Source organism: Vipera berus (assembly GCF_964194415.1).
Source record: "Vipera berus genome assembly, chromosome: 3".
Lineage (NCBI taxonomy): Eukaryota > Metazoa > Chordata > Lepidosauria > Squamata > Viperidae > Vipera > Vipera berus.
Window position 1 is genome coordinate 161683828 of NC_138204.1, and position 144179 is coordinate 161828006.

At 38.1% G+C, this 144179-nt stretch overlaps 1 protein-coding gene across 1 annotated transcript; it reads left to right on the forward strand.

Moving 5' to 3' along the window:
• The first annotated feature begins 22870 nt into the window (after positions 1–22870).
• LOC308665629 (cadherin-19-like) lies at positions 22871–112652 on the forward strand. Its single transcript, XM_081323707.1, has 12 exons — positions 22871–23596; positions 52692–52919; positions 56723–56825; positions 72640–72741; positions 74855–75013; positions 86217–86401; positions 89681–89937; positions 90817–90953; positions 95636–95757; positions 106561–106678; positions 110794–111045; positions 111909–112652. Exons 2-12 carry the CDS (start codon positions 52722–52724, stop codon positions 112400–112402), a joined length of 2127 nt encoding a protein of 708 aa, XP_081179833.1. The 5' UTR covers positions 22871–23596; positions 52692–52721; the 3' UTR covers positions 112403–112652.
• Positions 112653–144179: the final 31527 nt, after the last annotated feature.

Sequence of the window (144179 nt, forward strand, 5' to 3'; positions counted from 1 at the left end):
TTGATGATGTCTGAGTTCATTATTTTAGGAAAGGATTTACTATACTAGTTCATTCTTCCTTTTTCTTAACTTCTCAACTTTCTTCTGTTTTGGACCTTCTTTTGTATGACAAGGACTGAAAAGACTAACCAGTAGTTAGCCTTTAGTTTACACCTTCCCACCAGCACAGGCTAGTTTCTTCCCTAGAAAAGTCATTAGCAGAGTATTAAGAGCATGTTTTCCTACCATTCTGACATGAGAAATACATCAAAGCTATATAATTTCCTCCTCTCCCTTATCTTATACCTCTCCCTCCCTTCTCACTTTACAAACAGACCTTCCACTTTTTCCTGAAAGCTTCCAGAAAACCTAATATTATACTGTATGTGACCCTAATACTAATCTCATTGTTTGTGCTCTTCCCAAAATACTAACTGTTGCTATTGACAGTCATAAAGTTGACTGCCCAATATAGCAACTATAAAATTCAATTTAGCAATAGAAAGTATTCTAGCTACATAGTGCTCCTGTAAAATCACATGTTGTTTGCCTTGAGCAACTAATTACTGTGTGGGTTTTAATTTGCACAGAACAAAAATCTATTTCAAGCTTTATACATAACACAATCCATTCTGTCTACTGTACTATTTTATATCCTAGTTAGTGCCACAAAATTAAATATTGCAATTCTTATACTTTAGTTTTAAGATAGAATTTAGGCATATTATTAGTTTTTATAACTACTAGCTGTTTTTCTATCTTGATTACTTTTTACGTGTTGAAATCATTATTATGGAAAAGTACATATTCAGCAGAAGGCTTTCTTCTCTTTTTCAATTTCCTGTTCAGTTGATACAGATACAGCACCAAACCCTTGACTGGTGCTACATGAAATGAGAAGTTGCTCCTTAATTCCAGTATCTCATAAAACCCAATTTGCTGGATTGTAACTCTGTACAACTATGATATCCTATTTCATTTCTAAGGAATATTAAAGTAGTTCCCATTTAAGCTAATATTCAAAAATTATCTTCCTTCATATATTTCTCTAGGATTCTGATACCTGCTCCATGAAGTGGAGGAATTGTTTCTTTAGAACACACTGATCTTTCTTACTGAACAGCCTTTTACCATAGATTTTTGCAGCAAAACTGTTGATAAGAAATTAACTTGAAATAGTTGCAATGGGACATATAAAGATACATAAAGCTTTCTTCTGAGTATGGAGAAATGAATGATCATCTTGGAAATTTATATGAATAGTTCCTCAAATCATTTTTTCCCTTGTGTGCATCTAAATGTTTTCAGTTTACAATTTCCAGAATTTCCAGCTACAGTACTCTGTCTGTGGCCATACAGAATGGAATTCTGGGACTTGTAGTACTCATGTTTGCAAAGGCGATCAAACCAGTCAGTCCTAGAGGAGATCAACCCTGACTGCTCTTTAGAAGTCCAGATCCTGAAGCTAAAACTCAAATACTTTGGCCACCTAATGAGAAGGAAGGACTCACTGGAGAAGAGCCTAATGCTGGGAAAGATTGAGGGCAAGAGAAGAAGGGGACAACAGAGAATGAGGTGGCTGGATGGAGTGACTGAAGCAGTGGGCATGAGCTTAAATGGACTCCAGAAGATGGTAGAGGACAGGAAGGCCTGGAGGAACATTGTCCATGGGGTCGCAATGGGTCAGACACGACTTCGCAGCTAACAACAACAACAAAGTTGGGAAAGCCTATCCTGAAGTCATTTTTCTTTCTCTCTATTTTGACATCTCTATCTCTATCAAACTAGAATTTAACACATGGCTTGATGGAAATCAGTTTAGATTACCATCATAAACTCTTATTTTTAATCTAAGTTTTTTCACCATTTTTTAAAAATCCCATTTATATCCCGCCCTTCTCCGAAGACTCAGGGCGGCTTACAATTTAAAGCACAAATCAATGTGCTTAGCAATAGCCTTCATTCTATGTATATGCCTGCTTTATTAGGGCTTTCGCCCCACCCACCCACCCACCCAAGCGGCATTATTACAAAGTCAGCTTATTGCCCCCAACAATCTGGGTCCTCATTGGCCAAACAGAACCCATTGAATGTATTGTAGGAAAGAAAATATCCCTAAATCCATCTCACAGGCACTATTGTTTAGTCAGGAACTGCTTATCCTGTTCCTGTGCATTTGGTTTTTCCTGCTTAAGTGCAGAACCTTATTTTTCTGACTACTGAACTGCACTGTGTTGGATGGGGCTCAATGTGCAGGCATGTCAAGATTCTTCTGAATCTTGAGTCTATCTTCCAAATTGTTAGAAATTCCCCCCAGCTTGATGCAATCTACTAATTTGATGAGTGCCCCTTCAGTCGTCTCATCTAGGTCATTTATGAAAATGTTGAAGAGCATTGGACCTAAGACAGAAACTTGAGGTACTCATGTTAGCTCACATGGTGTAACAAGATGGTGGGTTTGTTGTCACTGTGAGTTGTGGGGGGGCACGAAGGGAGGCTCAGCCAATCTCACTGTATAAATGTTGTACTTTGATAATAAAGGTTCATTCACAGCATGCTTCCCGCCATGTGGATGTAGTTCCATTGAGGACAATACACTAAATGTAGTTGTTCAGCCAACTGCAAATCCAGTTGGTGGTGATACTGTCACACACACACACACACACACAGACACAGACACACCATTGTTTTATCGTACTGTAGACTGTGGTCTACTTCATCAAATGCCTTACTGAATTTTAAGTATACTATATCAAAAGCATTTCCTTGGTTCACTAATTTAGTTACTTTGTCAAAGAAGGCAATAAGGTTTGTTTGCCATGATCTGTTTTTAACAAACTCATGCTGGCTTCTAGTAATCACCTTGTTTTGTAGGTGCTCACAAATCCACTTTTTGATTATCTTTTCAAGGATTTTCCCAGGTATTGATATTAAGCTGATTGGTGTACTGTATACTGTATTTTTCCATGTATAAGACACTATTTTTTCCTGCAAACACCCTGTTCAAAAATCAGGTGCATCTTATACAAGTTCAGCATCTTATACACAGAAAAATAATGGTAAGCTCTGCAGCCCAGGGTATGCCTGTGTGGGTTGCCATGCCACCTGGTGCAGGTGTCAAGCCCCTGTGGGCTTGCCACTAATGGGAGGGGGGAGAGGGCAAGATATCGCCCGGCCAAACTTCCAGATTTGCTGGCTCAGCTGTTCGATGCTCCACTGAACAGCTGACTGGTGTGGAGAAACTCACATGCCAGAGTGTCTTATACAAGGATGCATCTTATAGATGTAAAAATACGATAGTTCCTCCTTTGAAAAGATTGGAAGCACATCAGCTCTTTACCAGTCCTCTGGCAGTTCCCCCATGCTCCAGGAGTTCTGAAAGATTTCATTCAATGGTTCCCAGATCACATCTGCCATCTCCTTCAGTACCCTTGGATATAAACCATCTGGTCCCAGAATTTGAACTTGTCCAAAGTAGATAGGTGTTCTATAACAGAACATATTTCTTTATACATTATACATTATTATTACAATTATTGTGGTGATATCAGTAAACTTTGTAATGATTTCAGTAAGTTATATGTTTTAAAAACAGGAGTGAAAATGTTCAATGAGTATTGACTATTAGTGGGTAGTAGACCTGATGATAATTTTGTAACCTCTGACATCATGGATAACTTGCTCTGAATATGAACCACTAGGCACAAAGATCTGTGAAAGGTTCTCTCTCTGCTGCCTATATTTGTGAGTTTATGCAAAGTCATATAGATTCTGGTCTAGATGAGCCATTAATAGATCCAATTGTTATTTTTTTTTAATGAGGAAAGTACAAGATCACTGATATTTATTACAAGATCACTTTTTACTTATCTTTGAAATCCATTGGTCAAAAGTATTTATTAACCGGTTTATTGATTATGTACCATCAAGTTGGTATCAAGTTTTCATAACTACATAGATTCTCTCTCTTGAATGATCTGTCTCCAACCTGACTCTTCAAGCCTCCTAACAGTGCATCACATCATTGTTGTAATTGAGCCAATCTAGCTTGTTGCTGGTCATTCTCATCTTCTCTTTCCTTTTCCCTTCCCCAGCATTACAGACTTATTAAGGCAGCTGAATGTTTACAATATGACAGTTTGAGGCTAGTCATTGGTGTCTCCAGGCATAACTCTGGATTGATTTGTTCTGCCCCATTTATTTATTTTCTTGGCTATCTATAATATTTTGTCTCTGATGCAAGTTATTACATTTAGCCATTACTCTGATAAAAAGGTGCTTTGATTATTGAATCAAGCAGAGAAGAAGACCAATAGATAAGAATATCTGTATGAGATTGTGTGGGTACAAGCATTTTTACTCACCTCATTTATTTCATTCATAACAGTAGTTTTGAAGCTGCTGGAAAAAATCTAGACGGTTAATGGAGTCTAGCATTTGGCACTTGAGATGTTGCTTGGAAAATGTGTGGGAATATATTATGTGGAATATAATTGGCTTCAATAAAAATAGAATCTGTTAAAGAATGGTTGTTCTGTGTGAACTCAGAGGAGGAGGAGGGGAGGAAAGAAACTGGCTGGTAATGGGAAATGATGGGGTAAATGAGTCAAAGGTTCTGGAAGAATTCAAGGAGATGTTCAGCTCAGGAAATTATTCATTGCTGTTAGCTTGCTTAATATACTTCATTAACATTCAGTGTAGGGTTCTGTTTTGTTTTGGATCTTTTGAGCAGATGGCACCAGCCAAGGATTTTATATTCTGATTTATTTTAGGGAAATTGATATTAAATATTATTATATTATAGAAATGCAATAAGGATTTTAATGAAACACATTAATATTAATTCCTCTATCTAATCAACTTGCAAGTAAGATTGTGGAACTAAGAAGCGATATGAAAGTGGGGGGGGGAACCCTGTTTTTGTTTTTGTTAGGAGACGTATTTCAGCAGCCAGATTCTTTTTTCCCCCCAATTCCTGGTAATAAAGGTAATAATTCCTTTCATAAAGCTATTGTTTTCTCCCCTGTGTATATTCCATCCCTATCTATCTTGTTAATGATTGGTTGTAATGATGAAATTATAAAATGACAAGAAGTGTCAGAATTCCTGTAGTTCTTTGAATTAGGATTGTTGGAAACCTTTGTGTTATTGTACAAGAATTTTTCATCTTGGTTCACTTTCAAGACTCTCTTCTCTGCAGGTACTTCTTCCATAGAGTCTTTCACTGAAAATTCTGGATACAGATAGTCCTCAATTTGCAACAATTCATTCAATGACCATTTGAAGTTACAGCATCACTGAGAAAAGTAATTTATAACCATAGTCACATGTATGATCATTGCAGCTTCCCCATGGTCACATGATCAGAATTTGGGCACTTGGCAACCAACATATGGTTACAATGCATGCAGCATCCTGGGATCACATGATCACCATTTGCAACTTCCCCAGCTGACTTCCGACAAGCAAACTCAATGGGGGAAGCCAGATTCAGTTAGCAACTGTAAGATTTACTTAATAACCACAATGATTCAGTTAACAACCATAGCAAAAGAAGGTCATAAAAGGGGGCATGACTCACTTAAGAACCACCTTGCTTAACAGCAGAAATTCTAGCCCCAAATGTGTTCATAAGTGAGGACCATTATGAGAAAATATTGATCACCCAGGTAAGACAGATAAACACTTATGATACACATACTTTCTTGGGCACTGTACATTACTTTGAGTGCTATTTCCTACTTCCTTTAACAAAGAAATCTCTGAAAAGCTACAACCAGTGAAGGCAGACAATAAAGATAACATAGGCTTCTTCATTTTGAGTCCAACGTGATTATTTCATTTACTGTTCTAAAGAGATGATAAGTGATTTTGAAATGAAACCACACAGCTCAGAGGCAAAGATTACAAGGCCTATCACTTTCTAGAATGATGTTGGGATTTTGCAGAGGGTGATAATGAAAACAGAACAGGTCGTAAATTGGGTAGCAGCCAGAGTTCTGAAAAAAATGTTTTAATATTATAGGGAGATTACCATAATTTGAATGAGATGGCTAGAATTTTGCCCTGTGTGTTTTTATACTTACAAAACCTTGCTGTCATTTTTACCAATATGGGAAAGTTCTTTCCCTCCTTCATGTTACTTTTCCAACAAATGTCCATAAGAAAAACACTCTAAATGATATTTGGAGGCACAGGGGGCAGGGAAGGGGAGATATATAAGAAAAATAGTGAATGAATGTACTTGGGGAAGACAAAGGGAAGGAAGAAAGAATATCTTTGCTAAATTATATCAAGGCAGACATAAACTCCAACTGATTCCCATATTGTCTGGCTTTGTTAAAAGCAAAAAATAATTTTCTCTCTTTTTTCAGGATAAAGGTTCCTCTAAAAGACAAAGCTATTTTGACACCTTTATTAAGCTAACACTTTAAAATAAATTAGAGGTCACACAGGCAAACCATAATCAGGAATATTTTTTAAAGTATTCCTTTAAAGTATACTAAATACTAAACAATATTCCTTTTTAAAGTGTTTTCATACAGGGATATTTTTGTCTTCATTAAATTAATAGCAACTTTCAGAAAAGGAAGATTAGATCAAAGAACTGTGCTGAAGAGTTAAACATTTCGTCTACTATCACTGTATTTTCAATTAAATTAGCAACTGGCTGCAGTTGCTTTGAAATAAAAGGGAGAAAAAAGCTGGAATGCTAGAACTTCTGAAGATAAGGGAAATATATGCAAAAATATTCCTTGCATGTCCAAATAATTGGTGTTTATAATAGAATGTTCAAAGTATTATAAACTATAAATACCAGCAAGTACTGGTAAAGGCTCCAGAACATAAAAAATATCTGCCAGCCAAAAATGCAAGTGAGCTAATTGTGTTCCTTTTTTTTAAAAGATGATAATTTGATGTCAATGTAGGCAGTACATCAGTCATGTAATAGTCAGTGGCAATAGATTGGTTCTGCTTGATTCATTCCCTTGGGTAAAACGTACCTGATAGAATTTGTAACAAAGGACTCTTTTAAAAGTATTTGCTTCTCTTTCCACCCCTCTTCTCTTCCCTTCCCTTTTGAAAACTAAACTTTGTTACTAGAATAAAGAGTTACTAGTAGAGGTTATTCATGGGAATGAGCTGCCTGGGTTGAAAAGTGAAACTCCATCCAAGTTATGGCATAGGTAGGAAAAGTCTAAATATAAGCTTTATTGCTTCCCTTGTGGAAGGCAATCTTTCTGAACATGATATTGTCTTTTTGCTAAAGAAAATCTGACTTTAAAGTATAGATTATATACTCATTGCTGCCTTTAGCTGGTGGGCTAGGCAGGTTTGTTAACTGTGTACATGTGAGCTTTCAAATGAAAGACTTCTCAATTTAGTGAATTGATGCCAGCGAAGAAGGAGAATAAAGAAGGCCAAACATCGATAAAAGATGGAAACTCTGCAAAGCTGTTGAATGGCTGCACATTGGCATATTTTTTCCAGGAAGGGACTATATTTTTTCCCCCTGTAACTACAATGAACCTATGTGATGCCTTGGAACATGGTATATTGTTCATGCATTTTCATGAACAATATACACAAAACTGTTGGACTGCTGATTGATAAAGACAGTATGTTATACTTTGCTTAGATTGAGCTTGTGCTGTAATGGGTTGAAAATTCAGGCCATCAAGTTTTGTTATGGCTTCGTTTTTATGGAAGGGATGAGTGACAATGTGGCAATCTTCCCTGTTCCTACTGATTCGGTTTATTGCAGCATATACATATGAAACCAATGTTGTCAGTTTGTTGTTATGCCATGCAGGACTGATATTCACTCTCAGTCCTGGCATTTGTAACTGGTTGGGTTTAGAGAAGGAGAGAAATTCTCCTCCTTCACCCTTCACCCTGCTAACAATTTGAATTGCTCCAATTTGTCCTAGTAATGGGCGCCAGATGTCAGAGCACAAAAGGAAATGGGGCCTGGTGAAAAGATTGCCATTTTGACCTTCTATTGAATTCCAGAGCTTTTGCCATCCCCCTCCCCTGTTCTTTCCAACCAAATCAAGCATTCACAAGCACACTGAATGGGATGGAGGGGGGGGGGAGGAGAACAGCTTGACTCTGGAGAAAGAACCCACAAACAGAAATATATGGCCATTTGCCACTTTTCCTATCCAGGGTGACATCTGCCATTGTTTGCTGAGATGCCTTTGGTAGGGGAGGAGAAAAATAAAATAAAAAGATTTCCCGCAGCACAGCTGTTTTTTCTCTTTATAATTATTTCTTTCTACTCAGAAAGGCTTTCATTTTGGCCTCAGTTTATCCTCCAGGAAAGATGAAATCTATATCTGCAGAACTTTTCTTTTTCTCACAGCTTCCTTCTTTTGGGGTTAGAGCCTTAACCTAATTCCTCTTCAATACAATGAGCACTTAATTTATTATATTTACCACTCCATTTGTCTTGGCAAAGCATGTTTACATCTGTAAAAATGTTCAGCAGAGGAAATCAAACAGAATACAGGTAGATGCCTGCTAGCTTTGATAACAACTTTGTTTCACGATAATGTCAATCATCTTCTACACAATTTACATCTTTTAGACTTTACACCTATCTTTTGAATAACATATCTCTCATGAGTGCAGGAAAAAAAAGATCTATAGAGGATTTTTTTTTCCTGTTAGCAGAGTGAGATAAGGATAAGATAAGAGCTACATGAATTATTATGATTTGCTTTTTACTATTGTTTTATTACACTTGAGCAGAAACTAGTCTCTCTCTCTCCACCTCTCTCTCTCTCTCTCTCTCTCTCTCTCTCTCTCTCTCTCTCTCTCTCTCTCTCTCTCTCTCTCTCTCTGTATGTATGCATGTGTGTATGTATGTGTGATATGTGTGTGTGTGTGTGTGTGTGTGTATTGCTCTTTGGAAGGCCAGATCCTGAAGCTAAAACTCAAATACTTTGGCCACCTAATGAGAAGGAAGCACTCACTGGAGAAGAGCCTAATGCTGGGAAAAATTGAGGGCAATAGAAGAAGGGAACGACAGAGAATGAGGTGGCTGGATGGAGTCACTGAAGCGGTAGGCGTGAGCTTAAATGGACTCCAGAATATGGTAGAGGACAGGAAGGCCTGGAGGAACGTTGTCCATGGGGTCGCGATGGGTCAGACACGACTTCGCAGCTAACAACAAAAGACAGACAGACAGACAGACAGACAGACAGACAGAGACAGAGACAGAGAAGAGAGAGACAGAGAGACAGAGAGAGAAACAAAGACAGAGAAGAGAGAGACAGAGAGAGAAACAAAGACAGAGAGACAGAGACAGAGAAACTCTGCAACCTTATACCAGAGTAATTTTATCCCTAGGCAATAGCCTTCTTCAGCAGTTGTATGTACTCAAAATAGGCCAAGCTGATATTTGAATAAGGATCTCTAGTATCTCAGAGGCCTTTAGAAGGGAGTGGTGGATCAATATTGCTATTGTTTAGCCAAAGACTAGGATGATATGAGATATGCCATCATAAACATAGATGAAATATGATATCTTATCCAAAGAGAGAGTATAGTTTATAGACAGTCATTTTATGCACCTTTTAATGCTTATCTTCTAATAGTCTTGTACTTGCATGCTTTACAAACTAATTTATGCAATGCTATTATTAAAACTATGTTCTGCCTCATTCTTTAAAATTATATCTGTCTTTTTTTTAAAATTCCTGTGCACATATTGGCTATCTGTCAACTAATTGTTAATACTTCTCTACCCTTCTTGAATCTGCACTTAACCACCTAGTGGCTTTATTTAAGGCCTACATGCTTTTTAGACCCATGCCTAGAAGCTGACCTCAAAATATTCTTATGATTTGAATTCTCCAATAAATTGTTAGGAAACATGCTTATAAATTATGAGACTCAGTGCAGGTAGTCCCCCCTTAATGTCCATTTGTTCAACAACCGTTCAAACTTATGACAGTGCTGAATGAAGGCACTTATGACTGATCCTGAACAGTTTGGCCATTGCAGTGCCCCATGGGCACTTGAAGATAACCATGGCTCAGTCAGACCTACCTACATGTATATCACCTTGAGATTACCCACTTACGTGTGGCTGCAGCTGTTCCTGCCACCCAGCCCAGCCCAGCCCAGCCCCTTACACTTATGCATCACTATTGTTCCAGCTGGGACCTTCTTTTGTGCCACCTTCTTTTCCTCACTTGGGGCTTCTCTCCTGCACCAGGAAGACCCTCCATTTGTGCATCAGGCAGGGCCTCTCTTTGTACCTTGCTGGTATGCGAAAGGTGCCTTGGCTAGCACCAGTCTGAAACAACGATCTGTCTAGAAGTATCCTTCTTTCATGTTGGTGTACCTGGGGTTTTCTTTCATGTGCTGGGATGTTGGTTTTTTGGAGGTTTTTTTTTGGTTCTTTTTTTTTTTTATGAAGGAAAGCCCTGGGCAGGCCATGAATGGAAACCCTGACTGACATGTGACTGGAAGAACTGGCTAGTCTGTGGACAGAGGCCCTGGGAGGAGCATCAAAGCAGAAGGCATGAGAAAAAGGCACTAGTGGGTACAGTGGTGAGCAGTGGAGATAGGTGGACAGAGAGGCAGAAATAGCTGGTGGCAGTGGGTAGGCAGGTGGCCAAAAGGGCAAAGATAGAAGGGAGTGGAAATAAGTGGTAAAGAGAGTTCAAGAGAAAGCAGAGACAGCAGTCTGTTATCTTATCAAATATGTTTGACAACCTCACTTGCGCGGGTGTGCTGGCAGATATGCCTTCAAGTTAATATTGACTCCTGACAACCACCTGGATTACTCCCTGCGTTGGCAAGATTTCAGAAATGGTTTGTCATTGAGTACTGTACTCTCTCTCTCTCTCTCTCTCTCTCTCTCTCTCTCTCTCTCTCTCTCTCTCTGTGTGTGTGTGTGTGTGTGTGTGTGTAAGCAAATAAATTCTGCTCTCAAGGAGAGGAAGAGAAAGAAATTTATCAGCTTTACTTCACAACAATTAACATGGCAGAGAAATACAGCATGAAAAGGTAAAAAAAAAGCTTACTCGTTAAAAATAACCCATTAAATCTTTATGAAGATGTGTGGAGGAAGAGTCATATATCTTGAGATTTAACATAAAAAATAATCAGATGTGATGCACAAATTTGCTCTCGTGGTGATTTCCCCCCCCCTGGATGTAGTACTTTAGAATAGTCAATAAATGGCACTGAGATATTAATCTTCTAACTCAAATATGTAAAAGATGGGGGAGGTTGGCAAAGTTTCTCATTCAGATCCAATGGACCCACACTTTAAATTTCATTTAGGTCCCGAACATTCTTTTTTTAAAAAAAACAAACACAATTATTTTATGCAAATGTTCTCATGTTTACACCTTTAAGGGAATTCTTAATTATAAATAAATCTTTTCTTTTGCTGTTTTCCTCCCAGTCATCATGATCTATAGTAAAATCTATGCAGATGCAATGATATATCGTTGCAGTTTGACACATCATGTAGATATTCAACACATTCTGAATATATCTCCATTTGGGCAGAAAGAAATTGGAGTCTAATAAAGTTATTGTAGGTCAGTGTTTGGTTGCAGAGTAAACTAGAAGTGTAATAATATAAAAATTGGCATGCTGAATCAGATCAAAGGAACCCTGACACTCTTACCTCTAGCAGTAATCAGCTAGATGCCAAGCAATGATTGCCGTTAATAGCAAGAACGACACAATCATCCTGGTGTGTTTTTTTTCAGGTTATAGTAAATGGCAATAAGTGATGCCCCAAACTTGATCATGGCTTTGTTATTTTTATTTATAATTGCTAGTGGATGTCCATAAAAAGTTTTCTCAAATTTATTAAAGAAAACTAGGCCACTTGAACCAGGGCTTTTTTTTGTCATAGAACACTCAGAACAGAGTTCTGGCACCTTTTTGGATGGAACCTTGTAGGGTAGGCAAGGTGGGTTGTATTACATGTGAGTTCCAGCACCTTTTTCTTTTACAAAAAAAGCACTGACTTGAACTATATATAAAATACTTATTTTCTTTAAAAAAAGAAAAGAGCAATATAGATCTTTCTAAACATATATAAAGAAAGTTCCCTTTTCAGCACATTTATGCTGCCACTCTGTGAATATAAGGAAACATTTGAGTTATGAATCAGTTCTAACTTCATACGAAAGCCTTTGGAATAAATACTTTAATCTAACATGGATAATATCTGGCTTAAGAGTTGCAATTGTTCTTTAATCTTGTGCTTTATTTCTATCCTTGTTTTTATATTTTTAAATTTTATAATTTTTGAGATGATGTCATTACTCAATTGTCATTACTCATTGAGCCTTCCTTCCTTCCTTCCTTCCTTCTTTCCTTCCTTCCTTCCTTCCTTCCTTCCTTCCTTCCTTCCTTCCTTCCTTCCTTCCTTCCTTCCTTCCTTCCTGTTATGTACTGGGCTTTTGGAATATCACCACGTGCGTTGCTGGAGAACCGTTAGTTCTCCAGCAACCCAGACAGCACATCTCCAGTCCTGCAATTGGTCAACTTTGGGTGGCAAACATGGGTTCAATCTGATTGGTTGCTACTAGAGGGTCTGGCTCTTTATTGAGGCAAGGTGACTCCAAATCCTCAGTACAGTTTCAGCTTAAATAAAGAATGAGTTTCTCTGTACTCAACTGCATGTCTTCATTCCTGCTCATCAGAGCCCACGACATAATAGTGGCAACAAGGATGGGATCCTGCTTCACTGCCTAAGGGCTGAAGTCACGAGGGGACAACATTACTCTCTGGAGGGAAGAGGCATCTCCCCCCTCCTTCTCTAGCTGGCTAGTAAAGCTACAATTGCAGCCGCGTGCTCAGAGGATGCATTCCCTGAGCCTAAAAAGCAGGATCCAACAATGCAGGAATCGAGGAAAGATGCCGAAGGTCAGCAAACTCAGAGAGTTTGACATTAAACATCCAGAAGATTGGCTGTATTACCTCTCACAAGTGGAGAACTATCTACGAGCTAACCAGATTGCAGAGGAAGGCCTAAAAGCTGCAATGTTGCTGTGCGTGTGTGGGCCAGCAACTTTTGATCTAGTGGAAAATCTCTTCGTGCCAATGCCCATTGAAGCAGTATCATTTGCTGACCTTAAGAAGAAGCTGACTGGACATTTTCAGCCAAAAATGTTGGAGATGGCATGGCATTTTAAATTTGACCAACGAGTGCAGCTTCCTGGTGAGACAGCATTAGAGTTTATCACGAGCCTAAGGCAGGCTGCACACCTCTGCAAGTTTTCAAATTTAGAGGAGTGTCTGAGAGACCGACTCGTCTGTGGCCTGAGAGACAGAACCCTGTAGCAGAGATTGTTTGCCAGACCAAATCTCACATTTGCTAAAGCACAAGACGAGGTCATGGTTGATGAAGCAGCCGGAGGTGCAGGTGTACAAACAGTGCAGCCCACCAAATCTCCAAAGATAGAAGATTCCATTCACCACGAGGTCGCCAAATGCAGCAGAGAATCATCAGAAGATGAAGAACCCAAAATAAACAAGCTCCAGAGACAGCCAAACGCGCAAAACCACGGCAATCAGCAAAGAGAGAACGATTACAAGGCAGTTCTCTTACCTAGATGTAAGGGGTTCGGAGGCAACCACTCCCACGCCAATTGCAGATTCTGTTCGGCCACATGTAGAGCTTGTGTAAGGACAGGCCACATCGTGGTGGTGTGCAGAGCTTGCCAGAGAGACAGGCCACCCAAGCACCAGTCGGAGGAACCGACTAGGAAAGGTACTTATCATTATCCCCACATCATTGAGGGAAAGAGTCTTACATTCCTTACATGAAGGCCATCCAGGCATTGTATGGATGAAAGCCTTAGCTAGAAGCTACCTTTGGTGGCCTGGCCTGGATATGGCTGTGGAGGATCAAGTCCATGGTTGCTATACCTGCCAGAGGTCTAGGCCTGAAATGCCTCAGGCCCCAGTTCATAGGTGGGAGGAAACACATAGTCCCTCGTCCAGGGTTCATATAGACTACACTGGGCCTTTTCAAGGACAGCTTTTTATGGTAGTAGTGGATAGCCACTCAATATGGCTGGAAGTAGTTCCAGTCCCTAATATGACTACTGCTAGGACCATCCAGGTGCTGAGAAAACTCTTTGCAACACATGGGTTGCCTGATGTTTTGGTTTCTGATAATGGGGCTCAATTCACTGCTGCTGAGTTTCAGGCTTTTCTCAGAGCTAACCTCATCAGACATGCTACGTCTGCACCATTTCACCCCTCTATGAATGGACAAGCCGAACACATGGTGAGGAGAACAAAGGAGATGCTCAAGTTCATCATCACAGGTGACTGGCACCAAAGAATGGCAGATTTCTTGCTCTGTCAACACACTACACCCTGCACAGCTACAGGTAAAAGTCCTGCTGAGCTTCGTTGGGGAAGGCGCTTAATTACTAAACTGGACAGGTTGCATCCAGACAGAGTGGCATCCAAAGCCTCTAAACCAAAACCCCCAAGGGGGCTGCAAATAGGTTATTGGGTTTGGGCCAGGAACTATGGGCCTGGAAACTTGTGGGTTCCTGGTCAGGTGATCAAAGAATCCGGACCCCTATCTTATAAAGTGGGGTTGGAGGGAGGGCGACTGGTCAGAAGACATATTGACCAACTTAGGAAAAGGTTTCCAGAATGGTCACTAAGTGAGGGAATATGACACAAGTCCCTCCCGAGGTCCTCAAGCTGGCGCCCAAGCCAACTCACACCAGAACCACCAGGGTTTTCCTTTCTCAGTGGAACTTGAGTCAGAAGAGGAACATGGCAGCTTAGAAGTGCAACATTGGACCCCTTACCAGGCAAACCAGCCGAATCTCAGTGACTGCTGTGCCTGATCTGCTAAACAGTCGGACTCTGGGGTGGGCCAACCTGGAGAGGCCAGCCAGAGCAATTCAACTCCCCTGGACACAGATGCACAAGCGGACATGGGTCTATCCAGCCCACCGGGTAAGCTGGTAGACCACAAAGTGACTGGAACTCCAAGGCGTTCCTCCAGACCACACAAATCCCCAGCATATCTTACAGACTATGTTGTAAAATAAAGTGATGTGTAATGTTGTGACATTGTACCACTACCTACAGAAATTGGGGGTAAATTGTAACTACTGTCAAGCATGTTCACTGAGATGTTGTTTTATCTCTTTGTAGTTATACTGCATTGACAAGCTATTCTTTAATCTCTTTGTAATCCACTCTACAAGGCACATCTGTAAAGGTCGCGTAATATCATTCTAAATACCTTGGATTAACAAAGTATTACATTTATTCTTTTTTATTATTATTTTAGTATTTTGGTTGTTGGGAGTGATTAATAAGCCTTGACTATTGTCAAGGGTATTATAGCCTGATCTTAGGAGGGAGGGGTGTTATGTACTGGGCTTTTGGAATATCACCATGTGCATTGCTGGAGAACTAACGGTTTTCCAGCAACCCAGACAGGATGTCTCCGGTCCTGCAATTGGTCAACTTTGGGTGGCAAACATGGGTTCAATCCGATTGGTTGCTACTAGAGGGTCTGGCTATATATTGAGGCAGGGTGACTCCAAATCCTCAGTACAGTTTCAGCTTAAATAAAGAATGAGTTTCTCTGTACTCAACTGCGTGTCTTCATTCCTGCTCATCAGAGCCCATGACATAATGCTTCCTTCCTTCCTTCCTTCCTTCCTTCCTTCCTTCCTTCCTTCCTTCCTTCCTTCCTTCCTTCCTTCCTTCCCTTTTAAGTGACTTATATTGCAGATGGAAAAATTATTGTACGGCAATTATTCCAATTGTTCTTCCACTGGGAAAAACAGTATTTTCCTCCCAGTGGAAAGGGAATTATACTATTCAAATTCTTTATTGATCATTCCTTAGCAAATATATTACTTGTAGCCAGCCTCAGCTGTCATAGGGGTTGTTGTTAAAGGGAAAAATAGGAGGAGGGAGTGTTCCTAAATTTCTGTACCAAAGGCGTAAGAAATCTAACAAATAAGTATTGTGTGTGTAATCACTGAGGTACATGTTCTTGTTTCAAGCTGCCAATAAATACCCAATAAAAACTTCATTCTGAACATATATAGGGCAGGAACCAAAACAATTGTTTATTCTGAGAATAACACGGAGAGAAATACATGCATGGAATTTAAAAAAAAAAGATCACCATCATAGGAAATATGCAATTGGCAATGATAAGAAGTGACAAGGTAAATTTCACTATGGAAAAGTTAACGATTATAGCTTGTTATACTAATGTTTGAATTCAAACATAATCATGAGAGAATGTATCTCTTTTAAACGATAGGATGTTCAGCAACTGATGGGCACAGAGCTTACGATCATTAAAACAAAATCTAATTAAAGAGGTAATTATGGAATAGACTACCTTGTGAACTGTTCCTACTCATGGGAAGAAAGGGGAGAATAACATTTGTCAGATTGTCATTATTTAGCTTTGAAAGGAGCCAAGATTCTTTCTTCATCATTACTGCTTTCACCTTCCTGCAATTCAGCTGTATTTTTGGCAATTGTTGAATTCTGGCAGGATCCTTTCAGGAGCATTATGTTGATCAACTTTGCATCAGAAAGTGGCAGAAATTTGTGCTCTGAGCAGTATTGATTCTGCTGATTGACTACCTGTTATTTTTTGGGGGGTAAAAGGTGCTGAGTTATATCATAAATACAAGCTTCCAATAATTCAGTGCCATTTGTTTTAATCAACCAGGCAAATTTCTGGAAATTGAACCAGTTTATGAATATTATGAGTCAGATCAACAGCTTGATATCCCTGCTTCCACATCACCCACAGCATCCAAAATGGCATGTGGATCATTGTCAATTAAGAAGGACAAAGTAACAAGTAGGAAGTCATTTTTTGTGCATTTATCAAGTACTATTACAACAGTGTTAAGGTAGTAGCTACAAAGGTTCAGTCAAAGTTCTGTTCATTGTTTCTGAACTCACATGGGTACATTTGTGCCTGTATTTTTCCCGTTCCTGCTAATAAACACATATAGAGTCTCTAAAGCTAGTTTTGTATCTATGTCAGGTAAGGTACGTATCTGGCAATGGCTCTGTTTATGTAACAGCACATTCTTCTACAATCTGTTTTATAACAAAATTAGCTCCTACACAAATACAAAATGACTGGGGAAAAATATACCCTGTGTTTAAAACTCTGTCTCCGACTACTACCATCTCCCCCCTCCTCTCTCTCACCTTGGGATTTGCTGATTGTGTTCTTTTACAAGAAAATATATGACACCTTGTTTGTAAAGTATGGACACAATGCAAAAATTAGGGGCCTAGAGTGAGGGAGGGGTTTGAAGGAAACACAATACAGGTAGTCCCCAACTTACAACAGTTCATTTAGTGACTGTTCAAAGTTACAATAGCACTGGGGGGAAAAAGTGACTTATAACTGTTTTTCACACTTTTGAATGTTGTTGCATCTGCATGATCATGTGATTAAAATTTGGATGCTTGGCAACTGGTTCATATTTATGATGGTCGCAGTGTCCCGGGGTCATGTAATCACCTTTTGGGACCTTCTGACAAGCAAAGTCAATGAAGAAGCCAGATTCACTTAACAACCATGTTACTAACTTAACAGCTGCCGTAATTCAGTTAACAACTGTAGCAAGAAAAGTTGTAAAATGAGACAAAATTCTCTTAACAAATGTTTCCCTTAGCAACAGAAATTTTGGGCTCAACTGTGGTCATAACTTAAGGGCTATCTATACTATTGTTTTTAATAGACTAATAGTATGAAACGTTTGCTATCTGGTATCATAGTTTCGTACCACTATGGCTACTTTATTTCACTACCCTTTGCATCACAACCAACAGGTAATTTTTGGAATGTTTTGAAGCACAAATAGCTTCTCTATCTCTCTGTCTCTGTCTGTCTCTGTCTCTCTGTCTCTCTCTCTCCCTCCCTCCCTCCTTCTCTCTCTCTGTCTCTTTTCTTTTCCTGTTGCTATAAAGAAGTTTTTTTTGTAAGAGAAGTGCTAGCTAAGTTTTGTCTTACTTAAATTAGACTACATTGTACCTATCATTTATAAATATATTTCATTTCCTATAATGAAGCTTGTGAAATAGCTCATTAGCAGCAAAGACTTTTTAAAATGTTCACAGCTAATCAGTCTTGATTATCTGTATATCATAATAATATGTAAGTATTTTAAAAGGGTTCTTTCATTCTTCAGGAAAATAATGCCACTGTAGATACTGGATGACAAGATTATGTTCACCTGAATAATTGCACTGGGGGAAAAAGCAGCTTTATTGTTCACTTCAGTCATATTGATAAAATAATCCCAATAATTTATTCTGCCATTCTCATAATTTTTCATGCTGAACTCCATGTCCTTTCGGTATTTCATATTTTCCACTTAACTCTCATTAAAGGTGACATCATTACAGGGAGGGCTGTTATTCCTCCATGCATTTTTTAAACTAATAAAATTATAATGAAGCCAAAGTATTTCCTCTCTTATTTAATTCAGGTTGCAATATTTATTTATTTTTCTTTCATTGTGCAGAATGATAGAATCATAATAATTTCTTCTCATATAGGCTTCAGAATTGAACTAGAATACACCTTTTTGTTTTCCTTCATTCCTGTCTATGGTTCAACACTTTGATGCCATTTGGTGCAACTCCTAGCTATTATTCATTGTTAAATTTAACACTTTAATCATGGTACACAGCTTTAACTTAACTGAAATTCTGATGTACAGTTTCATGGAATTATGTTCCACTGATTTCACTGGGAGTATACAGTAAAATAAATTTAAGAATATTGACATTTTTAAATACGTACAGGTTTTCTTCAACTAATATATACTTCCTGTTGCCTAATATCAATAAATTAATATATCATTATTCATTATGCCTTTCTTTCATAATATCAGCCTTCATAAGAGAAGAAATCCTTTTGTCACAGAGAATACAGAATGCATTTTGTAAGCTGCTTTTGTAAGCTCTGAGAGAGAGGGTGGAACTGAATAACATTGAACTATCTATATAGAGTATTACTGCTCTTGTGTCTGTTTGTCACCTCAGTTGGGTGAAATGATACATGATCAGGCAATAATTTTTGAACCAAGGTCCCTCAGATATGTAATTTGCATAATGCCAGGACCCATTACCATTATGGAAATGAAATTTGGGAATGATGTGATCACTTCTGATGCTGCTGCTGGGTCTGCACTGTCATGCTGCTACAATCATGCGATCTTTGTTTCCAATGTTTCCTGCCAGCTTCCCACAAGCAAAGTGGCCCCACTTATGCAGCCTTCCTGACCAATGTTGCACCATTGTGTGCCCACACCAATCCTCATCACTTCTGTCATGCACCCCTATGGACTCTTATTGACCCATGCAATGGGTATAAAGTTTCATTGTATCCCAATGATTCCTTTGGGGAAGGAATAAATGGGAGACCAAGACAGCCTGGAATGTCTTAGCCTCAGAGAAGACAGAATTGAGCATACCAAAGTGAAACATTTTGTTCCTTTTCTGTTGAAGAATTCTTCCCAAATAATAGACAAGTTGGCATGTGCTTTGGAAACAGAACTGCTTCAAGGAATATGATTTATCTCTGTGCTGTGTATCTAATTACAACGATCATCTTCCAGACCTTAGGCTGATTAAATTATAAGGATAATCTTTCTTACTTTACCATTTTAAAGCTTTCCTTTGCTTTAAAAACAAGGTGCCCCCCCATCAGATTCTTTTGTTCAGTTGTCAAGCTGATCTAGAAACTGGCTAGCTAGGCTCACAAATGAATGCTATCCTCCATCTGGTAGTATAGAGCTGTCTCCAGAGAAACTGGACCTTACCATTTGTCCTTGAACTAACTGGGATGTTTTGCCCTTAGGATGATTCTTGTCTCCTTTATTTGCTTAATAAGTTAGTTTGCAAATTTGGCTGCCTGCTAATGTAACTCTTTGTAGCTAATCCATCTGGTTTGCTTTGACTTTGCTGCTGATAGTGCATTACAATTCTATCCCTCTCACCCCTGTTACTATATATCTTCCATCAACTGTGCATCTCCATACTCCTTTCTTAACTTCTGATATAGCTTTCTGGGTTTTGCAACAGTACCTTTCAGTGTTATTTTAATCTTTACTACTATTCCTTCCTGATTCATTCAATTTGTATTCCTTTATTTCCATTAAAGACATGCTTACAATACAGAAGAAGTGCATCTATATTATAAGGTGCTTAGGAAACCTTTCCAACCTGGCAGGCATTATTATTATTGCTGTTGCTACATCTACATTGACTGTACCAATATATTTCATATTGTGTATACTGATCTAAGTATTTTTAGTTTTTTTTTTCCTTTAAAAATACCTATAATCATAATCTTACACATCTAATGATCAAGAGTAATAGTGAAGAAAACTATTCAGTTAAAGTTTATCAATGAAACATAGCATTTATAATGTGCTATAATGCACACAATGAAACAAAATATTACACATTGAAAACTATTAAAATAAAGGTGGGGAAACAGAAAGGAGATAACAATGAGTTATCCTTAAGTTAAAAGCTCTGTCTAGCACAATTTGAACCATTTTTTCCTAGTAATCTTATCTGCTGAACTGAGAATTATTGCCACTGATTTCCAAAGCTTCACTGGGAAGTCTTTTCATTAGTTATTAAGTACAAATGAGAGGAATGTCTTTGGTTCAGAATTACAGAGCTTGAAAAGAGATGAATAAAGTAAAATTTGTACTGTGCACAGTTACACAGCAAGAACTGGATCTCAGAGCAGGATCAAGATGCTGGAATGGACCACCAAGTTAGTGGCAGAAAAAACTGGTTTAATTATTGGCTCAATAGTCCAAACTGGCTTGTTGAGATCTTCCAGGTCTGATACTACTTACCACAACACTTTTTTCTTTTTATTTTGTATGCAACCTGGGGCAGAGGTTTTCAACCTTTTTTCATGGCAAACATTCCATACAGTAGATGGCTCTTTCAGATGCTGAAACCAGAGGTCCTGTGACATCACCGGTTGCTGGGACCAGGGAGGAGAAATGGAGAAATGGAGAACCTGTTGAACTCAGGTGAAGTGATGGAAGTGAGGTTCTGGCTGATGCAATATATCTTCAAACCATTTGTGGAGGGAGATTTGTGCTGCTCCAGATAATATACACATCTGAATTAACATTATGTTAGCAGAGATATAGAGGAGATAACATTATTTTCTGACACATTGTTTTTTAGGGGGGAAAAAAACCTAGGAAATTTAAGGGTGAAAAAAAGTTTTCACCTTAGGTGAGACATGAATGAACCACAGTATTTAGATTCAATTCATTATAAGTGCTATAAGGTAATTTCACAAAACATTTACACATTGTCTTTTTTAAAAAAAACTCAGTTTGTAAGCAATTACATTACCCTGTGATACATTTCATAGTTCCTCTCTCTAAATGTATTGGAAAACTCTTCAACTCATCCCCAAAGAAATGAAGTGTTACAGCTTTACTAACTGATAGACAAACACTGATCAAAATCTATCAAGTATGATACACCTGCTGTGTCCAATTTTCTATATGTGGTAGAGCAGACTCTCAAATACAATCAAAATTATTACATTTCCAAGAAACCCCTTTTACTGTTCTTTGTTGCTTGTCCTACATTACCAGGGTGGAACTACAGGAAAAAGGCAAGTTTGTTTTATGAATTCTACTTCATGACTGCAATGGGAATCAATGTTTTATTTTACAGGAAGATAGTCATTTTGAGCCTTTGGGGATTTGGAGGCATAAAAATAGAATAAAATAATAAAACCCCCAAAGAAATCCATCTGTTTGAAATTTTACCATAGATATTTCTCAGTGTTTAGATCTTATATCAGCAATCCAGTTTTGCTCTGAACTTCACCCCATGCTGGTGAAAAATAAAACAGTCCTGGATATTTAAAAGAAAATCAGATTTTAAAGAAGTATACATCAACACTTCTCCAATTTTGTTTATTCTACATATAATATTTAAGCTTCCATGAGTTTGTTTATTCTACATATCATATGTAAAGTTTTCCAATCACTTTATAAAAAGAAGTTTAGTCTTTTAGTCCTCCACCTAAGGATGTTGGAGGGAGAAACATACGCATCATCACACTTTTTCTTTCCCTGACCATTCTACCTTTTCTGGTGCAGTGTTGCATTATTTTTCCAGTCACCAAACCAAGAAAGTTTTTACTTCTAGTTCCAGAATAACTCAATTTATTTGGGACCTAAGGATGAAATTAAATTTGGGGGCTGAAAAATCTACTGCAAAATAATGATAATATAAAAAAATAATGACTTACTGCACATATGGAATTATTTTAAAAAACACAAGGAAAAGTAGAATGCTCAAGAAATTTTTTGAAAAAAGTAATTAAAAATGTTTCTGTTGGGTTTTGAATTACCAACCATCTATTTAAGAGATCAGAATTAGAGCCACTATGTTTATTTATCCAGATTGCGTACAGTGACTCATTTCAAACAAGTGTCCATGGGCAATAAACAATCATAAAACCAGTTAAAACATGTTTTATATACAGTACACTAGGAAATGGGATCCTTTGTATTCTCAGATCTGGGCACATAAGTAAACCTTTAAGACCTTCTCAAAACAAAAGGGGACAACTTGCCATGGACAACTTGACAGAGCTTTCTCATCATGCTACAGCCAACCCACTGTGGCCATCTTGCCATGTCCAACTCGCCATGAAACAGCTGGCTGCAGCCAACTCACCATGGAACAACTTGCTGTGGGAGAAATCCATGCAGGATAATGTAGAATGATAAATACTATCCACCACTCTTTCTTCAACATTATTTCCATTGACAAGAATGGAAATAGTGGAAGATAACATTTATCACATTGACAGCTAAATGAATGAATTTCATATGTTCTTATGTTCAAGTAGATATATTTAACTTCAGAATATGCTGGTCTTGAGTGTAATAAAGGTTTGATTTGATTAATGTGAGATGAGTCATTCCCTTATTTCATCTCATTGATCTAAGTTGATTATTTGTTTTCATCACTAATCTATAAATGAAGTCTGTGTCCAACTCATATATAAACAATCATATGAAAAATGAATTACATTCTTACCACTCATGTACTTGAAATTAAATCCTTTTCCCCACTAAGTGAAAGAAAGAAAGAAAGAAAGAAAGAAAGAAAGAGAAAGAAAGAAAGAAAGAAAGAAAGAAAGAAAGAAAGAAAGAAAGAAAGAAAGAAAGAAAGAAAGAAAGAAAGAAAGAAAGAAAGAAAGAAAGAAAGATTCTTTTTTGTGTTTTCTTCACAAACACTATCTTGCTGTATTTTTTACTATGGGTTCAACTTGAACATCAGAGAAGCATTATGATGTTTTACACAAAGAAGTCAGTGTTTTATGAGGAACACCCAAAATAGAAAGCAGTAAGCAGTGACATACTGTGAGTTTTCAAGCCCAAAAACATAAATGCCTTTTACTGGCAGGAAATTGTCGCTTGTCAAAGCTCTCAAAAGCTCTGAACTCAGAAGGACTTTTCTTTCTCTTTTATCAGATATTTATTAGCAATTTTTGTATTCATTTCTTCTAAAGCTAGAGGGTTTGGTGCCACAGGTAAGATTTATTTATTTATTTTTCTACAGCAAATAATAATGTTCATGCCTTTAATTAAAAAAACAAAAAAAAACAAAATTCAGCCAGCTTTGAATGAGATTTCCAGAAAGGCCAACTCGTTTCTAAATCATGCTTGCTTACAAGTGATATGTAATTATTTAGAATGTGATTTTAAAATCCAAGAAATGTATTTTGGCTTAGAATATAAATGCGTTATTATTGTTGTGTTTTAATGCCACTTTCAAGGTACAAAACATTGTATTTTACCTTCCTTGTAAGAAACTCAGAAATAAGTTTGTTTTCCATAAGTACCATGTTTGGTAGAGATTATCGGTTATCTATTTATGTATATAACTCCATGGTGGATGATGGGATGATGAATACATAATTCTGCTAGATGTACCAATGTGATCCAATTTGGTTATGTAAATTCTAAAAGTCAATTTCACAGCTCTCATTGCAAACCCATACAACATAATTATTTGAGAACTTAATTGTGAAATTACAATACTAATTTACTAAAGATAAGGAATTCCACCTTTACTTGTGTCATTTTTTTTAAGTATAACAGAACAAATGTTAATTAAGAGTATCAGAATTAAAGGAGCAATCGTTTTGAATTTATTCATAAAATCATATTTTGGCTTGAAGGAGGTCAAACAACAATTCTCAATATGTATGCAGTATGACTGAAAATGCATAACAGATATAAATATAAACTAAACCAGTTGCCCTTGTTTTCACTGCGTATACTTTTTGAATAAAAATCTAGTTTGGGTTACATCCAAAACACAATTCTGTAAGTTACCCAGCCTGTAATATTATGCAGCAAACTATTTTGAGTGGAAATATCTTCAAAGTAGATGTCCATAGAATTTTGCTTCACAAACAAAGTGTAATATATTCTCAGTGCAATTGCCTCTAAAACTTGTAAGCCGTTCATTGACAACAAAGCTATAATTGGAAAAAAATTGGTTACACAGACTCATTGTTTTCGTGTCAGGTATGACAGTACCACACTGTACAATTCTGATCACTGTGTGCAGTAAACAAACAAACAGAAGTATGTTTCACTGTGTATGTGACAAATAGAACAAGTAATCTACAGAAGAGTCAATCTGTTTTCTTCAAATATATTTTTTCTAATCTAATACACCATACATTTCAAGCACATACATTTATCTTTAATGATAAAACAGTGTTGTAACACATGTGGAACAACCTTATTTTTCTTTTGTTGGTAATTGCAATGGCAAAACTTAACTTCAGGGTTTAATATTTTTGAAAATTCATCCAATGTCCAATCCTAAATAATTTAGCTGGAAAATATTTTATTGTTTTAAGAAAAGGTGTCTGGAGTCTATCATTTTTGTATTTATCCAGTTTATATGATTATAAAATTAAATCTGAGGGCACCAATGGTATGTTTTATGATTTCCTTCTTACAGGATATTTGTCTGATTTATTTTTTTTTGAGGGGGAGGGAATAAATGGAAAATAGAAATTTGTTTCTGAAGTAGTATAAAGCATTAGAATCAGACCTTGAGCAGTTAAAATAAACTGTTTTTCCTGTCGCGCGCACACACACACACACAGCACACAAAGAGACAGACTGTTATTATTTATTATCATTTGTTATGCCTTATTTATTGTAAAAAGTATTATATGTATTTAGTTGAAGTAGCATGTACAATACTTGATAAATGCTTTTATAAATTCTGAGACCAAGCAAGGAAAGATCTACCCTCATAATGAGTCTGTTGTGCTCATCGTTGAAAGATATTTCACACATGAGTGAACAGTTTGCTTTCTCCTCATTTGATGACACATATCTAACTTCCCAAATGCTTATTTACCACTTGGTTATTACACATTAAGTGATGATTTACCCAATTACCCATATGAGGAATAAAACGGTCACCAATTTAGACAGTAAATATATTCATGAAGGATGGGGTTGTTTGACTGTAAATCTTCCTGGTTTAAATAACACCAGAATCAATGACAGCATCCTATAACTGCTTGTTGCTATGATCTTTTGCTTTACTACACATTTCTAGGATGCATCTGCTTTGATATTTCATGAATCAAAACCCTGGATTAGTTAGACATTAATGTGATGCAGTAGGTGTCTTTTTTTCTTATGTAGATCCCAGAAAATTGAGGGCAGTGCTTTGGATTACCATAACGAAGAAGTGCCAGGGAAACTTGTAGTGTAGGTATGTGTCAACCTTCAAGGTAGTTGAGACCATAAAACCAAAACCATAAATGTAAAAAGTACTTTTGCTGTAAGGTTACAGTAGCAGAATTTTGGCTGATGATACAGTTCTGCTTGCCAGTAAGCATGAAGACCTTCAGCTCCTCATCAACAGAGTCACAGAAATATCTGAAAAATACGGCTTGAAGCTTAACACCTCAGAAACCAAGATCATGGTCATCAGCAAAGAAACTGTTAATTTACCACCAATAAATTTGGAAGAAATGCCATTAGGAAAATTTGAAAGGATCACACAACTTGTTTCTAATTTACATGAAAGTTGGGACATGACCACTGTAGTAAAGACAAGGATAGAGAAAGCTCAAACAACATTCTTCAAAATAAAAAAGATCTTCTACAGTCATGAGATAAGCCTAAGATTGAAAATCAGGCTTGTGAAATGTTATATTTTTTCTATCCTGCTTTATGGAGTAGACAGTTGGTCTCTGACAGAAGGCCACCTGAAGAGACTAGAAGCATTTGAAATGTGGATTTACAGGCGGCTGTTACATATAAGCTGGGTTGACAAGATCAGAAATGAGGAGGTGATAAGCTGCCTGGGAAAGCTAAGGGAAATCATCAAAACAATTTAAAAATGAAAGTTAGAATATTTTGAACATGTGATGCGACACTCAGAAAAATATGGAATATTCCATTTAATCCTCCAGGGAAAATTGAAGGCAAATGATGTCCAGGCAGAAGAAGAACATCATGGGTTCAAAATCTAAGGGACTCATTTGGACAAAACTCAGCAGCACTTTTTCGTGTGGCTGCTAATAAAAACAGGATCGCCAATGTCCGATAACGGATATGGCACAAAAAGAAGAAGAAAATATATATAGGGGAAAAAAGTGCTTTTTGAAAGGAGAAAAAAACAGGCAAAGTTGTTTTATTTCTTAATAACATGCTTGCTTACTTATACCAAATGTAGATGAAGAGATTCATCATAGTATTTTGGCCAGAGCCCCAAGGGCAACATGTCCTAGAAACAAACTGGTTCACTGACTTATTCAGAGTGTCAGAGTGAAAGACTTTATTTAATTCACCATAACCAAAAGAGCACACACTTTATTTACAAAGATTACAAAGGCTAACCTACATGAATTCTACACTCTGAGTAATGGTGATGTGGGCATCAACAGCAGATGAAAGGGTTCTCTTTAAAATAATACAAATAATACAAAGTTTCTCAACAATATGTAGAAAGAACATAAATATAAACTCTTCTGTAAATTTAGTGAGTAGACATCTAACATTATTCTTTCAGTTGAAGGTGCATTTTAATTAAAAAAATATATATCACTGCTCATCACTATTCTTCCTTCCCATAAATATGGAGTAATCACTGAAAAGTTACTTTTCCTATGCCTGCCAATTTAACAATTACCTTTAATAAATCTCTGATCAGAGCTTGATCATAATGCTTGAGGATGCTGAAATGAACTGAAGTGGTCCTTCATCCCAAATGATGAAAGGCTGTAAGTATTAAGACCAACAGCTTCAAACAAACAGGCAGCCACTCTAGCAGGTGTGAAATAGCTAGCTTATGATCCAGAAGTCTAGTCATAATCTGGCTTCATGCACTCTGCACCCACTACAACTTCGCCAATGGAGCTTACCACTCATTTGAAAAAAGTAAGTAAAAGTAGGTCAGTTCTACTACCATTTCCATGTACTTAGTTCTTTGAGGCTCTTTTATTTAGATCTATTAATGTTCATCGAAGAGGAACATCATTCTTCCTTTTAATCTCTTTGGCAATGACAATTCATTCTTTTTCTTTGTCTGCTTATTCTGAAGGGGAATAAACCTGCCTTTCTTAGTCAACAGCCTGCACTATACTTTAGAGATCTTTCCCTTTCTGCCTTCTCTTTCCAGACAATAATGCTTATTTCCATTTATTCTTCATCAAAGAGATTACTTGCTCTTCTAAATCTGTTTCCGCTTTTTGCATCCCCACAAGTTATGCCCAAGGATAGTCACTAGTGAATGAAGAGAAAATGCATCATTTCTGTTTGTTCTGATCCTTTTCTTTCAACCAGCATTATACAGACTACACTGCATCCTGTTCGTTTCAACATAAGAGCATAAAATACTTTTAAAAATGGCAGATTTCATGGTGCACTGATGTGGTTTTCAACAGATTTTCCACTCTGTCGTACACTTACTTGTTTATTTGGTCTCTTAAACTGATATTTGCAAACTGAAGCTGAGAGAAGTGCCACATCTCTTTAGCATTAAAAGTAAATGGAAGCTATCCCATTGTATCCTTGTCCTATCTTTGCTTTCCAGCAATTTCTCACAATTCTCAAAAGTGAGCATATCTTCTGGTTGGATATTCTTGGGGGAAAAAATGGTTAATTATTAAGCATAAAGCAATAACAAGTGAAAAAGCACACTAGCATTTTCCAACCTGTCAGAAGAAAATAATAATAGCCATAAACAATCTTATAATTGTCTGTTTTGACATATTTATTGATAGTTTGTCAAACATGAACAATATGTGAGCCAACCAAAACAAAAACAAAAACAAATCATAATGTTAACCCTTTTGAAGTCTGAAATCTCTTTAGGATATAATAATTCTATAATCTTACATACTATACATATGGATCTGTTGGGATCAAATCCTTTTAAAAATTACTGTATTGGGGAAGGGAATTTAACAATAATGTTGGAAACGACTTCCGGTGGCGGCGGAGCGCCGGAGACAGCCTTTTCGGGCTGCCCGCGGCTCAGCTGTGTAGATTTCACCCGAAACAGCGCCGATCAGCTGTTCGGGTGAATTTGAAGCCCCCTCTTCGGGAGAAGAGGAGGGGGTGAGGCCCCAGGTAGGGGTCGAGTTCTCCGGGGCCGCCTGAGTTTAAAGCTTGGGCGGCTGAAGGATCGAACTCCCCCGTAGCCTGGGTTGCTCCCAGCTGGTCAGCGTCTCTGCTCCGGATTTCTTGGAGCAGAGCCAGGCGTTTACGACCACCCCTGCCAAAAGGAAAGACCCTGGAATAAAAGGAGCAGGCAGAGCGGTACAAGAGGAAAAGGTGAACAGGATCTTTATTTTTACTCTCGAGCTTAATGGACTTTTTAAACTTAAAGTGAAAGTGCGTCACAAGTGAAAGTAAAAGATGGCGGCTAAACCTCCCTCAAAAACTCTTCGGAGTGCTGGAACTTCTCCGGTGCAACAGACATCGTTGCAAACCTTGCTTCCTCCTGCTGCATTGACATCGAAGGATTTACAAGATGCCCTTAAAAAACATGCCCAGGTAATTTTAGTAACATTGGGTGATAAATTGGCAAAAATTGAGGAGAGAATAGAAGAGAGGATGGAAGAGAAATTTAGTGCGATGAGGGTAGACATTTTGTCTACAGTGGAAAGTGTGGCTGAATGTGTGCAAGGTCTGGAAGAAAAAGTGGAAGATTTGACTCAAAAAAATGCTGTACTAGAAGTAAAGGTATTGGAGAATGAAGACTTAAGAGACAAAATGGACAGAGAGTTAAGCCTTGTTCAGTTTCATCAGATGCAGTATGCTGTTAGAATCAGAGGCTTAAAAGAAAATATTAAAGAAGATTAAAAGCAGCTGATTTCTGAAGCCCTGGAAGCAGTATTGGGTCAGCCAGCATCTGAAATAAAGGGATGTATGGATAAAGTTTTTCGTGTTAACTCATGGATTGCCAGACAGAGGAAGCTACCTAGAGATGTGGTGGTTTACTTTACAAAGAGAGAAATCAGAGATGAAGTTATTCAAGCTGCCTACGATACTAAAGTAGTGGTTGCTGACCAAGAAGTTTTGGTCCTAAAGGAAATCCCTCCAAAGATTTTAAGGAGAAGAAAGGACTTTGCATTTATTGTGCAGGAACTTAAGCAACGTGATATAAGGTTCAGATGGGAGATTCCAGTTGGGCTGGTGGCGATGTATGAAGGTAAAAGATACCGCCTGGTTACTGTGGCACAGGCGCGTGATTTCTACAACAATGTTTTAAAAGCAACCCCACTATCACTTTTGGAAGCGGCAAAGGGATCTGGTGAAGAAAAACCTCATGAGGCTGAAGATGGTCAGACAGAGGAGGATGGTGCTGGAAGGGATCAATTTACAACTTTGTTGGCTGATGCTGGAGAGCTAAGGGTGACGCGTGCTGCTTTAAAAAGAGCAAAACAAATAAAAGAACAAGACCAGCAGAAGTTTATGGAACTTTCAAAGCGTACTTACAGCGAGGCAGTGGGAGGAGCGCGGCCCAAAGAAGATAGGGCCATTGGAGAGGTGCTCCAGAAGCTTCGGGGTGACAAGAATGGCGACTAAATTCTTAACTTGGAATGTTAATGGACTAAATTCGCCTCAGAAGAGGAAGAAAGTTTTTCAATACTTAAAACAATTTAAGACTGATGTTATATGTTTGCAAGAAACGCATATTAGGGCTATGGACCAAAGGTTTTTACTGAATTCAAGATTGGGTACGCAATTTGCTGCCTCTGCAATGAATAAGAAAAATGGAGTGGTTGTTTATGTTAAAAGTGCTATAACAGCGGACTTAATTGAAGCAGATAAGTATGGAAGATACGTAATGATAGATTTGTTGTTAGAAGGTAAAAAAACGCTTTTAGTTGGACTGTATGCTCCTAATCAACAACAACAACAGGCTGACTTTTTTAGCTCACTTCATACAAAGCTTACTCAGTTGGATTACAAATCGTTTATTTTTATGGGGGATTGGAATGGCGTTTTGGACGTACAGATGGATAAGGCTGGTTTTTTTAAGCGTATTCCGTGCCATGCCAGATTGCCTAAGTCTTTTTTTGAAATGAAGGACGATTTGGAATTGCGAGACATTTGGCGTGACACACACCTGCATGAAAAGGATTATACTTTTTTTTCTGATAGACAATCTTTTTCTAGGATTGACTTCATTTTGCTGACTAATGACTTTTTTTCTAGGATTAAGAAGGTAAAGATCTGTGCAAGAGCTATTTCTGACCATAGTCCAGTATGGTTAGAGATCAATAAGGACAATAGAGATAGGCGCTCGTGGCGCGTAAATGAGAACTTGTTTAGAAATCAGAAAAATGTGGAAGAATGTAAACAACGGATGAAGGATTTTTTTGAAATTAATATGAATAAGGATACGTCTATGGACATGGTTTGGGATGCTAGCAAGGCATATATGAGAGGGGTGCTGATATACATGAATAATAAACACAGACGTACTTTGGAAGCTAGAAGGAAAGAATTGGAGAATGAAATTAAGGAAAAAGAGAAGGCCTTGATTTTGAATCCATTGGATGCGAAGACTAAGGAGGCTATCAAGCTATTAAGAGGACAAATTGATAAATTAATGGCTGATCAAGTGGCAACTAACTTGAGGTTTGCCAGGCATAATACTTTTTGCAATGCTAATAAGCCAGGTAGATGGCTGGCTTATAGACTAAGGAAAAAGCAGAGGGCTTCTAACATAGACAAAATTGAACATAAGGGGAAGGTAGTGTTTCAACAGGATTTTATTAAGGAAGCCTTTGTGGATTTTTATTCTAAATTATATGCTAAGGAGAAGATTAATGAAAAAGATATTGATGAGTATTTGGAGAATGCTAGCATCCCGGTTCTTACGCAAGTACAAAAAGAGGAGATTAATCAATTGATTACAGAAGAAGAAATATTTACAGCAATTAAGGAGTTGAAGGTCGACAAAGCGCCAGGTACAGATGGTTTGACTGCGGCTTACTACAAAAATTTACAATTAGAGATGGTTAAACCATTAAAGCAATTGTTTCAGACAATCCAGAGAGGGGGAAAGGTGCCTCCATCTTGGAGAATGGCTTTTATCTCTCTGATCCCGAAGGAAGACCAAGATGCTACTCAAGTAAAAAACTATAGACCGATATCACTATTAAATACAGACTACAAGATATTTGCTAAGGTGCTGGCTAATAGACTGATGAGGGTTCTGCAACGGGTGATTCATGGGGATCAAACTGGGTTTATTAGTGGTAGGCAAATGAAAAATAACGTGAGGCATATAGTTGATGTGTTGGAATTTTTGGAAAGGAACAACGAGATCCCTGCGGCGCTAATTTTCTTAGATGCTGAAAAAGCTTTTGATCAATTGAATTGGCAATTTTTGATGAAAGTTTTAGATAAAATGAACTTTGGGGATAAATTTTTGCAACCAATTAGGGCATTATATCAAAAACAAACAGCTCGAATAATAGTTAACAATAGTTTGTCAGAAGTATGTAGTATTGAGAAGGGTACAAGGCAAGGGTGCCCGCTATCGCCTTTATTATTTGTGTTAACGCTGGAGATATTATTGGTAAAAATACGAAATTCGGAAAGAATTAAGGGTATACGGATTAGAGATCAGGATTATAGATTGAGAGCGTTTGCAGATGATCTGGTTGTTACAGTGACCCAGCCGGAGAGCTCTGTTGTGGACCTGATGGAGATAATAATGCAATATGGGAAGGTTTCTGGATTTAAAGTTAATGTACAAAAAACTAAAATCTTGGCCAAAAACATGACAGCATCGCAAAAGGCCCTTCTAGAAGGGTTAACTGGATTTGAGATTGTCAAAAGGGTCAAATATTTGGGGGTGCTTTTGTCGCCCTCGAATACAAAATTATATAAAAATAATTATGAAAAATTATGGGGAAAAATTCAAAAAGAAATGGAGAGTTGGGAAAAATTGCAATTGTCTTTACTGGGAAGAATTGCAGCAGTGAAAATGAATGTCCTGCCTAAATTTTTGTTTTTATTTCAAATGATACCGATTCTTAAGAAAGATTCTAACTTGGAGGAATGGCAGAGAGGTATCAATAAATTTGTTTGGGCAGGGAAAAGACCACGAGTCAAACTTAAGATTATGCAGGATACTCGTGAAAGAGGTGGTCTTAAAATGCCTAATCTTAAATTATATTATGAAGCTGCTGCATTAGTAGGTATAAGTGATTGGATGAATTTGACACAAGACAGATTATTAAATCTTGAGGGCCACGACTTGTTGTTTGGTTGGCATGCATATTTGTTGTATGATAAGAAGGTAGATAATGTGTTTAGAGTGCATATTTTAAGACAGGCATTGCTGAGAGTTTGGAAGAAGTACAGACATAAGCTAGACTGCAAGATACCATTGTGGGCAATTCCAAAACACGCAATAGAAAATATACATGCTGGTTTCAAACATGATGTGACTACGTACAAGGAGATTCTAAACTTGGAAAGAAATGTCTGGTGTTTGAAACCATATAGTCTCTTGCGAGATGAGAAGATTGTTCAGAATTGGTTTCAATATACTCAGCTACGGGCCAGGTGGAAAGAAGATCAGAAAAATGGTTTTACAATGACTGATGAAAATCTGATAAAGCAAATCAGAAATCAGGGTCCAGCACATATTAAACGGATATATCTTGCATTGATAGAAATTGACTCAGAAACAGAACTTGTTAAAGACTGCATGATAAAATGGGCCCAAAATATCCAAGAAGTTATCACAATGGACACGTGGGAAAAGATCTGTGCTTTAACTAAGAAGCAGGCGAGACAGCAAGTTAACAGTTTAACTTTTTATTCTGAACCAGGCAAGGAACAAGGGAACATGACATCTATTTATACTGACAGCTGCCGGCGGATTGACCAATCAGGGGTGAGTCTGCTCCCGCGCCGTGGTCGCCGCCAATCGGGTTCGTCCGGTTTTGACAGCTCGGAGCTGTCATCTGTAGCGCGTGTTGAACTGTCAGTGGTTGGCGCTTGCGCGGTTTCGTCCGGCAGCTTTTGACAGCTGTCAAAAGCTGCCGCGGTTTTACCTCAGTTCTGTAACTTCTGTTTAACTAAAGTAAATAACAATTAGTAATACACAACACCCCTTCCCCCTCCCTCTGATTGAGTTGATTTTACCCCAACTGTTTCTTCTTTGGTTTTCCCCATTCATAGTCTTTCAGGTATGTGGGAGGTTTCTTTAATCTCTCGGAGCGCCGGGGGGTAGCCTCGGTAGTATGTTCTGGTTCTCTTGGCGCCTCTTGGGTCGGTTCCGGGGGTGGGGGGTTTGGCTCTGCAGGATCTGCGTAAATTGGAGTGGGGTGTTGAACTGGTATGCTCCGATCAGGGAAGTCCTGTCGTGCCAGTCTTTGCGCCGGTGCTTCTGTCGGTATTTCGTCGTCACCCCTTCCCCCTATAGTTTGAGGACTGCGTTGGCGTAGTTGGTCTATGTGTCTGCGGATGTGTATATTTTGTCCGATGTCAATGATGTAAGACAAAGGGCCTGTTTGTTCGATGACCACCCCTTGTGTCCATTTGTTTCCTCCCCCGTAGTTTCTCGCCCAGACAGCTTGCCCAGTGGTGAGAGTTCTATGATGGAGGGGTAGGTCTGGGTCTGGAGGGGATCTGTCTGGGTGGAGACGGTCCAGTCTGGTGGTCAATCTTTTGCCCCAGCGAAGCTCTGCTGGGGACTTTCCGGTAGTTGTGCAAGGCGTGGTGTGTTGGGAGAGAAGAAATTGTGCCAGTCGTTGGTGCCAGTTGCCGGAGATGATCTTGCGCAGGGCCTCCTTGGTTGATTTTACCATCACCTCTGCCAAGCCGTTCGAGGATGGGTGAAAGGGAGCCGAGGTGGTGTGCCTAATAGAGTTCGCCGTTGTGAAACTCTGGAATTCGTAGGAGGTAAATTGGGGCCCGTTATCGGAAACTATAACATCAGGGAGGCCGTGTGTGGCGAATAATCCCCTTAAAACTTGTATAGTGGCCGAGGAGGTTGTATTGGCTACCGGCGCCACTTCAAGCCATTTTGAAAAGCTGTCTACGACAATTAGGAACGATTGTCCCTGGAACGGACCTGCATAATCTATATGAATGCGGGACCAAGGTGACTTTGTCGTTTCCCATCTATGTACGGGCGCCTGTGGCTGAGCTGCTCTAGCTAGCTGGCAGGAATAGCAGCCAGCTACGTGTGCCTCAATGTGTTTGTCTATACCTGGCCACCACACATAGCTCCTGGCCAGAGCCTTCATTTTGACGGTGCCCGGGTGCCCTTCGTGGAGGCTATCTAGCACCTTAAGCCTGTGTTTGTCAGGGATGATTACTCTGCAGCCCCATAAAAGACATCCCTGATGGGTGGATAATTCCTTTTGTTTTAAGAAGTAAGGTTGGAATTGTGGTTCCTGGGGTGCATATTGCCAGCCCGTTGTGACATAGCCTAGGACTCTGCCTAGGATTTTGTCTCCCGCGGTAGCTGCGGAGATATCTTTGACAGTTAAGGGGCATTCTGGCAGTTCTGAGATAGCCAGTATCCTTCCAGCTGGTGCTGGGTCTGGGTCAACAATTGGCTGCGGCAGTCTGCTCAGGCCGTCTGCATGGCCCATGGTTTTCCCTGGCCTGTATTCTAGTTTGTATGAATAGGCTGATAGAAATGTAGACCATCTCAGGATGCGGGGAGATAATATTTGTGGTGTTAGCCTGTTTACTGTAAAGAGTCCTAATAGGGGCTTATGGTCAGTATAAATAGTAAATGGGCGACCATACAGGTAATCATGAAATTTTTTTACGCTGGCCACTATAGCTAGAGCCTCTTTATCGATTTGAGCGTAATTCCGCTCAGGTTTTGACAACGTTCTCGAATAGAACGCTATAGGGGTCTGTATTCCTTCTGTAGTTAAATGGCTTAGGACCGCTCCGATGCCGTACGGGGAGGCATCACAGGCGAGACATAAGGGCAGCTGTTCGTTAAAAAGGGCTACGGTTGTGCTGCTGGAGAGTAAGTTTTTTAGGGAGTTAAAACTCTTATCATGCTCAGGGGTCCACGTCCAGGGTTTGCCCTTGTCTAGTAATCTATGTAAGGGTTCTGCAATGGAGGCTTTATGCGGAAGGAAGGTGTGGTAAAAGTTGACTAACCCTAAGAAAGCCTGAAGTTCTTGTTTGTTTTTGGGGGTCGGTGCTGTTTTGATAGCTTTAATTTTTGTGTCAGTGGGGTGAATTCCCTTAGCGTCTATTTTAAACCCTAAGAACTCTGTTGAGGGCACCCCGATGGAGCATTTGTCTTTTTTTAATTTGAGACCAGCCTTCCTGAACCTTAGGAGTACCTTAGTTAGTTTGTCAGCCAGGTCATTTTCTGATTCCCCTGCAATTAGGACGTCATCAAAATATGGGCAGACCCCGGGGATTCCCTTAAGTGTTTTCTCCATGATTTCCTGGAAGATTCCCGGGGCTGCAGAGATGCCAAATTGAAGGCGGTTAATTTTGAATGCTCCCTTGTGGGTGACTATTGTTTGAGCCAAAGCAGTGTCAGGGGTGACAGGCAACTGTAAATACGCCTGCGCCAAGTCTAATTTGGCAAATATGGCGCCTGACTTAATGGCCGCGAGGATGTCTTTGACAGCCGGGACCGGGTAGGCATGTGCGTTTAAAGCGAGGTTGAGGGTCGCTTTATAATCGGCGCATAATCTTATTTGGCCGTTTGGTTTAACTGGGGTCACTATGGGTGTCTCCCACTCGGCCCCTTCTACCGGTTCGAGGACCCCTAAGTTTGTTAATCTGTCGAGCTCCGCTTCTATTTTTTCCCTCAAAGCGAAGGGAACCCTTCTGGCCTTGATTCTGACAGGCATCACATTTGGGTTCAGTTTAAGTGATACGGGCGGTCCCGTGTATTTCCCTAGTGAGCTGTCAAAAACGTCCGCGAATTGACGGCAGACGGATTCCAATTTTGACAGCTGAATGGCGTTGACACCTGTCAACGCTATTCCTAGTGCCTCAAACCAGTCTAATCCTAGCAGGCTTATTCTGTTTTCTTGGGTCACCCAAATAGGAAGGGATCCTTTAAATTTTTTGAACTCTACGGAGACGGAAGCTTTTCCCCGGAGTTTAATGGGCGTTTTCTGGAAGTCGGCTAGGCGGAGTTTAGTGGGTCTAAGGGCGGGTCCTTCCTTACTACGGTTACAAATGTCCCTGTACGTTTGCCAAGAGATTAGTGAGACGGAGGACCCAGAGTCCACCTCCATCTCACAGGGAATTCCCTGAATCCGTACGTCCACCTTGATTTTGGGCTTAAGAATGCTGTGGACTGTATGTTTCTCCGCCCTCCCCCTTACGTTGGACACTGGGGTCCCGGGGCTGTGCCTAGCTCTGCGTGTATATGGGGCCATACCTTCGGCTGTCACCTCCAGATCGTGCAGGTTTTCCCGGCTCCGGCTGCGGCACACTGCTTTGAGGTGGCCTGTCTTCCCGCACCCGTGGCATTTGGCACTGCGGAACCGGCACGTTGCCCTAGGGTGGCTTCCGCCGCAGCTGGCACACTTCGCCCTGTTTGTCGGGAAGTTGGCCCCCCTCTGATTGTTGGCAGGGCCCCCCCTGTAGTTGCGTTGCATCCTCAGTTTCTCAAACCGCCGTTGCACCGCGTCTATATCTGTGGGGCCGTCGTCGTCCTCAGAACCGCTGAACCTGCCGTCTTCCTGGTGCACGGACCCCCGTGGTCCGCTGTCCGGTACCCGTCGGTCGTCTCCGTGGCAGTCTTCGTATGCGATGACTTCTCTAGCCACATCGGTCATTGTCATTTCAGGCTTGGCGATCAGCTTCTTCCTCAGCCGTTCGTCCTTAAGCCCTATGACAATCTGGTCCCGGATTCGGTCTTCCAAATCCGGGAACCGGCACCGACGTGCGGCATGCCTGACCCTGGTTATGAAGTCATTTGCTGGCTCGTCAGGAAGCTGGAGTTTCCGAGCGAAGTTCACTCTCCAGTAGAGTTCTGACTTGAGGGGCATGAAGTATTTACTCAGCCCCTCAGTGAGGTCTGCATAGGAGATGGTGGCGACCGGCTCCGGGGTGAAGATCCCCACAGCGGCATCATAAACAGCGGGGCCGCTGAGCCAGAGGAGGGCGGCTGCCTTGGCCCGGTCATCTGTGATCTTCTTTACTACCAGGTACCCTTCTACCTGGCCCAGATGCGATTCCCAGCCTTCTGGGTGGCGGGTATCGAATTCTCGAATGTGGCCGTGGTTCGTCATGCTGTCTGTAATGGTGGGTGTCGCTGCTTGCGTTGAATGGAAGTTTGACTTCCAGTGACTTCAGCAAGTGACCAGCTCGGCTAAGGGGAAAAATCTCTTCTCCCCTTAGGTAGTGACTTCAGCTAAGCAAGCAGCATCCCACCTTCGTCGCCAGTGCTTTAACTAAGAAGCAGGCGAGACAGCAAGTTAACAGTTTAACTTTTTATTCTGAACCAGGCAAGGAACAAGGGAACATGACATCTATTTATACTGACAGCTGCCGGCGGATTGACCAATCAGGGGTGAGTCTGCTCCCGCGCCGTGGTCGCCGCCAATCGGGTTCGTCCGGTTTTGACAGCTCGGAGCTGTCATCTGTAGCGCGTGTTGAACTGTCAGTGGTTGGCGCTTGCGCGGTTTCGTCCGGCAGCTTTTGACAGCTGTCAAAAGCTGCCGCGGTTTTACCTCAGTTCTGTAACTTCTGTTTAACTAAAGTAAATAACAATTAGTAATACACAACACCCTGGGTGAGGAATGTAAAATTTACACAAGCTCAAAACCTAAGAGAGAACTTTTATAAAATGTTCTATAGATGGCATTTAGATCCTAAAAAGCTTGCAAGCATGTATCCGAATTATCAACCAAAATGTTGGAGGTGTGGTGATGAAGATGCAACATATTTTCATGTATGGTGGACTTGTAAAAAGGTTAAGGCCTTCTGGATAAAAATTTGGTGGCATATGCAGAAGATTTTCAAGCAAAGGATAAAGTTTTGTCCGCAACTCTTCTTGTTGGGAATAATTACAGAGGCTACGGTTGTGGACACTAAGCTGATGTTGAATTTAATCACGGCAGCAAGACTTTTAATAGGTCAATATTGGAAGAAAGAGGAATTGCCGACTATAGAAGAATGGACTTTAAAGGTTTCCGACCTGGCAGAGATGGCAAAGATTTCGGCTTACTTGAAAGATCACTCGCAAGAACGTTATATTATGGAATGGAGAAAATGGGTTGAGTACATCCAGAACAAATATAGGGTTAAGAAGTTTCATGTAGCATTTGAATAAGTCTTCCTTCGCTTTTTCTTTCTTTATTTCCTTTTTTTTTCTTTTTTCTTTTCTATATATATTTAATATCATTAAGGTTTGTATTATCCTGTATAAGCTAGAGAGTGATGGATTTTAGAGTTTATGGTTGTTAGCATATGGTTGTTTATGATTGCTTTTTTTTTCTATACCTTGTATTTAGCTCTGGGAAGTCGGGGGGGGAGGGGGGAGGGGTAGGGAGGGAGGGAGGGGGGAGGGGGAGGGGGGACTGTTAAAGATAAACTGTATGTTAAAACTTTTCAATAAAAAAAACAATAATGTTGGAAACAAAACTATACAATAAACTGTAATCCTTTTGGCTATTAAGTAACTGAGTAATGCTTGACTGGAAATTAATGAACGAGCTGACTAGAGTGAAATATGTTGAAGTTGTTGTTTTTTTTAAAGGTAGGCAAAAATATAGTTTATATCCATATTCATAATCCCATGGATATTTTAATTGTATTTTAATTGATGTTTAGACAAAATATCTCAAAACACTAATCCTATCTAAACATCCTTACATGGAAGTAAATCCTCTGAATTCAATTGAACTGATATGTAAATAGCCATAAATAGGCATGTGTACAGCTGTTTCGTAAACAGGGTTTTTACTCATTCAGCTTACTGTTAGTTTCTGACTCAGCTACACTAGAATAATAATAGCTTATACTCCAATTTAAATACAAGAGGCAAGAGGTTTTATTTTTTAAAAAATCATCAAATTAAGTCCTTCTAGTTCTCTGTTCCCAAAGGACTTTCTTTTCTGAAAATAGATTGGATCTCAGAGTAGGGATTGGTCATAAGTGATCTCATCTTAATTCATAATTTGTTCACTGAGTTTTTGATCTAGTGCCATAACATCTGGCAAAAGGTCATTATTGTCATGCATCTGGTATGAGTGATATGATGGTTCTGTCCATGTATTATGGTGTCAGATATCTAAATTGATCCTTCCATCAATCTTGATTTGTATTACGAAATATAATATTAGTTGAATCACATTAAAATAGCCTCAACTTTATAGAGATTTACACACTCCCATTTCTGACAAAATGAAAATACTGCATTCCTTTTTCAAATGAAGATTGTATTTTTGAAGTAATTAGTAAAAGTGGCTAGACCTGGCAATAGCAGCTTCAGATGGCTTCTTCTCCAGATGCTAACCATTCCCAAACCTTTCACCAAGTGTCCACTTTCAGTCTTCATCATATTACATTTTATGAATAACTATAACGATGTCATACTACAAGAACTTTCCAGTTCCTGCCTATCTCCCTCTCTCTAAGCTTCCTTGCATTTGTTTCTTGCCAATAAATTGAATTCAGGAAAAGATTAGAATGTTTTTTTTATTGAATACAAAAATATTTTCATTAAATCTGATCTGATCCCAATTTCTTTCAATCTCTCCATGTTTTAAATAAATATAAATGGAGCAATTCCTTATTTATAATGTGAAATGATAGAAAAAACATTCAGACAGCAACACTGTGTACTTCTGAATAATCTTAGTTGAATATGTTCATGGTGGGAAGCAATTTTAATAGCATGCATATAATGCATGTGTAAGTAAATCTGAATAAGGATATAAACCATATTCAGTGTCCTGATTAAATCATGAATAACGATGAAGTAGTACCAAGATACAATTGAATTTTGGCTTTTTTCCAGTATTTAATAACTGCATTAGCACTTGGGAGAGGTCTGTGTTGTTAAAACTTCCTGAGGTCAAAATGCTTTGATTTGGAACTAAGGCAATTATAATTGACATTAAGAAAATTCCTAATCATTAGCTTGGTATAAAAATTTGTCCAGCTTAAAAACTTCAGCTGTATTGCAGGAATTATTTAGTTAGGAAATGTAGTGAGTGTACTATTATATTAACATATTATTGCCTAGATTCACATATTTACTAAGTTAATTACCATCAATCCTTTTACTATGCTTATGTTATTTTTAACCCTTTATAGTCAAGCTGATAGCCTTGCATCAGAGATTTTTTAAAAATAGCTCTTCTTGAAGGCTTTGGGCTAGGAATATCTGTTTTGGAAGCTGTTGACAATGTATGTGTGTGCTGTTGTTCTTAAATCCTAAAATCAAGCAGCCTTTACATCAGAGAATGGTCCAACTCAGAAGAAGCAACACCACAAGACCAGAATCAGCAACACCGTAAGACCAGAATCAGCAGTATACCTTCACTTAGAAGAAAAAGGACACTCTTTTAAGGATCATAATGTTTACATTTTGGACAGAGAAGATAGATGGTTTGAGAGAAGAATCTATTTATGTTAAAGAGGAAAATCTTTCTCTCAATAGAGGTAGAGGCCTCAGACACAACCTGTCCCCCATTTTTTTTAATGGTGCTCTTGCATCAGTCCCCAGAAAGATCAAGACCACTTCAAATGTCCACCAGGAAGGTTACACTTAATGACCCTAAGGAGCCTAACAAGCCTATTAGGATTAGGTGATGAAATTAAATTAGAAGACCCTAATCAACTTGCTCAGACTGAAGAAGCTATTTGGATAAGCAGCAAAATGTTTTAAACCAAAAATAAAAGAACTCCGGTTGACATGACTCAACTTCCAGACCTACTTGAATGGTTCATTAGAAGCAAATGATGGGTCCAGGTAATTTCCTGACTGTGTTTGGAGGCTTTTCTAGTGACCTGGAAGGCAGTGCTAGCAGACAGCTTCCATCCTATGAAATTCAGAAGCAGGCAGAGAATTGAATAAAATTGCTCCTGAATGCTTTTTTTTCAGTTGCTTATCCTAAAGCAGAAGTAGTTCGTGACTTACAACAGCACTGAAAAAAGTGACGTATGACCATTTTTCACCCTTACAACCATTGTAGCATTCCCATGGTCAGATGATCACAGTTGGCAACTGACTTGTATTGATGAAAATTTGCAGAGTCCTGGGGTCATGTGATCACTGTTTGCCACGTTCTGACAAGCAAAGTTAAAGGGGAATCTAGATTCAACTAACAATGCTGATATAGCTTTTTAAAGAATAACTCATTTCCTTTTCAGTAGCAGTACGAAGGATAATGTTCGGATGAGCTGTTATGACATGTTTGTGAAGTTGTTTGCATATAAAAAGTTTCCTGTTCATTTAGATACCAGTTGGATAAATTTAATGTGATAATGGAGTTGCCTCTGGTAATGTTATCTGACCTTGATGAAGTGAATAAAGATACTCAGTCACTTGTGGGCTGATCTGTGGTTCTCCTACTCCTTCAGGCAACTACAGGGAGTGTGAATGGATAGATCTGAAGGTAGTAAAAGCTTTTTTTGAGAGAGATTGAGGTCAACTCTTTTTTGAAAAAGATATCTTTCATTCCAGCCATCTTCTACCCTATTGCTAACCTTCATTTTCTTGGAAAAGTTGTTGATGAGGTGGCGATTATGGCACTGATCACAAAGATTCCTGAAGGAAGTAAATTATCTGCATCCCTTCCCATCACCCAATCCATCCATCCATCCATTCTGTCATCAGAATCAATCATAAGCAATCAAAAATAAAATGACATTTTTAAAAAAATGTAAAGAAACACATATGTGTATATGCTTCAGTAAAATTCAAGGTCATTTGTTTATGGTTAATGACAGCTGCTATGCAAAAGTTTATGAAATTATGTCTAATAAAAGTTTTTGTGTTGATAAAAGAATATTACCATAAAATTCATCAAGCTTTGCTGGAATATCTAATAATGAAAGAAAGAGGACATTCTTCCTGTCGTTATAAATCATGTGAAATATCACATAAAGGATGTGCACAACAGCACCAGAGGTGCAGGGACAAGTTTGGCAAATCGTGGTCTTTACTAAATTATCCCTACAAGATTGTTGAGAATAAGATGTTAAACCTGGTTCTAAAGAGCAAAAGTTAAAATGGTAAAGCAAATGAAATAAAATTACATAGCTAGCCAGTTGCTATCTAGGATGTTTTTGGGTTTTTTTTGTTTTTTTTGTTTTCTAATGTGCTTGGAGTTCAGAGAAGTTTCATTTTGGTATCCGATATCTAAAAACATTACTCTGCTATTTTCTTAATCCAGATAAATTCTAAAACATGCATAAAATCTATACATAGATTTTATAATAGGCCATATTATGAGAATTTACCAAAATTGCTTGTGACCATGATGACTGAAATTGGCTGAATAGGACAAGAAGATTTAGACCTATGGGGAAATAATGCATCAAGCCAATAATTAAATATTAAAAGACACTTTTATCTCAGTTTTTGCTTGTCCCATCTACAATTTCTAGGTTATATCTTTAAATGCATGAAGCTCGGCTTTTAGGAAATTGCTGTGCGTTTTTTCCCATTTATTTGTACGTAATTAGGATAAGAAACTATCTGTGAAGCCACAGAGCAGCTGAGATATAGTAGCAAATTATTTTAGAGATGTAGGAACGTGTTTTCTGTCTTTCCAACAGAATAATTTTACAACTATTGGAAAGTTTCTTTGAGCACTAGAACCAGAAATTTCATGTGTGCTTTTGGTGACACTGTATTCTGATTGTTGTGACTCAGGGCCAGCCTGTGGGTCCGACAGCCGGCTCCGATGTATCGGATGACTCAGATGAGGGGGAGGAGGGAGACGAACCGGCTGATGATGGTTTGGAGGCTTTGCAGAGCCCTCAGCCGGGGACCTCTTCTCAGCTGCGTGAGCCCGATAGTGCGGAGGATGATGACCCACAGCTGGCCCTGTTCAAGGACGCCCGACGCAGGAGGCAGTCGAGCAGGAACAAACAAAGAAAGGCTGTGGGACTCCTCGGGAGGAGGCACAGGGAGACCACGCCCTGAGCTCTCAATAAAAGGAGTGTTTGGGGAGGGGCTGGTTGCTGAAAGCAACCCTTCCGCTTGAGGATTCAAGTTCCTGTGTTTTTGTTTCTTGTTTTGTTAATTGACTAATAAATCTTGGCAGACGCTTTTCAGCCTTGGACGCTCTCCAGTCTCTTCTGTTAGAATAGGGGTTTGCCTTACTACAAGGCCGGAAGAGGGCTGGTTCAGAACACTGATATATTTTCCCAAGGCATTCAAAATTCCTCATATGTGCAGTCTCTTGCTCTTTTCTTATCCAGTTCAGCTTCCTTGGTTTATTGGCCAAAACCATCATTCTAAGGATTAATTACCAACTAGTGTCCCTGCATTATTGTACTTAGTTTCTGAGGTCAACCGGAGTCAGCTGAATAATATCTGAATCATCTCCCTGCAACAAAGGGAGATGTTCACATTTGCTCTTTTTGGAAATTGGAGGCTGGAATCTAAGTACAATTGCAAGTAGGTTCTTATATAGTTTGAGTAGGGAAGGAGCAAAATGCAACTCTAGGGCCACTATATACATTTGATGAGTTTTATGGGGTACAATTTTATGTAGTTTTCCCCAAGAACAGATTTGAAATTAAGTCAAACATTGATTTAAAAACAGAAAGCCACATATATGGACGATTTAAGACACATCACTATATAGATAATGGATGTGACATGAAAGCAACAGATTACTCAGGAAGAATCTGTTGGGATTTCTGGTATAGGTGTATTTTTTTCCTTTGTGGTGGGAGCTCTTGGGTATCTCAGAAACTTTTGAGTTAATCAATCATGATATCTTGCTGGACAATCTACAGGATTTATGATAGTTCCACTCCTACTTTGGTGGACATTTCTAATAAGTAGTTAGAAGAAGAGATGTAGTCAAATCCACAGAATTTAGCCTTTTCTCTCTGTTCTTTAACATCAACATAAGGTTGCTAGGAGGGTTTGTTTGTTTCTTTGTTTGCATAGCTACCCATCTCACATGTGACTCTGAGTGGCTCATGAAGTAGATTGGACTGAGAGAGAATGTCTGGCCCAAAGTCACCCAGCTGGGTTTCATGCCTAAGGACTAGAAGTAGACTAGAACTCATGATGTCCCTGTTTCTAGCCTGGTGCCTTAACCATTAGACCAGGGGTAGGCAACCTCGGCTCTTTTATGACTCGTGGACTTCAAGTTGAAGTTGAAGTCCACGAGTCATAAAAGAGCTGAGGTTGCCTACCCCTGCATTAGACCAAACTGGCTCTGATTTGTTAACAATTTGTTGAGTTAATGTGTTTAAATATTGGAATGAAACAAATTAAGCTTTATTAAATAATTAAAACATAAATACATTTTCATTATATCCTATTTTTGTATGAAAATTGCAAACATACACTCTTCTACTTAGATGTAATTTTGCTGAAGTAACATTTTAATATGTTCAAGTGTTATATGTGTACAAGTGCAATTATTTATAAATCAGTGTAGAGGAATAAACACTCCCCAATCAGAAACATAATCAAATATGTTAAGCTCCATTTTATGAGGTTGGAATCTTTGCTGCCAAAAACTAGCATAAACCTAAATGTGACCATTTTTTCAGACATGGGATCTTTTATTTTTTATTTTTATTTTAATCCCATTTATATCCCGCCCTTCTCCAAAGACTCAGGGCGGCTTACAATTTAAGCACAAACCAATGTGCTTAGCAATCTATAAACAAGATCCCCTTTTTTTCCACTCTACTTTCTTGAGGAATACCAGTCATGTCAATGATTTAATCAGCAAATACCTGTATTGAATGATAAGTCAAATTATTTTACTAAGGAATTCCTATTAACTATAGCTGATTTTTGGGTCTGTGCAAAAATGTGGATTTTTTTTTAAACAGGCAATTCTATACTTAGGTTGCCAGGATTGAGATGTGATAATTTGGCTAATCTCAGACGTATTTAGAGAATTAGCTATTCTTGTACAATTTTCAGATGATCTGATTTATTTAAATGTGCAATAAGTTTTTTCTACTATATCTATGGTACCCAGTATGTCCCACTTTAAGAGCTTTTGGCAGCATTCTAATTTTAATTGTCTTTAAAAGGTAATACTTATAATAGGCTAAACAGAGTTTTAAAATGTATCATTTTTGGAGATGTTACACAAATATTTATCCATCAAGTATTTATCTGATATTTGCATTTAAAAAATGGTACATAGGATGGTTAACAATGCAGATAAAATAAAATTAAGAGAGGAACTCATCAGTTAAAAATGTACTTTGTCTAATAGACAAATTAGTTTAAAATTCAATATCTCATGGGGCAAGACAAATGAAATTTGGCCAACTGTTCTGATGGACAGCAGGAATGGAGTTAGATTTGTTTCCTGCATTTGGTTTAGAATTGTCCTTCTGATAGTAGCGGAATATTTAAAAAGGACTTTTCCCAGACATCCCCAGGCAGTTGCATATGGGAGAAAATGCTATTCTATCAGTTTGATCCAAGAGCCTGGTTTTTTTTAAAAAAAAAAAACCATAACCAAAGGTTTAATTATGCTCAAAGATGGGATGAAAGCCACTGAAGGTATTGTCACAGTTAAACATCTCTATAAGATGGTCAAAAAACTGTTCTGTGAATATTATCTATCTATCTATCTATCTATCTATCTATCTATCTATCTATCTATCTATCTATCTATCTATCTATCTATCTATCTATTTGCCTCAATCATCACACTCACTCTAGACAGCTTACATACCAGAGTTAAAATATCACCATAAAAAAGAACAACATTAACCAAATAGAAATAATAGAGAGCACCACAAGGATGAAACTCACTTAACTGTAATAAAAAACCTAGTTCTTTTATGTGTGAAAAAATGATCCTTTAATAATTACTGATTAGCATGAAGCATGCTTGGAATGTATGTTGGTGACAGGTTGAGATATGTTTGTTTAGTTCTCCAGTTCCTTAGTGTGCAATGAAAGAATCTGTTTGAATTCTTAATTTGAAGAAGGCTATGCATATTCATATCTGGCAACATAAAATTCACGGAAATCTGTCAGAAAAAACAAATATAGGTAATTGAATTTCTGAAAATACTTTTTTTGAGGGTAAAACAAAATAATTTCCATATGTCACAATTTAGAATCTTATATTGGGTAATTTAATATCCAAGTTTAGTTTGCACAGTATATGTTCCTAGTCAGTTTCAAGTCAAATTAGGCAGACCCATCACTCAGTTCAGCTAATAAGCTAGTATAATTATATGTTTATAGCTCTATGTTCAGTGGTGGGATTCAAATATGTGAATAACCAGTTCTCTGTATGGATGCTGCTTCTGGAAGTCCATTCTGGGCCTGGGCAACAAAAAATTATCTACCGGTTCTGTCAAAGTGATGTGAACCAGCTGAATCCCACCACTGTCTATGTTTATTAACGTCATGGAACTTCACAAACAGATAAAACTGGCAAAACATAGGCAAAAAGAGGGAATAAAATGAAGAAGAGGCAACAAATTATATTATTTCTATATAAAGAACACAAAACTTTCCAGAATAATTAGCGGGGACAGTTACCTTTGATTGTTCCAGTTTAAACTCTTTTCTTTTTTTATGTAATGGTGGCAGAACATATGTAGAAAGTAGAACACCAGATAATCTTCCTCCATCAATTCTCCACCATTAAAATAGCAATATATGTCCCTTGATAGGAAAGAAGATATATCCAGAAAAAATAGATTTCTTTTGTTTAGGCCCTTTTCTAAATTTGTCTGAATTAAGTTCTTGACAGGACATGGGCTGCATGCATCTGACAGCAAATAAAATTCATGAAAATCTGTTGGATACAGCAATCTAACTTTTTGAAATACACTTTCATAAACCAAACCTAACCTCCGTGTCTAATAACAAGAGTTTAATCTGTATTGGGTTCCATTAAAAAGATGCAAATGGAAGAGTTTTATGTTATGTTTCTTGGTAAAAACAAAGCAAAATAAAAAGAACACTTTTAAGACATAGAGATCCACCAATTTCTTGAACAATGGGTCGTATCCAACAAAATGAAATTTAATATGGAGCAAAGTTTTACATTTAGGCAGGAAAAAATCAAAGGAATAAGTACAGATTAGGTGAGACCTGGCTCAAAAACACACAAAGTATTAGTAACACTTTATAAAACCTTAGAAAGACCACACATGGAATACTGCAACCAATTTTGGTCACCATACTACAAAACAGACTTTGGTAAAAGTTCAGAGAAGACCAGCTAAGATGTTTAAAGTCCTGGAGACTAAAACATAAGAACAGTTGCAGGACTTGGGTTTGGCTTTTCTAAAGAAAAGAAGAAACAGAGGTGACATGACAGCACTATACCAGTATTTGAAGGGCTGCCACAAAGAACAGTGGGTCAAATTATTTTCCAAGGCACCAAAGGGTAGGACAAGAAACAATGGTTGGAAACTAATCAAAGAGAGAAGCAACCTGGAATTAAGGAGGAACTTCCTGACAGTGAGGACAATTAACCAGTGGAAAAGCTTGCCTTCAGAAATCACGGATGCTCCATCTCTGGAGGTTTTCAAGAAGAGACTAGACAGTCACTTATTTGAAATGGTATAGGTTCTCCTGCTTGAGCAGGGGGCTGGACTAGAAGACCTCCAAGGTCCTGTCCTGTCCTATCCTATCCTATCCTATCCTATCCTATCCTATCCTATCCTATCCTATCCTATCCTATCCTATCCTATCCTATTCCAGCTAAAGGTGCACACTATTCTTAATTAATCAATATGGAGAAATAGATGTATCATCTGGCCTTACTTTATGCTTTCAAAAATTAAACAGTGCTTTTGAAAACCAATGAAAAGGTTAATTAATTAGTGCTATTGATAAAGTAATTATAGGAATAAACTTTATTATTATAATCTGATCACAAAGATATGAAATCAAGGCTTCCAGTTCTTTAGCTGATATTGGCCTTCCTGTGCATCAAGTTTTTCCCAAGAACTTAGGGTGTTGTAGTGCATTGGCATAGTATATGTGCAGATCCAAACAATGCAGCTTTTCATAATTGACAAAAGGAAATTTTATTTAAGAGCCGTGGTGGCACAGTGGTTAGAATGCAATATTGCAGGCTAATTTTGCCAACTATTAGCGGTTTGATTCCCACTGACTCCAGGTTGCCTCAGCCTTCCATCTTTCCAAGGTTGGTAAAATGAGGACCTCAGATTGTTGTGGGGGGCTATAAAACACTGTAAGTTTAAGAGCTATTGCTATTACTATTTAAGTGCAGATTTTCTAAGTGTTGTTCAAGATTTTTTGGTGAGGTACCCAGTGGCCTGATAACCACTGGGACCAATATGGCCAGTTTATGCCATAAACTTTCAATTTTGATTTTCAGATGTTGAAACCTGTGATCTTCTCCAATTCTTTGCCTTTTATTCTACTGTCCCCTGGTATTGCCATAACAATTTGTCACTGTTTCTTCTTTTTCAACCACAGTTATATCTGGGGTTGTATGGGCCAAGGCTTTATCAATCTGACAGTAAAGTGAGATATTTATTGTAGAAAGGGAACATCATTTCTGTAGACTTATTAAGCTGATAGATATATTGGTAGAATATGTCATTAAAGTATTAAAAAGCTTCTCCTTATAACATTCTGTTTTATACATAGTAAGATAACAATTGAAATTCATTAGGCAAAAGAACTGTCGTCAGAAATGGAAGATTAATGTATCAGCTAATTTACAGCTGAAAAGTAATATATATATTTTCCTCAAACCAGGACTGATTTTTTTAAAGTATGATACCTGTCTGATTTGCTGGGGGAAAAAATGAAATTATTTCATTTGTGAAGTAGGTGAAAATGATGATATATTGAGTGGTGCTTGTTAGTCAGGTCTGATAATATTTCTTTTATTATTTGAGTTCAGTTAAAATTGAACTATATGGCATTTGAAAAATAAGGAATATAGAAAGTGTCTAGTACAAATAATTCATCATCATATGTAAGGTGATATATAAAATTTTGGGAGGAAGTCTACAATTCTAGCCATCCTAAAATCTCAATTGAAAAAGTGTCATAGCTATTTTTCTGATGAATGTCATATATGTTGCTAGAGGCTCCAGTGGAAAATTCTATTATCATACAGTATGTGTTCTGAAACTGATTTCTATCGTTGTGTATGAAATTTGTAATGTATTAGTATTAGGTATATGTATATGTAGATATATACGTGTGTGTGTGTGTGTGTGTGTGTGTGTGTGTGTGTGTGTGTACATATACAGTATATATATATATATATATATATATATATATATATATATATATATATATATATATATATATACTTTGGTCTTTGGTCATTCGGGTTTTTCCCCACGTAGAATTGAAGGTATAAGAGCAACGTTTCGACGAAATCTCATCCGTCATCCTATTGCTACAAGAGAAAATTAAAGAAAGGGTTGTAAACTCCTTAACCACAATTCTTTATTTTTATCAAGTAAATGTGTTAGCTAATCTAGAACTCAGTCTTAATAAAGTGAATGTGATCCTTTTGTATGTACTCAAACCTGAGACTGTCATTAACTCTAACTCTAACCTTAACCCTAACCCTTTACTGAAAAGTTGTATATGAAAATGAAGAAAAAAAAAAGAAATGCAAAATAAAGTACAGGATTTTATTACTAAACAAAAAACAAAAAAACAAGAGTAAAAAACTAGTATTGATCTAGTTGTTGCACAAGGAAAATTGGAATGACATTTTAGCGAGAGTATTTTGTACTTTGCCAGTTTGCCTTTTGGCAGCATATAGAATATCTAGGAAATGTGTGAAATATTAAGTGTTTCATACTTTGATGACCCATTTTTGACATTCTGTAGAAATCAGTGCTTTTCAACCCGTGGTACACATACCACAGGTGGTACTTTGGCACCTGGCAGATGGTATACGTACGACGGGTTGAAAAGCACTGTAAATAAAAAGTTTTTTTTAAAAAAAGAAAGTGTAAAAGTGTAGCGGGGGATGAGCTGAAGCAGCAGCAATGCCTGCAGGAGAGTCAGCTAGAGATACTGTGTTGCTGCGGCTCTGCTGGGTGCCCAAGATCGCCACCAGGCTTCCAGAAGCAGCACACAGCCTTGGGGAAAGGCATCAGCTTCAGCTACACCAAAGAAAAAAGGAGGGTGAGAGAGGAGAGAATATCAAAAGAGATTTTGGAGGGAAAGGGAGGAAAAAAACCTGACGGGGAAAGAGAAGGGGATGGAGAAAGAGAGACGGAGAAGAGGAGAGGCTTCTTTAAGTCAAACAGAAGGAGAGAAGGGGATAGAACAGTGCAAAGATTAATGTCAGAGAAACAAGCACAAGTTTCCCATTAAAAGTGTGGTAAGTGGGTATACAAATAGTCCTCAACCTACAACCACAATTGACCCCAAAATTTATGTTGCTAAGTGAGAAACTTGTTAAATGGGTTTTGTCCCATTTTATGACTTTTCTCGCCACATTTGTTAAGTAAATCACTGCAGTTGTTAAATTAATAACACAGTTCTTAAGTGAACATGGCTTCCCCATTGACTTTGCTTGTCAGAAGGTTGCAAAAGGGGATCACATGACTCCAGGGCACTTGTGACCACCATAAATATGAATCAGTTGCCAGGCATCCAAATGTAAATCACGTGACCCTGGGGTTGCTGCAATGGTCATAAGTGTGAAAAATGGTCATAAGTCACTTTTTTCAGTGCTGTTGTAACTTTGAACAGTCACTAAGCAAACAGTTGTAAGTTGAGGACTACCTGTACTTCATCACTTTTTTCCTTTTGTTTTTTAGTCATCAATTTTTGACACCTTGCTAGGCGATTGGTGGTACACGAATATTGTAATATGGTACAGTCAGTGAAAATGTTGAAAAGCACTGCTGTAGATTGCCTAGGCATTTTATAAAATGCCTAATTTCATATTTTGATCATAACATATATAAATAAACTTTTAAAGCTTTATCGTTCATCTTCATGAATTAAAACCCATTACAGTCTACTAGAAAAAAACATATATAAACTTTTATTGAGTAAGTTAATCATCTTTCTTTTTGCTTTTAATGGGTAGTTTAGGGAAGTTTAGGGAAGTTTAGGGAAGCAGGCGATCAAACCGGTCAGTCCTAGAGGAAATCAAACCTGACTGCTCTTTAGAAGGCCAGATCCTGAAGCTAAAACTCAAATACTTTGGCCACCTAATGAGAAGGAAGGACTCACTGGAGAACAGCCTAATGCTGGGAAAGATTGAGGGTAATAGAAGAAGGGGACGACAGAGAATGAGGTGGCTGGATGGAGTCACTGAAGCAGTAGGCATGAGCTTAGATGGACTCCAGAAGATGGTAGAGGACAGGAAGGCCTGGAGGAACATTGTCCATAGGGTCGCGATGGGTCGGACATGACTTCGCAACTAACAACAACAACAACTCTCCACTGAAGCTGTTAGCTCCATTCACTACAAAGCTGTCTTCAGTCTGCCATTGTTTGCCTGGAAGTCCTGCTAGGACAGTGTTTCTCAACCTTTGCAATTTTAAGAAGTAGAGATTTCAAGTTTCAGAATTACTCAGACGGCATGTTTGGAGTTAGAATCCATGCAACTTAAAGTTACCAAGACTGGAAAACTTTCCATTAAGAGAAAACAAATATAGCTACAAGTTAATACATTCTATTGTAGGACTGATTAAAATTGACAAAAAAGAAAAGAGGGGGGGGGAAGAAAAAGACTCATTATTTTCTCCTTTTGGTACTTATATTGTGTGTCTAAATAATCTTTAGAATTATTGTTAGATTCCATAACAGTAATGGTAAACCTTAATTGGTCAGCTATGATAAAGATGATTTTTTTTTTCCTGTCTGTATCCTGTTTGTGGATTTACATGTTTCTGAAAAACAAACCTGGAATCAAAGATACTGGTTTTTTAAAGGTGGCTTTCATCAATTTGACACAGAAACAATGTTTTTTGCTCCAAGAGTTACTTTTTTCTTTCTTTCCACAGATGCATATTGATTGAAAAGGAACTATCAGCATGTATTATCAGAAATGGATTTCTTTTGCTTTGACCCTCATTCATGTGGGGCCGTGTCTTCCCTGCATGCACAATTGTAACACTAAGGAAATGGAACTAGGTTTGATGAGATCTCAGAATGTGAAACATAGCCGTGTTCGCAGCTTGCTGGTTGCAGAGAAAGAAATGATGTCAACACTTCCTTTGAAATCAGGCCAGGTATGGTAACTCTTCTGAAAGAAGATTAGCAAGAGACTGAGGTGTTGATTGGTATCTGGCTGCTTCACTAAGCTTTCCCTTAATCCGGTCTGGTGGGAAAGAATTTTTCTTGAAACTTTCTTGCGTTATATTGTGTAAGTATCCATATACAACGATCTGTAAAAGACATAGAAGCACAGAAGCATTTGTTATCATTTTCCTAAAGGTTCTCATTTAATTGAATCAGGAACAGTTTTGCATCAGCAGTTTTGCATCATTTAGGCATAGAGCATCTCTGTACGGAAGCTATAGAGCAGAGATCTCCAACCGAAGGGAAGGAGAGCAGCTTCAAAATTGGTTTGTGTGTGCACGTGTGCATGCATAGGGCCATGCATACTGGTGTGGCACTAGCGGCCCTGTTCACACATGCAGCATGCCCTGGTGCTGTGTGCATGCATGAATGGCTGCACACACCCCACGGCAGGTAGTGGCCCATTCACGCATGCTCCAATGGGCCGCAGACACTTGCCCCATACTAGCATCCCCATTCATGCCCACATGCATGCGCAAATTGGGCCACAGGCGCTAACACGAGTGGGGGGAATGGATGCCCACACATACATGTACCGGCCAGCCATTTCCACAACCCACTGGCCAAGAGCCCACAGCCTGGAATCAGGCCATGGCCCATAGGTTGGGGACCTCTGCTATAGAGGTTCTGTTTGGCCAGGAATCTGGTGGACTGGGACATCAGGCAGCAAAATCAGTTAGATGCTACCTTGAGTGATCCTGTCAGTGTTATCATCTGAACTAGCAAAAGAGCAACTCCTGCATGACTAAATATGCATAAGGTAGTAATAGTTTTCCTATTTATATTTTGATTTTTTAAAAAATAAAATAAAAGGTGCTATCCTTCTGAGGAGATTCACCAACTGGTTACTGGCATTTTCTTATTGCTGCCAATCCCTTGTGGTTATTTGGGCTTTTCCTGAATTATAGACTCTTGGTCCAGTACCAGCAATTTTGGGAAATTGAACTCCAATACTATTAGAAGGTGTCTTGGAAAATCTGCCCAAAGTGCTGGTATTCCTGGTCAGTAAGACAACCCTTTTTATCTTCCAAAAATAAAGAAAGAAAGAAAGTTAATTCATTATCAACATCTAGCAATTGATTTCAACCCTTGGAACCACTGTTGTTCAATTTAGTTCTTCATCAGAGTAGACACATACCACAAGGAATGAGTTACCAGTATTTTAGTGGGATATTTTATTATGTTAAGTAGTGGCTAATTTACTCATCATTAATTTTTAATGAAGCACATTAATACTAAATCCTTTTACCAGTGAGGCAGCTCTGGGGCCCTGCATGGTTCATTATTTTAATGTGGCTTTGCCACGAGGAGCAATTATTTTTTATCCTTCTTAAAATATAGACACTGGTTGAACATTTGCTAATTTTTACCCCAAATTCTTCCTCCTCTTCTCTTCCTTTGCCCCTCCTCTCTTCTTTTGTGTCCTTTTCTACTGCTGGAAAAAGCAAGACCAAACGTGTAAACAAAAACAAACCTAACTCTACATTTTGATCTTTAGATCATGCAACCTTTTCTGTAAAGCAACTTTCAAGTTGAATGAATGGCAAAAAGTTTAACCACTAATTAACTGGCGCTAAAATTTAATTGGGCCCAAAGGGTGAAGTACTCAAAATCCATTAATTACTTTTCACAGCTTTTCAAAGCAACCATGGTGGAAGAATGATGACTTATTTCAAAATGGGCAAAGAGAGACAGACATTAAAATGTGTGTATCCATAAACTTGGTATCCTTTTAGAATCAACTCATATTATCCGATAGTTTGCCTTTTTTAAAAAAAACCAACAAAAGCATAAGGAAATTCAAATATGGATTTTTAATCTGAATACCAAAAAAGTGACTGCAGTACAATTTGGCCCACATAAAGGATAGTGAACATAGAATATGAAGAGTGGCTTTTCCAGTGAATTTCTGCATTGCATTTATAACAATACTTGATGGTTTTCTTTGAATATGAATAATAGATTAATCCTAACATATCAAACCAGTGTTCTATTTATTCTGACAACCTGGCTGGGAGGGGAGGGGAGACTTAGTTTAGTATGCAATGTTATTATTATTCACTATGACACTTGTATGCCTGCTAGGAAAAGACAAGTTCCACACTGGGTAGCCATTTGTCTCAAATGGTATAGGGTTTCCTTCTTGAGCAGGGGGTTGGACTAGATGACCTCCAAGACCCCTTCCAACATTGTTGTTGTTGTTTTTGTTGTTATTTGGAATAAAAATAAATAAAATAAAAGTAAAAAGTAAAGCTAAAGGTTCCCCCACACATGCGTGCTAGTCGTTTCCAACTCTAGGGGCCAGTGATCATCTCCGTTTCAAAGCCGAAGAGCCAGCGCTTGTCCGAGGACGTCTCCGTGGTCATGCGGCCAGCATGACTAGATGCCAAAGGCGCACAGAACGCTGTTACCTTCCCACCGTAGTGGTCCCTATTTTTCTACTTGCATTTTTACGTGCTTTCAAACTGCTAGGTTGTCAGAAGCTGGGACGAGTAACAGGCGCTCACTCTGTTACGCGGCACTCGGGATTCGACCCGCCAAACTGCTGACCTTCTGATCGAGAAGCTCAGCGTCCTAACCCACTGAGCCACTGCGTCCCTAAAATAAAAGTATCCTCATATAAAACTCTAATAAGACTGCATTTCAAATACTATATAGATTTCTGGTCATACACTTCAGAAAGCATATGATAGAACTGGAAGAAGGTATTGTTGTTTTTTAACTGTAGGGTATGTTTAAAAGGGGGTTAAATAAATTCATAGAGGGTAGCTCCAAGCCTCCTTGACTGTATAATACCTCCTGAATCACTGGTAATAATTTTTAAACACCCAAGGTAGAGGAGAGCGATTGCCCATGTGTTTGCTAAAAATATAGAATTGGCTACTGCATGACACAGAATGCTGGACTAAACAGACCTTTGGTTTGCTCCATGAAGGTTCTTCAATCTTCTGCTTCAAAAACTCCAAAGTGGGATCAAGGTCAAAGCTGGTCATATATCTGGAGGGCAGGGGAACCTTTAAGTCACTTGCCATGCATGGAAAATTAAAATTAAATTATAGGTCATGCTTGGAGATACTGTATTTAGCTCTTTCAGTCCAGAATTTCTAAGATTTATTGGAAATAAATCAGAACCAATGTGAGAGTAAGAACATGTACTATTTTTCAGTGTCCAGGTAGTGGGACAGAATTAAAACAGTTTCAGTTGGCCAGACAGTGACATAAATGTATAACTGGATATCATCAATGATGTATAGTATCACCCATTGGCTTCATGTAAATATTGAAAAAGAGGGGAGAGGCAGTAAAACCATGGAAATCTCTCGTTTGTTGTTGTTTGACCTATCATCTCATGGACTTAGCATTTTTTTTTTCATATCCATCCAAAATGAAATGATCTGGCTGGTAAAGATGGTTGCCACATTGTCAGCTCAATCTATTGGCAAGACCTATGTAGCAAATGTCATATTTTACAACTGTTTGTTTCTGATTCAGGAAGAAAATTCTTAAAAAAGAAACAAACAAAAAGGTTTGGACAGAAAAGCGATGCATCAGCTCATCTGCAACTGAAATACTCGATTTTGTATGTTAATATTTCTATTAATATGAATTTTAATCTAAAAAGCATTGCTGATTCTGTCTGTCTGTCTCTCTTCCTTTCCTTCACTTTGAAAACAATGAGCTTTACGCGAATGATATTTGCAAATCAGCTTATTACTCTTCCTTTTTTTTTCAGCTGAAGTTTGACTTAGACAAGCAAGATAACTTTCTGAACGACAATGGTCCACAATTCTTGGATGGGCCTTATGAAGCTACAGTTCCTGAAATGTCTCCAGAAGGTATGTCATTTTGTACTTAGCCCTTATATTGATGCTGTGTTGATACTGATGAAATAAGTATTGCAGTTGCTATAGGAATGTGTGTTTTTTTCAAGTATCCATACTTCACAAGGATTCTTCAAAGATCCTGTACATTCCACTATACCCTGAGATTGGATTTTGTAGTTCTACTTTCTGGAGTTTTTTGCTTCTTTAAAATAAGCATTCAAGAATACTCTTTGCTGATTTGGTGCAATAAGGACCAGTGAGTGAGTGGGCTTCTAGGATTTCCTCCCCCAACAACCCCCCTCCCCAAAGAGAACACTTTAACTTAAATTCCCAGGGCTTGAATTCAGAGAACCCTATATTTTCTGATACTCTGGGCCTGAAGAAGTTATAGTTTCTATCATTAGAGACTTGTAATCTGATTTACTTACCTGTACAAGTATTGATGAAAATATAGAGTTAAAAAAAACCTAGTCTATTTCCTCTAGCTTGAGCAGTCTGACTGAAAATGGCACAAGTCACCTACCAGTAATTTGGATGAGAGTTGCAGCTTCTTTTGTTGCCTTTCCAAATTGCACTGGATTCAACTTACAGCTCTTTCTGACTGCGTGTTCTCACTGTTTATTTAAAATTTGTTTGCTTCTTAGAATTGGCATGATATTCAGATAGATATATCTGGGCAGTTTTGTGGAGCCTTGATCCAGTGTCAATCACTCAGTTTCTGACAATTTTCAAGAAAATTGATGCTATAATGAAGAGGATGGAGAATAAAAAGCAGCATCTTATACCTAAAGTGCATTCAAATTTGTTTTAGTTCTTTTTCAGATGCCATTACATCTACAACACACATAATCCATTTAGTTCCAAGAGATGTTGATTTATTTATTGCCCAGATTTCTTTGCCAAGAAACAATTACAATATATATATATATATATATATATATATATATATATGGCACAAGTCACCTACCAGTAGCTTGCTTTCTGTTATATACACATACACATACACACACACACACACACACACACACACACATATATATGTGTGTGTGTGTGTGTGTGTATGTGTATATAAAATAATTAAAATAATTAGAAAAAATCAAGGTAATAACAGAAAGCAAGCTAAACCAGATAACTAACAAAAGCACAATGCAATATGAACATTTAGCTACCTTCTGAAAGCTCTACATGAAAATTGCTAATCTAACTCAGAGCTGAAGCTGCTTCTTAACAGAAAGGCCACAGCAGAGAAGATTTAAAATAATAATAATAATAATAATAATAATAATAATAATAATAATAATAATAATAATAATAATAATAGAAATAGAAATAGAAATAGAAATAGAAATAGAAATAGAAATAGAAATAGAAATAGAAATAGAAATAGAAATAGAAATAGAAATAGAAATAGAAATAGAAATAGAAATAGAAATAGAAATAGAAAGACTGTGGCAAAGGCAAGCAAGGGTAGTACCAATAGTAATAGGCTCCTTGGATGCAATCCCAAAACAACTGGAGCACCACTTGAACACTATCGGCATTGAAAAATTCACCATTAGTCAATTGCAAAAGGTGGCCTTACTAGGAACTGCTTCCATCCTGCAACGATATCTATAATACCATCAAACATCAACATCTGCCTATCCCAGGTCCTTCATTAAAGTAGACCAGGGAGACCAGCTGGCTCAGGAATTCTGGGAGTTGAAGTCCATGAGTCATAAAAGAGCCAAGGTTGCCTACCCCTGAACTAGACATACCCATTCATTATATGTTTTAGCCTCCAGAATATAGAATAGAGCAAGTGTATTTGGCCAAGTTGATTAAACACACAAGGAATTGGTCTCCAGTGCAGAAGCTCTCATTGTACAATATGGATGTGGAGATATTGTATATATTTCCACATGCAGATCCCTTAACTTTATGCAAGGTAGAAACCAGAAGCATTATTCTCAAAAAGAACAAAAGGACAGGAAGATTCTCCTTGGAAGAAACAGTCTCAGAGAGACAACACATGTAATCTCCACCATTTTTAACTAAGTGCCAATTGACAATGACAAGTAGCAAAGATGTTACTCTGCTATTGTTTTGACATTGTAGTTTCTGAGTGGTCTTCAAAGATAGCCCTAAAAGATTGTGTTGTAGTAGTCTAATCTAGAGGTGATAAAACTATAAATCACCACCACAAGGATCTCTTGTTTAAAAAATGGCTATAACTCGCATATCAGTCAAAGATGGGCAAAATTGTTCAAGAATTGATATGTTAACATGAACACACATTTATTTTAAGATTCAGCACACTATCTGGCAGCTTCCTCCCCCTCCATATATATTTCATTAGACTCAAGGAAACCATAACAGTAAATGATGTCTTTTGTAACTGAGAACTATATAGCACTCCCTTAGGCATTTGCCCAAAACATAATTTATTTAGCTTAAATGTCAACAAACACATTATATCTCTAAATATGAGCATGACTAGAATGCACTATACATATTAGGCATTTTGGTGGGCTTGAAATTTCATTTAAAAGTCTTTTTAAAAAAATATTTTTCATAATTCTCTTTTAGCTTCCATGATATTCATATTTAGTACTTTTAATAATGCTTCCAAATCTGTAAAAGATGATTAGGAAAAAATGTTTTAACACTTCATGAATGTGATACCTCTCTGTCACAAAACAATCACAAGTTCTTATGTTGGGAAAAAATGTGGTTGCTTTAAGAAGTCTACTGATTAACACACAGAGATAAAATGATAGAAGGTGTTGAAGCCACAGGAACCTTGGGGGGGAGTGATCATGTAATATTGGAATTCAACATTATGCAAGCACAAGCAATAGAACACAGGTAGATTCTTGGACTTTAAGAGAGCTAATTTCAGTAAACTTACAGAGAGCTTGGGAAGGATTCCATGGATGAGCATTCTCAAGGGGAAAACAACTCAATAAGTTTGGGAAATTTTGAAAAGTGAGATTAAAAAACTGTCTAGCACAGGGGTCAGCAACCTGAAACAGTGAAAGAGCCACTTAGAACCGGTTCCCTCACAAAAGGAAAAACTAGGAGCTGCAAAAAATGTGTGCGCACGCGCTTACATGCGTGCATGCGCAGAAAAGGGTTTGACTGAAGAGTGGAGCCAAGGCGAGATATGCACCTACCCTGCATATTTGAATTGATTGAACTTTTTTACTCCCACTTTTTTTTTGGGGGGACTGCACATGGCAGAGGACTGGGAGCCGCAGGAGACGGCTGAAAGAGCCGCATGCGGCTCCAGAGCCGCGGGTTGCAGACCTGTGGTCTAGCACAATACCAACAAAGAAGAAAAATAACAGCTCTCAAAACAAACCAGCATGGCTGTATAAAAAACTCTCTGATAAATTGAAAGACAAAAAGGACAAGTATAAAAAGTGGAAAGAGGGGCACATAACTAAGGCAGAATATCAGCAAATAGCCCGAGCCTGCAAAGATGAAGTGAGGAAAGCTAAGGCTCAAAATGAAATAAGGCTTACGGCAAAAGTCCAAAATAACAATAACAACAAAAAAGCTTCCTTCAACATGAAAAAAACAAAAACAAGAAAAGAGTTAAGGAAATGATTGGTCCATTAGTGGGAGAAAGTGGCAAGAAGGTGACCATCAATAGGGAAAAAGCAGAACTACTTAACTTGTTTTTTGCATCCGTCTTTACACAAAGAGAAAAAACGGTCCTACCTATCAAAAACAGTACTATAAAAACAGATTAGAAACAAAAGTTAAGATAGGCAAGAAAATGGTAATTGAGCATCTTTCCACCCTAGATGAGTTCAAATCACAAGGACCGGATGGATTATACCACAGGGTTTTGAAGGAACTGGTAGATGTGACCTCAGAACCACTGAACTATATCTTTCAAAGATCCTGGAGCACTGGAAGGACTGGAAAAGAGCTGGTGTAGTTTCCAACTTCAAAAAAGGAAAAAAATGGATCCAGAAAACTACAGACCTATCAGCCTGACCTTAATATCTGGGAAGAACTTGGAAAAGATAATCAAGCAATGAATTAGTGAACACCTAGAGGCAAACAAATTCATTACCAAAAGCCAACATGGGTTTGTCAAAAACAGATCATGCCAGACAAATCTTATTGCATTCTTTGACCAGGTGATAAAATTAGTGGACCAGAGGAATGCTGTGGATATAATTTATTTGGACTTCAGTAAGTCATTTGATAAAGTAGACCACAACCTACTACTTGATAAGATAGAAAAATGTGGGTTAGAAAGCATCACCACCAAATGGATTCATAGCTGGCTGACCGGCCGTACTCAGCATGTGGTCCTCAATGAAACTGCATCTACATGGAGGGAAGTGTGTAGTGGGGTGCCCCAGGGCTCAGTTCTGGGTCCAGTGCTCTTTAAAATCTGCATCAATGATTTGGATGAAAGGATAGATGGGGAACTCATCAAATTTGCAGATGACACTAAGCTGGCAGGAATAGCCAACATCCAAAAGATAGACTTAAGATACAGAAGGATCTTGGCAGACTTGAACATTGGCACTATGTAACAAAATGAAATTCAACGGTGAAAAAAAGTAAGGTTCTACATTTAGACAAGAAAAATCAAATGCACAGGTATAGTATAGGGGGTACCTTGCTCAATAGTAGTAACTGTGAGAAGGATCTCAGAGTTGTAATGTTGGGCACTCGGACCGAAGGAACAGCTGACACGGATATCCAAGAACAGGCTTTATTCAGCTGGGACAGGACGAAGACAGTGAGTGCCAGAGCTCCTTATATACTCTGGCTGCCGGCCCAACGCCCAATCCTAACAGAGGAATTTTCCTGCCGTACGCAGCCAACCAATCACGTGCTCCCCCACTGTTGCTGCCAGCCAAGCTGTTATGGAGCTGTCCATGAATTACCTCAGCTTATGTACATAACACCCCCTTCCTCCCCCCGAAATGACAATAAACGGTTAACTTCCTTAACATGCTTTGTAGTTGAACATGAATCTTTAACTCTTTTGATCCCTTGCCCAAACAAAGTCTTCCAGGTAAGCTGGTGACCTTCGAGTCCTGCCTGAACACCGTGGAAGTTTTGCGGTTCCTAACTCCGCCTTAACCTGGGTCAGTGTCAGCCACTGAGTTTCCTTGTCCACATGGGCTTCAGCTGGGTCAAGAGTCTCTGCAGGTTCTTCAGGTTGACTTGTTGGCTTTCCCTGCACAGTTCCCGGCTGGCAAGAATTCCTTGCTGAAGCTGTTGGTGGTGTAAGGTGGTCAGGCCATCTGGGTGGGGTTAGCTCCCTGTGTTTTTTAAGCTGAGTCTCCAGGGCCCGTTTCCTTAGTTGATTGATGTGCCTTCTAGAGTGGCAACCCCCCTCCCCTTTAATGATGTATGATAAGGGCCCTGTCCAGTCGACCACTACCCCCTGACTCCACTTGTCCCCTGGCCCATAGTTCCTAGCCCATACAAGGTCCCTGATGAGGAACTCTCGAGAGGGGTAGGGTCGTTCCGGTTCAGCAGCCGCCCAATCAGGATGAAGCCTGTCCAGCTTTGTGACGAGCCGGCGGCCCCAACGTAGCTCCACTGGACTTTTCCCAGTGGCAGTACAGGGGGTGGAGTGCTGAGCCAAAAGGAATTGGGCTAATTGGTGGTGCCAGTCTCCCCGGATGATGCAACGTAGGGCGTCTTTGGTTGACCTCACCATAACTTCAGCAAGGCCATTAGTGGATGGGTGGAATGGAGCAGATGTGATGTGCCTAATCAAATTGTTCTGGGTGAAAACCTGGAAAATGGCAGAGGTGAATTGAGGCCCATTGTCTGAGACTAATACATCAGGCAGACCATGAGTGGCAAAGAGCCCCCTGAGTACCTGTACTGTGCTGGCTGAAATCGTGCTGCTAACTGGGATTACCTCTAACCACCTGGAATAGCTATCCATGACAATTAGGAACATTTGCCCTTGGAATGGCCCAGCAAAATCCAGATGGACCCTTGACCAAGGATTGTGCTTTACTTCCCATTTGTGTACCGGGGCAAATGGGGCAAATACTTCCCATTTGTGTACCGGGGCTCTGGCCTGGCCTTTTGACATGAGTAGCATCCAGCTACGTGACATTTTATATCTTTGTCCAGGCCTGGCCACCACAAATAACTGCGAGTTAATGCTTTCATCTTCACAATTCCTGGGTGGCCCTCATGAAGTGCCTGTAGGACCTTAGTTTTATATTTATTGGGAATTATGACCCTGTTTCCCCACAAGAGACAGCCAAGGTGTGAAGACAATTCATGCCTCCTAATGAAGAAGGCCTGGAATTCGGTCCCTGGGCTTTTTGCTTGCCATCCCGAGGCTACCCAAGTCAGTACTCTACTAAGGGTTTTATCAGTTTTGGTAGCAGAAGCAATGTCCTTCGCTTGTAGAGGGCATTCAGGTAGTTCCTGAATGGCCAGAAACATAGGACCCAGGTGCTGGGTCCTGGTGCTCCTCTGGCAAGGGCAATCTACTTAATCCATATGCATTGCACATTTCCCTGCCAGGTTTGTAAAGCAACTTAAATGTGTATGCAGAGAGGAAGGTAGACCAACGCAAGATCCTGGGAGACAGGATCTGGGGTGTTTGTTTATCTGAAGTGAATAACCCTAACAAGCGCTTGTGGTCAGTGAAGATTGTAAATTCCCTACCATAAAGGTAGTCATGAAATTTTTTCACCCCGGCAACTATTGCCAAGGCTTCTTTGTCAATTTGTGCATAATTTCTTTCTGACTTAGAAAGTGTTCTAGAGTAGTATGCAATCGGTTTTTGTATCCCAACACTACCCAAATGACTTAATATAGCCCCCACCCCATAAGGGGAGGCGTCACACGCTAAGCAAATAGTTTTGCCCTCAATAAAATGGGTGACAGTTGAGTTGTTGGAGAGCAGTTTTTTCAGGTCCCTGAAACAGTTTTCATGAATGCTGGACCAGGTCCAAGGGGCTTTTTTCTCTAGCAACCTGTGTAGGGGTTCAGCGATGGATGCTTTCTGAGGCAGAAAAGCATGGTAGAAATTTAGTAGTCCTAAAAAGGCTTGTAGTTCGGTTTTGTTTTTGGAGGTTGGAGCCAATTTAATTGCCCTTACCTTTGAGTCTGTGGGGTGAATTCCTTGAGCATCTATCCTGTAACCTAAGAATTCAGTGGAAGTTAGCCCTATGATACATTTTTCTTTTTTCAATTTGAGCCCAGCTGTACAAAATCTGCAAAGTACAGCTTGCAATCGTTCAGGAAGGACCTTTTCAGATTCTCCTGCAATCTGAACGTCGTTGAAGTATGGACAAACCCCCGGGATGCATTTCAAAGTTTTTTCCATTACTTCCTGGAAAATGCCAGGAGCTACTGAAATTCCGAACTGCAGACGGTTCACTTTGAAAGCCCCGTGGTGTGTAACAATAGTCTGCATGTCTGCGGTCTCCTTGGTAACAGGTAGTTGTAAGTATGCCTGCACCAAGTCGGTCTTGGCAAATATGGTGCCAGACTGTATCACAGAGAGGACGTGTTTCACCAACATGACAGGGTAAGTGTGTGGGTTTAAAGCTCGATTGAGGGTGGCCTTGTAATCGGCACAAATCCTAACTTCGCCATTAGATTTAACTGGGGTGACGATGGGGGTTTCCCAATTACCCCCATCCACGGGTTCTAAAACTCCCAATTTAACGAGTTGATCCAGTTCATCCTCAATCTTTTGCTTGAGGGCGAACGGAACTCTCCTCGCCTTAATCCTAACTGGTAGGATATTGGGTTTAAATTTTAAGCTTATGGGAGGGCCTGTGTATTTCCCTAGGGAGCCATCAAATATGTCTGCAAATTCCTTGCAGATGGATTCAAGGGTTTTGGTCTTTAACTCCCCCCAGCCAAATTCCAAGGGTCTCAAACCAGTCTAGTCCCACTAGACTGGCTCTTTTTTCTACAGTTACTAACATGTCCAAGGGACCCCGGAACCCCTTAAACTTAACTGACTGGGTGGCCTTCCCCTTTAGTTTTATTGGGTCCTGCTGGAAATCCGCTAACTTGACTTTGGTTGGTTTTAAGGGAATTCGCTGCCCGCTTAGGTTGCAAATTGTTTGAAAGGTCTCAGAAGATATTATGGAGACTGGAGGTCCAGAGTCGACCTCCATCTCACAGGGAATTCCTTGTAATTGGACCTTGATTTTAATTTTAGGCCTAAGCAGGCGGTGGTTTACAGAATGACACCTTAACAACTCTCCCCTGTCAATAATTTGTGCAGAAGACCCAGGGTGCTCAAAGCCAGGGATTGGGGGAGTGTTATACCTGGCAACGGCGAGTCGCGTTCATTCAGGTTGTCGCGGTTGCAGCTGCAACAGACGGCCAGAATGTGCCCGGTCTTGCCGCAGGAGTGGCACTTGGCATTGTGGAATTGGCAGGTTCCCCAGACATGAGTGCCCCTGCAGCTGGCACATCTTGCCTCTGGATCTCTGATGCTTGGGTAGCCCACGCTTTTGTTGTTGGCCCACGGTTTTTGTTGAGTTTTGCTGAGGTCGCGTCGGGTTTGGAATTTTTCAAACTTTCGTTGGGTGGCGTTGACTTCTGGGTCATCATCATCCTCCTTGTTGTCACTGTCCATGGTGCTGCCTAGATGCACCAACCCATTAGGGCCGTTGCCCGGTCAGGATACGTTCTTTCCACGCCTGGTCTCGTGAGCCATGACTTCGCTAACGACTTTGGTCAGGCTCATCATAGGTTTTGTCACCAACTTCCTCTGAAACCGCTCGTCGCTTAGCCTGAAGACGATTCAATCCCGAATTTGATCTTCAAGATCTGGAAACCGGCACATACGGGCGGCTTGACGTATCACCGCGATGTAATCAGTCACAGCATCTGGCTCCTCTGAATGAATTGAAGCCGCCAAAATAGTTCTGACCTCCTTGACATGAAGTGCCTGCTGAGTTTGTCTGTGAGGTCGGCATAGGAGACAGTTGTAACAGGCTCAGGACTGCACAACCCGATGGCCACATCGTAGACATCCAGACCGCTGAGGCACAGCAAGGCAGCAGCCTTCAGTCGGTCCTCCGTGATGTGATTTACTAGTAGGTAGTCTTCAACCTGCCCCCAGTGTGACTCCCAGCGCTCCGGATAGCGGATGTCAAATTCTCGGATGTGTCCAAGCTTTGCCATGCTGTTCTGGTCTGGATACTGCTTCAGCAGGAAGTTGCAGGATGAGTTTCCTCTATCCGCTTCCCAGTGACTTCAGCTTACTGATTACGCTCTATGAAGCAGTATCCCTCCTTCGTCGCCAACTGTAATGTTGGGCGCTCGGACCGAAGGAACAGCTGACGTGGATATCCAAGAACAGGCTTTATTCAGCTGGGACAGGACGAAGACAGTGAGTGACAGAGCTCCTTATATACTCTTGCTGCTGGTCCAACGCCCAATCCTAACAGAGGAATTTTTCCGCCATATGCAGCCGACCAATCACACGCTCCCCCGCTGTTGCTGCCAGCCGAACTGTCAAACTCAGCTGTTATGGAGCTGTCCATGAATTACCTCAGCTTATGTACATAACAGGAGTCCTAGTAGACAATCACTTAAATATGAGCCAGCAGTGTGCTACAGCTGCAAAAGAAGCCAACACAGTGCTAGGCTGCAATAACAGAGAGATAGAATCAAGATCATGTGAAGTGTTAATACCACTTTACAATGCCTTGGTATACTGCAGCCAGTTTTGGTCACCACAATGTAAACAAGATGTTGAGACTCCAGAAAGAGTACAGAGAAGAACAACAAAGATGATCAGGGGTCTGGAGGCTAAAACATATAAAGAATGGTTGCTAGAATTGGGTAGGTCTAGTTTAATGAAGAGAAGGACTAGGGTGTGACATGATAGCATGTTCCAATATTTCAGGGGTTGCCACAAAGAAGAGGGAGTCAAGCTATTGTCCAAAGCGCAAGAAGGCAGGACAAGAAGCAGTGGATGGAAATTAACCAGAGAGAAGCAACCTAGAACTAAGGAGAAATTTCCTGACTGTTAGAACAATTAATCAGTGGAACAACCTGCCTCCAGAAGTTGTGAATGCTCCAACACTGGAAGTTTTAAAGAAGAGACTGGACAACCATTTGTCTGAAATGGTATAGGGTTTCCTGCCTGAGCAGTGGGTTGAACTAGAAGACCTCTAAGGTCGCTTCCAATTCTATTATTTATTTTTGTTGTTATTGTTATATCATTATTATTATTATTATTATTATTATTATTATTATTATTATTATTATTATTATTATTATTATTATTATTATTATTATTACAATGCAGCTGTTAAAGCTCTAGAAGTTTTTTTTTTCCTTCCAGGCTTATAGGGAAGCTTGAAAATGTTTTAATGGTCTGCTCAGAGGCACCTCCATTCTATTTTCAGCAACTGTCTCCTCCTTAACTGTTAATTTAATTCACAGTGGCACAGTGACTTGCAAAATCAAGTCACTGGGCCTCAGTGAAGCTGACATGAACACAATTCAGCTGGCTGCTTTCTTTCAGCAGAGGCCTGCATGTGTAAAGGACAGGATAGAAGCTTCTTGCATCTAGAATTAGGCAGCATGCATCTACTGATCTAATGCTTTGAAGAGAGGGATAAAAATATTTCAGTCTGGAGTGCCATTCAGTAGCACATTTCAATTAAAGCTTCATTAAATCGGAGTGCGTCTTCCACTTAACATCACTAATTAACTAGGTATCCCAGTGATTGAAGCTGAATTAAAAGTTTATACTGTTCTTCTAATAAAATGGCACACACCTAGCGTGACATTTGCTTATTTTTATTGACATTTATTACATTTATATTCTGCTAATGGATGGAAACTAATCAAGGAGAGAAGCAACCTAGAACTAAGGAGAAACTTCCTGACAGTTAGAACAATTAACCAGTGTAACAACCTGCCTCCAGAAGCTGTGAATGCTCCAACACTGGAAGTTTTAAAAAAGAGACTGGACAGCCATTTGTCTGAAATGGTATAGGGTTTCCTGCCTGAACAGGGGGTTGGACTAGATGACTTCCAAGATCCCTTCCAACTTTATCTTTATCTTTATCTAACTTTATCATCATCATCATCATCATCATCATCATCATCATCATCATTATTATTATTATTATTATTATTATTATTATTATTATTATTATTATTATTATTATTATTTACAGATCACAAGATATCTAGTAACAAAACATTCAACAGTAGAGGAAAAGGCATGCAATAAATGCAATGCAGACCAGGACTTAGTAGAGCAGCCATAAAGATCTCAGAAAACCCTGGGATACTTGTATATCTGCAAAGATCAGACTCATGCAAGCCATAGTGTTCCCTGTGATATTCTGTGAAAGTTGGACTTTGAAGACGCAGGATAAGAAGAGTATTGATACTTTTGGATTTTGATGTTGGTGAGGTCTCTTGAGAATACTACGGACAGTCAACAAAACAAAGAAATAAATCACAGAATTAATCAACCCAGAATTCTCACTCAAGGCACAAATGACCAGGCTCAAATTATCCTACAAACTAAATATTATGGCAAAACTAACAAATGAGCCTTTATTGTCAAAGTACAACTATGTATACTTTGAGATTGGCTGAGCCTCCCTTCGTGCCCCCCCCACAACTCACAGTGACAACAAACCCTCCATCTTGTTACACCATGTGAGCTAATTGCACAACACACCGGCCTCACAAGTCAGTCATACATAAAATTATAAAATTATTTCCCATTCAAGAGCCTAGCAGCCCATCTCCTACCCAATGGTAGGAGAGTAAAAAGATACTGACCAGAGTGTGAGTCATCCCTAAGAATTTTGCTCACTTTTCCAAGGCAACGAGCTCTGGCAATGTCATCCAGTGGTGTCAGGGGACAGCCCACAATGTCTTCTGCTGTGCTCACCACCCTCTGTAATACTTTCCTATCCGTGGCTGTCAGGCCAGCATACCAAACCACAATACAGTGCGAGAGGACGCTCTCTATTGTAGACCGGTAAAAGAGGGTCTGAAGAAGGCTTTAATATTGGGAAAGGAAGAAGGAAAGTGAAGAAGAGGATGACCAGCAGCAAAGTGGATGGACTCAGTTATGGTGGCTATGAGTTCACAACTGGAAGTCCAAAAGGACTAGGTTATGGACAGGTTGTTATGGAGAAAAATTATGTATGTGGTTTTTAGGAGTCAACAGTGAGTTTGATGGTATACAATCAATACATTAAAACATCCATCGTTTATATGGCTCTCATATCATGTCACCGGGCAGTACGCAACAATCCAATAAAACAATAAACAAATAAAACAATAATTATCTAAAAAAACATTATATAATAATGATTTTTAAAAGCATTAAAGAAATCTAAAAGCAGAATTAAAATATGAGAAGAAAATAATAGGTGGAGGGATGTTAATAGTAATGGAGCCACCTCATGAGTTCTTTCATCCCTGGGAACGCCAGGCCTGCTGATATAGGCAGGCCTTAAGAGAGCTTTGAAATTATGACATTGTAAACCGCTCAGAAAGTGCTGTAAAGCACTGTGGAGTGGTATATAAGTCTAAGAGCTATTGCTATTAATATTACTGATATGATCCTGAAGGTAACCTACTGCCAAACCATAAAGGGCTTTATGGGTTAAAAGTTTTAAATTAAACCCAGAATGTAAGCAATAACACATTTTGGAAGTTAATCATAATCATAATCATAATAGTAAAGTTGGAAGGGACCTTGGAGGTCATCTAGTCCAACCCCCTGCTCAGGCAGGAAACTCTATACCATTTCAGACAAATTGCTGTCCAATCTCTTCTTAAAAACTTCCAGTGTTGGAGCATTCACAGCTTCTGGAGTTTAAAAAATGCTCAGGAATGGTTTAACAGCAATCATTTTCCTTATCAACTTTTTTTTACAGATAATATATTAGGGTTTTTTTTACCAGAAAATAAAAATCCTTTGGGGTTCTACTGATGAATTTATAGGTAAAATATCCAACAACAGATGGAATAATGTGATACTCTAAGCCTTAGCAAACGCTGTAGGTCTTCTTTTGCCTGACAGAGAGGTTTAACAGCAATCACTTTCACTATCAACTTTTTTTTACAGATAATATCTTAGGGTTTTTTTACCAGAACATATAAATCCTTTGGGGTTCTACTGATGAATTTATAGGTAAAATATCCAATAACAGATGGAATAATGTGATACTCCAAGCCTTAGCAAATGCTGTAGGTCTTCTTTTGCCTGACAGAGAGGTTGATTTGTATTTAAATTTAAAACCTGGGTGAGAAATGAGTTAGATATTAGTTTTTCTCATAGCAATATGAGAAAAAATGAGAGTGCTTGGGAATATCTTTTTTCCCTGGGTGTAATCTCCCCAAAGGCCCTTGGGATAGTGTCAGATTTAGATCTAGGAGACAGACAATTCCCAAGGAGAGATGAAATTGTCTTCAGTAGATGGATTGTAGTATCTGTTCTTCAGTAGAAAATGTTCATACCAGACCTCAAGGATATGAAAAGCTATCAGAATCCTGTAGGGGATCATAGCTGCATTACTTGATTGGAGTTTCTTTCTTCCAAGCCATACCACAGGCATTAAATTAGGAATTGATGCACTGCAATTGTTTTTTTTTTCTTCTGACCAGAATCTTGTATTATTATTTTTTCCATTCTACTGCAACTGGAAAGTTAAAAGAATAGAGCAGCTCACATGCATACATGCGAGCATGCATACTTTCAAAAGCAAAATGTATGAAAAAAGAGTGATCATTAATGCATAAATAATATAGGGGAGAAAGGGGGAAACCATGCCTTAGCAGTTTGTCTATTTTGTACCCCTTTTTTTCTTCATTTTACTGATTTATAAAATGTATGGACATTCAGGCTGGACTGCAATAAAACATAATTTTAAACAAGCCAAAATTGTTTATTAAAAAATAGCCAATAAATTTTAAGAGCAGTATTAAAATAACTGACAAAATCAGTTTAAAATCTTTAACCTGAATTCCATTCATTAAGTTTACTACTTCCATGGAGAATAACGGTAAATCTGAATGTAATTCAAGAATCTTTGCTAATTTATTTATTGCAAAGGGTCTCTCCAATTAGTGATATACTCTGTTTTCCCATTTATGATTAATTTTCATATTCTATTGTTATTCTGAAATTAAAACCTGGCTCATAAGGAGATGTGTTCTCATTAAGCTTTCATTTAAAATATTTTTCACCATGTAGATAAAATAATATGTTTTAGGCAAATGTAAGAAGGACTAGACCAGGGGTGTCCAATTTTGTCAACAAGACTTGTAGACTTCAACTCCCAGAATTCCCTAGCTGCCAACCATGCTGGGACTTGAAGTTCTCAAGTCTTAAAATTGCCATGTTTAGACTGTACTGTACTGTTTAAGATAATGACATCAAAGGCATGGAAGTAGGAATAGCCTTGACAGGGAAGCAGAATCCATCAGGAATTCCACCTCAAACACGTGCCTTGGAAAATCCTTAACTGGAGCTGGTTTCTTAAATTCAGTTATCTGAAAAGGTTGTTCTGCCCTCTATAGGTACTGTAATGATCCATCCTTTATAATAAAAAAACAGTCCTTTATTTCAGAAAGGTGTCCTTTAGCTTTCTTTATTTTTCAGTCATTTTTGACTTGGCAAGTGTTTTGATCATTTAACTTTTTACTGCACAGTGGTACACTTAATAACTATTCTTCCACATTAATGTGAAAAAAAGGAAATTGAATTGTCTTTTTAATGTAAAGTTACATTTACTGTTTGATTTTAGGTATTTTTATTAGGAAATGTTTTTTTTCCTAAAGGATTTTTTTTTGGTTTTGCTCTTAAATTTCCTTTGAAAAGCAAAGTTATAAACATTAAAACAATTATTATAAACAATAAGCAATGTGTTTATCCTTATGAATGTCTTTCAGATTTTTCCTTTTTTCAGGATTGTCCTTTATATTTTCCAAGAAAATATGGTCACTCTATCTATAGGCAATGCTTCTAAATTGGTATGAATTTAGTTATCTGCCCAGGTATGGATAGCACAACTTTGCCTCAGTACGTCAAATGATATGACCCTCTTCAATGGGTTTTACATCTCTTCAAAGCTCCAAAGAGACTCATGCATCAAAATTATTCCAGCTTTTTTCCATATCTTATTGGAAGTTTCTTCTGGCTGCTGGAATGGTCAGAGAAGACAATTCTCTGTTGTGAACTGCAAATGTGAAGCAACATATCACTTTACTTTTAGAACCAAGGGAAGGCACATTGATTTGTGAAACAGCTTTAAAGCTTGTTATATTCCAACTGTCATTCCATCCCTGACAGTTTTTATGACCATAATGGCCCTCATTCCTCACAGAAATCCAAAAATACAGAACATAAAATAGTTACAAAGAAGCTCTATCTTACTGCCATGGACAACCAAAATCAGCTTCCTTATCCATTCACAAAGTGGGATTGAATAATGCTATAGCATTATTATACAATGCTAAACAAGTGGATAACATTAAGACAGCACTTAATTTCAAATAAAGGACAATTCTACTTCCTCATCCTTCATGAAATAGGTACCTCCACCAAGGATTACAGAAAGTGAGTGACACTTTTGCAGATCATATTTCATGTTCTAAAGGAATTTTTGCATCTTTAGAACTAAGATTGTGATGTTGATGACATTATTTTTTCAAAAAACAGATATTAGCCTTTTCTCAATTTGGCCCAATTAGTCTTTAATGGACTAATATTATACAATAAATAGAAATGTAACAAAATATCGTAACTGAGGGGATCAAGTTTCTGTCCAAAAACAAATATTTTTGTAACAACTGGATAGTTCATTCTATGTTTTCTCAGGTACCTCAGTGATTCAGGTGACGGCAACATATCCAACAGGTGTTCGTCTGATTTATAGTATTCTGCCAGAACAGCCCTATTTTTCTGTGGAACCAACTTCAGGTATTGTTTCTCTTCTAACTTAAGTATCACCAACAAATCATCTAAGTATATTGTATTGCATAATTTTTATCAGATTCATTTTTGTGATTATTTCACAAAATAAATGTGATTTAATTCAGTAAGATTGTAATTTATAATTTATTAATTAGATTTATGTACCACCCATCTCATCTAGAAAATTGGAAATGTACAGTATTATTTAATGAATCAAGGGCTTGAGCTATCATGAGCTAGTTTCAATCTAACAATCTTGCTTGGGTAAACAAATGTATACTATCACAACAATTTGATTTTCCTCCCTTATTTAATAAATTATATGACTAAGTATAAATTATATGATTTCTTTCTCCATGCAGAGATGTAAGTTTGCTGTAAAACAAAATATTCCGTACTATAAGTTTGAAATTTGGTCTCTAACAAAGAGTTAGGTTAATAAATATCATCCAGATGCTTTTAAAATGCAACAGTATTTGGAAAGCTATGTGGCCATGTCATTTCAAAATAATAGTGTAGAATGTAAATGCTTGAGTAAACAAATGTATACTATCACAACAATTTGATTTTCCTCCCTTATTTAATAAATTATATGACTAAGTATAAATTATATGATTTCTTTCTCCATGCAGAGATGTAAGTTTGCTGTAAAACAAAATATTCCGTACTATAAGTTTGAAATTTGGTCTCTAACAAAGAGTTAGGTTAATAAATATCATCCAGATGCTTTTAAAATGCAACAGTATTTGGAAAGCTATGTGGCCATGTCATTTCAAAATAATAGTGTAGAATGTAAATGCTTGAGTAAACAAATGTATACTATCACAACAATTTGATTTTCCTCCCTTATTTAATAAATTATATGACTAAGTATAAATTATATGATTTCTTTCTCCATGCAGAGATGTAAGTTTGCTGTAAAACAAAATATCCCGTAGTATAAGTTTGAAATTTGGTCTCTAACAAAGAGTTAGGTTGATAAATATCATCTGGATGCTTTTAAAATGCAACAGTATTTGGAAAGCTATGTGGCCATGTCATTTCAAAATAATAGTGTAGAATGTAAATTAGAACTAGTGAGATATTGAGGTGCTAGGGAATTTGTACTTGTGGAAAGGGTATAATGTTTGGAACACTGTATCTTAAAGGTTAAATGATGTAAAAAAAGTGAATATGACAGGTTTTTCTGTCATATTCTGTCATATTTTTTTATTTAGTATTAGAATTCAGGCAAATTGCAATGAAGCTAAATGGAAGAAATTCAAGTCATATAAAAAGAATAAAAATTCAGGTAGCACAGAGTTAACTAAAATATCAAAAATATAGCATTTTTTGATAAAGCTATTGAGAATAACACTATTAAAATGATCATTATTATATTTATTGATTGATCATTTTAAATTTATGTATAAAATTAATATAGCCACCCAAATTTGACTATATTTACTATTTGCTCTTACATCACTGGTTTGCCACTGGAGAGAAGAATTATATACTAGTTGTGTTTGGGGTTTAATCTACAATAGCTATTATGACTTTTTTTAAAAAAAGAAATATTAAACATTAAATATTATAATTGTAGTAGTAAAAACTGATGCAAACTAAAACAAAAAAAGAGTAGAGAGAAAAGAAAAAAGCAGAAAAAAGGAAGAAAAAATTGTTTATAGTAAAGAAAAAGAAAAGAAATAAAGAAGTAACTTCCACAAGAAGTATAAACAATATTAGTAACTTTTTACTTCCTTTTAATGTATAAACAATGATATCTTCATCCCATGATCCATGTCTTATCCATAAACACATTCATAAAGTATTGTCATTTCAGCAAAAGTCTACAAGGTTGCCAGAAAAAAAACAACAACCCAGTATATTTCAACTTTGATCAAGTAATCTAACTTTCTATTCCTCCATTTTATTCCTAATAGTTTTAATCTTTACTCCACTCAAATAATGTCACCGAATTTGATTTAATTTTATTTCTCTGTTATTCCTTCTCACAAGATTCATCCAAGTTTTGACAAATCTCTTTTGTAAATCCAGTATGAAAGAATTATCCAGCTCACGCTTCTGGTTTATTGTTTGTCACAAAATGGTTGTTTTCTACTCCTTCTATATTTTATAGGTGTGGTTAGAACGGCTTATCCAGGGGACAGAGAAACCCAAGATAAATATTTTGTTGTTATCAAGGCTACAGTTGAACAAATTGGTGGACCTTCAGGAACAACAACAGTAACTATTAATCTCTCTGATGTTAATGACAATCCTCCTCGTTTTCAGCATAGTAAGTTGAATGTATTTCCATTTTTTTACTGTTTTAATACCCATGTAATAAAATATTCTATTCATAGTATGTTAACAGTAATCAAAAGCTAGTATTACACTGTGTCTGTATTTAATAATTATTATGTATGAGCTTGATTACCCTCACCAAGGAACCTTAAGCAAAGTTGTTTTGCCATGGAATTCTTAGTACCAATATATAAATACTATGTACCAATAATTTGTGCAATAATTTTAATATAATAAATACAATCATATCATATATTCCATTGACATAATCATTTGTCTTCAAGCAAGAACTGACCAAATAATTGAAAATGAAGAAGTTAAAGTGCTCAAACAGACAAGAACCTGCCACATAACCTCAGAATAAGAAATAAGTCAATAAGAAAGGCAAAAAAAGTCTGGATATGCGACATGGCAGTATCTGGAGACAGCAGAATAGCGAGAAAGAACTCAAGAAAATAGCAAAATGCAAAGGCCTGAAAATACAGGCAAATATAGGCATTTCTAGCAAAAGAAAGCAAAAATAGTATTAATAGTGATAGTGCCTTGGGTACAATCCTAAAACATCTGGAGCCCTATCACCATTGACAAAATCACCATCAGAGAATTGCAAAAGACAGCTTTCTTGGAACAGCTTACATCCTGCAACAATACTTTTAACACCATTAAACAACAACATTTGCCTATTCCACGTCCATGGAAAGAAGTGGATAGGTAAATAAAAATACCAAATCCAGTCTAAACATCTGGCTGACTGTGCAACAAACCATAATAATAATAATAATAATAAATAGATAAGGAAGTTAGGAAGAAATTTTTCATCCTTGCCTATGACAAGCAGAGCTGTCACTAATTTAACATTCCCTGTATCCGTGTTGCATTTTTTATTTATGTACTGGAATATTTTTAAGAATGAAATTTTTAAATTATAATCATATTTGAAATGAAACAATATAATCAATACAATATAAATGCTAAACATTGCCAATTATATGTATATACAATATATAAAAGTTTTTTTTCCAGTCAGACCGATTTTGATGCACCTTTGGTTTTTGAACTTGCTATACTGCAGTTCTATAATTATGATTTTTTTTGCCTTGCAGCTCCAACCTAGGAGAATTAAGCAGGGCTCAAGTCGCTACTGTGATACATTTATTTTTGCTGACAAAGACTTAAATGGGAGACTAGGATAGCTATTTTGAGCTTCTTTGCTCTCATCAGGTAGCCATACCCTTTGTGGGATTTGAACCTAGGCAGCCTGCATACTAGGCAGTTAGTTAACCTCTAGGCCACTGGCTCTCCTCCCCTCTTTGTCAGCCAGACCAAGGGGTCTATAGGTGTAAGTTTTTTCCATATATATATAACACTTTGAAACCAACACCTTAGACAAATCTGAACGCAAACCAAACTCTGGCTTAGCTATGTAGATGACACTTTTGTAATTTGGCCACATGGGAAAGAAAAACTAGACAACTTCCTCACACATCTTAACAACCTACACCCCAAAATACAATTTACTATAGAAATAGAAGCCAACAACCAACTCCCCTTTCTGGACGTCCTAATCTACAAAAAACCCAATGGTTCCCTAGGACACACAATCTACTGGGAAAAAAACACACACCAACCGCTACTGAAACACAAAATCCCATCACCACCCGGCACAGATCAACCCTGTAGCAAAGACCCTCATCTCCACAACCAAATGCCTAGCCAACAAAGACCACCTAAAAACCGAATTACACACTCTCATGAATGTATTAATTTCCAATGGATTCCAAAGAAACACTATTACCAACCTAATCCAAAGGGAGACACCCCCCCAAGAACCAAGACACAGAACAGGACAACGGCATCGCCCTCCTCCCCTACATTAAAGGCACCACAGATAAAATCAGCAAAATTCTCCACAAATACAATATCAATACAGCCTTCAGCACTGACCAAAAAATAGCCAACATCTTAAGAAACCCCAAAGACAAGGTCCAGCTTGAAAACCAAGGAGTCTATAAAATACCATGCAAAATCTGCCCAACCAAATACATCGGACAAACTAATAGGAGAATAAATGCACATATCACAGAACACAAGAACGCAGTCAGAAAAGAAGAAAAAACTTCCTCCCTTTTCCAACACCTTAAAGCAACAGAACATGAAATTTACTTTGAAGGAACAAAATTAATCTCCAAAATTGAACACTACAATAAGAGAATAATTATGGAAGCCATCTAAGTAGACAAACACCCCCACAACATGAACAAATGTGATGATACCTCCCACCTACCAGACATCTGGAAACTAGCCCTAGTCAACAAACGAGTCCCAGCCACAAAAACTGACACTGGACCCACAACAACACAGGACACCACCACCAATCATCCTCACCAGACTCAAACCCAAACCCACCCTGTAATATATGAGTTTAAAAGAGCATTTAACAATTAATGCAAGTTTGACAGTTCTTTGACAGTTGACAGCTCCACACGTGGTTACCGCTGACAGCTCCACATGTGGCTACCAATAAACAGCTGCGAGCTGACAGCTCTGCACGTGCTCACCACGGATTGGTTGAAGACGGAAGCGGTGGGAGAATCCTCAGACGGGGATTGGCTGAAGGCTCGCCAGCTCTACTATAAAAGGGGGGTTTGAAAGCAGGCTATGTTGTTCCTGTGGAGATGTAATCAACCAGCTGATCGCATCCAAGCCTGCTGTCCTTATTTGATCGGGAACCCGCCTAAGAACACTACATCTGGTGACAAGGGTGGTATTGCTTCACGGAGCTATCTACTAAGCTGAGTCATGAGCTGACTGTCACTAGCTGAAGTCACTAGCTGAAGTCACTGGGGATCATCAACCCCAAAGAATCTGCGAAGCAGTACTCACTGGGACAGCATGACCTCATTGGGACAGTTCAGAGAATTTGACATCAAATACCCAGAGCAATGGGAATCGCACTTGGGGCAGGTAGAAGGCTACCTACTATTCAACAAAATAGTTGAAGACTGCTTGAAGGTTGCTGCTTTACTCTGCCTCAGCGGACCAGCCATCTATGATGTCGCCGCTGGACTGTGTAACCCAGTCCCAGTCAACACCATCCCATATGTGGAGCTGACCGACTTACTGAACAAACATTTCATACTGGCACGCTCTGAGTTATACTGGAGACTTCGGTTCGCCCAGCAGACTCAATGTCCCAGCGAAGCCGCAACCGACTTCATTACAGCTGTACAACACGTCACTCGCTGGTGCCACTTTCTGGACCTGGAAGACAGGATCCAGGACCAGATCATCCTTGGACTCCTAGACAAGCGGCTCCAAAGAAAAATTGTTGCCAAACCGACAATGAGCCTCACAGAGGTCGTAAGCGAGATCCGAGCACACGAGACTGCTCACAAGGAGACCCTAGATCAGCCCACCAACAGGCCCAACGGGTCAATCCACCACAGTAATTCTACAGAAAGCGAGAAAGAAGCCACAGAACCTGACAACGGAGTCGATGTAATCCAGCAAAACTTCAAAAAACCTCAGGCACAGTGCGGTGCCAGAAGACGACCAAACAGACCACAGACATCTAACTACCAAAGCCCCTGTACAACATGTTCAGGACAGAGATGTGCCAATTGCAGGGCAGCCCACCCACAGGTATCATGCAAGTTCAGAAATGCCAAATGCCATGAGTGTGGCAAGACCGGGCATATCCGCACCGTCTGTCGCAGCCGGAACCAAGGGAACATCAATGACCTGGAATCATCCCTGCCAGGTATGACAAAACCCTACCCTCCATGCACAGAGCCCCCCTGGCCCTTAGTACAGTCCACTCATTGGCTAGGGAAACCAGACAGCTGATTAAATGTCCACCAGTTGCTGAGGCCCAAGATAAAAATCATAGTCCATTTGCAAGGAGTCCCTTGCAAAATGGAGGTGGACTCTGGGTCCTTGGTCTCCATAATTTCAGTGGAGACCTATAACACAATCTGTGGCCACAGCAAGTGGAGGATTCCCCTGAAATTCACCAATATGAAATTGGCTGACTTTCAGCAGGCCCCAATTAAATTGAAGGGGATTGCTACACTAACTGTTAGCTTCAAGGGATTCTGGGGACCACTAGAAGTATTAGTCACCCAGGGGAAGGGGGCCAGTTTAGTGGGACTCAATTGGTTTCAGGCTTTGAGTATATGGCTAGGAGGAGTCCATTTTACCCAGGCCAAAAGCCTCGAATCCATCTGCAAACAATTTGCAGACGTATTCGATGGCTCCCTGGAGAAATACACAGGGCCCCCTATCTCCCTAAAATTAAAGCCTGATGTCCTCCCCATTAGAATTAAGGCCAGAAGGGTTCCATTCACCCTCAAAAAAAATGATGAACTGGAACGCCTTGTAAAACTAGGGGTACTGGAACCCGTGGAGGGAGGAACCTGGGAGACCCCTATTGTCACCCCTGTTAAACCAAATGGGGAGGTTCAGATTTGTGCAGACTATAAGGCCACCCTCAACCGTGCCCTGAACCCCCATGCTTACCCTGTCCCCATGGTGAAGCACATCCTCTCTGCGATTCGGTCCGGCGCCATCTTTGCAAAGTTAGATCTCGTGCATGCTTACTTGCAGCTCCCTGTTACCAGGGAGACGGCAGATGCGCAGATGATCGTGACACACTGCGGGGCTTTCAAAGTTCACAGACTGCAGTTTGGCATTTCTGTTGCTCCTGGTATCTTCCAGGAAATCATGGAGCGAACTTTGAAAGGCATCCCAGGGATGTGTCCTTACTTTGATGACATCCTAATTGCACGTGAAAATGAAGAGGCGTTGGCAGAGAGACTGCAAAGGGTGCTCAGCAGATTTCATGTTGCTGGATTAAAGCTTAAAAAAGAAAAATGTTCAATAGGGGTGACATCCACAGAATTCCTGGGGTATAGGATAGATGCTCAAGGAATCCATCCGACTGAATCTAAGGTATTGGCTATCAAAAGGGCCCCAACACCTAAAAATAAAGCAGAACTACAAGTTTTCTTGGGGCTCTTAAATTTTTATCACACCTTTCTCCCCATGAAAGCAGCTAGAGGAGAGCCTTTACACAGACTACTGGATAAGAAAACCCCTTGGGAGTGGACAACTCTCCATGAAAACTGTTTCAGGGACCTAAAAGATGTATTATCCAATAATTCAACAATCACCCATTATAATGAGCACAAACCAGTCTCTGTAGCATGTGACGCCTCCCCTTAGGGGGTTGGCACTGTACTAAGCCATTTAGAGGAAGGAGGAGTCCAGAAACCAATTGCATACTACTCCAGGACATTATCTAAGGCAGAAAGGAATTACGCCCAAATTGACAAGGAGGCATTAGCCATCGTTGCAGGGGTAAAAAAAATCCACGATTATTTATATAGCAGGGAATTCACAATCTTTACAGATCACAAACCCTTGTTGGGACTATTTACCATAGATAAACAAACCCCTCAAATTCTGTCCCCAAGGGTCCTGCGCTGCTCTACATTTTTATCAGCATATTCATTCAAATTACTTTACAAACCGGGTAAGGAAATGTGTCATGCTGATGGGTTAAGCAGACTGCCCTTACCCAATATTGACCCAGACCCAGCACCTGGGGGACAAATTTTGGCTATCGAAGAACTGCCTGATTGCCCCCTGCAAGTAAAGGACATTGCCTCAGCAACAATCACAGACAAAATCCTCAGCAGGGTATTAGCTTGGACAACCTCCAGCTGGCAAGGCCAGAATCCTGGGCCTGAATTCCAGGCCTATTTTGTTAGGAAAAATGAGCTATCCACACACATAGGGTGTGTCTTATGGGGTAGCAGGGTGGTCATTCCGGAAAAACACAGGGCCAGAGCCCTCTTAGCATTGCATGAAGGTCATCCAGGCATAGTAAAGATGAAGGCGTTAGCACATAGCTACCTTTGGTGGCCTGGGTTGGACAAACACACAGAAGAACACATAGCTGGATGTCACCCTTCTCAGCAGTCCAGACCAGCGCCACCACACACACCCCTAAATAAGTGGGAATCAGCTCAGAACCCCTGGTCAAGGATCCACATTGATTTTGCTGGACCCTTCCAGGGACAACTGTTCCTCATCGTAGTGGATAGTTACTCAAGGTGGCTAGAGGTCATCCCAGTCAAAAGCCTAACCACAGCTAGCACTGTACAAGCGCTTAAAGGGGCCCTTCGCTACGCACGGTCTCCCTGATATCATAGTCTCAGACAATGGACCACAATTTACATCTGCCGATTTCCAGATTTTCACCAGGGGCAACTTGATTAAACATATCACCTCGGCTCCCTTCCGGCCATCCACTAACGGCCTGGCAGAAGTCATGGTCAGGAGAACGAAAGATGCATTACGACACATCATTTCTGGCAACTGGCACCAGCGTTTGGCACAGTTCCTTTTAGCCCAGCACTCTACCCCCTGCACAGCCACTGGCAAGAGCCCTGCTGAATTACATTGGGGCCACTGCCTGGTCACTAAACTGGACAGGCTGCACCTAGACAGGGTGGCAGCTGAGATGAAGCTCCCAGTCCCTTCCAGACAATTCAACACTGGGGATTATGTGTGGGCCAAAAATTTCGGACTTGGAAACAAATAGCTACCAGCGGTGGTTATTCTTCGCACAGGGTCTATCTCATATCTGGTTGAGGGGAAAGGGGGCCGTCAGTTTAGACGACATTTAGATCAGTTAAGAAAAAGAGGATCAAATAACCATCCTCCAGCCCCTGAGGAGCAACTAGTTTCAAGAGAACCAGACACCCTTAACCCCAGCACCCAGGAGACGTTCCAGCAAGAGGAACCTGAAAATCCCCCAGACCCTGGGGAAACCCCTCACTTAGGAGCAAAACCCAGGGCTGCTTCAAACCTCCAAAGCACTAAAGACTCTGGGGAAAATACTGTTGACATTCCCCTAAGACGCTCCATCAGAACTAGAAAACCACCTGCATATTTGAAAGACTATGTGTGGCCTGGGAGCCAAGAGTCCGGCTAAAAAGAACATTGTACAACAGACCTTGTAAATAAGTTAACTGTTTAATTATTTGGCGGGGAGGGATGTAATATATGAGTTTAAAAGAGCATTTAACGATTAACACAAGTTTGACAGTTCTTTGACAGCTGACAGCTCCACACGCGGTTACCGCTAACAGGTCCACATGCGGCTACAGATAAACAGCTGCGAGCTGACAGCTCCGCATGAGCTCACTGTGGATTGGTCGAAGATGGAAGTGGCGGGAGAATCCTCAGATGGGGATTGGCTGAAGGCTTGCCAGCTCTACTATAAAAGGGGGGGTTGAAAGCAGGCTAGGTTGTTCCTGTGGAGATGTAATAAACCAGCTGATTGCATCCAAGCCTGCTGTCCTTATTTGATTGGGAACCCGCCTAAGAACACTACACACCCCATAGACAAAATACAACAACCATCTAGAAGCCAAACCATGGCGGCATCTCCAACTGCTGCACCCCCTTCCGACCCCCACACAAAGCAAACTGACACATACCATAAACACAAAGCCAGACCGCAAACCCCTAACCAAACCAGAGCCCAGGATGTTACATCACAGCCTCTGCCCAGGACATTAGATCACAAAACTCAGGAGGTTACAATACTAAGACTCGGGATGTCACAACACAGCCAACCACCCAGGATGTTGCAGCCTAGAACTCAGGATATCACTACACTAGAGCTCAGGATGTCACCAATCAGCCCATCACTCAAGTCATTATAACACTCAAGTCGTTACAACACAAAAGACCAATAGGCACACAGCCAACACCTCAGCCACACAGGATGTTACAAAACAACTGACTCAGCTGCAAACAATAACTCCATCATCCAATCAGGATGTAACAACCAATCAACCCGCTTACAGCAACAAAGCCAGCACCACACACAACCCCACTAATATTTATATATATATCAATGTTATCAATGCCTCACTGAGTGAAGGGTACTTCCCTGCCGCCTTGAAAGAGGCGGTGGTAAGGCCCCTCCTTAAGAAACCTGCATTGGATCCAGCTATTTTAAATAACTTTCGTCCTGTCTCCAACCTTTGCTTTCTTGCGAAGGTCGTTGAGAGCATGGTGGCATGGCAGCTCCCTTTGGTTCTGGAGGAAACTGAGTATCTGGATCCGTACCAATCGGGTTTCAGGCCCGGGTATAGCATGGAGACGGCAATGGTCGCGCTGGTGAATGATCTCTGGCAGGCCCGAGATAGGGGTTATTCCTTTATCCTGGTCCTATTAGATCTCTCAGCAGCTTTTGATACCATCGACCATGGTATCTTGCTGCGTCATCTTGAGGAGTTGGGAGTGGGAGGCACCGTTCTGCGGTGGTTCTCCTCCTACCTCTTGGGCCGTTCGCAGACGGTGTTGGCAGGGGGCAGAGGTCAACCCCTAGGCCCCTTAGTTGTGGGGTGCCTCAGGGGTCAGTACTCTCGCCTCTCCTGTTCAACATCTATATTAAGCCGCTGGGAGAGATCATCCATGGCTTCGGGGTGAGATATCATCAATATGCTGATGATACCCAGCTTTTCATCTCCACCCCGAACCAACCCAGTGATGCCCTCGATGTGATGTCCCGTTGCCTGGAAGCAGTACAGATTTGGATGGGAAAGAACAGGCTCCGGCTCAACCCGGCCAAGACTGAGTGGCTTTATGTACCGGCATCTCGTTTAGTCCAAGAGGTTCCATCTTTGGTTATAGGAGGAGAAATGTTACCTCCCGTTGATAGAGCATGCATTCTAGGCGTCCTCCTGGATTCACGACTCAGTTTTGAAGATCATATTGGAGTCGTAGCTAGGGGGGCATTTGCCCAGATTCACCTAGTATGCCAGTTGCGCCCCTTTCTGGACCGAGATGCCCTACGTACAGTCACCCACGCACTCATTACCTCCCGTATAGATTACTCTAATGCTCTCTACATGGGGCTGCCCTTGAAGACCACCCGGAGGCTTCAGCTGGTGCAGAGTGCGGCTGCATGGGTAGTGATGGGAGCACCCCGATACTCCCATATTACACCCCTCCTGCGTGAGCTGCATTGCTTACCGGTTGCCCTCCGGGTGAGATTTAAGGTGCTAGTACTTACCTTTAAAGCCCTACATGGCTTAGGCCTGGGATACTTGCAGGACCATCTGCTACCAGGAATGAATTCCCATCTCCCAGTATGCTCACACAGAGAAGGCCTCCTCAGGGTACCATTGGCTAGACAATGTCGGCTGGCGACCCCCAGGGGGAGGGCCTTCTCTGTGGGAGTGCCAGCCCTGTGGAACCAGCTCCCCCTGAGCTTCGGATGGCCCCAGATCTCCAGTCCTTTTGTCACGGCCTCAAAACACTCCTTTTCCACCTGGCTGACCTGGACTGACAGGGATTTAATTATGTTTTTAATTTTTTTTAACTCTAATTTTTAATTTATTTTAATTTTAATTTTTATTGTACAACCACACATCCACCCAATCAGAAGACAGCCACGCCTCCACTCAATCAGAAGACAACCACGCCTCCACCCAGTCGGAAGACACCCCCACCCAATCAGAAAGCAGCCACGCCTCCACCCAGTCGGAACACAGCCCCACCGGCAGTTGGAAGGAAAGGAACAGACAGACCACACATTGCTCCTGAAAGCAGCAGGAGGAATACTCCGGCCTGATGATGACGGATGGGATTTCGTCGAAACGTCGCCACAACTTTCTGAAGATGAAAGGAACGCGGGAAGAAACCCGAGACTCTAGACCTACATATATATATGTATGCTTCTCCCAGAAGAAGGAAGCAGAAGCCACCAGCCTGATGATGACGGATGGGATTCCGTCGAAACGTCGCTCCTACACCTTTAGTTCTACGCGGGGAAAAACCCGAATAACCAAAGATCCATATATATATATATATATATATATATATATATATATATATATATATATATATATATATATATATATATATATATATATATATATATATATATATATATATATATATATATATATATATATATATATATATATATATATATATATATATATATATATATATATATATATTTATATATATATTTATATATATATTTATATATATATATATATATTCTTAATCATTTTTAGAAGAGGTTTAGATAAATTAGATCATGGTAGTCCACCCTAACAGTTACCAGAATATAAATAAAATGAGCAGTCATGTTACATAAATTTCTTTAAACAGTGGCTCCCAGTTATCTACAAAGTTGCATTTTGAAATTAAGTTTAAAAAATAGGCAACAAAATAACGCTACATAACAAGATAACTAACTAAAGGGTGGGGGGAGAGCCTTTGTTCTTAATTTATTATGGGTAAATTTATAAGGTAATTTGAATAAAAACAGTTCAGAAGAATCTTAATTTGCATATGTAAGAGCAGAAGACTTTTATGTGATGAAACCTTATTGTAGTTGCTTTAATGTATTTGTCTTCATTTTTTTTAACATATACATTGGATTTTGTGGTTATTTATGTATTTATTGGTTGCTCTCAACCAAGGAGACACATTAGAAGACCAGGACTTTCATTTCCCAATTAGGAAAAGAACAAAGAGGAAAAAGAATCAAAGTAAGGGGAGAATAGGCCTTTGAGGGCATCCCATGTTCTGACAGCAGAAGCACAATCAATCTGATTGATGTATAAAAAAAGCTTCCAGGGCAGGGGGGAGGAGAGGAGATATAGTAATCTCTTGATATGAGTGAATAAAAAAAGGTGACAATAATATGGATATAGTGGGGAAATTGGTTGAATGTTCTTTATTTTTAATCTCTGCTTTGAGTAATGGATTTGGGCATTGATCGCTATTGAAATTTAAGAAGTTTGATAACTTTGATGTTCTACTGTTTGCTGGTGTTATTCTAATTATAAACAAGGATATACAGTAAATGTGTCAGGTTAAAAGGAAAAACTGCAGACACAAGATGTTTAGCAGTTCTGTATTGCAATATTTGAAAAACTATACAGCTACTTCTTTTGAAATTCAAGAATGGCTAAATTAAACAGTCAAAAGCTATTAAAGACAATAAACTAATAGCACAAACAAAGAAATATTTCTTACAACAATTCTTTACATAACAATGTGATTCTCAGAAAGGAGTCACAATTTACATTTTGTTGCTTTCAAATGAACATTCACCATTTAATCAGGCTTTTACTAATAATTGCCTTTTCTTTAAGAGCGCTATGAAATGAATGTATCGGAGGCAGCTCCTGTGGGCATCATCCTTGGCAAAATCATGGCAAATGACAGTGACATAGGGGACAATGCAGCTATGGACTACATAATAGAAGAAGATAACCCTCATATTGTTTATATCATTACTAATAATGAGACCCAGGAAGGAATTGTCATATTGAACAAGGTGAGATGAGATTTGTTACATAACAAACTATCTCAGCAAACAGGGAAAGAGGCAAAATCAAACAGCTTTACTCATTATAAGCTTGGATGGGGAGTAGTTGTAATCAGGGCTTTTTTTCTCATAGAATGCTCAGAATGGCTTTCCGGCACCATTTTTTTTTGCAAAAAAGAAAGAAAGAAAGAAAGAAAGGTCCCTCTATTGGCTTTAGGAGTAGGCAATTTTGGCTCTTTTTTATGACTCGTGGACTTCAACTCCCAGAAATCCTGAGCCAGCCACGCTGAGGGGAAAGAGAGAGGTTTCCAAGCTGAGCCATGCTGGCTCAGGAATTCTGGGAATTGAAGTCCTTGAGTCATAAAAGAGCCAAGGTTGCCTACCCTGCACTAGAGGAGGACATTAAAATTATTTACAAGGTTACTTCTTTAGGAACTAAACTTTTAGAATCTAAAACAGCTGATTCAAAAAAGCCAACAGGAAAGAACCTCACATTTTTCATCTGCTTCTGTCTTTTGGAAGGTAAAATTAGATAACAAAATAATCTATTTCCTATGTTAACATCTCTGCAATGAAATCAATAAAGGTAACAGGAAAGAAATGAGAAACATTTTTCTCAATGTAATATGTCTAATTTAGCTCATGCTAGAAAAAAAACAGTATCTTTTGTACACTCTTGAAAACTATTTTGAATATATAACCATCTATTACAACTAAACCACTTTAAATTAAACAATTCTTAAGAATGAAATATTCTTAATTTGGACTTTACTTTTACTGTTTGGACTGTTGTGTGTTTTGAAAAATGGATTATTTAGAATCTAGTTATGTTGCACTTCAGTGTTTAAATAATTAACCTAGTATATACATAACAATATATGATGTTTTCCATGGTGAGCTCAACATCAATAACAACATTTATTAAAAAGGCTAAAATAATTTCTGGTGGTATTATCTGTACATTAAATTTTTGTTTAGTCACAATCTTTCACTTTTCACATTCTGGGCAAGCAGTGGTCATGTATCTTAGCAAAAGATGTTACACATGTGCATAAGTGTAGTCAGTAGCATATGCCTTTTTAAAAATATCAGACATGCAAAGAAACAAAAATACATCCAAAATATCTGTATTACATCCAGAAATGCCAATTTTGCAACCAATATTTCTCATCCATAACTATGGCACCCTAAGGATACCTGCATACATGCAAATGCTTCTCTGGGATCAGTAACACAGCAGGGATTGCTTTTTCCTTCCAGTAACAGATTGCTGGGAAATACCAACCATGGCCTTGAGAATTCCAATGTTTGTTACAAATTTTTCTGGATGTGGTTGGAAAGAGGCTGTTTGGTGCCGGAGACCACTGCCACAAGGAACACAGCTCTGGGTCAGGGTTCAGAGCAGCTCAGGGTGGGGGCTCAGCACGAGCCGCGGCATGGCAACTGCGGGGAGGGGAATCCCGGCATGTGGCTCTGAGCCGCAGGGGCAGGGGATGCAAAGGACAGGCGGCGACGCCGTAGCAAGACACTGGCATCGCTCCCAGTGACAGCACCTGTGAGTTCCGGCACCTTTTTTTTTTTTAGAAAAAAAGCACTGGTTGTAATAAATCTAAAAGCCATTCTATCTTACTTTCCAAGATTTCATCCTGCATTAGCATGATCAATATAATGTATTCATAAAACAGGCAGCTTATTTGTTGCATACCTAGAAACAAACAGTGTTAATCGCTCCTGACTGAGAAAGTTAAATATTCTGTGCTAAACTCTGCTGACTTCAGATTGTCTCAAGAAATGTGTTCTGTTGGCTTAACACAAATAATTCTTTTGAGCAGTCCTTATTAAGTCTAATTTTGCACTGCAAGCTAAACTACAGTACTTACCTCCCATGTTGCTTTTAATATCCAGTCTGGTTAGTAGAGGTTTGGCAATGAAGCTGGATTGGTGCTCAGTCTATAGCTTTTTCAAGCTATGATTGTTCAGCCCCTGCATTTTGGCCTTCTAATCTATATAGGAAAGGCAAATCTTATTGGATGACCTGTATTGATTGGCTCTACTGGAGTCTACCTTTTTTCTTTTAGGGACTTTTTCTTCTCAATAGTCCCCATTCTCTTCCTTTGCTTTCTGAAATTTTTCCACACATGCATGCTTTTAGACTCCCTTCATATATTCTAAAGTGTTCCCACTAATTACTCACCTTATTGCATCAAAGCAAAAGACACAGATTATTCCTTCTTTCAACTGTAGGCCCATAGAAACTTTGGAGAAATGGAGAACTGATGGTCTAGATTCATAGAAGTAAAGGAATAGCATTCATTCTAATTGTGTAACTTCCTTCCAATATGCTTGTGTTGCTACTGAAGTACTTAAAAATGTTGCAGTACAGTGGACACAGAATGGGTGGAAATTAAATGGATGCCAGGTAGGAAGTGCAAGGATAGGACAAAGATATGCTGGAAAAAAAGTAAAAAACAATGACCAAGAGTACCAATAGTAATGTTTATAGATCATCATTAGATCAGCTGGAAGAAAAATAAATGACATTAGCATAAAAAATAATGACCCAATCCAGCAGCCAAGGATAAAATGGTTATAAAGGGCAGCAACCAGTGCTGCTTCTGTTTTTATGGAGTAATCACAACTGTTCATTGCAAAGACTTTGTGTTCTGTTGGACCCAGAAAGGGTCCAGGACAACTCATTGTGGTTATCTCACCATGGCAATCTTGCTGCGGCCAACTCGCTGTGGCCAACTTGCCAAAGAGCAACTGTCCAGCAGCAAGTAGTCCACAGTGAATTGGCTGTGGCGAGATGGCCACACCGGGTTGGCCACAGTGAGATAGCCACAATGAGTTGACCATGGTGAGATGGCCATGGTGAGATGGCCATGATAAGTTGTTCCATTCTGTCTCAGAATTGATCCCTCTCTTACAATTCTGCTTCTTCCTTATCTCCCCATGGTTCCTGGGTTGGAAGATCGGAGGGATTTTTTCATGATGATTCTCTTTCCCTTGGATGGGAAATCCAGGGAAGTTGTCAGATCACTGGACAGGATGAAACATGACACAATGACTTGTACTACCAAAATCAAACTACAGTAGTAAGAAAGGTAACTATAGAAAGTGTGCTCATGAGGATTACACTAACATTTTCTTCCCTTAATAGGAAAAAAATGAAATAAAGATAACATGCCTATTTTGAAAACATTCCCTCTGAAACTGAAGCACTATTTTTCAATTACCTGCTTATGGTTGTTAAATTCTCTGTATTGGATTTTCTTTTTTTTTTTACAGACAGTTGATTATGAAAGCCAAAGGGCATACAAAATAAAAGTTAAAGGCATTAACAGACACATTGAAAAGCGCTTTCTTGAAAAAGACACTAAGTTTGAAGATGAAACTATTCTCAGGATCATAGTGAAGGACGCTGATGAACCTCCAGCTTTTGTATCAGAGGAATTCTTTATGGAGGTTGCTGAAGACAACTGGAATGGCTCATTTGTGGGGACTGTGAGTGCCAGAGATCCAGATAACATTGACAGTCCAATCAGGTACACCCCGAATCTTAAGATATGCCCTGGATATAGATATGGCTGGACATATTATTATTATTATATGGTTTTTAGTGATATTGAAGACTACTCCCCCAGGACTGTTGGTGTAGGCTTTGGGGTGCTGTACATCTGAACATTACATGTGTACTGGTAACTTTTTACTGGAATGGAGATTGTAGATGAACGTCCTGCTTGCGGTGTATCCCTTGCTTCATTGGGATTCAGAAAAAAGGAAACTTTCATAAAGTTTCCTGTTCTGAGAGGTAGGGAAGGAAGGAAGGCTAAACTAAGCAAAATAAGTGGGTCACTAAGTCTGTGAAAATAAATCTATCGGTTTTGTTCTCCAGGTTCCAAGGATTTTCCATCCTTTGTGTTTAATGGAAGTGGTAGTTGTTCTTTTGCCTTTCTCCTCTTAGTATTTTTTTTCTTTGACATTGTTTCAAAGCAGCCACAATAAAAAATGTGCTGCTGTAGCCCAACTTAGTTGCCAGTGTGAGTCACTTCACAAGTGGCACTTCACTGTCTCTTTTTAATCGAGTGCTTCACCTGCTGTGAGCCTGTCTGTGAAAGAGGAATGAATAATGCATTTTAGATTTGCTTCACTCTAATACAGGTATGAACATATTTCAGTGCATAAAAAGAGGGGCTTTGATCTTGGCAGTAGTGAATTTTAAATGTTTGTCACTGTTCATTTTTCATGATTTCTGAATAGCCAAAGCACACATATCCATATTCATGGCTGCACAGTTCTGTTTCCTTGACTGACCATAGTTTATGTATCCTTCTTTATGAAGGAATTTTTGTATTCCATGTCTCAGAAACTCACCCTTTCTCTTCCTCTTCCTTTTCTTTTTTAAAAAAATCTTTCCTGTGCAGATATTCTATTGCCCACAGCAAGCATTTAAAGACATTTTTCAGCATCAATGCCCACAATGGAACAATTAGTATAACTGAACCTCTGGACCGAGAGAAACAGATTTGGCACAACCTAACTGTTACTGCCATAGAATCAAGTGAGTAGGAGATTTAAGGTACCTATCCCAAATGTGCATTATGCAGGGACATCTGCAGGAATGGGGAAAGGATGTCAAAGAGTCAAGATGGCAGCTCTGGTGCTGAAATCCAAGCCCACCTTGCTATGAGGCATGTGAAAAAAGGAATAGAACTTGGCCTATGCATTTACCACCATCAACTTGACTAATTTAACTACCCTGCAGATGTCTCTGATACCAATATCTTTTTGTAACAATTATTTTCCAAAGGTCCATCATTTGCAGTTGAGAATTCTTGTTTCTTTGTTGCTTGTTTCATAAGGTAACATTAAGAAAGGGATGCATTTGTTGGGGTTAAATCTAACATTTTATTTCCTTTGACCAAATAGCACATTTTTTTAAAAAAAAAACCAATATAATATAGGTAGTCCTCGACTTATGACTATATTTCAGCCCACAAATTATGATGCTAAGTGGGAAATTGTTAAGTGAGGTTTGCCTCATTTTATGACTTTTCTTTTGCCATATTTGTTAAGTGAATCACTGCCCTTGCTAAATTAGTAAGACCGTTGTTAAGTGAATCTGGCTTTTCCGTTGATTTTGCTTGTCAGAAGGTCACAAAAGATGATCACATGATCCGTGGACACTGCAACCATCATAAATATGAACCAGTTGCCAAGCATCCGAATTTTGATCACGTGATTATGGGGATGCTGCAATGGTTGTAAGTGTGGAAAACGGTCATAAATCACTTTTTTCAGTGCCGTTATAACTTTGAATGGTCACTAAATGAACTGCTGAAAGTTGAGAACTACCTGTGTAATGGAAATAATTAACATTTTGAGGTACGCTGTGGGATATAAAATTGTCCTCTTGATACAGGAGCTTATCTTATATTAGACTATGGTTAATTGCACAGGTTTCTTTATTAGTGGTATGAAATTACCCAGCATTTAACTGAACTCCAATCAGAAAATTAAGTCTGAATCTGAGGGTACATTCAGGTAGACTTCTATATAGCCCCATTCCTTTTGATATTTTGAAAGGTCCTTAAAACCTGGTTATGTGACCAGGCCTGGGTGTCCTTGTTGTTGTTGTTAGCTGCGAAGTCGTGTCCGACCCATCGCGACCCTATGGACAACATTCCTCCAGGCCTTCCTGTCCTCTACCATCTTCTGGAGTCCATTTAAGCTCACGCTCACTGGGTGTCCTATGAACTGGAAATATATCTAGGTGGCATCCTTGTTGAGGGAGGTATTTTTATATCCTTTAATTATGGGTTGCATTTTTTTAAGGATATCTATAATTTGTTATAATAGCATTTTCTGTTTTTATTTTCTAGCTTGCTATCTATTGTTATACACTGCCCAGAGTCTCCTTGGGTGGCTATGTAAATTTGATTAACAAATGAATACAGTTGGAATATAGGCATCGCCTATACTGTATACAGTTCTCCTGTTGGTGTTATCTTAAATTCCAATGCAAGTTGCTGGTTGCCTAATCTTTGTATTTGATGTAATCATCTTGCCCTTCAGATGTTACTTCCTTATTTTTTAAAAAAAAATAATACTTAGAATTAGAACTAAACAATCTCTGTTAAATTTTTAGTTCCTCATAATAAAAAGGTAAATGCAAATCATAAAAGGACAGTTTTTCCTATCTTAAGATTGGTTCTTGAAAAGGACAAACTGTATGTTTTTCCATTAAAAGGGTAATACAGACAAACACTTAAGCCAAATAAAAGGAGAAGTCATTTCCGTTATTTTTTTTCAGAATCCCAACTGAATGAATAAAGCATTTTAAGTGTTCTAAAATAGTTAGTTTTACATGAACAATCTCAAGCCATTATGTGATTATTTTCATTCATATTCTTTGATTTTTGCTTTTTTAAAAATCACAGAAAACATTGCAAAAGAACTTTAATTATAAAGTATTCTTAATAATTATAAAAAGTCAAGACTATCTAACTATAATTCTACTAGTTGTTTATTTAAATAAGCACTTACATCTTGCTATGCTTATGAATGTTCCAAAGAGACAAACAATTAAAATACTCAAAAAAAACTATTTTTTTAAAAAAATGGAAAATAAGACAAAAGTAATCCCAAAGGTCCTTTCCCCCCCCCCTTCAAATGGCAACTAGACTTTGTTTTTGGCTTGAAGATGCTTCATTTCTCATTCAAGAAGCTTCTTCAGTTAGACTTTGAGTATCAGAATCAGTTTGATCAAAGAATGACCTAAAATTTATTCAGAGGTTCTAGTTTAGAATTGTGGTATTTTCAGATCATATTAAAAAACTTGCAGAGGAAGAGGGAATAATGGAAGGAAATATAGATGTATAGTACATATCTAAGAGAGAATAGGGGAGTTGCTTGTTAACTTATTTTAAGAAATAGCAGCTAAATCCAGAACTAAGGGCAGAAATGATATGTAGATCTACACCTGATGAAATTTCAGAATGATAAGCATTTGGGCTAGGAAATTGTAATCTCATTTATTACAACTACTCAGTCAATATCTACCTCTTTTCCAAAAGTACTATAAACTGGAAATAAACCAAACAACAAAATTGTAGAGTGAAAAAGAAATATTTTTTTTCTTACCAAAAAAAAAATCAAATTGGGATTTTCAACTTCCAGTCATAAAACTTTTTACCTTGTTATCCACTTCTTCCTGGTCTTAGAGTTTAGAGGAATATAATAATTTTGAATAGTTAAATGCTTAAACTCTTACCTAAATTATCTTTTCAAGTAAGATTAACTGAATAGCCTATTGGAGTCATATTATTTGAATTATATATTCAAAATTCCAAGTAGTTTATACATCCTGAAAAAAATGTTAAAATATGTTGGATCTCCTGGGTTTTATTTGAATGCATAATTTGCCCTAAATAAATGCCCTGACTCTTGTAGGTATTAACTGAGTTGCTTAATCATCTGGGAAATGATTTTTTTTGGAGTGAAAAAGAAAATTACTATAATTGTACCACACTTTGTCTTTATGTACATATTATAAATTAACTTTATAATTAGATTTATTGTAAATTAACTTTAACTGAAAAAGAAAGATTTTTTTTAAAAAATAATGAGCATGTAAAACATAATTTTGGTGGGGAGGGGAGGAGAGGAATAAACATATATTCAAATATTAAATGTTTATTACATTTGAAAATTACATTTCATACCTCTTGACTGCATAGCTTTACCAATAAATGGTGAATTAATTTTAGTAATCCTATATTCCAGTTCTTAAAAATAAGCCAGATTGATTGCATATTAGTTGCCTTACCAACCAGTGACAGAACTAATTGTTTTAAAATAGTTCAACATGAGAACAAGAAATACTGTAACAAATACCCTAGAATATTTTGTTTGAAACAATATCATATTTACTACACAATCTTTCTCATATAGCACAGCAAAAGATTTCAGAGAATTAAGTTACCTGATTGCATAATTTCATATTAGCTTCCATTTTATGCTACATAAATACTCAAAAGAAATTATTTATCCAAAGGACAATTTTCTGATATTATATGTATTTATAGCATGTTGGCACAATGGACAATTCTCACAGACGGGTGTTGAAATTATTTCCAGAAACTCTTTCATCTTTCTTTTTAGTGAATAATCAATCTTTTACTTTACTATTTATTTAATTGTTCACTAGTAGAAAGGTAAAGTAGAAGGTAACAGCTGCAATTTTTGAATACTTTCTTGCATAGGCCTTAGTTCCACTGATTTCAGTTGAGTATATATCAGAGCAAATTGTACCATATTGTGCTTTAATTCACTTAAGCAATTAAGGAAAAAGTGTGGCTTTATACATTTGTCTAGCTTTCAGCTCACAAATCATCTTGATAGTTAAGCTAATTTAAATATAGGGCAATTCATTGTTATATAGTGCTTCTCTGAATGCCTTAAGCAAAGACCCATCTGTGCAAAAGGATTTGAGATTAACATATATTCACTCAATTATTTACAAAACTTCCTTCCTTCCTTCCTTCCTCCCTCCCTCCCTCCCTCCCTCCCTCCCTCCCTCCCTCCCTTCCTTCCTTCCTTCCTTCCTTCCTTCCTTTTGTTTTTGAAGTCATAAAGGATTTTTTTTCTGTTTAATTTCTGTAAGCTATATTATAGCAATAATCAAACACAGAATGTGCCTGAATTAATATTTGCGGTTGTCAAGATTGTACTCAATCATTTTTGAATCATTTCTTATATTATCATTACTGAAGATTCTTTATAACATGATATATAAAAATATGCAAAACACATTGTTTTTATTGTGATTATTTTAGTGTGTCATATGTCATATATTAATGTGGAATAGTCTTGTATATAATACTTTTTATTAAAATCTAAACTGAATATCACAATGTTCCTTAGAAAAGATTTTTGAAGATAAAGAGAACTTTTAACATTAGAAAAATTATAATTTTATATTATTTTTTTATATTGTCTTTTATACACTGCCCTGTAAACCGCCCTGAGTCCTTCATAAATAGGGCGGTATAGAAAAATAAATAAATAAATAAATAAATAAATAAATAAATAAATAAATAATAAATAAATAAATAAATAAATAAATAAATAAATAAATAAATAAATAAATAAATAAATAAATAAATAAATAAATAAATAAATAAAAAGCTATTGACTTTCCATTCTGTTGTTCTTTTTTATTTTTGTTTTCTTCTGATTTAGTAAACCCAAAACAAATGTCAGAAGTAAATGTTTATATTAAAGTCCTTGATGCAAATGAATATGAACCAGAATTTGCAGAATACTATGAGACGTATGTGTGTGAGAATTCAAGAGCTGGGCAGGTAAGACTAACATTGTTTCATAAATAGTATTAAAATTCTCCTAAAATCTACCAGTGTTTCTTTCTTCTGCTTGTAGGAAATTTTGTAAGACTTTTTTTGTTCATAAATGCATCTGGAGTAAATTCTTTCAGCTGTCACTATTGACTTATCTAGTTATAACATTGTTCTTTGTTTCTTCTACATCAGAAATGCAAGGAGAGGCTTTGTCCTGACCTCAGGTTTCTTGTATCTTCATAGCCATATATTGTTGTGTTTGTCTTTCCAAAATGGATGTATGCTAGGATTAAAAATGAAGTATTACCTACCAAAAAACCCCCACTGATTTTTATCCTCTACTTAGCTTTCCTTTACCTCTCTCTATGCTTTATCCTTCACTGTTGTAAAGTGGGCATAGATAAGAAAATAAAATAGTATTGAGAAGCTGCAATCCTCATCTCCAAGACATGATCTGATCTGCATTGTCTTTTATCTCCAATTTAGGGTTACTGGATTTTAATGTCAGCAACTTGCAATGCTGGCTTAGCTGTTCATATAAACTGTAGTTTCTTTGGGGACTTCCAAGTGCTAAGTTCTGCTTATGGAAAAAATAATAATCCTCCCACCAATTAATGATGGGACTGAATTTGACCTGTCATAAATAGCAAATGTATCTGCAGAATAATCATTTTGTTTTAGTTTTCATTTCCTGGTCAAAACCGAGCACTGATTGGCTAAGACATCTATCCTCACCTGTGGGTCATAATTTGATTGGTTCTTCATTCTACGCAAGACTAATAAACCTGTAGAGTAGAGATGTTCTTAGAATCTTAATAATTTTAAGAATCAAAATAATTCCATCCTCTACTTGAAATATTAAATTATATTACCTAGGTAATAGAAATCCTCACAGTTTGATGTAATTTGCCTCCAGCAAAGCTTTATTTCTGTGTATCTGTGTCTTCAGTTGATAAAGTCATAGTATTATATGATTAAGAATAATGATTTCCATGTTTTTTTAAACATGGTTTACCTGGGAGGGCTGATAGTATCAAAACAAGAATGTGTGTCATCATACCATCCAACAAATTATATGGTAATGCAACTGCACCATGATGTCTGACATTTGAATCATCATCATGCTTAGCATGATATGACACACATGTTGATCTCTACACCGTGCATTTCTAATAAGCAGGCATTGCCATTATCTAATTGGAGCATGCTGACTATGAGAGAAGATTCTCTCACAGTTAAGAAACCATTAACTGTATGCATAATTTAGCAGATGAGCAAGAATATCATTTGTTTTGTGTGAATAGGTCAACCTCCCCACAAGTCCGTAATTTTAATTTTAACCATACATTCCTATTTAGATTTTCAAGATAGGATGGGACAATAAGGATATGTGTGGTTATTTTATTGTTGTATAACCTCCAGAGTTGTATTTTTACAAGTTGGACAGCCATATAAATCTTTAAATAAATAAATTAGTATATAAACTGACATCAGGAATAGAGCCAAAAAGGATAAGATGGTTGCTAGAGTAGTTTGAGCTATCACCTCTTTTCTATGTACACAATATCCTGATGCATGTGCAAAGAGATAGACCTTCAGTTGTTTTGATAAAACTGCTAAGTAGCCTTTTACTTTTTACTGCTATTCTATTGCATGAATTGATGAAGAATAGTCAATGGGAAGAAAAACTATGCATTTCCTTTCTATAATATTCTTGTCCCATGTTAAATGTCAAAGGAGAAGATAGGAGAGCAGTATTTCAATTCTGTTTCTACAACTTGGTCATTCTCCTGAAAGACACAGAACTTTAGTGCAGTGTTTCTCAACATTAGCAAGTTTTAAATGTGTGGACTTCAACTCCCAAAATTCCTCAGCCATCCATCTTAATGTTCTCAAGATTCAGAAACATTGCTCTAAATGCAGGTGTAGGCAACCTTGGCTCTTTTATGACTCGTGGACTTCAACTCCCAGAATTCCTGAACCAGCTATGCTGGCTCAGGAATTCTGGGAGTTGAAGTCCACAAGTCATAAAAGAACCAAGGTTGCCTACCCCTGCTCTAGTGCATGGAAAAAATAATCATATACATCATTTATGGGAAAGCAGAACCTAAGTGGGGGTGGGGAGTCACAGAACAGATTGTCAATTACATTGCATGTGATGCTTGAAGGACTGAGCCGGATATCACAATATGAGTATCACATCTTGATATGGAATAGCTGCAGATAACCTTTAGTATCAAAATTCACTTGGGATTAAAAGAATTTTGTAGACACACTAAATTGATTAATGATAGCTCTGCATTTGAAGGCATAAATCTTTTGCTGTCAGTGGCCAAACACTAGCCAGTCTAATTAAACTTTGCAATTGCCCTTGATTTTGTCCCCCCTTGTATCAAAAAGAACTGTTAAAATACTTCTGTTAAAGGAGATGGAAAGATGTCCTTTGGATGTCATAGCTTGCGGAACATGAAGCACCAAGCAGTCTCACTTCTTATTCCTTTGCTTAATGTCAGACCTGAAATAGTAGGGCAGGTAGGTCACCCCATCTACAGAAAGGCTTCAGTTTGCAGATAAATTCTATTGCCTTCAAAAATGCTTCCTTCCCAAGCAGTATGCCAGAATGGCAGCAATTTATCAAACAATACAAAAGGGGACCAAATTGATCTAAGGTATTACAAAGGAAAGAATTGGACTCTGTTAGAATTATAATGACCTGGAACTATACAGAAAAAAAGGATTGGAAAGTTCTGCTTCAAATCTTTCAGTAGAAAAATAATGTGAAAAGCAAATGCTTGAAAATGCTTTCCTGTTTAGCTATTATAGATAAGACTAAGCAGGAAGAAGTACTATACCATTGTCTTTGCTAGAACTGATTTTTTTAAAGGGGGATAGGGCATATTGCAATTTTTGCTTTGTATTAATATTGCTTCCACTTTTGTTCCTGCTCATATAGAATTAGGATATACAGATGACTATAAAACTAGCCCATGTTAGTTTTACATTGTTATTTATTTCCAGTAGATTGCTTAAAAATGAAAAAGTTACAAAATGTATTTTATACTGGATATATATATATATATATATATATATATATATATATATATATATATATATATATATATATATATATATATATATATATATATATATATAATTTTGTACATATTTTGTGCAAAAAATCATATTTACCCATCATTTGTGCATTTTCTACAGAAATGGGAAAACTGTTTTGCCAAATGTCTTTGAAAACATTCTGGTGACTAATGTTATACCTTGAAGATATGGTTTTTGTTTGTTCAATCGCAAGAATCACATCCAGCTGAACACAAATCATTGAATTTATTTTCCCATATTTGTACATATTTAATTTGAAGATCATCTGTGGATTGAATTTAATATGGCAATTTACTCAATTGAATGTATTGTAAAGTGGGTGAAAGTGTGCACTTTCAGTCAGAAATGGTAAAACAACACTTATTTATCTAGCACTTAACATCATTCAGCAATTATAATAAAAATGAAGCCTACTGACTTGACATAAGCTCCCTTTCAAAAAATATCCTAAATATTATAAACAATAACAATTTAAGTCAACTATTTTAATGCATCTAATGGAGGAGCTTTCTGAATAAGTGAAAACCATGTTAAAAATTCACTTTATTGACCTCTCCCCCACATATATAAACAGCTTTCCTTCCCTGAATTACTGAGGGAAGAACAGATAAGAAAAATGCAATAATGCAAGAAAAAATGAATTGAATAAACACAATATTCAAATGCATAGAAGTCTATCAAAGAACTATCAGAACAATGTTTGGAATATATGTAGAATTCTCTAGAAATGGAGCATATCAAACTTCCATAATCAAATACTATTACAGAAAGCACCCCATTCATGTAGTACAGTAAGCTTCACTTCATGTTCACTGAAGAACATTATCAATCTCATCTGCCCAAAGGACACTATCTGAATCAAGTTGTTTTTCCTGCCCCAGTACAAAAGGAAGATGTGGTCTCAGCAGCCACCTAAAACCTAGCCATCTTCTATAATAGGGTCAGCTCCAGTATAGAAGAATTGATTCTATATAATTTGCTTTCTGTAAGCATAGGATGATTATTGTCTATGCTAGGGACTATGTAGCTAAGCTGACAGCACTCTGGATATTAGCCTATACTCCAAGGTTATTAGAGCTAGCTTTAAGCATGAACGAAACAATGTGCTGCTTAGGGAGTTACAATCTGAGGGAGGGACTGAACATTTCAGATTCTTTTCCATTTATTACATTTTGTTATAGTATTATATATGAACATCTCCATATGTTTTAGATGATCCTCATTAATTACAGTATGCTTTATTTCTGCATGCATTCATGCTTTCTGATCAAAGAGGGCTGTTTCCCACTGAGCAATGAATTTATGATGCATCTTGGTGGTATTTTTTCTCAAGTTCAGTTTTTTGTTGTTCTACTTACTATGCAGAACCACTCTAGCTTTTCATATCTTAGGGTTTCACCATGTCTAAATCTAGGCCAAATGGTGAGATTACATTATCCTATCTTGCCAAATCAAGTAGCCAGACAGATTTATTTATTTTGGAAGTAGAAATAGAATATCCTTGAAAAACCTTCACTCTTTTCTGGAATTTAAAAACAATTCTGATCACATATTTTTAAAGTGTGGTTCTTTCATAATTCTCCTAATTATCTGCATGATGCATCTATTTGCTCTTTGTGGTGGTAGATATTAAAGCTAGGCCAATCATCCTGTCCAAACTCTTTTCCAAACTTCTGGGGACAATTTCTCCAAATTTGTCTGAGAATACCATTACTGAAAAAGCCTATTCATAGCTTTTCCACCATGATAACTTCTTTTAGGATTTACTGGAAGTCTGAGAAGAATAGAAGCTGATGTGAACTGATGGAGAGACAAGGGCAAAGTAAAGGACAACAGATACAGAGCCATCTCCTTGCTAAATCAGTGCAAAATTCTACTCTAACCATAAAGTGTTTCCAAATTTCTCTACTCTCTCAAAACAATTTTGAATGCAAATTGCCTTTTATCAGACTGAATGACAACTTGTAGAAATAAATGTGGGAAAATGTCTCTAGCCGGCATCAATAGGAATAGCCTTCCCTGAGTGTTAAATTACTATTGCAAACACATAGTCTGTTTAAGCAAATGTTAGGCAGGTGCCCAGTTGTCTTTTTCATTGCCTTGTAGATAATTTCAGTTTTCAGATTAATGAGGCTTGATACAACACAGTTCTTAGCAATTAGATTACGATCAGTAAGTGAACTACATATGCTGAGTTTCCAAAATATAGTGTATCTATATTACTTTTGCATTCTAAACCTTGATCCAAATATGATTAGTGCACTACTGTTGTTTTTAAAATTTGTTTTATGGCATATCCAATCATTTGTTACATTTAAGTAATTAATCTAACACCCAACTGAACACAATGTGAAATATCCAAGACTATAGACGAGTCTGCAAAGTGGGGACTTAACCTTCTTTCATCACCAATTTCCTGACTCAAAACCAGTTGTGTCATTATTTATTCAGTGTCATTAGGTAATGTAAGGACTTGTCCCAACTGGCCCTCTCAGAAAAGTACAACTCTTGACACCATGTGGTTAATCAAAAGAACCTTTAGTGAGAAACTGTGGTTGCAGTAAGGTCAAGAGGAATCTAACGTTCCCATGCAAAGCACCAAGCTATTCTTCCCACTTGGAAACCCAACCTCCCTGACCAGTCCACCAGTAGACAATACAGTGCCGCAAGGGTTGGTTTTTTTTTTGAGAATGCTGAGGTACAGGATAGATAACGGGTCATCCTCAAGGCACAGCAACCTTGGAGTCAAACTGGAACTGGCTGGGAGGGAATCCATTCCATCTCCAAAGATGATCCCCCTCCCTAATTCCCATGCAGTTATGGCAAAATGAAAGCATGCAAAGAATGCTACCCTGGAACCTCCTCCTCCCTCCACCAGAATACCCAAAAAAGGGAACCTGACAGCTACTTTCAGTTAAATACCAAACAGACAATTTACTTTTTCTTCTTATATTGCCAGTAGACACTTTAATTCTGGGGAAAGATGCAAGGAAATCTGGCTGTTTACTAAGCAATTCCCTCTTCCTTTGGCTGTTAGATGCCAAATTAGGAGCATGGAAAGCTGCCAGTGGTCCATCTAATCCTTGGTAGTTAATAATGGCTGGCTGCTGTTCTCTAAGGTTGCCAGGAAGATTTTTTTCCCCAGCTCGGTTTGGAGATGCCAGAAACTGAATCTGGGGTATTTTGCATGGAAATCACATATTCAGCCACTAAACTATGGTTCCACCTCAGGTTTAAGAAATAAGAAAAGTGCCAAAAATATCTTACTATGTACTTCTCTAGATGATTTTTCCCTTTTAATTCAGCCACAACATCAGAATTAATATTTTTAGTAACTCATTGATTTTGCTGAATTCTGTCCCAAATGTGTTATAAATACATGTGCATACCAAATAGACAATAAATACTTCAATGCATGTTTAAATTTAACTGTATCTTGCTTTATGAAATAAAGCTTTCATAGGATCAGTTAAGATATAGGAGACAAAACAGTTCATGGTCCGATCACTTCCTTCTCCAACTGGACTTTCAGTTCACCACCCCCTGCCGCTGGGAGGCAGAGCCGATTAGGTGGTTCCACCCCAGGTGCCTGATGGACCCTGAAAGCTTTCAGATGGAGCTTGGGATATTCCCTGCCTCCCTGGCCCACGACTTGGCCGAGGCCCTAGTTGAAGCCTGGGAGAGGGAGGCTTCTGGGGCCTTGGATCGAGTTGTGCCTTTGTGGCATCTGACCCAGCGCAGACCCCGGGTGGCCCCCTGGTTCACCAAGGGGCTCCGGAAGATGAAGCATCGGAAAAAACGCCTAGAGAGCTGTTGGAGGTCCAGCGGATCCGAATCTGATTGAACACAGCTAAGAACTTATCTTAAGTCTTACCTAGTGGCGATGGAACAGCAAAGCATGTTTACTTTTCCGCTCTCATTGCATCCGCAGATAATTGCCCAGCCACCCTGTTTAGAGTGACCTGCTCCCTGTTTAACCAGGGACCGAGGGATGACCCCTTGCAGGGTAGGGCTGAGGAATTTGTACAGTATCTGCAGGACAAAATTTCTCAGATCCAGACTAGCTTGGACTCTGACTGGGTGGAGTCCGGTGGAGTGGAGGGGGCAGGTCTTGATGATACCATTTGGGGTGAGTTTGACCCTGTGACTCTGGATGATGTGGACAGGATTATGCATAAACTGAGCACTACCACTTGTTTAATGGACCCATGTCCCTCCTGGCTGGTTTCAGCCACCTGGGAGGTGACAGGGGGATGGCTCCAGGCAGTGGTCAATGCTTCTTTGACAGAGGGTGTCTTCCCCTCTGCCTTGAAAGAGGCAGTGGTGAGGCCCCTCCTCAAGAAGCCTGCTCTGGACCCATCCTTGTTTAACAACTACTGTCCTGTCTCCAACCTTCACTTTGTAGCAAAGGTTGTCGAGAGTGTGGTGGTGCGTCAGTTCCCGCAATTCCTGGAGGAAGCGGACTATCTGGACCTGTACCAGTCCAGTTTCAGACCTGGTTACAGTATGGAAACGGCATTGATCACACTGGTAGATGATTTCTGGCAGGCCCAGGATAGGGGTTGTTCCTCTGTCCTGGTCCTACTTGACCTCTCAGTGGCTTTTGATACCATCGATCATGGTATCTTGCTGCGACGGCTTGAGGGCTTGGGAGTGGGAGGCACTGTTTTACAGTGGTTCTCCTCCTAGCTCTTGGGCCACTCATAGTTTGTATTGGCAGGGGGACAGAGATCTACCCCGAGGCCCCTCACTTGTGGAGTGCCTCAGGGGTTGGTTCTCTCCCCCCTCCTGTTTAACATCTATATGAAGCCACTGGGTGAGATCATCTGTGGCTTTGGGGTGAGGTATCACCAATATGTGGATGATACTCAGTTATTCATCTCCACCCCGAGCCAACCCAGTGATGCCCTTGACGTGATGTCCCAATGCCTGGAGGCGGTGCGGGTCTGAATGGGAAGGAACAGGCTCAGGCTCAACCCCTCCAAGACCAAATGGCTGTGGATACCAGCATCTCGTGTTGTCCATCTAGTTCCTTCTCTTTTAATGGGGAGAGGTATTGCCCCCCTCAGAAAGGGCTCGCAACTTGGGTGTCCTCCTGTATTCACGGCTTAATTTGGAAGATCATTTAACGGCTGTGACCAGGCGGGCCTTCGCACAGGTTCGCCTAGTGCACCAGTTGCGCCCCTTTTTGGACCGAGATGCCCTATGCACTGTTACTCATGCCCTCGTCACCTCTCGCCTGGACTACTGCAATGCTCTTTATATGGGGCTGCCCTTGAAGAGCACCCGGAGGCTTCAACTGGTGCAAAGTGCGGCCGTGCAGGTGCTCATGAAAGTATCTCCCATGTTACACCACTCCTGCACGAGCTGCATTGGCTTCTGGTTGCCTTCTGGGTGCAATTCAAGGTGCTGGTAATAACCTTTAAAGCCCTGCATGGCTTAGGCCTGGGGTACTTGCAAGATCACCTGCTGCCATTGTCAACATCCCATCGCCCGGTTCGCTCCCACAGAGTTGGCCTCCTCAGGGTACCGTTGGCCAGACAATGCTGGCTGGCAACCCCCAGGGGGAGAGCCTTCTCTGTGGGCGCACTGACCCTCTGGAACGAATAACCCCCGGAGCTGCGGATGACCCCTGACCTTCGGTCCTTCCGCCGTGCCCTGAAGACTTGGTTGTTCCAACAAGTGGGTCTGGACTGACTATGGTTTTCTAATTAGGTTTTATTGGGTTTTTAATCATCACGTAATTATTGTATTTATTGTTTAATTCTTTTTTTAAAAAAAATATCCTATGTTTTTTAATTTTTATTGTGAGCCGCCCTGAGTCCTCAGGGAGAAGGGCAGCATATAAATTTAAATAATAAATAAATAAATGAATGAATGAATGAATGAATGAATGAATGAATGAATGAATGCCTGACATTTGCTGTCTATAACTATCTATATTCTAATAGGTAAAACACTATCAAAACATGAGCACATAGAAAAGATTAGCACATCTTCATCCTCATTATTTAACCCTGAGAAATGGATGTTTACTTCTCAGTGTGTGATTGCTGGTACAGGAATATATCAAAGGAAGAAAAAGTATGGAAAACATGCACCAACCATAAAACCTATGTTGTGTGTAAAATGTTTCTTTGATCACATCTTTAAAAATTTTTTAAAAAAATCTAAGTATGATTTTAAAAGTCAGTCACTTTAGTGTAATGGATGGAAACTAATAAAGGAGAGAAGAACAATTAATCAGTGGAATGACTTGCTTCCAAACGTTGTGGGTATTCCAACACTGGAGATTAGACAACCATTTGTCTGAAGTGGCATAGGGTTGCCTGCTTGAGCAAGAGATTGGACTAGAAGACCTATAAGGTTCCTTCCTATTCTGTTATTCAACTATAGCAACAGGAAACACTGCTTAGAAAGTCCATGAGAGGAATGCTGAAACAGGAAGTTGGACTGACACCTACTGCAATCCTGGTAGGCTGAATCAACAATTTCATTCATACAGAAGTCTAGTTGTAATTTGCTGATTCAGCCCCATGTCACTAATCCGTAAATGCCTGGGTTCACAAAATATGCTATTCCAAAGCACATTTTCCCATGGGTGATGGGTGAACTAAATGTATATCACTGATGTAATCATAATATTTCTTTTAAGACAGTTACAACAAGAAACATGCACTTCTTAATTACAATAGGACATGATGATAAAGTCAAGGTGTTGCTTGTTTTTAAGGAAAAAAGAGGTAAAACAATTTTAAAACATTGAAATTAATGGAAATATGCCTCCATTTTCTGGTTTAAGTCAAACTAGGTTTTCTAATGCCAACTGGTCAAACATTAAGGGGTGTTTTAAAAAATTGAAGTGAAATGGGAAATTAAAGAATGTTTTCAAAATAGCGTATGAATCGGTAAACAACATCTACTGACAATAGTAGCAGATATTTATTTTTGCAATGGAAATGATGGCTTATTATGGCAATTGTAACATGACATGTTTATAAGATGTGAAATTTATCCCATTTTTAATGCAAACATGCTTATTTTTAATTTTTCTTACAAACTGTAATTTAGTTTGATATGTGTCAGTGGGGATTATCTTCCTTCTTTGAAAACACAGCTGAATGTTCTCATAATCTATTACAATCACAAAGAATCAACAATTCAGCACATGAAACTGTCACAATCTTGGGGTCATAGCTAGTATAATACATCATTTAAGTGATGCCAATGAGATTTGTGCACAGGAAGGAAATAGGTTTTTGGTATTGAAGGATGTGTTCAAACATAGAAAATTATACTTTTCATCTTGAAAAACAAAGGGTAGAATACTTTATTCATTTCCTTTTCTTCTCCCTCTTTGCTGCTTATGAAAACTTTAGTTAACCTTTGCATTGCTGTTCTAAAAGTAATTTGTGTTACCTCAAGAATTTACTGCTTATCTCCTTCCAATCAATACAAAATCAAGTGGCATAATTGTGGGACATTTTTTTTAAAACCAACACTCCTAAGAGAGATTGAACTAAATAATGTGAGTTTGTAGCAGCAGTAAATACATTTCCTGCCCTTTGGAGACAAGCACAATTGTAACCTTGTTAATTGATCGAAATATATTGCCTGCGGTTGTGACCCTTTGAATTAAAAGCCAAGCAATAATCTTTGGCACTAAACACATTGTTTATTGATTTTTGTTTCTAGCTCATCCAAACGATCAGTGCAGTAGATAAAGATGATGCAATGGAAAACCATAATTTTTCATTCTATTTGATGGAAGAGAGCAAAAACAATTCCAGTTTTGAACTTGAAGATAATGAAAGTAGGTATTAAACATGGTTTTGAGATATTTGAATTCACTTTTGTCATTATTAGATTAGAAACAGAAACTTTTATATCAAAGGGGTGTTTCACTTACTTGGAAAAATGGCCTCCAAGGTCATTACCCACCCCGGGTTCTCCCTTCTGCTGATATATCAGCAGCTGTCATGGCTGAGGAATCACAGCCTGAGATACATTTCCTCAAAGGAAAAAAAAGGCCAATTGCCTTTTGGAAAATACCTTTGGGCAAGCATCACCTGGATGACTGAGAATCTCCATAGATTCCTGAGGGCCATTAAAGATCCCTTCTCCATGCACTCTCTCTTGATAGTCCCTTGAAAACTTCTCTTCACTGTGAGCCAATTGAGTAGTCTGTCTTGGCTACTGTCCCTGGCAGCCTTTTTGCCTTTGGGGGTCACCATTGCCATGCATTGTGTCCTTGGTAGTGACATTGCTGCTGGCTGTGGACATTCTTGTAGCCACCCTTATCTTGAGCACTGTTTTGCCTCAGAGTGGGTATGGCTATTGTGGTGGTCCTTAAGAGATGTGGGATGTCTTAGTGGACATCTAGTAATGTTAATAATAGTGTCTTCTGTTAATAAACCTCAGAGTTTCAATGAGGTCTTTAAAAATGGTGTTCAAGGGTCCAGTGATCTATTTTGAGAGATTGTCCACATCATGGTAAATTCTCATTACCTAAAATAATTATCCAGAGGTTAGAAGATCATCAGAGGTGCTATACATTTACAAGCTGACTTGAGTTATTGAAAGAGCTTTGGGTGGAAAATGCTGTGAAGTGTGATTGATAGTGAAAACAGACAACCACACAAGAAATTATCTAGGGAAGAATTACAGGTGACAAGAGAAAGTACCAGCTCTCCCAATATTTTTCCTCTGGTTTGTTATAACCAACATTCTATCTTCTATTCCCCAAATTTATTTGCACTATTTTCTCTAAGCTCTAGGTCATCTCTACTATAAAGTCATAAACTCTGCTCAGTTTTGTTATCCATTGCTTTAAAGTACAAGACTATAATCCCCTGAGGAATTCCTAGCTAAGAAATATCTGTTTTCTCCTGTATTGCTGGGATATTTTTTTTTAAACAGGTCGAATCTTTGTGACTGGGTCATATATGACTTACGATACTGGTCAAGCTGGCTACATGATCTCTGGCTTTCTAAACAGCATCTATTATTAGGCATATTCTTTTAGTAGGCAAGGGTGCAGATAAATCAGTGATAGTAAATTTAGAGCATACAGGTTTCCTACAATACATAAAGAAGCTTACATTATCTACAAGCTGAAGTAATTACCACTAGTAGAAATAACTTTACTTGATCTGAAGCCATCTATAAACCCTCCCAAAATAATTTTTGTGGTACTTTGTACTTTCCTCTGCTAGACATAATCCTTTCATTCATCCTTGGGGTTTTTTTCCCCTGTCCTTTGGCATTGCCTTTTTTTCTCTGCTGGCTCTTCTCAAGAGATAACTTTCCCCCAAGATTAAAGAATGCTTTCTAAAAAGGAATTTTGGCTACTGGTGAATCAGATTACTGATCTGCAACACTGAGCCATGGTGGTGCAGTGGTTAGAATTCAGTACTGCAGGCTAACTCAAAGCTCACTCCAGTAATTCTATTCTGTACAGCTCAAAGTTGACTGAGCCTTCCAGCCTTCCGAGGTCAGTAAAAGGAGAACCCAGATGTTTGGGGGAAATATGCTGAGTTTGTAAACCACTTAGAGAGGGCTGTAAAGCACTATGAAATGGTATATGTCTAAGTGCTATTGCTATATGAATATTATGTTCATAATCTTTGATATGTAGTATATGAGCAGCTGACAGAAAATATAACTCTCATCACTATTATAATTTTGATTAGTAAAGCTATCCTCTAGAAAATGCCCTATAAATCTATTTAGCTATGAAAGGTTTTGGGGCAAGGCACACACCTAAAATTCAAGCTAGGGCAGGGGGAGTGGGGGGGGTGGAGCTGCCCCATATGCTCTGTACCCGCTTACCATTGCAGCCAGGCCTCCTATTAATTGATGGAATCCGTAGCTCAGTTCTTGGCTGCAGAGGCCTTTCTGGAAGGCCTCTGACAGCAAAATGTAGGTCAGGGGATGCTGCATGAATCAATCCAGAACTCCATTCTCAGCTGCAGAGGCATTTCCTTCGGTTGCAGAAGTCGGCCAGCTGGATGGGGCTGTTGGTGCCAGGTGCCTCTTTTGGAGGCAAAAAAAAAAAAAGGCCAGGTCTTATTTTCAGGGAAACATTGTATATAAAATATGAAGGACAAAGAGTTGTAGTCTGTTACATTTACTTTCTTTTTATAGAAAAAAAATCTACACAAGAATGGCTGAAAATAGAGTATTTGGTAGGTCCTCCAAAAAGTTATTAAGATATTCTTGTAATCACTGAAAAGTATAATTGATTAGACTCTTATTTTAACAGCTATTTTATAAATCTGTGGGTCAGGTTCCTTTTTTAAAAAATGCATAGAAACCTATTTGATAGGTTCCTAGTTGCTTTCAAAATATAGCAAATTTTCATATTAAAGATCTTCCTATTATCTGGTAAAGCTGCCAAGTGCTGAGCAATATTAGGAAAGCAGATAGAAAAGCAAAGAGGCTGAATTTAAAATGAAGCAAAGGTGTAATATTAATAAATGCTTAAACTGTATTTGCTAAAATGAAATTAAGGAGAAGGAAATGGAATTCATAATTATACAAGTTTTTTTTAGTTTGTTGTTAATGATGTCATTATGTGGACGGCTTTTCTGTGCTGTGGTGATACGCAACATTTATATGGATTCTGAAAGCTGAAAAGGAATATTATAAAAGAAATACCAATTTTAAAAAAATCTGAAGGGAAAACCTAAGTTGAACAACTGATAAAATTTGCAGCAAAGAAGATCACTAAAGGTAGCCTGAAGAGGCTTAGAAGAAGAGCCATTTCAAATTTAGCTAAAGTGTGCATTGCTCATATTTACTTTGCTAATTATATGAAAGTTCTGGCTAACTGAATAAATCAATAAATCTAACTTCTGAAAAGCTCATGGTGGTGTAAATAAGAAGTGACCTATTCACCTTTGGACTTGATTAAAATGTCCCATAACAAAATATGGTGTCTCACACCCATCCTATTTAAGTATGATTTCCTAAAGGACTATTGATATTATATGGGTAAAATGTGTACTTTGTTATTTATATGTAGCCCTGATTTGGGCTTTTAGTTAATATACAACTCAAGAATAAGCACACCAGTAAATCCTCTAAGTTCAGCGGTTAGTGTTGCCATTGTGCATGATAGCATCCTGCATACTTCATTACTTGTAACCTATGTACAGTACATGTCCAAATATTGCTTCATAGCCGTGCAGCAATAATATGATTTATCAAGGCACTTCATGTTGTTTTTGGGCCTCCTCCATCTTGTATAGAAGCCAAATGAGGCAGACAGAGTAATGGAAAAGGAATGGAAGAGTCACTTTGTTCTTTAGAAACAAAACACAATTGTGTTATTGAACAAAGCAGCTTTGAAGGAGTACTTTGCTCTAAGTACTGTCTTTTAAAGTCTGCATAGATTTATTAGTGTTATGCCATTTTATAAGTTACCCCAGGTACTCATAAATAAATATAATATTCAAGTCCAGTTTAAAGCATTTTCAAAAGCATATTTTTAAAATAGTAATAAAACATAAAATTTTAAGCTCAGAAATTCAAGCTTAACAAAGATATCATATGTTTAAAAATGTCTATATGAAATTCTATGTATTCATCAAAAACAATGGTGACACCAACGACAGTGTCAGATATTGTGGGAAATAATGTAATAATTGCAAAAAGAAATATTTTATACAATTCCTCTTCCCAGAGAAAGTCTAGAACTGTTAGATACTGCAGAAACAAAAAAATCTGGTTTTTGTTATATCTTTTATTTTTTTACTATCAACGTATTGTTAGAATTTATTAGAATACAAATTTGCATTTTTGTTCAGTTTGAAAAGTTAAAAAAATGACATTCCAAATTTTGTAATTGTTATTTTGCACAAAAACTGATTTGTTCATAAACAGATTGTTTTTGTTTTTGTTTTTTGTTTAATTATTATTTTACAGATAACACTGCCAGGATCCTTACTACAAGAAGTCGATTCCGTCATTCTGAACAATTTCTTTATCCCTTGACCATACTAATTGTGGACAATGGAATCCCTGCTCTCACTGGCACCAGCACTTTGACCGTCACTGTGTGTGATTGTAATGAAGAAGTTAGCCTTTTGTCCTGTAGATATGGAGCATTCCTGATTTCAATGGGGATTAGTGTACAAGCTTTAGTTGCTATTGTGGCTTGCCTACTCATAATATTAGGTAATTTTTTTCCCTTCTGTTTTATGCAAAATACATCACTGCTACATTTTTACTGATTAGACCAGGGGTAGGCAACCTTGGCTCTTTTAAGACTTGTGGACTTCAACTCCCAGAATTCCTGAGCCAGCTGGCTGGCTCAGAAATTCTGGGAGTTGAAGTCCACGAGTCACAAAAGAGCCAAGGTTGCCTGCTCCTGGATTAGACCATGCTGCGTATTTTGGTAGATGATAAAATTATGGCTTGAAGCCAGAATATGATAAAATAAATTAAACCTCTGAGCTCTTCTGCCCCTTTTTCTTATTAGTATCCTGTGCCCCACCCCACCCCCAAAACACCCCATCCTGTGGAAAATAAGCAGGATGGCTGTGAGACTGGAAGAAAGAGAGAAGGAAAAATTGTAGAAAACTGCTGGAGAAAGATAGATTTTGCCCAAAACACTCCACAATGACCTTGGTTTGATTTTCTGAATTTGACCTCTTCGCTCATCTCTTCCCCAGCTAACTCAAAATGTTCACCACTGTCCACAGTTCATTAAAGCTCATTTCAGTGGACACTGGGGGCTGGTCATGAAAAAAAAAGAAATGGAAAGTCAATGTTAATCTCCTTTGTGCTACAGAAGGATATCTAGCTTCAATATAATGTATCAATTATTTTTAGACATTTTCATCAGTCACACTACTTAATCTAAACAGCTGTTTGCATATTACTTAGATTATCAGTTGACACCTAAAAATATGGCCTCATTCCATCACAGACACAATTTAACTAATCACATAGCTAGCTAGGATTTGCATGTTTATTTTTTGCAGAGTTACCAAATATTTGTTAATCTTTTTCTTCTGTTTTGTTTCCTTGCTTGCCAGTATTTGTTTTAGCAGTTGTGGCTTTGAAGCACCAAACAAAGCCAACAGCATTTCACGAGAAAGGAGAAATATTCAGAGAGAATATTTTCAAGTATGATGATGAAGGAGGTGGAGAACAGGACACTGAGGCTTTTGATATTTCTGCACTGAGACCACAAACTGTTCTGCGACAACACAAGCCACGAAGAAATATTACAACAGAAATCCAGAGTCTTTACAGGCAATCTCTTCAAGTTGGTCCTGAAAGTGCAATATTCCGGGAATTCATCAATCAAAAGCTAGAAGAAGCCAATTGTGACCCAAATGTTCCTCCTTATGATTCCCTCCAGATTTTTGCTTTTGAAGGAACAGGTTCATTGGCTGGCTCCCTTAGTTCATTGGAATCAAACTCAGCAGGATCACTTATGGATGACAATTATGATTACCTTGTTGAACTAAGACTTCAAGTCAAAAGTTCAGGAAGCAAGAATAACTGCAGTTTGGCAGAATGTTGAAGTGTTAAGAAGTGCTAATATCAAAAGAGTGGGAAAGAATTGGAAGGGTGATTAGGATAATCTGAAAAATCAGAAGACAAAGAAATTGATGGCTCTGTCAAGCACTGTTAAACTCAGCACAAATCTTATTGCTGACACATCCTTTTCTTATTATCACAATTGGGGGAAAAATGTCAGCACATGGGAATAAGAGATCCACTACATACAGTCTTAAAAAGGAGATTCTGAAATAAATAACAAATTGTGCTACTCTCAGATTATCTTTTGGGCCTTAGCAGGCACAGAGATATTTTATTTTTCAAAAGCCTTATTAAAATCATGAGTAGAAACTGTATTCTCTAAGAAAGTTTTCAGCAAAAGAAAGACATTAGAGTGCAGAATTTTAATTTTTGAACTATTTACAAAACTGTAGATATATTGACTGTAGTTTAATTATCATCATAGTAAACTAATATATGCACACACACTTTGTTTTATAATATAAATGCAATTATTTGGAATTATATATGTATGAATTTAGAAATATGAACAATACTGTGGGTGAACGAGAAACCTGGAGGAAGATCAAAATAATATTCCCAACTCAAACTTTCTATAGTTTCCTATAGTTCCCTTACGTCTCATAGCTTTTTCCCCAGATAAATTAACCAATTTACTATTACACATAAATTAGCATTTGATTGTTTCTTATGTCTCTGCATATTCTTTAGAATATAAATTATTCTATTTTTCTAAAACACACTAGAATAAAAGCATGATTTGTTAATAAATTTTGTGGGATCACTGCACTGGAATTAGAGATTGAACAGTTGCAAGATATTTGAATTTGTGATTCAAGAATCAGGTAAAATAAGTTATTCAAACTTGTTTAAGTTTTAATATTTGATTAAATTTTAAAAGATTGACTATGAAGTATTATGGGAAAATATTAAAATATTTGTGACTGCTACTCTTGGTAAAATAGGATGAAAATAGAAAAAAATGTAGCACCTATATAGGATGTTAACTAAAGTGCTACTTACGTAGCTTCAAGAATTCCACCATAATCAAATTTTAAAATATTCTCTGCATTTCTTTTAAAGCAGCAATAGGTTTAGAGAAAAAAGACTAAAACAGTCTTTAGGTTGTCAGCAAAAAGCCTACATTGAATTGAACTGAACCACTGCAGAGAAAGAAAGAAAGAAAGAAAGAAAGAAAGAAAGAAAGAAAGAAAGAAAGAAAGAAAGAAAGAAAGAAAGAAAGAAAGAAAGAAAGAAAGAAAAACTTTTGGTAAAGATTAAAGAGTTCACCATCTGGACTTACGACCTACAAGTTTATTGGCTTGCCTTATTGTCAAGGTTAGCCATGCTTAAACTGTTTATGGAACAATTTAAAAGCATGTGTGAGAAGCAAGTGCATTAAGAGTTCTTTGTATATGATACAATACTATATAAAGGAATACTCGATTATACGTAATAGACTAAAAAGCAAGCACTTTATCTCAGACTCATTTATTTGCTGAAAACTCACTCTCAGGCAAAAAGAAAAAGAAAAACAGCCTTTTTGTCCTGTTTAATATTTTGAAGGGATGGTGGGGAGAATGCAAAAGAATATAAGGGAAACTAAAAAAGCAGAGGAATTTCAGAGATTGTCTTACCATTCAAATACAGTTATTTTATAGTTAAGGAATTATATGAATCTGAGGAAGAGGTGATAACAGAGAGAGAGCAAACCAAGCAAAATAAACTCCAGGCAGACCTACAGGGAAAAAAAATCTAATTGAAAAGTAAGAAACAAACAATAAAATAATATTCCCCCAAATATTCTGATACAGGGTTGATGAAGGAGATAAAACTCAATGACTCATATCAATATTGGATCCCATGACATCATTCAGGTCCCATGAGATCATTCTGCAACAATGTTTAAGCATGGAACATAAGCTGATTCTTCAAATCTTCTTTGAACTGTGAAACAATTTAAATCATCTAATCAGTTAAATTTTTTAGAGAGATTCAATTTGAAGGGATAATCTTATAGAATCTCAAAACCTTAATAGTCAAGGTTTTGAAAATCCATTTAGAAGTTTATTGATTTCTCACTGGCAGAAATCTGAAAAAGTTAAAATTGAGCAATTTCAAAAATAAAGCATTTTTCACTTTAATTGCCCTAAACAGCTTGTCTTACAGTCTATAAAAGCAAATGCTATTCACATTTACTGTAGCCCTTCCGTTCTTAAAAATGATTGATTTCCCAGTGTTATTTTATTTTTTACTATAGAATATAAAATTAGCTTCAGCAATCAATTTCATTATCAGAATATTAAAAGAACCTTTTAAAATGCTGACATAAAATTTTATGTATAAAATTAGTTAATATTAATAATGTTAATACAAGGCATTAATGTTAATCTAGCTCTTTAGGAAATGATCCCATCCATTACGTCTCTCAAAAAGTAAATTAAATGTTCTTATTGTATTGTTTGTTTGCACAGTCTCTAGACAGAATAAAATTGTCCAAAATGAAAAATATTGACTATCTCTAACGTTAGATGAGTCAGACCATGTATAAGGTACAGTACAAAACATCTTGGTTAAGGGACCAGGTAAACTACATATGAACATTTAGTATTTTTTTGAGAATATCAAAAGAAGCTGGTGATACTCAGCCACAAATCATTACCAATCAAGCTGCAATTTCATGAACACTGGATGGACTGTTTTATTTTTCAAGCAAATAAAAAAATGTCAACTGAATGTAAGTTAAATCTAGATAATCCTGGCAAATTGATATGGAGTGTTGTAAGCACTAGTTGGCAACCTGTGGTTTTCCAATTGTTCTGAAATCGAGCCCCACAGGGCTGCTGATCGAAGATAATCCTGTCATTCAATGACATGTGGAGGTTGCCCACTTTTGTGCACTGTGGAGAAACCTACTTATATTAGATCTCACAGGTGATTGCTCGTATATCCTCCCAATTGAGGTCAATTTATTAAATGTGTGTGTGAAAGAACAAACTCAACATTATTAGGACAGAAATGTTATACAGAGAGGGAAACCTAGAGAAGGCTATTGAGTCAAAGCAGGCATCTGACTTTCGCAACTTATGCCGTGATCTAATTTTTTACTTCCCAAATGATGTTCAGTTTGGTACCTTTATATTATTTTATAGTTAAGGTTATGTCAGAAATATCTTTGTTTACAGTGCTCAGATATCAGAATGGATTCCAAAACAGACATTTTTAAGGAGAAATGCATTTAATAATGCATATTCCAAAAGCAGAGGTGTTAAAATATATGTATTTAATGCGTGTGGGATTTGATTTACATTTCAAATCAATATGTGTTTTAATTACATCAGTTGGGGAAAAAACCTATATTTTTAAACTACATTGTTTAACTATATTTTAACTTTAAAATGTTTAAGTATATTTTTAAATGGAAAAAGTAGCAAAAGTAGCAAAAATGATATTGATAAAAAGGAAATTGTACCAGAAAAGGCAATACAGTATGTATCATTGTGCTTTAACATCACCAAAGAAGGTGCAACTTCTGCTCTGGAATTCAATGAGAAATGGCTTCAATACCATTAAATATTGACCAAAAAATAATTTTACTGTTCTAAACAGTAACTGAAGAAATATAATAGGGCAGCAAAAAATGAAGCATATATTTTTTCCTCTTTTCATGTTTAAAGAATGAAAAAAGGATGGGAAAAATCTGTAATCTACAAATTGGTTACAATATTTATTATTAGTAGTAATATGTATGCTTATCCAATTGCACCTTTCTCATCTGCCCAGATTCTGTTGATGGATAAATAATGAGTACCTGCAGAATATCTAAATTGTGGACTGACCTGCCAAAGACAGCACAAAGATTTCCTTTTAGAATGCATTTCATATGTGTGAGATTGTTAAGACATGGTGGGAGCAGTGACCTTTGTAGACTGAGAAGTGAGGAACTGACTAGTAAATTACACGAAGGAAACCTAGTACTCTCCCAAAAAAACTGATGAAGTTTATTTCCCTTAGTCCCTTGAGTATCCAGGACAGATTTTTTTTAAAAAAAGCCTAAACAATCTATAATAAAAAGTCAAACTCTCACTGTCTTGAGAGTCAAGGCCAGGCAGCAGAGAAGACTGCAGATTTGTTTGTATAGGCCTGATAAAGTTGTCCCAGTGATGCTTTTCCAAAGGGCAACTGTACTTTTTTTCCCCTTGAAAACATTTCAGTTTTCATTAAAGGATGCAAATGGGTGTGGAAACTTCTTGGGACTGCTTAAAGGGCTGAAGTCCCAGAAAGTGGCACACCTAGTTGCACTCTGATTCAGATGACTTTGAGGATATAAATGAACCCCCAAGTGACTTCAAGGACTTTCAGAGAGCCGACATGAGATGACTTGAAAGAATATAAATCCTTCCGTTCCTCACCATTGAGTTAGAATTGAAGAAGATTCTTGGATGAGAAGTGAAACATTTTCCAGGAAAACAAAGAAACAAACAAAGACCAACAAAGTTCAGTTGCCTGCTGGAAAAGCACTTTTGGGACAGCCATGACCTGGATGATTAAGAATTGCCATAGGTGCCTGATAAAGTTGATTTACCAGGTTCCTTTTCTCTAAGTTTTTCTTTGTTACCTTCTGCTCTCTCCTTCAGACTTCCTCTCCAACCCTAACCTGCAAAAGAACATTCTAGATTGGTTTCTGAAGTTTGTCACAGACGTATGCCAGGATTACCAGGACACTATTAACTGTAGCCAATTAAAAAAAATAATAATAATGCCTAAATATGTAGTCTTAGGTACATTTATTCTGGGGAACTTGTTTCCAAATATTTATTACAACGTTCAGGTGAGAATCAAAGAGAATCAATTATAAGAATCCTAGGAGGAAGCAGCACATATATTAATATAACTAATATATTGCAAGACAATGTATAAATAATGTAAAAGATAAACAGTGAACAGTTTATCTTTTTGCTTGCTTGTTTTTTGGGGAGCAAACATCTATTTCTATGTTTATATGGTAGTGCTGAGACTCCCACTGAGGAGACAGAGATGAAAGTTGGCTTACGTATGCAGAACTTCACAGCAGTTTCCTGAAGCTGCTTTTACCTTATGGTTGGCAAACTTACTAACTCAAATTACTAAAGCAATTTAACATAAGAGATATGGCTTCTGGTTTAGGATTGACTGGATAACTCTTGTCTTTCCTGCAGGAATAATGTTTTTTTAGCAGCATAGCCAGAGAAAATCCACACAGTGAATGAAGGTTTCTACTGCATTTTGTATTTTGTTGTAAAAACTACTGCATTCTGTATTTTTGCTGGAAACTGAACTGTTGCTTTTATATATTTCACAAAATATTTTCCCCCCAGAAAGTTTAATAAATAACTTTTAGAAAGGAGAGTTCTGTGAAGCAACTTTATAAAGCTGAAGACAAGTGAGCTATGCAATGCATGGTCTCTGACAGCTAATTTGCCTGGGTAACCTATGGGCTAACAATTTATAACAGCTATCACAAGAATTGGAAAGCATCAAGATTCTTTAGGGAGACAGAGAAGAAGGAAGATTTCACCTAACTAAGTCAGAACAAGCTTAGCAGATTTCGATAAACTTATTTCTATAAATTTTCTTTTTATTTTAGGTATGTTGAATGCTCTGAATGAAACATAAAATCTACTTATTTCATTATTAGCTATAGTTATAGAAATAATAGAAAATGATGGATAGTTAGAAGATACATAATAATCTGATGTTTTCTTTCAGAGATTTACTAATATTTATATTAAAACAATCTATAAATTCATATATCACTCTTTTAATTCCAGCTCACCATATCTTACACATCCATACAGTTATCCAATAAAATATTTCAACATTTCACTGGTAATATCTGTATTAATCTGTATTTCTGTTATGTTTGGCTTATAAATTACTGTCTATTTGAAAGCAAATGATATGCATCTTTCAAATGAGACAATAAAAGGTAAAGGTAAAGGTTCCCCCGCACATGCATGCTAGTCGTTTCCAACTCTAGGGCTGGTACTCATCTCCGTTTCAAAGCCGAAGAGCCAGCGTTTGTCCGAGAACGTCTCCGTGGTCATGTGGCCGGCATGACTAGATATCAAAGGCACATGGAACGCTGAGACAATACTGCACCATTAATTAAGAAAAAGAAAGATTACTGTAGCTAGCTAAACTTAAGATCTGGCAATTGGTTTCGTAAATCAACTGTGACAATTAATTAGACAATTAGAAAGCACATATTTCTGTTCAGTCCACCACAATTTTCCAGAAATCCATTGATTTAGTGTAAATCAACTATACAAAGAAGGTTGAATGATGATAAATCATGTGCTTGCAGTAATTTTAGTTGCTGACAAGAATACTTTTGCAATCTCTTTAAGCAGTACTTTACTAAGGATATTAGGAATGGGTGCTTAGTGAGAATTACCACATAAGCTGCTTTTACTATATGCAGATGCTTTCACGTTCTTATATTAGGTTAAATGCTGATTATTAGGGGTTTTTTTTCTTTTTGTGGATCCTGGTCTTAATTTATAAAGTGCCTTCTTTTTAGATTAGTACCTACTGGACAAAATCCTGATATCCAGTTACTATTTCATATTCTGATTAACTTTTCAGTGGCAGTTACATAGGGCTTTTCATTAAAAAAAGGTTTTAACAAAATTATGTCTTTGAGTAATTCTTCAGCTGAACAGATTGTGATTTCTGGATTTTCCTCAAAACGTATTCACATTTTTCTGAATGCCAATACATTTGCTCCCCTAAAAATAGAGGGGGGAAAAACCCTACTTAATGCTGATTCATTATAATTCTAGGCAATGTTTGCAAATACCTTCTAATAAATACCATTTATTAGATTCCAAGGACCGCTCCTCTTTCCTAATACTTGATAAGCCATTACGTTATTAATATTGCTGTTCTAAACTTATTTAATTTCTATGTAGGTTACTTTTTTAACTAATGCAATCATTATTAATATTACATAGCATAAACTAATTAAATTCATTACTGTGAATTTAAATCTACAGTCTTATATTCTATAATGGGGATGACAGCTGTCTAGATGAGGGATCCTCATGGTTAACTGTAGTTGTTAGCTTGTGCTATATCCACATTACTGGGAATGAAGCTCTTTTAACCAGAATGAAGGGGAAAATATATGGGTTAATAAATCTGGGTCCTCACTTTACCAACTTTGGAAAAATTGAAGACTGGGTCAACTTTGAACCGGTCAGGATCAAACTGGCAGTGAGCAGAATTAGTCTGCAATACTGCATTATAACACTGCATTACCACAGCTGTTTAATATGTACTGTATAGCTAACATGCTGACCTAGTAGGAAGGATTAAATAATAATAAGGTCACCCAGATGGGTTTATCAAAAATGTTCTAACGTCATGCTGTAATTTCCACTGTGATTGATTTTTCCATTTTCTTGTCTTGAAATGTAATAGACAAAACGGTATATAAATGGTGGTTCTACTTTTGTTCAGGGCTACCAATGCTTTGCTGGAAGCTCAGTGCACACTCATTCTTGTTTGCATGCTTAATAAATTTATGTTGTATTTTCAAAGAAATTTAGTTGCTTTAAGTGAGCCAGGTTTTGGCCAGAGCAGCATATTAATAAACTGCATTTTGTTGCTTTAATAATCTATATGTACCTTAAACATAGAATTATATATACCATATTGTAAGTTTCACTAGAATTCTTAGCTTTACTTTGGAAATCTACCCTGCAAGTACAGCAAAAAGCAAGGACATAGTTAGATAAATTTGTAACAAATTCATTTTAAAAGAGCTAGGATGAAGTTGAGCCAATTTTTTTAAAAAGGTAGTTTCTTTGCATCAAGACCCATTATCAGAAACATTTGTGAGTTTTCATAAGCTAGCTGTATTTTAGGAAATCATCAATCATTTCTGTCCTCTTAGGGGGGGGAAAAAAGAGGAAAATTTGTTTTCAGCACTAAGACAGCAAAGCCAAACATTTTCAAGGTTAAATGGTATACAGAATGTAAATCTTGAGCAGAGGTTTTCTGGCACTTTTATGCATCAGTTGCAATGACTGCTGAATGTTAAATGGGCTGCACATAAAAGAATATGCCATGATTCCATAACATAAAGATATTCAAACATCAAATGTAAGAGGCATTTTATAAGTGTCATGATGACTAAAGTACCTTGCAGAGAATTAAAATCTTTTCTTCCCCAATCCTTACTTACTAGTACTACCTATTTGTTTCTCAGGGGTTTTTGACCCACATTTAGCCTGACTATAGTAATACTACATTTTGTTAAATTCATTCTTTTCACTCACACATTGCTGGATCCAAACCCAGCAGGCAATTGCTTTGTATTATTGTTGTTATCCCTCCTTCCTCCTTCTCCCTTTGCTTTTTTAAAAATAAAGGCAATTCCATCATTTCACTGATGTTCCAATCATCTGAAGTAGAAGATACTTCTTCATCTTTCAAGTAGCCCAAACAATTATGGGCTTGTAGAAATGTGATGTGAACAGTTTACCTGAGTGAAACTTCAGATAAATAAAACATTGTGAAATGGTAGAACTGAACCATCAGCAATTCAAGCTTCATTGAAAGAGTCTTCAGCATGGCATTTACCTAAAAAGGAGGCTTACTTCTGAGATGCAGAAAAGCTTCAAAGATATTTTTCAAAAATATTCAAAGATAAACTGAAAGACAAAAAGAACAAGTACAAAAAATGGTAAGAGGGACTCATAACTAAGGCTGGCTATCAGCAGACAGCCAGAACATGCAAATATGAAGTTAGGAAAGGCAAGGCTCAGAATGAACGAAGACTTGCAACAGAAATCAAGGAGAATAAAAAAAGTTTCTTTCAACATATTAATAACAAGAAAAAAGTCAAGGAAACTGTAGGTCCAGTAAAGAGAGAAGATGGCAAGGAAATAACAGGCAGTAGGGAGCTGCTTAACTCATTCTTTGCATGAGTTTTCACACAAAAAGTAATTATAGCCCAACATACCAAAAAGAAAATAAAATAAAAAATACTACTGCAAAAGGCAAAATTAAAATAAGCAAGAAAATGATAAGAGAACACCTATCTGACCCTTATGATTATAAATCACCAGGACCTGACAGATTACATCCCAGAGTTCTGAAGGAGCTGGCAGATGTCATCTCAGAATCATTGCACCATATCTTTCAAAAATCATGGAGCACCAGGGAAGTACCTGATGATTGGGAAAGGGCTTCAGGAAAGGAAACAAAACAAAACAAAACAAAACAAAACAGGAAACTACAGACCAATCAGTCTAATATCAATACCTGGGAAGATCCTGGAAAAGATAATAAAATAGATCTGCAAGCAACTAGAAGCAAACAAAGTTATAACCAGTAGCCAGCATGGGTTTTTCAAGAACAGATCATGCCAAACCAATCTTATTTCATTCTTTGATAAAGTGACTAAATTAGCAGACCAGCTTAGCAGATTTCAGTAGACCACAAGCTGCTGCTTAGTAAGCTAGAAAAAGGTGAGATAGACAACAACATCATCAGATGGTTTGTAGCTGGCTAACAAACCATATTCAGTGAGTAGTCCTCAATGGTACTACATCCATGGAGAGAAGTAAGCAGCGGGGTACCACAAGGCTGCGTCTTAGGCCTAGTACTCTTCAATATCTTCATCAATGACTTAGATGAGGGAATTGAAGGGGAACTCATCAAATTTGCAGATGACACTAAACTGACAGGAATAGCCAACGCCCCAGAAGACAAGCTCAGGATCTAAAAAAATCTTGACAAACTTGAACAATCGGCCCTATCCAACAACATGAGTTTAAATGTGGAGAAAAGCAAAGTTTTGCATTTAGGCAGGAAAAAAATCAAAGGTTTAAGTACAGATTAGGTGAGACCTGGCTCAAAAACAACAACCATGAGACGACTTTGGAGTCCTAGTGGACGATCAGTTGACTATGAGCCAGCAGTGTGCAGCAGCAGCCAAAAAAGCTAATACAATCCTGGGTTGTATAAACAGAGGCATAGAATCAAGATCACGTGAAGTATTAGTACCGCTTTATAAAACCCTGGTAAGACCACACCTGGAATACTGCAACCAATTTTCATCACCATGCTACAAAAAAGAAGTTGAGACCTTAGAAAAAGTTCAGAGAACAGCAGTCAAAGGCCTGGAGACTAAAACATATGAAGAACAGCTGCTGGACTTGGGTTTGGCTAGTCTAAAGAAAAGAAGAAACAGGGGTGACCATGATAACAGTATTCCAGTATTTGAGGGACTGCCACAAAGAAGAGAGTGTCAAACTATTCTCCAAAGCACCAGAGGGCAAAACAAGAAACAATGGTTGGAAACTGATCAAAGAGCGAAGCAACCTGGAATTAAGGAGAAACTTCCTAACAGTGAGGATAATTAACCAGTGGAACAGCTTGCATTCAGAAATTGTGGGTGCTCCATCACTGGAGACTAGACTTGTCTGAAATGGTATAGGTTCTCCTGCTTGAGCAGGGGGCTGGACTAGAAGACCTCCAAGGTTCTATTCTATTCTATTCTATTCTATTCTATTCTATTCTATTCTATTCTATTCTATTCTATTCTGTTCTGTTCTGTTCTGTTCTGTTCTGTTCTGTTCTGTTCTGTTCTGTTCTGTTCTGTTCTGTTCTGTTCTATTCTATTTTGAGACAATGGTCTCAAACTCCAGGTTGATTAGTGCCATGAAAACTTTAATCCTAGATGCAGACTGGATAAATCTGGGAAATATTCTTACTACACATAGTCCTCAGCGTACGACAATAATTGAGCCCAAACTTTATGTTGCTAAGTGAGAAATTTGTTAAGTGCCACGTGTCCTATCACATTTCTTAACAAATCACTACAGTTGTTAATTTACTAACACAGTTGTTAAGTGAATCTGGCTTCCCCATTGACTTTGCTAATCAGAAGGTTGCAAAAGGTGATAACGTGACCTCAGGACACTCTGACCATCATAAATATGGGTCAGTTGTCAAGCATATGAATGTAACTCATATGACCATGGGGATGCTGCAACGGTCATAAATGTCAAAAATGGTCATAAGTCACTTTTTTCAGTGCCAATGTAACTTCAAATGACCACTCACCAAATTGTTGTAAGTCAAGGACTACCTTCATATCCCAACCTAGTCCACAGAGTTGGGAGAAAAAAAGAAGAAGGCAGGAGTACCACATACAGGAAAAATGAAATCAAATGCCAGCGTGTCAGCACTATCCTGAGTTACAGTGGTCTTTGATTATTAACTTCCCCATGCCTTCTAAGCATTATAACATTAAGTCATTTCCCTTTGGCTGTTCTCTTTCTGTTTGTGTTGTTTTAAAAGCATCCATTTTTGTTGATTAAGTATGCATACATAACCTTGAATATTCTTTTCAAACGCTTGGTTCTATTTATTCTTAATTTGCTGCAGTAGTGCTCTCGATACCTTTGAAACAACCTATATTTGTTGCATATGTAAGCTCCAATTCTCTTACATTATTTTTTCCAATTGCAGCAGTTTATTTGGATGAAATTGCCAGCAGAATAATTACCCTATAAACGATTCATCCCATGTATGTATATAATGGAAGCCTAAAAGTTTAATAAAATAATTATTGTGATTGATCACACAATTAGCCGGATGTTTAGATTGGACTTGGCATTTTTATTTACCCATCAAGTCTTTCCCAAGGACCTTGAATAGACATTTGTTGTTTGAAGTTGCTAAAGGTATCATTGCAAGAAGTAAGCTGTTCCAAATAAAGCCGCCATCTGCAATTGACGGGGGCTGATTTGGTCAATATATGATTATTGGTACTATGTTTTCTTCTACCTGCAGTTTTTTTGTATTTTGTGATTTTCTCAAATTCTTTCTCCTGTCTTCTGCTGTCTCCAGATACTGCAATGTCCACTATCCATTTTTTTTGTATTATCAACAATTGTTAGGTCTGTAGTGTTGTGTGGCAGATGCTTGTCTATTTAAACTCCCAGAGCACTTTAACACCTTCATTTTTTGTTATTTTGCCTATTTTATGGCTCCAGCAGTTCTTGCTTGCAGCCAATTGATATTTCTTGCAGCTATTCCAATGTAGCATTGTTGCTGATTTCACTAGTTGTTATTTGTAATCAGTCTGTGCAGTTGTCTTACAGCAGCTAACTAAGTGGTCCACTATTTTTACAATTTCTTTGCAGAGGTGGTATTTGAAAAGGTGGCATTATTATTGTTAAGACAATGGTCACTGCTAGCATTTTGGTAGGGGAAAAAAGACCATAAACTGCTCATTACTGTTTGACACAAGCATGTAAGTTGCAGAATTTGTGCAGTGATGTCACCACACAAATGCTATTATTCCACATACACCAACAATATCTATCATATAGTATTAAGCATTGTCCTGTGAATGCTAAAATACTATTTTATTAACTTACACTTAAAATTATGTTTAGATCTGCTATGGAAATCTTAGCTAATATGCCAAACTCTATAGTGCAGGTAATTCTGAAAAATATGGTGCTTAGTTGCTTCCCCCAGTGGAGGAAGCTTGGTTAATAAAGGGGAAAATAGGAAGCAAGTAGATAGCCTTGAATAAATCTCCTGAAGTAAATGCTTAGTAGCTTATGAGTTGACACTACTACTTTAGTCCTAAACTGGTCAGAATTGGTCCTTGTTTACAGATAACGGCAGGATGTTCATAGAGAGCCATGGTGGTGCAGTGGTTAGAATGCAGTACTGCAGGGTAAATTCACTGCTCACTCCAGGAGTTCAGAGTCTCACAGGCTCAAAGTTGACTCAGACTCCCATCCTTCCAAGGTTGGTAAAATGAGGACCCAGATTGTTGGGAGCAACATCAGTCTTGCAAGTCTCAAATTATTATTTTCCCCCCCCCATGTCTTCTGTTCATGCGCTGATGAAAATAGAGTGATAAAAATGATTTCTTTTAATCCGCAAGAAGATGTGTATAATGATATGATTTGATTTCAAACAGTAAAAAAAAATACCATGAAGAACATTTGAAGACACAGTTCACAGAATATATTGGTGCAAACCAAGTACCCTCCTTCATCACATGCTCTGGAAAGGTGAGCACAGCTACTCTGAGGTCTACAGATGCACATGTATACACAGACATTTCACTTTTTGCAGTTTCTCACCTGTTATTATATGACTTAATGTTAAATCTCTTACTGTACATAGCACTGATCTAAAGTGGAGGAGGAGGAATGTCTACAGAAAGATAGCTGAACGACTGGTGAAAATTCATTATTTCCAAAATGCTATAACTGTCACAGCAAAAGCTCTTGTTAAAATGTGAATGTCTTTCAATTTATTATACTTTCTTTCTGAACTGGTGCTATCAACACATATTAGTTAATATCAAGGAATTTACAACTTCTTTGTCATTTTTTTTTATTTTTGTCAAACACCCTGTCTTTACTTTTTCCTTTATCAAAATCAGGCCTCTGTTAATTTCTTCCCTATTCTTTCTCTTCTTCCCTATTCCTTCATGGATTACCGCCTTGTCGTGGCAAAGGGGCTTGCATAGTTCAATGAAGCTATGAGCTATGCCGTGCAGGGCCACCCAAGACGGAAAGGTCATAGCAGAGAGTTCTGACAAAACGTGATCCACTGGAGAAGGAAATGGCAACCCACTCCAGTATCTTTGCCATGAAAACCCCATGGACAGTACCAAAAGGCAAAACGATATGACGCTGGAAGATGAGCCCCTCAGGTCGGAAGGTGTCCAATATGCTACTGGGGAAGAGCAGAGGGCTAGTACTAGTAGCGCCAGAAAGAATGAAGTGACTGGGCCAAAGCCGAAAGGACGCTCAGCTGTGGATGTGTCTGGTGATGAAAGGAAAGTCCGATGCTGTAAAGATTTTTTCTCCATAGGAACCTGGAATGTAAGATCCATGAATCAAGGAAAGCTGGATGTGGTCAAACAAGAGATGACAAGACTGAACATTGACATCTTAGGTATCAGCGAACTAAAATGGACAGGAATGGGTGAATTTAATTCAGAGGAACATCAGGTATACTACTGCGGGCAAGAATCCCTCAGAAGAAATGGAGTAGCCTTCATACTCAATAAAAGAGTAGGAAAAGCAATACTGGAATAATAATAATAATAATAATAATAATAATAATAATAATAATAATAATAATAATAATAATAATAATAATAATAATAATAATAATAATAATGATGATGTTGGGAGGGGACCTTGGAGGTCATCTAGTCCAACCCCCTGCTCAGGCAGGAAACTTTATACCATTTCAGGCAAATGGCTGTCCAGTCTCTTCTTAAAAACCTCCAGTGTTGGAGCATTCACAACCTCTGGAGGCAGGTTGTTCCACTGGTTAATTGTTCTAATTGTCAGGAAGTTTCTCCTTAGTTCTAGGATACAATCCTCAAAATGACAGAATGATCTCAGTTCGAATCCAAGGCAAACCATTCAATATCACAGTAGTCCAAGTCTATGCCCCAACCTCCAGTGCTGAAGAGGATGAAATTGACTGGTTCTATGAAGCCCTACCGCACCTTATAGAACTAACACCAAAAAATGATGTTCTTATCATCATGGGGGATTGGAATGCTAAAGTAGGATGCCAAAAGATAACTGGAATAACAGGCAAGTTTGGCCTTGGAGTACAAAATGAAGCAGGGCACAGGCTGATAGAATTTTGTAAAGAGAATATGATGGTGATAGCAAACACTCTTTTCCAACAACCCAAGAGACGGCTCTACACATGGACATCACCAGACGGTCAACACAGAAATCAGATTGATTATATGCTCTGCAGCCAAAGATGAAGAAGCTCCATACAGTCAGTAAAAACAAGACCAGGAGCTGACTGTGGCTCAGACCATGAGCTTCTCATTGCAAAGTTTAGGCTTAAACTGAAAAAAGTAGGGAAAAGCACTAGGCCACTCAGGTATGAATTAAATCATATCCCTGTTGAATATACAGTAGAGGTGACAAATAGATTTAATGAATTAGATCTGATAGACAGAGTGCCTGAAGAACTATGGACAGAGTTTCGCAACATTGTACAAGAGGTAGCAACCAAAACCATCCCAAAGAAAAAGAAATGCAAGAAAGCAAAATGGCTGTCTGAGGAAGCTTTGCAAATAGCTGAGGAAAGGAGGGAAGCGAAAGGCAAGGGAGAAAAAGAAAGATACACCCAATTGAATGCAGAATTCCAGAGAATAGCTAGAAGAGATAAGAATGCCTTCTTAAATGAACAGTGCAAAGAAATAGAAGAAAACAATAGAATAGGGAGGACCAGAGATCTTTTCAAGAAAATTGGAGAGATAAAGGGAACGTTTAATGCAAAAATGGGCATGATAAAGGACCAAAGTGACAGGGACCTAACAGAGGCAGAAAAGATTAAGAAGAGGTGGCAAAATTACACAGAAGAACTATACAAGAATGAGCTTAACGTCCCTGATAATCACAATGAGGTGGTCACTGACCTCAAGCCAGACATCTTAGAATGTGAAGTGAAGTGGGCCTTAGAAAAGCTGAGCAACAACAAAGCTAGTGGAGGTGACAGTATTCCAGCTGAGCTATTCAAAATCTTAAAAGACGATGCAGTAAAAGTGCTACACTCAATTTGCCAGCAAATTTGGAAAACTCAACAGTGGCCACAGGATTGGAAAAGATCAGTTTACATTCCAATTCCAAAGAAAGGCAGTGCCAAAGAATGTTCAAACTATCACACCATTGCACTCATTTCTCATGCTAGTAAAGTTATGCTTAAAATCCTACAAGCTAGACTCCAGCAGTATGTGGATTGAGAACTACCAGAAGTACAGGCAGGATTTCAAAGAGGCAGAGGAACTAGAGATCAAATTGCCAACATACGCTGGATCATGGAGAAAGCTAGAGAGTTCCAGAAAAAACATCTACTTCTGCTTCATTGACTATGCTAAAGCCTTTGATTGTGTGGATCAGAACAAACTGTGGCAAGTTCTTAAAGAGATGGGCGTACCAGACCATCTTATTTGTCTCTTGGGAAACCTATATGTGGGCCAAGAAGCAACAGTGAGAATGGGACACGGAACCACTGATTGGTTCAAAATTGGGAAAGGAGTACGGCAAGGCTTTATACTGTTGCCCTGCCTATTTAACTTATATGCAGAGCACATCATGAGAAAGGCAGGGCTAGATGAATCAAAAGTTGGAATTAAGATTGCCGGAAGAAATATCAACAACCTAAGATATGCAGATGATACCACTCTAATGGCAGAAAGTTAAGAAGAACTAAAGAGCCTCTTGTTGCGAGTCAAGAAGGAGAGTGCAAAACCTGGGTTGAAACTTAACATTAAGAAAACCAAGATCATGGCATCCAGCCCTCTCAATTCCTGGCAAATAGATGGGGAAGAAATGGAGGTATTGACAGATTTTATTTTCCTGGGCTCCAAGATCACTGCAGATGGGGACTGTAGCCAAGAAATTAAAAGACGCTTGCTCCTTTGGAGGAAAGCCATGGCAAATCTAGACAGCACACTAAAAAGCAGAGACATCACCCTGTCAACCAAAGTGCGTATAGTCAAGGCTATGGTCTTCCCAGTTGCAATGTATGGCAGTGAAAGCTGGACCATAGAAAAGGCTGAGCGCCAAAGCATTGAGGCCTTTGAACTATGGTGCTGGAGAAGACACCTGCGAGTCCCTTGGACTGCAAGGCAATCAAACCAGTCAGTCCTAGAGGAGATCAACCCTGACTGCTCTTTAGAAGGCCAGATCCTGAAGCTAAAACTCAAATACTTTGGCCACCTAATGAGAAGGAAGGACTCACTGGAGAAGAGCCTAATGCTGGGAAAGATTGAGGGCAATAGAAGAAGGGGATGACAGAGAATGAGGTGGCTGGATGGAGTCACTGAAGCAGTAGGTGTGAGCTTAAATGGAGTCCAGAAGATGGTAGAGGACAGGAAGGCCTGGAGTAACGTTTTCCATAGGTTCGCGATGGGTCGGACATGACTTCGCAGATAACAACAACAACATTCTTTCTCTCTTTTTCTCATTCCCCTTCTTTGGATTTCTGCTTCTCTTCCCACTTAGAATGATTAAGCCAAAACATTTATATTATATGTATAACTCAAGCTCACATAATAATATTTTTCTCTAAATTGATCTCTGTTGCATATTAATTGCCACAAGGAATGAAAAAATATGCCATAGAAATTCATTTTCCTCACTCCTTTTATATAGGAGAAGAGCTTTTGCTTTGCTCTGTGACACTGGATTGCAAGAAGATATAGTGTAAACCTCCCAATGTGCAAGTTATTTTTCAATAGTGACAGAGAAAATGTAGTTTGGGCTACAGGGAATGCTTATAGAATAAGGAGTGCTAGTTTCATTTCATAATATAGTAGAAAAAATATCACCCACAAATCTAGTCTAGAGATTCTGTTCTTGCCTTTCCAAATTCCATGAATAGTTAAAAAGAAAATAGCATGGTTTCTTAGGAGAAATTGGGAGCAGAACAAGTTACATTCAGCACAAATAGACAACCTGGTTCAAAGTGAATCAGGAATTTCCGAGAAAGATGCCAACAATACTGAGCAGCTGCTCAGTTGGCAAATCCATGTTCATTCTTTAGTCATCTTTCCAAATGAGTTCTAGAGCATACCTTCCTTCAGCTGAGTCCCTATGTCATTGCTTTCATCTTATCGCCAGCTCACGAGTGATATAACTAAGTCATTTTCAACTACACTGGTTTTAAGATTTTTTTCCCCCTTAACTTGGCTTCAGTGGGAATACAGTATGACATGTTTTGCCATCTGTTCTGCTGATGGCACACCCAAGTGTCCCTAGATGATAGAGACAGCCTGAGGTTACTGGTTACTTCAGGGTACTGGCTACTACAATTATCTCTCCCCCCCTACAACTTTCCTCTACCTACAGGTGGAAAAGGCAGCATACAGCTCCCAATGAGACTTTTTAACAGATAACTGCCCTAAACCTGCAAAACAACCTGACCAGCAGCTGGGGGAGCAGCACTGCAAAACAGGAGACCCTGTTTTCCCCAGATCTGAATTACCGGAACAGTTCTGTTGGAAGGCAGATCCTTGTGAAGGAATTGCACACACACAAAAAACAAACAACAGGGGAAACCTCTCCAGATTTACTCTGCTATTCACCTGCATTGAAGATCAGCTGCCCAGCAGACTTATTTGGATCGTGTGTTTTAGTGCTTTGTTGAAACAAAGCAATTAAATCTGTATTTCCACAAGTCTACTGGCCTTCACTGTTTACACCCTCAGTCTGCATGCCTTGAAAGATACCATTTTGACAAATTGCTAAAGATGTGATTAAGTGCTGCAGATGGTTTCCTAATAGCTAGTGATGTAAGAGCAAAACTAGAAGATTTAACTAATGTCTTGGTTTAATATATCTTACTCCAAAGCAGAATAGCAATTTCTGGTAGTATATGGATCAGCAGTGGGTTCTGGAATTTCGAGTTTGGTAGTTTTTTATCAGCAAAAAGCAGAGTAGAAATAATTTTAATTGAACCCTGGGAAATATCCAGAATAAATTCAGCTGGAAATGCCAGCTAGAGGGAGTAAGGGAGTAAACTGCCGGCCCATGGGCCGGATGTGTCATGGCAAAACCGCGCCCACCCCATTGCTGGCAATGGAAAAAAAGTTGTGATACGTCATGACATATCACGTGACATTGTGAGTTTGGCACCCCTGGAGTAAGGGAAAGGAGGAGGAGGAGGAGGAGGAGGAGGAGGAGGAGGAGGAGGAGGAGGAGGAGGAGGAGGAGGAGGAGGAAGGTTGAGTAGATAGAGCAAAATCCTTTTCATGTTATCTTTATACATTATTTTCACACAGTCCATTTGGAATACGTTTTAAGTCAAAGATGGCAAATTCAGATGTGAAGCACTCCAGATGTTAGCAGTTGACTTGCTGGGACTGATATTTCAGAAGCATCTAGAGGGCCACAAGTCTCTATCTCCCAAGTAGAACCATCAGTTTTTGATAAAATTGCAGGATGGTGATACGGAACAACTAATCTGGAACTGCAACTGCAATCACTGTTAAAACTCTCCTTGTAGCAGACAGGTTTGAATACCATTTGAGAGATAGTTTCTACCTTTGAGAAAGAGAGATAAAATGGGAAGGGATACAGAGAGAATTTTAGTAATGTCACCTTATCCCATCCTGATGAGTCTTGGCTTCCAGTACTGTAAAATAAAAAGTTAAGCCTATAGCAATATTAAGTCACTCTGAATCATTAAAAAAACTCAAAATTATTTTTAGCTTGCCATTCTGGACATAAGAACATGCCACATTTATTTTAGAAGGTATAATTAGGAAAAGTGCAGTCAAATGACAGAAGGAAGTTGCCAGATGCTGGAAATAGAAGATTGTGTAATTCTTATTACATTGTTTTTTTTTAAAAAAAAATGAAATGACACTGTGGAGACCATACGAAATTATCTCATTTATTTTTTAAATAAATATTACCTCACTTCTCCCTTTTTTTGTATATTACATGTCAGCGTTAACTTTTCCAGAAAGATTTTTTTTTTGTATCTGCACATAATTAGAGCCAATTTGTGTGAATTTGGCAATTTTAGTATCACTTAGTTTTTGTTTCTTGCTCCTGCCTCACTGTAAGAACATTTTTAAGGTTTAGATTGAGATTTCTAAGCAATTAATGGATGCATTTTTCATGATATACACATTTCTGGCATCTCTTTGAGACTCACAAATTCATTTAACTATAAAATCTCTTTAACACATTTCATTATTGAGCAACATTATGCAACAAATAAATGAATACATGAAGCATATATAAGATTATGCTGCCTGAAAACTTCTGAAATAAGAAATGAGAAATAGGATTTTTTCAATAATAATAATAATAATAATAATAATAATAATAATAATAATAATAATAATAATAATAATAATAATAGTAGTAGTAGTAGTAGTAGTAGTAGTAGTAGTAGTTGTTGGAAGGGTCCTTGGAGGTCATCTAGTCCAACCTCATGCTCAGGCAGGAAGTCCTATACCATTTCAGATAAATGGTTGTCCAGTCTCTTCTTAAAAACATCCAGTGTTGGAGCATTCACCATTTCTGGAGGCAGGTTGTTCCACTGATTAATTGTTCTAACAGAAAATTTCTCTATAGTTCTAGGTTGCTTCTCTCTTTGGTTAATTTCCATTAATTGCTTCTTGTCCTGCCTTCGGTTGCTTTGGAGAATAGTTTGACTCCCTCTTCCTTGTAGCAACCCCTGAGATATTGGAACACTGCTATCATGTCACACCTCGTCCTTCTCTTCATTAAACTTCCAGCAACCATCCCTTATATGTTTTAGCCTCCAGTCCCCTAATCATCTTTGTTGCTCTTCTCTGTACTCTTTCTAGAGTCTCAACATCTTTTTTTACATCATGGTGACCAAAACTGGATGCAGTATTCCAAGTGTGCCCTTGCCAAGGCATTGTAAAGTGATATTAATACTTCATGTGATCTTGATTCTATCCCTCTGTTAATGCAGCCTAGCACTGTGTTGGCTTTTTTGGCAGCTGCAGCACACTGCTGGCTCATATTTAAGTGATTGTCCACTAGTACTCTGAGATCCTTCTCACAGTTACTACTATTGAGCAAGGTACCCCTTATAGTACTATACTTGTACATTTGGTTTTTCTTGCCTAAATGAAGAACCTTACTTTTTTCACCATTGAATTTCATTTTCTTAGATGGTGCCCAATGTTCAAGTCTGTCAAGATCCTTCTGTATCTTAAGCCTATCTTCTGGAGTGTTGGCTATTCCTGCCAGCTTGGTGTTGTCTGCAAATTTGATGAGTTCCCCATCTATCCCCTCATCCAAATCATTGATGAAGATGTTGAAGAGCACTGGGCCCAGAAGAGAGTCCTGGAGCACACCACTACACAATTCCCTCCATGTAGATGAAGTTCCTTTGAGGACCACACGCTGAGTACGGCTGGTCAGCCAGCTACGAATCCATCTGGTGGTGATGCTGTCTAACCCAGATTTTCCATCTTTATAAGCATTAATGTAAGAATAAGAATAAGAAAGGTTTAAGTCCCACAGTACAATATAACTGTTCATTACTATAATTCATATATAGTCTAGTAACAAATTATTACATTGTTTGGGCAGGAGAAATCTAAAGACATTTACTAAAAAAACAAAACACTTATTTATAGCAACTTCTTTTCTGTATATATAGCACTTTGTTTGTTACTCTTTGTGGAGAATAGTGGTTTAATAATGACATCTCTTTAAATATTAAATAAGTAATAGGAATTGGAGTTTGGGAAGTCTTTGATGTCTTATTGCTAATTATCCAGTGCTTTGGCCTTAGGCATTTATTTCAGCCTCGTCAAGGACAAAATATATGTTGTGATGCCACAATGCAACCTGAACAGTTAGTAGATTTGGTAAAACTCTTGGCAGAAGCTTCATGTAGCTTCCAAATTGTGACTAGCTTTGGGGTTATCCTGCAGATGAATCTTAGCTTGACAGAATTTTTTAAGGCCTAAATAATTGACTCTTTATCTTAATTTTCTTTTTCAGATAGGTCTACATATTGCAATGTACCATCTGTTTTTTATATCCAGTACAGAAATTTTGGCACTTTGCTACATGGCAAATTAATTTTGTTGTGTAAGCTAGCCCTTTTATCATTACAAATGCAAGTTAGCAATCAGAATAATGTTATTATTTTCCTCCCCACAATTCAACATTTACTTCTTTTTTCTGAGTATAAAGTAATTTTCCATCATGTTAGAGCACTAAAAATATAGAGAGGATTATATTCCTTAGCCTGTTGAAAGTTTACCATCAGTTGGTGTCCTATTGTATCCCACACCCAGCTCACCCTGGCCAGTATAGCAATCTGTCAATTATACAGTGTAATCCAAAATGTTTTGGTCTGCCAACTTGATTTGATTTGATTCTTTCATGAGAGAACCAATTTGTGGCAATACTAAGCAAATGTGGATGAGTGTGCCAGATACCTATGGACATTTTATGTGAGTGTGCATCTGCTTTCACTTGGGAAATTATCCTCCCCGTGTGTGCAGTTCAATGCAAAATAAGCATATGTGACACATTTTTAATGTTGCAATTACTTAGACAATAGTAGCTGATCTCTCAAATTCAGTGATGTAGTACATGAATTTTTCCCCATGTGAAAAATGAAGTGTTTTTTTTTTCTTTCTTTATATAATTGGGCAAAATATGAGGACATTTGGAAATTGGATTTCCAGTATCCAAAGGCCATCTTTCACTTACATGAACTGTGTAAGCTAAATTTAATAAAACATCTGTCTGCTATTTCTATTTATTTATGGAATTTAGCTCTCAAGGTAGCCATTGCTGAGCATCTCTGTATGTGTTCAACTTGCTACTTCACTATATTATATATTGACCTTCAGCAGGTGGGAAATGACTATGTGAATTTATTTACTTATTATATTTATGTACCATCACACTCCAAGGGACTAGCAATGTGCAGTCAAACCCAAAACTTACTATAACACCAGTAATAAATAGTAATCCTTAAAATGGCTAAAGCTTTCATGAATCTCTATAACCAAGAGTGATAAAAGGCATGCAGATGACCTTCTGGGCAGTTCATTTTTAAGAATTTTCTTGTGGACAGAGGCAATGGAATTATTAATGAGAGAATTCGGTAAGATGGGTAGCATTGCTGAGAAATAGAGACCTCACTATATTTTACATACAGAAGAAGCCATCAGCATCTGGATCTGATATGAGTATGGAAGATGGGTAGGATCCACCCGGAAGAACCCACATGACAAGTTATATTATGCTCTAAAGTTTAAATCAGCACTTTGAACTGCACTTGAAAGCCTATTGAAAGTGAATGTGGGCTCCACACCATAAGTATTAAGTACATGAAGTTTCACCTGCCAGTAAGCATTTTGACCCACTGCAGCTTCTGAAGAGTGTTCAAAGCTGGCATCTTGTAGACCACATTGTGGTAATCTAACCAGGAGAAATTACAAGTATGGGTCATGACTCCTTTTTTAAAGAATTAACTTAATCTTTTTTGTAAAACATTGTAAAAAACAACATTAATAGAATTCCCTGGACTGGCTAACTTTAAGCTAATTTAACATCTCTATGGGATGCGGTGGCTCAGTGGGTTAGGACTCTGAGCTTCTCGATCAGAAGGTTAGCAGTTTGGTGGGTTGAATCCCGAGTGCCGCATAACAGAGTGAGCGCCTGTTACTCGTCCCAGCTTCTGCCAACCTAGCAGTTCGAATGCACGTAAAAATGCAAGTAGAAAAATAGAGACCACTACAGTGGGAAGGTAACAGTGTTCAGTGTGCCTTTGGCGACTAGTCATGCCGGCCACATGACCAGGGAGACGTCCTCGGACAAGCACTGGCTTTTCGGCTTTGAAACAGAGATAAGCACCGGCCCCTAGAGTCGGAAACGACTAGCACGCATGTGCGGGGGAACCTTTACCTTTACCTTAACATCTCTATCCCTTGTGGGCACACCAGTTGCAGAAGAGAACAGATTGCATTTCCACAACTACATAGATTTATTAATTCAAATTTCCAATAATTTCCTTCTTAATATATTTCTCAATTCCAGCCAAACTACTTAGAGATTTTCACAGCTGCCTTCTTACTAAGATAAACAGAAATTCTATTACTTACATAGCAAGCAAAAAGATGCCCTACTGCTCCTTAATCCCGGATACATTTATACAATCAAATCATTAGAGGAAAAGAGAAAGCTATAGAAATAAAGTCAAACAAAACTAAATCAAACTGAACTAACAAAAACTGAATTAACTAGTCAATTTCTTTCCCTTTTATTATACCACTGAGCAGAATAATGCACTGACTGACCAAATATGAGAATGCTTATTATTTTATATCCTTTTGGGAGAGAGTTATTGGAAAATATTTTCTCCTGATCTTTGGAACATTCTCTTCAAACACTGATCTTCCATAATGCCTTTATTCATCAAAATCAGTAGTTTGAACATTGGATCTCATTTCCTCCAGCCATGTTCTGCCTACTTTGGATTCAGCATCACTAACTTAGAATTATTCTGTTTCTTCCTGTTCATTCTGGCAAGAATTTTCTCATTGGTCATGTTTTACTAAGAATGATTCAGTCCATCATGAACTTTCATTTAAGTGACAATTAATTCTGTGAACATTGAATACGTTCACAAAGATTGCTTTCAGTTCAAACAAGAATATTCTTAGGATTAGTGAAATTCTGTATGTTTTTTCTATATCTTGTGTCACAATCATCACCATATCATTCAAACTTTTCTAGGTGGTGAGCCCCTTGTTTGGGGGCTTTTAGTGTATTGATTTTCTATTACGCAAATCCATTTATAGAAGTGCAGCATTGATGAAAACTAAACTGTAATATCTAAAAGGGGTGGGAAAAAATAGAATAGAATTCTTTACTGGCCAAGTGTGATTAGGAATTTGTCTTGGGTGCATAAGCTCTCTGTACATACATACAAGCAACAAGTGATAAATCATGAATATAATCATAAAATACATTCATCATAAATCATAAAATACAAGACTCAATGTTAGTCATGGGATACTAAATAAGCAATCAACGTAAATCATATTGGGATACTAAATAAAACAATCAATATAAAACTGTCCTAGCATTTAGTTGTTTTGTTATGCAATTCCCTATAGTGTTGTCTTGAGGGAAGAAGTTGAAACAGTTTATGTCCAGGATGTGAGGGATCTGTAGATATTTTCACAGCCCTTTTGCTGGCTCATGCAGTATACAGATCCTCAGTGGAACACAGGCTGGTAGCAATTGTTCTTTTGTTAGATATCAATACAATCAACACATAATTAGGTTGAATTTGGGGTACTTAACATGTAGCTTGTTTCATGTTATTTAGCCACATTCAATTTGTAGTAAGTTTCTTTGGCTCATTATTTGGGGCATTTCTTTTACAAAAAAAATGTACTGAAAAATAATTTGAAGAAATATGTACACTTGAAAATTGCATGCGGAAACCTATATAACAGAAACAGTTATAAAAATTATACAAATAGCCCTGCAAACTTTTTCTGCAGGATTTATAAAATATAGGGCAAAAAAGATTAAAAGATTAGCTACAATAAAGGATAGGATCACCCATTCCTGATCTAAGTTTGCTAATCATGGCCTAAGCATGCCACTTCTGTCCAGTTTATTTCAGTTAAATTTCCTATAACTTTTTTTTTTTATTAAAAAGTTTTATCATACATTTTATCTTTAACAAACCCCCCTACCCCTCCCCTATCCCTCCCTCCTTACCCCTCCCCCCCTCCCCCCCCCAACTTCCCAGAGCTAAGTACAAGGTATAAAAAACAAAAAAAAAAGAATCATAAACAACCACATGCTAACAACCGTAAACTCTAAAATCTATCACTCTCTAGCTCATATAGAATAACTACAAACACTATTAATATAAAATCTTCATTTAAAAAAAAAGGATTTAGGCAGTCTAACATGACTTGGGACGCGCTTAGAAGCTCCAGCCTTGTCCATCTGTACATCCAAAACACCATTCCAATCCCCCATAAAAATAACAGATTTATAATCCAACTGGGTAAGCTTTGTATAAAGTAAACTAAAAAAGTCAGCTTGTTGTTGATTATGAGCATATAATCCAACTAAAAGCGTCTTTTTGCCTTCTAGCAGCAGCTCTATCATAACGTATCTTCCATGCTTATCTGCTTCAATTAAGTCTGCTGTTAAAGCACTTTTAACATAAACAACCACTCCATTTTCCTTATTCATTACAGAAGCAACAAATCGCGTACCCAACCTTGAGTTCAGTAAATACTTTTGATCCACAACCCTAATATACCTTTCTTGCAAACATATAACATCTATCTTGAATTATTTTAAATATTGAAAAACTTTCTTCCTCTTCTGTGGTGAATTTAGTCCATTAACGTTCCAAGTTGAAAATTTAGTTGTCATGCATATCATCCCAAAGCTCTTGAAGCGCTGCTTTGATAGGACTATCTTTTTTAGGCCATGCTCCTCCCACTGCTTGGCTATAAGTACGTTGTGGAAATTCCATAGACTTCTGCTGATCTTTTTCTTTTATTTTTTTTTAATCGTTTTAAAGCAGCACGCGTCACCCTCTTCTCTCTAGGATCATCCAAAGAAGTTGTAGCTTGATCTCCTCCAGCACCGTTCTCCTCTGTCTGTCCATCTTCAGCCTCTTGGTGTTCTCCTTCTCCAAATCTCTTTGCAGCTTCCAAAAGTAATAATGGGGTTGCTTTTAAAACGTTATTGTAAAAATCACGCGCCTGCATCACAGTAGCCAGACGGTACCTTTTACCTTCATGCATCACCATCAACCCAACTGGGATCTCCCATCTGAACCTTATATCTCGTTGTTTGAGCTCTTGCACAAGAAATGTAAAATCCTTCCTTCTCCTTAAAATCTTTGGAGGAATTTCTTTTAGAACCAAAACTTCTTGATCAGCAATCACAACTTTAGAATCATAGGCAGCTTGTATAACTTCATCTCTAATTTCCCTCTTTACAAAATAAACCACCACATCTCTAGGCAGCTTTCTCTGTCTAGCAATCCATGAATTCACACGAAACACTTTATCCATGCCTCCCTTTATTTCAGATGCTGGCTGATTCAATACCACTTCCAGAGCCTCCGAAATCAGCTGCTTTAGATCTTCCTTAATATTCTCTTTTAAGCCTCTGATTCTAACAGCAAACTGCATCTGATAATATTGAGCAAGACTCAATTCTCTGTCCATTTTATCTCTTAAATCTTCATTCTCCAATACTTTTGCTTCTAATATGGCATTCTTTTGAGTCAAATCTTCCACTTTTTCCTCCAGATCTTCCACACATTCAGCCACTTTATACACTGAAGACAAAATGTCTACCTTCATCACACTAAACTTCTGTTCCATCCTCTCTTCCATTCTCTCCTCCAATTTCTCCAATTTCTCCTCCATCCGTGCAAATTTATCTCCCATTGATTCCAGAATTACCTGGGTATGTTTTTCAAGAGCATCTTGTAGATCCTTCGGTGTCAATACATCAGGAGGATGCAACGCCTGCAATGATGATTGTTGCGTCGGAGAAGTTCCAGCACTCCGAAGAGTTTTTGAGGGAGGTTTAGCCGCCATCTTTTAGTTTCACTTGTGACGCACTTTCACTTTAAGTTTAAAAAAGTCCATCAAGCTCGAGAGTAAAATATAATAATCCTCTTCATCTTTTCCTCTTGTACCGCTCTGCCTGCTCCTTTTATTCCATAGTCCTTCCTTCAGGCAGGGGTGGTCGCAAACGCCTGGCTCTGCTCCAAGAAATCCGGAGCAGAGACGCTGACCAGCTGGGAGCAACCCAGGTTACGGGGGAGTTCGATCCTTCAGCCGCCCAAGCTACAAGCTCAGGCGGCCCCGGAGAACTCAACCCCTACCTGGGGCCTCACCCCCTCCTCTTCTCCCGAGGAGGGGGCTTCAAATTCACCCGAACAGCTGATCGACGCTGTTTCGGGTGAAAATTACTCAGCTGAGCCGCGGGCAGCCCGGGAAGGCTGTCTCCGGCGCCGCGCAGCCACCGGAAGTCAAATTTCCTATAACTTTGTGACCTAGAACAGATTTATTAAATAGACAGTTTATGAAACTTTACTATACGCTGTATATAAATCAAAAACTATTGTGCTGCTAGAGTTAAGAGTACATGATGAACACATTAATCCTGTAGTTCAGCATTAAATGATTTGTTTGTACCAAGAAAATTGGGTTTATTTCATTTCCCTACAGATTTCTTAGAAATGAATCTGTTAATTCACTTTTTTTTACTGTACAGGGCTGAATTGTAGACTAAATAAGAATGTATAATACTTCTTTTACAAATACTACCATTGTCAAGGGTAAAAGAAAAATAAGTAGAAAACCAAGTTTATTTAAAGGGAAAAATAGCCTTTTTCATTGCAATGTGGAAATGTAGTCCAGTTGTCAGAGATCATACTACATTTTCTTAAAGTAACAAACCAACCAACCATAGGACTATTGTGGTGGTGGTGGTTTGTCTTTGCCTAGCATCTTAGGTATATTATCCCCAGATAAAAATCAAGCAATTTGAATTAATAAGGTGATGGAAAAATTGGTGATGATACTTGGTGACTCCATATACTGTATTTCAAATGTGGGTGTACCTTCAAGGCAGTGATGACACTTGATGACTGCTTGAACTGGTCCCTGCAGTTTTCTTGGCAAGGTTTTTCAGAAGCAGTTTGCCATTGCCTGATTCCTAGGGCAGAGAGAGAATGACTGGCTCAAGATTACCCAGCTGACTTTGTCCCTAAAGTGCGACTGAACTCAGAGACTCTAGTTTCTAGTCTGGTGCCTTAACTATTACACCAAACTGGCTAACCAAATAATTGGTATTTAAGATGAATTAAGTGCTAGGGCTCAAAGAGCTCTGATCAGCCCAACCCCCAGTTTATTTTAAATCACAGAAAAGGTAAACTGCCAGTTTAAAGAAGAGTAAATCATAGGTTAAGGGACGCGGTGGCTCAGTGGGTTAGGATGCTGAGCTTGTCGATCAGAAGGTCGGCAGTTTGGTGGGTCGAATCCCGAGTGCCACGTAGCAGAGTGAGCGCCTGTTACTCATCCCAGCTTCTGCCAACGTAGCAGTTCGAAAGCACATAAAAATGCAAGTAGAAAAATAGGGACCACTACGGTGGGAAGGTAACAGCATTCCATGCGCCTTTGGCATCTAGTCATGTCGGCCACATGACCACAGAGACGTCCTCGGACAAGCACTGGCTTTGAAACGGAGATGAGCACCGGCCCCTAGAGTCGGAAATGACTAGCACGCATGTGCGGGGGAACCTTTACCTTTTACCTTTAAATCATAGGTTAAACCCATCCACCCTCCACATCTGCCTACAATATCATGAACTTAGATTCTGTTTGACTGCCTAACTCTTGTTTATTTTCAAATAACTATTGGAACTATTTATTTAATTTAATTTAATAATATACCGCACAGACATAATCTGAAGTTGCTGGAGAAGAAATGTACAGGATGATAGAGATTTTCCATTGCCAATTTCCTAATATTCAAAAGCCTGATATGTAACACCCATATAGAACCAGGAGCTGAGCTTGATTCAAGGAAGTATTTATCTTGATTTAATTTGATGATAAAATAAATAAAAAACAATGCCATTTGATATGGACCCAGTTTACAAAACTTGAGATATGTAAACATGTACACAGCTTAACTCTAAACCTTCTCATCAACCAGTTTTAGCCCATTTTATTTAACTGACATTTTTTTTACATTTTTCACATTAGTTGTCTGTTCCTGTGTTAACTATTTGTTGTTTTGAGATTTTTTTTATTTTTCTAAAGGCTACATACTTTAGTATTTTCTGTTAGTTTGATTTTTATAGAGGGCCTTTGTTTATTTTATTTAAAAACTAGATGTAAACAATAATATCAGGAATTTTCTGACTATTGAACTCATTAAGTGCCTACACCGATTCACCAAATAATTCCTGTAGTATGTCATCTTCTATTTCTATGAGCCTTTTTAAAAAGTCACATTCTAGCACATAGCACTCTTTCTATAGGATCCTTAAAGTTTCCCTCCATTTTAAAAGTTTGGCACAAGAAGTCAAATAATAACTTATTTTCTGTTTGTTGATGAACATGAATGTTCTTATCTCATGTTTACAGTGCAGGAAAACATTTTAACCCTGTGTAGCAACAGCAAACAAAGCATTTTAGAAAGGGAGCATTTTTCCCCTCAGTTGGTATAATTTTCCTGAGCCAATATTATTTCTTTGTTTTCCTGTTATCTAACTTTTCTCGAGGGGTGGCATCTGTCTTCTTTACCTAGTATACAAATCTTCAAACCAATCATAAATCTCTAATATAAATTAAACATGCTTAGGATAGCATTGTTTGTTCAACTATTTTCTTCAGGCAGCTTATAAAACAGTGTGTTACACTAGTTCCAAAATCTTTTTCAAGTGAAAGTGAAAAAATAAACATGAACACTGCAGGCTAAGGTCATTAATGTGGTTGAGAAGTAAGTTATAACACTGAATTCTCAAACGGTTTTATATTATGGTGACTATATTATGTTATTTGGATTCCAAGAAGAGTCGGTATTTAATTGTTTTGATATTTCAAGAAGTGATTGAGAAGAAAAATATTTAAACTGTTGAGGTCTGATGTTGCAGATTAGTAACTAAAAGAGCAATAATAAATCAACAATAACTTAGGGAATAACTGTATGTAGTCAATAGTGCTTGACTCAACACCACCACTAAATAATAGATGCTAAAAGAAGATATGTGACTTTTCATAAATCTTTTACTTTGGGTTATTTGTTAATACTCAATTTGCTGAAATTAATTCAGATTGCCAGAGGGATATTGAATAATACATAGCATAGTAATTTGGGTTTTTTAAAAATATATATTTTACCTAGATATTCAGAAATATTTTAATTATTTCTTTTATTTTGAGCAAGCATATTTTAGTTTTAAATAAATTGGTAAATAAAATCATATATTTTTCTTAAGAAATGCAAACAAAAAATAACTAAAGAAGGTAAACAGTAATCTATTCGTAGGGATATGAAAACATGTATTTATTTACAAGTAATTGGTACAAGAATGAGTTCAATTGTCATACCAAAAGCTAATTATTAATTACAGCTTTCTTCATATGGGTATTTTCTAGATGTGTTCGACTGAAGTTCACACTATCTCCAAGTAGCACAGGTGGTAAATGCCAGATGGGAAAAGTCTAAGTTGGGTGATATATTTATCAATGTATATTCACTTTGAGAAAAAAATGATAATTCTAAAGATACATCTCTCACAATAAACAATTTACAGTTTGTTTGTTCCTTTCAATAAATACTAAATAGTCGTACCTGAAAATCACTTTAGATTTTTCTATTATTGTTTATACTTTTCTTTATTATTATTACGGTTTTACTTATTATTAACAGTTTTTGGTAATTTCCAACTGTAAGTACCACTGAGATTACTCTAAATTATAATTAGGTACTGAAATGTTTCTTGAAAGGCAAAAAAAACAACCCTCTTCTTCAATTTGGGAGGAAATGCTTGGGTATACAAGTAGTCATTTAACAGAATAACAGAGTTGGAAGGGACCTTGGAGATCTTCTAGTCCAACCCCTGCTCAGGCAGGAAATCTTTTGTCATTTCAGATAAATGGTTGTCCTATGTCTTCTTAAAAACTTCCAGTATGAGAGCACCACAACTTCTGGAAGCAAGATGTTCCACTGATTAATTGTTCTAACTGTCAGGAAATTTTTCCTTAGTCTAAGGTTGGTTCTCTCCTTTATTAGTTTCCTTCCATGGCTTCTTGTCTGGCCTTTAGGTGCTTTGGAAAATAGGTTCCCCCCACTCTTCTTTGTGGCAGTCCTTTAGGGCTTAAGGATGTCTTTGCATTTATAATTTGACAGTGTCCCCATGGTCACATTATTATGATCTGAGTTCTTGACAACTAGCTTGCACTTAGAACAATTGCAGCCCCTGCAATCATGTTTCTTTTTGTGACTTTCCAACTTCCAATAGAAAAGCTGGTAACAAAAGTTGCAGTCACATGAGGCTTCATTTAATAACTGTTATATCTTTGGTTCTTTAGGCATTGAATGAGACAGGAGCATTGAAACAGCAACAGGTTTGTTAACTCAGAACAGAATCAGCCCTAATGGCTGCTACACAGCTATTTA

Coding starts and splice junctions, on each gene's coding strand:
- LOC308665629 (XM_081323707.1), top strand. CDS start 52,722: ATGTATTATCAGAAATGGATTTCTTTTGCTTTGACCCTCATTCATGTG. Junction 52,920..56,722: donor TTCCTTTGAAATCAGGCCAG/GTATGGTAACTC, acceptor TTTTTTTTTCAG/CTGAAGTTTGACTTAGACAA. Junction 90,954..95,635: donor TGTTACTGCCATAGAATCAA/GTGAGTAGGAGA, acceptor CTTCTGATTTAG/TAAACCCAAAACAAATGTCA.